Source organism: Hermetia illucens, chromosome 2 (genome assembly GCF_905115235.1).
Source record: "Hermetia illucens chromosome 2, iHerIll2.2.curated.20191125, whole genome shotgun sequence".
Taxonomy (NCBI): domain Eukaryota; kingdom Metazoa; phylum Arthropoda; class Insecta; order Diptera; family Stratiomyidae; genus Hermetia; species Hermetia illucens.
Genome location: NC_051850.1, coordinates 163,959,135 through 164,103,313, shown reverse-complemented (window position 1 = coordinate 164,103,313; position 144,179 = coordinate 163,959,135). Strand labels below are relative to the sequence as shown.

The following is a 144,179-nucleotide window of genomic DNA, read 5'->3' as shown; positions in this document are numbered from 1 at the left end:
ATAAAGGATGAATTATTGAACGACTAACACCATATTGTAGCATTCCCATTATAAGAAAGCTATTTAAAGTTTACTCTGGATTATCTCCAGTCTGCATTGTTTCTATTTCTAATCAAACTATGTAACATTGGACCAAATGAGGAATCGGAAAATAACGCATCCAAAAATTATTAAAGAGTAATATTACATCAATAACATATTTAAATTCCCATAGAAGTTTTGAGTGAGAAATTTTCGCAAAAGATAGTACTACCAAAAACGAGTCTCATGGATCTCAAATCCCCCGCCAATATCCCAACTAATCATAAGGATTATAAAGGTTCAATTTCTTGTCATTGATAGGGTTACGATATAGCGCTGCTGCTTCGCATTTGAGTTGTTAATATAATGTCATATAATCCTTTATTATAATTTTGAAGGAAGTTTGTTAACATGTTGCCTTCCGGTTTAAGGTTAATCTAATCGAAGATCTGCTTGTGATTCGAAGGTATTTTAGGATCTGCCAATGTATGTTGTTGAATTTAGAATCAAACTGTGCCCATCTTACCCTAAATCTAAATATGATATCTCGTATCTAATAAAGCAATTTATTAGGATTAAAAATGTTAGCCTTCTAGTCCTTTTTGGAAAAAGGAAGAATTTTGCAATCAAGCAAGTATTTCTAATTTAATTAACACTAATGAACAAAATTGGATCAAGACCTTGAATCGTGTTAGATCACTTCATTCGAAACTGCAAAGATACACTACCGTATACTGTAGAAAGCAATAGGGTCAGCGTTCGCCCGGGATTATTAGCCTGATATAACTCAGCTACCCAGTGGCAGCTGGGTGACTGGTATCCAACATACAGTCACGGTAAGAAATCCTTCTGCGTCCAGCCAGATTTCAACGTGACCTTCTACTACGGGAGCCCAGCGATCTAACTACCCTTTCATCTGAACATCGTTTGTTTATTATGACATAAGGTTCGAAAATATATCATTCAGGAAGTAATTCTACCTTGTTTCCATGTCCAGTCATACAGGAATTACTAATCCTGGAACCCACCTCGCAGCGGACCATTGTCTAATGGTCGATTGCGTTCCGGAATTAGGTCTGTTTGCTGAAAACTCACGCCTTCCCGTTTGAATAGGTGCCGTTACTGCAGTCCGGTCCCTCCTTCCAGAACAGGATGTCCTGCTCGTTCTAAATGGACACCGAGAAAATGATATACAAAAAAATCGTAAAACACATCCACGACATTTCGATATCCTGAACGACAGCCAGAAGATTGGTTTTCGCCCAGGATCCTTCTGTAAACCTTGAAGATCTTCAAGATTTGGAACGGAGATTAGACCTGGCTCACCTGCAAGAAGAGAAAGAAAGAAGATGTTCACCTAGATGAAGAAATATAACAGCTAGGAAGGAAAGCCTAATTGCCAGCGCCAGCGAAAACAACAGATCCTCCGAGCCGCTCAAAATGTAGTATGTTGTAATTAACTCAGGTTCCGGCAAGGAATATGACTTGAAATGCCAGAGCAGCATCAACAGGGAGTGTATATTTGCATTCCAGAGAAACCAAAAGCCATTATCAGGTTTTTAATTGACCATGTCATCTTTCCCAAATCCCGACAAGGCTGATATCATCTGCTTGCACTCTCATCCAATCATCGGCTTCAGCGGAACTAGTGTGGATTTAAAATAGGAGGCAAACAGAGTCAAACAGACACCCACAATACCGAGATTCTCATTGTGACAACTAATCGCGTTTCCAACATATAATATTAATAAGCGAAATATCGAGGGCGTCGGGGCAGCAAACCCGATAACGCTTAACGCAACAACAGAGTTTGATTCCCCTCCACAATTTGTAGTTATCTCAATACCACATTAGGGTTCTTCGGCGTCTATGTTGTCTTTGCGATTACTCGATTGTAGAGGTGCGCACCATAATAAGGAATATGGTTTCATACCACTTATTGATGAAACGGATATTAGGAAGTACGTTACGATATTACAATAATACGTAATATCACGAAGTAATATCACAAACATTATATTTCATTACCCTAACGATACATATGGTGTTATATTGTATTATCAACATCAATAGGCTTGGAACCGATATTCGGCGTTGGCGATAGACAGTCGCCTCAGCTGTCTGTTTCTACCAGGAAATTATATTATGTACATAAATCAACACCATATACGTATCAATTAACAGGGGATATCCATTTCAAGCCATCACAAATAAATCAATTACTTAAAGCCAAGAATCTGCATCCTCATATACACATTCACCTGAGGAGCTGTGATATTAGGTGATGTTTTCAAATATTATATTGCATTACAAAGCAAGCACCTATATTATCATTACTTTTGTAGTAGGTAGGTAATGCGGTGATATTGGGCGTGGTTTTTGGTTTGTTTTAAAATGAGGGTTTGGTGCATCCTTTATGGTAACCTAAGTATAAATACAAAATGAAACAGATTTAGCTACAATAGTCCAGCAGTTATTGTAGTAAAACCGAATTTCCCACAAGAATCCATGGTGAGCAAAATTCTGGGTAGGGTGTAACCCTTAAATGACCCTTAACCCTTAGTAGAGTGCTTTAAAATTGTCGAGTGCTTTAAATACGTTCCAGGCTTAAAACGTGTGCATGCCAACATTATTTTCATTTATTATACATTGCAGTTTTCCCATCCTCTATCAATTACCAATTCAAAGATACAACCTTTCCAACCCTTTAATAAGCCAGTCAAAATATGAAATTAAATTTCTGAAAATAAAATTGGAATACTGGAATTGATGGCTTCCCTTCTCAACATCTACCTTTGAATAACATTTTTATTTACGTTCTGGATTTTTTCCGTCCAGATGCAACTGCAACTTTTTACAAGTGACAAGTGGAATACTGCGACAACTAACCGTTCATGTGGTACCAACTTTCGTACTTGCAGCCAATTTCAAGGGTGGGTGAAGGACAATCGGATAATTCAAAGGGACTTCGCAGGATATGTGGTATAGTGTATACGGGAAATGGGGACTTTGTTGGGAACGAGAACGAAATAAGTACTGAAATAAGCCTTTCAGTAATAATGAAGGCTTTTCTGAAGCATACCAAGGACGATTTATTCTTTTTTAGGACAATAAGTGACTCTTTGATAGTTTATCCTATTCTTAATAGTGTAAGGAACCTAGTTAGTATTATTGGCACAGTCTCGGAAATGTGTTAGTAAAAGTATGTATAAGATGCACTTTAATAGATAATGTCAGAAACGGAGGAGCTATGCATCAGGCAATTATAGAGTTTAAAAGTAGTACACATTTTAATGTAGATTTTCCGTAGACAAATAAGACAGCCCATACAAGGGAAATTCGGACAAAAGAGTTTACCTTGTTAAAAGCCTTACGCGCCCCCCACCCTACACAAACCCCCTCTCCACAAGTTTACATTTAGATGGATTTGTTGAAGTTTGTCAAACATGTCCGGCATCAGGCAATCAAAGTTTGCGATCAACCACTTCCGGAAATATTTGTCAAAGATGCATGTTTCATCCGCCCTTCTCGCAGTATAAGAGAGCTTGGATCTTCTAGTTCAACATCGATCGCTCGTATGACCCACCTGTCGCTTGATGGTAGAAGAGCTGTCTTGCTGATCGGACCGTAGATATACTGAGTAACCCCTTTGAGAATATCGATGAGCATTAAGCCACCACTTAAAATGCTCTTTTCTCGGATACTACACAGATCGTCCGCCACGTTCCAAAGGGGCATTTTGTGACGTCCCTGGAAGAGATTGCAGGCCGTTGAGTGTTGTGTCTGACGGCGGGTACGACGCACTGGAACTCCGATGACGTGCGAAATCGCGGAAAGTTCAACGTAGTGTGCGTCATGACAAAAGAGAATTTGTTAGTTCACTGGTCGGGGAAGGGAAAGATTCCACTGAATGCAACAATTTCAATAGTATATACCGCATTACGTTAACGGTCAACTCACCATCTATGATGAAAAGCATCCAAATAGGTGGAAAGAATACTTTACTATGGTTCTTTATAGTATTACATGCAGTTAAGTTCTGCATCTGGCGAAATGGCGGATGACGGAGATACGAACTATTCCTCCAGGCAGAAAAGAAAAAATCAATGTATTCAAACAGAGTAAAGCCGCTGGCCCCGATGGTCTGTACCCGCAGTTGCAGCAGATCGGCTCACTTGCAAGAAGAGAAAGAAGATGTTCACATAAATGAAGGAAGATAACAGCTAGGAAGGAAAACCTAATTGCCTGCGCCAGCGAAAACAACAGATCCTTCGAGCCGCCCAGAATGTAGTATGTTGTCATTTATTCAGGTTCCGGCAAAGAATATGACTTGAAACTCCAGAGCATATAGACTTAAATTCGGCCGTTTAATTTTAAGGCTGATCTCCTTTATCTTCAGCCCCGTTCGCAAGCAGGGACGGCTCGTCGTGATCGGCCTCGGTATTTTCCTCTATTAAATGTCTGATCTGGATGCAGTCACGAGGCTTTAAAATCCCCATTCAGTGTACCAAGCAACCGTTGTTTTGGCCGGGTTTTGGCCACTTACCATCGACTTCGATGTGCACACCAATCTTGGCAAGTGAATTCTCGTTAGCGCAAATTACGTGACCATACCATCGAACAAATCTCCCTTGCAATTTTTCAACGATCGGTGCAATCCCATAACGATCGCGGATATCCTCATTTCGGATATGATCAAAATATGTGACACCACTAGCCCAATGCAACATCTTCGTCTCCATTACCCCAAGACGCTGTTCATTGTCTTTTATAGTCGGCCAACACTTAGAACCATAGAGAACAACAGGAAGGACGACATTGCGGTAAATTTTAGATTTTAGGCGTTCGTTGATAAGTCAATCACAAAGAATACTAGTTCTGCAACGCAACTTCATCCAGATTGCATTAATGCGTGAAGCAATTGGAAATGCAGTTCGATCGCTTTCTTTGCGTCCCCGGTTGGCATTCTTATAAATTTGCCAATTGGTGAGCGTTCTATCGTCAAAAAACTTGTATCAGAGGCAACTCTTTTCACGGAACTTCATTTCAACATCGTCATTCTAAAGGTAAGTATGTCGGTTGATGTGTCACTTACCTGTCTTGGTGACCCCGTGGGTTGCAGAGGCCGCTTTGTGCATCTTGTCTTTAATTTGGTTTCACGATTCTTCGACAATTGTAATTTTTGGTAATCGCGTAAGAGGGATCATTTCTTCTTTCTCCTCACGAAATGGCGGTTCCTCACGCTGTTTTATCGGTGGCCTAGGTTACGGCACGATGGCCTCATAGGGAACGGAATATAATTGATTAAGGTTTTACTGTTCCCACTATAAAATGTAGGAGGATGAAACAATCGTTTGATGAACCATGTATTCATAAGTACAAGGTCATGGGTGTCCGCAAAATCGATTACACACTCGCCACCCTCATTGCGCGCTCCAAACCCCTTTCCCCTATGGCACCTATTATCGTCTGCCTTTTCACCCACGTGACCACCTTTGTCGCAGCCTGTGGCACCAGATCATCAGGCTTCTTGTAGAGCGCAGATATCAATGCGTCTTTTCCGAAGGGCTCGTGCAAGTTCCTCAGTCTTTCCAGTTAGGATGATAATATTAAGCTTCAGGCACGTATTTGCTTTGCCCAGGCTAACTTACTTACGTCTCACCTCTGTCCATGCGTCAAGAACCCTTGCTAATTTCACGACAGGACCGAGGCCCGTCCTGCCGCATCTACCAAGGGGAACGTCCTAGCATTTCTCCGGGTCTTGTAACTTAATCTCACGGGTGGGAAGAGGATTTGTATCGTGATTTGACGTCGGATACCAGTCGACTCAGCTGTGAATGAGTACTTGAGTCAAATCAGGTTAATAATCCCGGGCGAGCGCAATGTTGACCACATTGCCTCCTACTGTGTGGTCTTGAATGAAATGCGCTAATACAGTTCAAGGTCCTGATTCAATATGGATTCTTGTGCCAACGATTATTATTATATACTTTATTTATCTCTTTCCCTGGTCTCAGTATTTTATATTTATTTTACTGAGGATAGCACAAACAATTTTGTCTTAAACCTTCCTGCTTTGCATGGACTTAGGACTAGCATAAATAACATAGCATAGTTCTTCGTTCCCTTTCATGGCGTTTGATAATGGGTGATGTCGCAAACCTTGCAAGTATTGTATATTCCATTTGGGGAGATATTATACTTTGTCAGCTTAACATACCAGGGTGAAGGAGGAAGTGAGAAAAGCAAATTTTCAATATGGTGAAAAATTTCATAGCATATACCAACCTTGAAACAAAGAGTTGCTTAGATGATGGAGAGGCCCGTTCAATAGAGGATCACTCAAAGGAATAGAAGACGGGCTGAAAACAGACGAAGACTGCATTACTGCAAGAGAATGAACTGTAGTTCGCACTCACTGTGTGTTCATTACCTCCCCCAAGTAGAAGACAAATCAGAAAACCGAAAGCTGGACGCTTCAAGTATGAAAGGGTTTGTGTATTTCTTATATAAAATTATTTGAGTGGACATTTGTCCCATTAAAATTTAGCACGTAATATATGCATATATGATGTGAGAATACCCACTTTCGCGTGATACTGACATTCAAAGTTTTGGATTTGGACAGAAGCAGCAACTTCGACCTATTATAAATTTGTTAGCAATAGTGCGATTTCCACCAAAATTGGTGGGATCATGCTGTATATTAAAGCCTACAAAGTTGCGTGGTGCCAGGATGAACTTGAGGTAGGTCCAGCAACCAATTACTAAAAATTATAATAATATACCATTATTAACTTTATTTGAACAGAATCGATGTGGGAGCCTAGGCACCATGTAGTGGTAGCCTACTAATTTTTGTAAGATTTTTGGGTTCAGTAGTTTCTGAGAATGGGTCCGAGAAAGAAATGATCAATTTCAACACCCCGCGATGCCCACTTTTCAACGGATGTCAAAACCAAGGCATAGGAAAGCACTAATCGAGACCTTTCATTTGATACTCCGCATGACTATATTTTTAAAAAAAAGATTGCACACCCCTTATACACGGAGACCCCCCTTAAGTTCGACCTAGAATGATGTAATTCACTGTATGTGCGAGCCTTTCCACCAAATTTGGTGTCAATCGCTACAACAGTTTCCGAGAAAAATACGTGTGGCAGACAGACAGACCGACAATAAATCGATTTTAATAAGGTTTCGTTTATCACAAAACTTTAGAAAAAGCTTGCTTTTTGCAGCCGACAAATGGTAGCTATTTTTAAGTTTGGATCGGTGCAGTGATGATCGGGCTCCTCGAAGCGTTGAGCGGACACATTACCATTCACATTACACTAATATTGCTTCTAGGCATTTGGAAAATTGTTGTCTCTTTGACGGAAGATCCGTTGCTATTCGATAAAGAAGTTGGTAAGACGTGTACTACTGATTCCATGCAAATAGATATATGGCATAGATTCTATCTGGCCCAAAAAATGTACGTATGCGAGTAAATTTGTGTGGAACAAAATAGATATAGTGCCGAGGGCGGCACTAATTTAATGAATTATGTAGATGTAATATTTTTTGTTGAGATGTTGGGAGTCCTGAGTCCGCACCCACTTAGTGACGGACCGAACCATTTGGGAGCATCTTACTCCCTCTTTTGTAGTTCCCGGACTCCTCTTTTTTGAGTTAAACCCAAGTTTACAAAAAAGCAAAAAATTAACTGACAGAGGTGAAGCAGCGTCTGATCAGTTGCCTCTGCCCTGGACGAAACCGTCAGTCAACTTTTTGCTTTTATGTAGATGTGTTTGTCACAACTTTGCGTAGAAACGTTGATTTACGTTCCTGAAATAGTCCGACTTTATGAGCCCATGTGCCAAATATTGAGCTGGGGATTAACATATATACAATGTATTCTGTGATCGTTATAAAAGTGAAGTGGGTTAAGGGCACACACATTTATGGGAATATTTATGGGAAATATCTATAATACTTTGGATGGAGTAGCGTCTTCACTTCGGCCTATTGCCATTAAAGACAGTTTTCCATTTGTTTCGTGAATGTTTGCACGCTCCTCAACAAAGGTATCAAGGGAATGAGATTGCTCACATTCTTCAATTTCAGGGAAAATCCCTGAATGTCGGTTGAATTTCAAGGAGTACCCAAAATCAAGTCAGATGATGCAAATCTGGAAGGCACATCTCTTTCTTTTGCGGCACTGCGGCTGATGGCTATCGCAGGGCGTGCTCTCATACCTAGGAACTGATTTTTGGCAGCATTATAGTTGTGCAACCATACGTATCCAAAAAATGTCTAATACAGATGAGCAGGAAGTTTTCTATGAGCAACTGCAAAACTATTCAATTGAAGATCCCTAAAGCTCGGGTATGGGATGGAAAGTTTATACTTGGTGACCGTAACAACAATCGTTAAAGGTTAGTCGATTTCGGCTACTTCCATCGATCATCATCGACGGCTCACTGTTTGAACACAGGATCTGTCATAGGATCAGCTGGGTTTCGATTGATCGATAACAAACATTTAATCAAATCGGCCCTATCGCGAGCAGTAGTAGATTTAGGAGTTGTTTTCTGAATGTTAAATAACGAAGGGGTGCTGATGTCGGGCTAAATACCGACCGCAACTTGATCTTCGCTAACCTTCGTCTGCCTGTTGCGTTTAATACGTACCGTTTCTGCAATCCGCATATCTCAAGGACATCGCCTCGCTGACTAAAAAATAATGCAGGGAAATCGATGAACATAAAGAACTGGCGTCCCCGTAGATCGTTGCGAGCGGAAATCACCCCGATGTGTGGGAGCTCCATGTCCCTGGCAAAATACAAGAACGACTACTTAGGAAATACCATAAATACTTCGCCCTGATTCGTAGTCGTATAAAATCTGGCAAAGTTCAACCTCTAGTGGATAACGTTGCAACCCATACTATGGATACCACCTGGCTTACAAATAGAATAGTCGCCTTCGCCATCAATGCACTTACTCCGATTTTGGCGTTTCTGCAAAACAGTAAACCTTTGAATCCTGCTGTTCGTAATCTTATTCTTCTTTTATTCCAGCTAAAAAAGATATTGCATTAATTAACATGTAAACTAATTAAATTAAGATACATATTATACTTTATCATTTACTGTGCGACTTTAAAAAATACGAGGTTCCAAACAACCATAACTCTCCTACTTTATTTTGCTTATACTGAAAATGAGGTAGGACATCATCCTCAATGTAACCCAACTTTAAGAATTGAAAGAAAGCAAGGGAAATAGCAGAGCAGCAATACTTCTGTTCACGACATTTGTTTTTACTCGTGGAAATTATGGCTTTTCCAAATACGTATGTAGAAGGAACCAACATGGTGCAGGCACAACACTGTTGTGCACACTATGCGAGATCACGTTTCACGAACTGCACTCTCAAGAGGTGATTTACGATTTTATTACTAGCCGAGAATTGTGCACTACTTTGCCATTTGTGGTTGCACTGCTGCAGGAATCCTGGGAAGGAAGCGTTGAGCCAAGGGCCCAAGTAATTTTTTTTTTTTCGTATTTTAAACTCCATCAGGTCTCGAATACATATGTAGATACGTATGGAATATTTATTTATGTGCATTTGCTCACATACTCATTTCTGAAGAATGTTCTAAAGAGCAGTCCGATGTTTTGTAGGCATTTGCAGAGCAGTGTATAGGGACATTTGTTAGCCGTAATCCCAAGGGCTTCTTCATTATCAATTATAATAAGTAATCCTCTTTTATTTGCAAACTTGACAAAATAGCAGTGGAAGCAAAAAGAGTGAAGTTCTGTGCTTATTAGCAAACGGACTATTTCCAGGTAGACTATAGCAACCAGCAAATTTTTAACTTAACATCTTATCTAAACCTCTGTCCGCTTTATTAGAAAAGCAAAACGTGGATTGGTACACATGATGAAACATAAAACCTTGGAAACGCCTAATGAACCAACACCAACAGCTCTACTCCGAATCTGTATCTCCACCTCCATCTGGTGATAGGACAAATTGTACTAAATTGTTCCGCCCCTACATGGAAAAAAGTTGCGGAGCCACGCAAATAGCCTGGGACTTGGTTGACAACACAACCTGGCAACGAAAATGTGAAAGTGCGCTCTCTTTACAGAAAAGGAGCTGCCCACCATCTAGACGATACTCCGTGCCAATATAGGGCCGATATAACAACGCTGCAAGAGGGGGGGACCACTTACAACCAAATTTGGCACGTGTTGATTGAACACCATCCCATTTCAGCCTTGATGAGTGTCAAAATATATAGGGGGCCAGGGGGATGGGATGGTGCTCCGAGCTCGAATAACAATACCATTTCGAATCCCCTTTCACATTCAGTGAGTTAACGTTGAAGCGAGGGCAATGCTGCATTTCCAAAGAACGCGGGCAGTATCACAAACTTCGTCAAGGGAAAAAATTACTTCATAGAGAAAAATGAGGCCTGGAAGAACCAGCAAGTCCGTGAATTCGAAAAGTACAGGAACCACCTGGACCAGGTGCGAAAGATTTGAGCGCACATTTGTCCCATTAGTATCTAACACGCAGTATATGCATATATTATGTGGTAATATCCATATTCAAAGCTTTGAATTTGCACAGAAGCGGTAACTTTGACCTATCATAACATTGTTAGTAATGGTGTGATTTCCACCAAACTTGGTGCAATCAGGCTCTATGCAATTGCCTTTATTGTTGCATGATTCTAGGATGAACTCAAGGACGGTTTTGAAGTCAATTACTATTATAAATATTATACTATTATTCAATTTATTCGACTAAATATCGGTTTGGAAAGTATTTCGGGGCTTAGGCACCATATTAACGCAGCTTCTTGACTTTTTTCAGATTTTTCGGTTGGGTAGTCTCTGAGAAAGGGTGCGTGAAAGAAATGATCACTTTCGACCTCCCACATTCTGCACCTTTACAACAAATGTCAAAACCAAGACCGGCTTCAGGAAGTGCTAACCGAGACCTTTCGTAACTACATTTGTTGGAAAAAAAAATCCAGCCCCCTTTTGCATGTACCACCCTTAAATACGATGTGGCATTATGTAACCCATTTTATGTGTGAGCGTTCATAGTTTCCACCTTTGCACCAAATTTAGTGTCAATCGATATAACCGTTTTCGAGAAAAATGCGTCTGACAGACAGACAGATAGTAAACCGATTTTAATACAAAAAATTGACTGGCGGGTCCAGGGCAGAAGCACCTCATCAAGCGCATCGCAAACACGAGTGCGAATTATGTTAAAGTGAAATCCGTCCTAAGTTCAGACCTAAACCAGGCCGGAGTGAATTTTATATTGAAGATGCTGGGAGTGCTAACTCCGTCAGTCACCTTTTCTGACAAGCTTGGGTATTTAATCCAAAAAAGAACAATCAGTGGATCACAAGAGGGGCAGTAAGTTGCTTCCCAAGTGGTCTGGTCCGTCATCAAGTGGTTGCGAACTCAGGACTCATCGTCGACGATTTTAATAAGCGTTCGCTTTACACAGAAAAAAAGGGAGATATCACGCAGTGCAGCAATTGCTAGGCCGAATATCCCCATTCGCTGAGAACATCATTGGCCCATACCAAAGAGGTTTCACTCCAGGCAAATCAACAACAGATCAGATTTTCTCACTACGATAAGCGATAGAAAAACTATTTGAATATGGCCATCAGTTGCACCAGCTTCCCATCGCTTTCAAGGCCGTCTATGATAACATAGCCAGGGTAGAATTGTACACAACCATTAGAGAAATCGGTGTACCAACGAAGCTGATACGACTGATTAAGAATGTTCGAGACCAGATAGAAACAGCAAGATCACTCTCAAAACTACGAGATCTTGGGCTCCACACCAATGAAGGCAAGACGAAGTATATGATTACAACATCAGCGCCAAAAACCAAAGAATCAACAGCATCGAATCGCACTGGTAGGGTCAAAGCTCTTACTGTACAAGACAATGATCTTGCGAGCCCTTATGTATTCCTCGGAGACCTAGGTTCTTAGTAAGAAAAATTGCGAATTCTTTACCACATTCGTGGGAACAATTCTCCGAAGAATTTTTGGTCCCTACATGAGGATGGACGATTCCGCAGCCTACATAACGTCGAAATCTATCAGTGATACCATGACCATCAGGTTGTGGATAAAATCCGGCTCAATGCGCGGGTCACTTAATCCGTATGATGAGCATGATCCAGCCTGAAAAGTGTATAAGGGCAATATCTATGGTAGAAAAAGAAAACGAGGCAGACCCTGCCTGAAATAGAGCGATGGCATAGGCCAGGAAGCCAGGCAGCTTTTAGAGATATCGAATTGGTGAACTTCGGCACAAAACCAAAGTGTCCGGAGTTCCTTATTAAGGCAGGCCTAGACCGGATGCCGGTAGCTGCATGGTTGATGACGATGATTGATACCATCTACTGAATAATTCCTTCCTTCCAAATCAACAATCAAATCAATCATTTCCTTTCAATATTATTCAACCACTGCTTGCTGAATGCCTACTTCAACACGTACTGGAAGGATGTTCAGATCACATCAACTCCAAAGAAGAATGACAATTCTCTCCTTCCTGATAGCTATACGCTTATTTCCATCCTCTCAACAACCGCCAAAATTTTCGAGCCGATCATCAAATGCACTTTTAATTTGCTAACTGATCAGGCGCTCAGTTGAACATGCCTCCTGGCCCTAAAAACCGACGTCCCGCTTGAGATTAATTACAATAACCCGCCTCCTTGTCACGAGGAAAACTTTTGTCCGCATATGGCAATACGAACTGGTTTATAAACCAACTAACTAACAAATGAATGCATGAAATGATGTCCGAATCCGAGTCTCTTCCTACCATTGGAGAACAAGGCCTTGCAAGGCCAATTTCCAAGTCTCTTCATTCCATTACCCCCTAACATGACTATCTCTTTGGTAGAGATTGTCATGTATGTACTTTTAAAGAACCCGTGGCTGTCTAGCGACGATTCTTCTTTTCCGATGATAAGGACAAATAAGGATGCAAGTTAGTCCAAGATCGTAAAGTTGGTCTCGTTGACAACCACTAATATTATCTTGTCTGTTAACGCCATTGGCTGCTGTCCATTGCACCCACAATCGCGGGTAGATTTGAAGTATCTTTCAGTGTGGTGAGTGGTGATTGATTGGTTGGTTCAGTAATACTTAGCCTTTGAATTTGGACTTTTAGCTCCGTACTATTAATAAAGTTTGACCTCGGCTATGGATTGATTAATGCGGATTTTATTATGGATATACAAATCCAGTTAACCTCTCGTAACAAAAATTGCCAGATTTAATCTACCGCAGTCCTCCAGCACCAAAAGAATTTGCGTTAAATATTATATAATCCGCACCCATGCCGCGTTTGCGAATTAACAGGATTGAGAAAACAACATTCACGGTCTAGGACCCACTCAATTCCAAAAATATATAACCAGCTTTTAGGGATATCAAATTGGTGGACCTCCGCACAAAACTGGTATGTCTGGAGTTTCTTTCTAAGGCAAACCAAAACCAGATACTAGTTTTAGTGTTCCTGGATGTGATGCTTTTACGTTATTTGGGAATCCAGATATACTTCTAAATATCAATGGCCAACAAAAAACTAATTCTGGGTCACTGAATTAGGATTTGACCACGGTTTTTTCCATCACCCTAAATTTTTCTGTCTCACCCCTATTTTGGCCGAAATTGAGGTTAAATTGGTAAATTTTGTCTAATCTGGTCATTTCACAGCGAGGAATGAGAACTCGTAGCCTAAACATCTTTTCAGATCCGAGGAGTATTTTTATCAAATATCCATAAAAAAATCATTAAAAATCAGCATTTTATGATTACAAGAAGAGAAAGGGGGAGGGGGAGTATCGAAATTAATCATAAGGCTGAGAAGTTAAAAAGTATGAAAAATACATACGTGTATTTACTTTGAAGTGTTCCTCCTTTTGTAAGCATTCTCTGGTGTTTCTCGAATTTGAGTCCAACAGCAGTCCGCCAACATAGGAGGGTTCGATTTTCTCGCGTATCTGTTTTCCATTTGGGCAATCTGTTGATGAAATTTTTCACCATCCTCGGAGATTCTTTTTCTAAAAAAACCTAATATTGACACCTTTCAGCAGGAGATTTTTCTGCTTCAGTCGTGAACCAAGAAGCTCAGCTTTTACTTTAGGCAGGTCTAAATTCCGGACTAAGTCGTTCAATTATTCTTGGGTGAAAAGTTTCGGTTCGTTTGAATCCACGGGTCTAATTGCCGAAGGGATATTCGGATAAGTTATAACATGTTTCAATTTTGATGAAAATCCAGATATTTCCGTCATACAAAAATAACAGTCCTCGGCATGAGAGGTGGGCTCACGCCAGACCATTGGTACCGCGAATGACATCGCCCGTGATTCCCCACGCAACCACGAACTTAAATTATTGTAACAACTTTTGCAACATAATTTTGAGGCCCAACCCTTGTCCTGATCCCCGACTTCGCAACCGAAATAATGCTCGTAAGCTTTCTCAACCAATGTGTTCAAGGGTATCCTCTGATGCTTAAACGTTACTTCTCCGCAAATGTAACAGAAAGGAGGGTGAAAAAGGGGATACGAGGATGGAGGAGGGGGTTGGTGGTAGGTCCAAAAAAGATAGCAAAGGGCCCTGTAATGTTGGCTTTTGTCGAAAGAAACGAAGAAGAATGCTGATTTTTTATGGCCTTTTTTGATAAAAATACTCCCTGACCCCCTCGAATTCCTAAAGATATTTATCGTCTTTATCATTATTTTGTTGTAATTTCAGACTATAGGTTGGCATTCTTCGCTGTGAAATGAGCAAATTAGATGAAATTTACCAATTTCACCTCAATTTGGTGAGTCAGTCCATTTTGATGGTACCTGCAGCGGATAACATTCTTTATAGCTGATTTCAACATATTTTCTCAGCATATATTTAAGTACGGTGTTATCAAAATTTATCATTTATAGCATTCAGAACTTCTGTAGCGACTCCAGCCCCATAGAAGAGTTTTATTTTCTTCTTCATCGAAAGTCTGGGAGATGATCCTCCACCTCCACTGGAGTTATCTTGTAGTCAGAATCCTTTCAGCAGGTAGCTCGTAAATCAAGGAACGCACCTTCCCTATGTTATTATTATGATGATGATCGTGATGTTTATGTAGCTAACAGTAACTAGTGTTAAGTGGACTTAAGGTTTTCTGCCCCATATGTTCTCAAAAATATCTAAATTTTACTTGGTTTATTTGAAGATAGAGTCCTTGTCTTGCCTAGAAGCTGACGTATTTTTTTTCTTCAGGGAAGACTAATCGATTTCTAACAGTATAGTCCCATAAACTAGGAGCAGATATCTCGTATTATTTAAAAAAATATCTGTAGACCCAACAAAGATATGTAAATAATATGGTTGGGCAAGTACATAAACACTGCACCACTTCTGGCATTTACCTGAGATAAAAGATAAGAATTGTTTATACATGCTGCATGCAATTATGGGTTCATGTCTAAATTTCACACAACTATTCCATTATAACTAATATCGGACATAACCCCGACATTTGGAACAGATATTCCTGAATAGAGCTTGCAGGTTAGATGATTCGAATATTTCGTGTTATCTGGCTAGCCAACCATAACCACTACTACAAGGTCTACGATAATTTGCTATAATAAACCAATCATTATTGCCGTTGGTTCTGAATATCTGCTGGAATAGATACAGATATATGGAAACAGTAATGTGGCGAAATTTCAGAAACTCAACATTCCAAGACCAGCATCATAACACGCCATCAATTTCGTGCTTGGAATATGAATTTCCAAAACGTCCCCGCAATAGGTTAAATGTTTATCTCCAGTGGCAAACACATACATATCGTCTTTGCGGTTCCGCAAATCCTGCAACATTCTACTATTCCTTGAGGAACCCTATCATCTTACTGAGAATCCAGTTGCAGGCTTTGGTTCCAGTATTTACTTCTGTGCCTGTACATCAAAAATACGATCACGTATTGATTTTCCAGTCGTTGTGTTGTTGTCATTGTTCTTATCATTTTCCTTCCGGGAACATTACCAACCACATCAGAGACTCGTTTCTGTCGCCGACACTTTCCCACAAACGCCAAAACATACACAGAAAGTTGAAAGACAACAATAAGAAAAGTCTTCCTTCCTGTTAAATTCATTTTTGTCGTGCCATTAAACGAGGAGGTTCCCATGTCCTCAGAAGTGCTTTAGGTATTTCTTGTAATTTGAATTATCCAGTTGTAATCTGTTACATGACAGGGAAATGTGACTTGAAAAAACAAGGAAGACTCAAAAAGCAACAAAGGGACACAAAGTTTATGTTCTCGTGCAAACGATTTCGGTTTCATGCAAACTTAAAACTAACAAATGAATGTTTTCAATATATCCTTAGAGCAAAGAAATAATGTTCAGGTTTTGTACAGACACAGATAATCCTAGCAAGCAACTGATACTGGCGCTTCAGATACGAAAGATTTCATAGTTTTCTTGTGCAGCTACAAACTGGGGCTTTTGAACAAATAGGACATTTTGCAGCAGAAGAGGATACTATTTCATATTATTTGGTATCGCAGGGTGAGAGTTTTCTAAGAAATTAGGATTCAAGCTTTCTTCTTGTTGTTTCATTCCGAATCATACTAGAACCTAACCTTTTTGTTTCAATTCGTCCTTGTTTGTTTTCTATAATTTTTCGGCAGTTTCCTGCTTTCAAAGGTTTTTTTTGGTAACATCATTTTACATCCTTATGTCATAGCTTCATCGTTAACATGATACAATTTTGAACTCCATGGGGCCCTTCAATACGACAGCAGATTCTACACTAGAAAGTTTTTATGGCCCTCTCAAAACATAAGCTTCCTGGGTTTGTATACCAACACTGCTTGTTCATAATCATTCATTTTAAGGGAAAAAGCAAAATAAGGGTAATTTAATTCCAAAACAACTTTTGTCACGCCTGAGACTGTTGCACTACTTGAAGACCACTTATCATTCACTAGAGAAGAAGCCGCTGTGAATACTTCGGTTCAGCCCCTTCCGTGTGTTGAATGGGATTTTGGTTGAGAGTAGTATTACCAGAGATCTAAATATAATATTATTATATGGTTGCCAGTTTACCCCTGAATGGAGCATAGCGCGGCATTTGCTGAAATATTCCAGCGGCTTTCAGGACTTCCTAAGACGGTTGCAATCTCCCGCTTTTCCACGCTACATACATAAGTTTCCAGAGCGATCCCAAAGAATTGAAACCTATAAGTCGCTAGCCCACAGATTATGTTATTGAATACGTTTCCTTACATTTATAAAGACTAATGTTGATTGGCAAGGATCTCCAGATCAGACTATATGGCCGGAGTCGAGCGAGATTGGAGAGCTATTCCAAAAACGTAAAAATCTGGAAATATTGACCGTGAGGGTCCACCCGCAAATATTGAAGCTCCGCTGAAGTAGTCTATCAACACGCGCTTATATATAATGGTTTACACTCTTATATAATACTTTACACTCTAGTGGAGCAATCGAGAGGGAAGATCCACGCGGACTGCGAGATGTCCATGAGGCGCGCGTTTGGGGTCCCAATCTCGCCTTGGTATCTTCAAATCATAATATAAGTTGACGGCCTCCAGTTAACGTGGGTTCGCGGAAGTAAGGGAGGGAGGAGAAGGAGGGCTCAAATCAGCGGCTTATTTCTGAATTTACTGCAACACATATATTGCTTGGCCGACTTCTTCGTTCCAACTGGGTTGGTTGTCTGTAAATATTGTGGCAAAAATCACTTTGAAAAATTATGTGTGACGTCAATAGTCAGGACATCCAAATTGTATAACAATAGGGAGAATACTAAGTTACGATAATTGTTAACAGATAACTCTAATGCCGGTAAGGAGATCTTGTCAAAGGCGCAAAGTAGATTTCTAGTAAAATGTTTGCATGTCTTTCTGGAATGTTCCGCGGGGTATAAAAAGGTCGGAGGTCCGTCCACGGAGTGAGTTCGCTCCGAGACATCGAAGCGGACAGACGTGGCACGGAGCACGGAGCACGGTGAAATGAAACAAGTAACGTAAATAAAAAAAAAAAAGTGGAGAAGTGTTAAGTGTAGTACTCTCAAAAGGAAGTACAGTTGATTAAAGTATGCAGTGCATCTCAATATTATTGAGACACTGTATACCAAAGTGCAATTATTGTTAATTGTTTTTCTTTAATTTCAGTGAATACTGGTGAAGATTCGGAGGAGAGCTGAGGACGGGCTTGGAGACAATAATGTCCGCCAAGAGGTCTAAAATGGCACTCCCTGGTGAGCTATCGTCTGAGGAGGAGGGGAGCACGGGCCCCTCAGAAAATTATGACTACCCGCTGAGGAAGGAGCTTGAAGAGCTCAGAGGCGAGAAAGCAGCCCTCGCACAGCAACTGGAGTGCCAACAACAGCTGATAATTCAGCTAAAACAGGAGGTAGCAGCGCTACAAGAGGCGATGCGAACCAGTGTAGCAAAAAATAGTGTAGCAAGAATTAGTAGTGAACCGATCGTCATCGACAGCGGGGGAGCACCAGCAGCAATAGAGGACTCAACAAGAGCCAACGAAGAGTGCGAGATGGACAGCGTGGGACCATCACCAAACCCCGAAGTCAACGACGAAGGTGACCCGTTCAACTTCGTGCGGAGGAGGAAAAGTAACAAGATAAAGGTTAGTGTAAAAACTGTAACCGCTCCTAAACAGGCTACCCCCCCACAAGCTCCCCAACCTACCAAGTCCAAGAAAATGAGAATCCCCGCTATAACTGGGTACGGTTTAAACGTACCATCTTTTTTAAGACTCCTGAAAAATAAGGGGCTAAAAGCGTCCCTTAAAAATACGAGGGCTGACAGGACCCTCATATTTACGGAAACGGCAGAAGATCACGGGAAGGTCTTCGCGCTTTTAAAAGAACAGGGGCTTAATGCTACCACTAGGACGCCTCCCTCCCTTCGCACCCAGTCTGTAGTTATCCGCGGACTCCACAGGGAAACGGACCCCGTGGACATCCTGGAGGAACTTAAAACAGAGCACCCAGATTTCCAACTGAAGACAGTTGCGAACCTGGTTACGCGCAGAGACAAGTTTCTGCATAGCGAAAATCGGGCCCTCCCGATGAAATCGCAATCGGGATTGTTCATCGCGACTTTCGAGCCCTCTCAAGAGCTCAGCGAGGTGATGAAGGTAAAATATATCCTTCATCAAAAAGTAACCTTGGAAAAGGTCAAAAGTTTCGAGGAAGTGCAGTGTTTCAACTGCCAGAATTTTGGGCACATCGCCCAAAATTGTTCAATTGTGCACAGATGTGTCAGGTGCACAAAATCCCATCCTCGCGGGGAATGCGGAAGACAGGCGACCGAAGGGCCTCTTTGCTGCAACTGTGGCCAAGCTGGCCACCCAGCGAGCTATCGCGGGTGCCCAGCCTATAAAGAAATGGTAGCCAGAAAGGAAGCTGCCAAACAAAAGCGAGCCAATGAAAGCTCCCAAGTCAAGCGCACAGTGACACAACTGTCACAAAGCTTGGTCAATCCCAGCGTATCGTACGCTCAAGCTGCCAGAAACACTCAACCAAGAGTGGCAGCACAACCTGCTCCCATCCCCACACCAAATGCCTTCCGCGAATTGGTGCAATCTCTCGCGTCGGCCTCAACTAATGAGCAGCGGCAATTCGCCGCTATAAAACTCATTATGAATTTATGGAGTTAAAAATCGTCACCTTTAACTCCGCGTCCCTGATCTCACACGCCCAACGTGCCACAGCCCAAGTGTTGATTAACAGTCTGAAAGCAGACTTCTATTGCGTTTCAGAAACGAAACTAAACAGCAGGCATAACGTGCAATTCACCGGGTATAATATTATCCGGAATGACAACAACACTGGCGCTGCCCTTTTAGTCAGGAAAGACTATGAATTTGAGGAAGTCGTCATTGAAAACCTGCTGACCTCTTCCGCCGCGGCGGCAATAGTAAAAACCACTGATGGTAGACGGATTTTGGTAGTTTCTGTCTACATCAAATGCAACTCTCGGAATGAGCAACTGGGACAAGATCTTAAGATCTTGGGCAATCTCCAGTTAAAGTACAAGTACCTCATTTTCGGTGGCGACTTCAACTCTAGGCACAGCTCCTGGGGCGATACGGCAGTAAATAAAAATGGGGAAACCCTGCTTAAATGGATCCAAGACCCTTGCTCGCCAGCCTATGTCGATTTGGTCTTACCAGATACCCCGACAAGACCCAGTAGTCAATCAACCATTGACTACTTCCTCCTTTCGGAGGAAACTTCACTGAACTTTCAAGTGATATCGTGCACTACTTTACCAGGCATGTCTGACCATCTCGCAGTACTACTTAAACTTTCCTCGTCCTCCCAACTGCGAAAGCGAGTGATGACTACCGTAAGGTCCTTCGCCCACACTGACTGGGACAAATTCAAGTCAGACCTTGCACCAAGGCTGAACTTGAAAAAACTCGCAACTGACCGTAATCTATCGGACATAGAGATCGACGAAGCCGTCACCTTGGCCACTGATGCCATTAATACTGCTACACGCAGAAACACAAGGCTTATCAAAGTCAACGAGTTACAATATAACTCAGTCCCTCACGATATCATGCTCCACATTAAAGTCAGGCAAATATGGCGTAGGAAACTCAAACGGATTTTCCACAAAGTCGGAAATAAAGTTAATGCTGAGTATAAAGCATTGCTTTCCCGGATTAATTGTCTGAGTACAATAATTCGGCAAAGAGTGGCGAATTTCCGCAACAAAGAACTGACAAGGAAACTAGCAGATATTAAGCCCGGCCCAGATATGTTTCAGCATATCAACAGACTAACCGGCAAACATAAGTCCCGCAATATCGCTCTCTCCAAGAACGGGGAGCACATCTGCAGTGACGCTAGGAAAGCGCAAGTTCTCGCGGAATCTTTTGAGACTCAGCTCAATTCCCCTCCGCCTCAAAATAACCCGGCTATATCGTCGATTGTTGATTCAACAATCAAGGCCTTCGTCTCTGAGAGCTCCAAGAAGCTAACAAAATTCACCACAACCAACACCTCAGTCAAGCCATCGGAATCGCAACATTTTCTGAGTTTACCTCAACTCACCGACTTAACCAGAAACCTCAACGGTAAAAGGTCAGCCGGGCCTGATGAAATCCCGAACTTCGTCATAAAGAACCTCCCCAGAGCCTCACTGAAGTTTTTATTAGCAGTTTTCAACAACTGTATTAATAACGGCTACTTTCCATCCACATGGAAAGTTGCAAAAATTATTGCGATCCGAAAGAAAGGAACCTCCAACGAGCCAAACAGTTTCAGGCCCATTTCCCTATTATCGAACCTTGGCAAACTGTTTGAGAAAGCATGGACAATTGGGCTAGTCCAGCATTGTAATCTCAACAAAGTTATCCCTGACCACCAGTTCGGATTCCGCTCTAAACACGGAACCCAGCACGCGCTGAGCTACCTACACGACACTGTCGTCTCAAGACTTAACGTCAATAACAAACCTACAGTAGCATGTGCGTTAGATTTAGAAAAGGCCTTCGACTCCGTGTGGGTAAACGGACTTATATATAAATTAATAGATAATGACTTTCCTGTCCCGATAATTAGACTTGCGTTAAATTTCTTCGAAGATAGGCACTTTTATGTCAGCGTGGGGAATGAATTCTCCGATCTCTTGCCGGTAACGTCGGGTGTATCGCAAGGATCCATTTCTGGGCCAACTTTCTACAACATCTTCACGGCTGACGTGCCGATCCCCGATGACGGCGTTGAACTGATCCAATTCGCCGATGACACGCTTATCTTCGCTTCGAACCTCCACCCCAACAGGGCAGCCAAAGCGGTTGAGAAATACATTGTAAATCTTTGCAGGTACTACCGTAGTTGGGGAATCAAGATTAATGAGGGAAAAACGCAAATCTGCACCTTTAGGAGAAAATCTAGATACTTAGGTTCTAGAGGCATCCATAGGAAAGCTTGAAAATGAGAATCGGGAACACCACAGTGAGCAGATCTACTTCGATCAAATACTTGGGAGTAACCCTGCATGAATTCCTCAAGTTTAAACCCCACCTTCAGCTCGCTATCAGCAAGACACGCGGTGCAGTCAGTAGCATCTACTATCTTCTTCGCAAGACAGTAGGTCTCAGCACCAAAACCAAACTGACCCTGTATAAGGCCCTTATAAGACCCGTTATCTGTTACGGAGCACCAACTTGGATCTCTTGCTCCAACCAAGCAATGGCAAAATGCGAGTCATTCGAACGCCGAATCCTTAGACATTGCACAGGCCTGTCTTACAACTGGAAAACAAAAAAGATCGGTAAAAACGCCACTTTGAGAACACGTTCTCACAATAATGGAAAGGTTCTTCGAAAGAACGGAGGACCACCCCAACCCATTAATTCGGCATCTCTACCAACAGGGTAAAACCTCCCCATTGGCCACATTCTTAAGGCCCTGCCAAATCGTGAGTTCATCTCTAAGACCCAAAATCCTAACCATTTTTGAAACTCCTTGCCTGGTAGGGGTGGATAGAGGATAAGCACAGGAAATTGTAATGTGCTTATTGTAAATATTAGTTAAGGATTAATTATGTTAGATTAAGTTAGGTTAAGTTAAAATAAGTTAGGCTAAGTTATATGTAACTAGGTTAAGTAAGTAAAATTTCACCTTCTTGCGCCTTTAGTGCGGGCGCAGTTTGAAAATACCAAGTTCTATTATAAATTGTCAAGATCGATGTATATAAATAAAGATATACACAGTAAAGTAGATTACAGAGAAGGTCGGGTTGACCAAACTATGTAATAGTCACCCGTTTGATAGCGTTAAGATCTATTAGCCGTTATTAAGCTAGCATTAAGTATTCATTGTCTAGTTGTAAGTCACTATTGAGTAAATAAATGAAATGAAATGAAATGAAATGAAATGTCCACGGAGTCAGTCAAGTTTCAGAAGTAGACTTCCTTGAATTGTACTAGTTGAAGGAAGTGTTCTATAATTAATTGTGCAATACGTTTGTATAATTTAGTGTTTAATAAACGTTTGTATTTAAGTTATAGAACGGGTTTTGGTTTAGTGCTACGCAATCCAGTGATACGAGCCTACCCAAGGCAAGTAACATAACTAGTGACAAGAAAGCAAACCTTGGTCTTTCCCTTAGTGTTTGCTTGCGTGAGAATCAAAACCACGACAAGGCAAGTCATTGAGAGGCAGGATGACTATTGAAGCAGAGGGTAAATTTCTACATCCCAATTTTAACTTTCAACTTCAACATGTAACTTTTAAATCGCGTAATTTTATTTATTTTTTAAAAAGAAACTAACTACTGGTCGCTTTCCCCTAACCACAAGAATTTATTTTCATTTGGACATTTCCAAATTTTATTTCAATTTTCCAAATAGTGCAAGCGAATAATGTGGCAATGTACATTTATCTCATTTGATTCTACCTACATAATGATAGGATGATGTTGTTCTTTTCGTACTGCAAAGTTCGGATATAGCGAAGTGATGACCATGTTGTTGGATGCATACTCTAGCCGTTCTTTTGTTTCTGACCGAGGCGTGGAGTGTTGCTGTTGTTGCAGAGGCGACATGAGCTTCTAAGTTCAAAGCCTTGTTTAGTGGAATCAGAATGAACGGGACCGGCTGATCAGAAAGACAACTGATGCGCGGGAGATGGAATAGGAGATTGTTTTTGCTTCAGACGGAGATTGATCGCGAAGGTGTTCTGCATTGGTGATATGAAAGAGCTAACTATTTTCCGATTATTTTCCAATTGTTGGCATGAAGGATTTAAAATTGTGACGATTATCGGGAAATTTTTAGTACTTGAAGTTAAAATAATTCCAATTTTATAATTATTCGCCAGGAAAGAATTATTGCCCACACATTGTGAGGACTTTTCTTTGGATTTTATTTTGGCGGCGCAAAACATTGGGGAACTTTTCTGGCGACCCAGCATTGGCGGCGGCTTCAATTTAACCTGAGTGACAAGTGGAAGACAAGAGTAACTCTGAAGGATTCATTGACGTGTTATAAGAATTGAAGTCTAAAAATTTGCCATTTACATACAAAAAAAAAATCAACCACAAATCTGTTAAAAATTTGTAACTGACAGGGTGATATTAATTATTTCCGTGAATGTAGAATTGTTATGTATCTCCGTTTTTAGTAACGCAAGTAAAATAGAAAGAAAAGTGGGACTATGCTAAGACGACCTTTTCTCGTCGTTATGTAGGCTGCGGAATCGTCCATCCTCATGTAGGGGCCAAAAATTCTTCGGAGGATTCTTCTCTCGAACGCGGCCAAGATTTCGCAGTTTTTTTGCTAAGAACCCAGGTTTCCGAGGAATACATGAGGACTGGCAAGATCATAGTCATTCACAGTAAGACCTTTGAACCTATGGTGAGACGTTTCTAGCGGAACAGTTTTTGTAAGCTGAAATAGGGTCTGTTGGCAGCCGACAACTGTGCGCGGAGTTTATCGTCTTAGCTGTTGTCGGTTGTGATTTTCGACCCTAGATAGGAGAACTTATCAACGGTCTCAAAGTTGTATTCTCCCATCTTTAATGGTTTCGTTTGACTAATGCGATTCGATGTTGTTCGTTTTTTTGCTTTCTGGCGCTGACGTCATTGATGTGTAGCCTAAGATCTCATGCCGTCTGCTCGATTTGGATGAAAGTAGACTCTAAATCTCGGCTCGTTCTTCCCATTATGTCGATATCATCAGCGTAGGTCAGTGATAGTGTGAAATTGAAGACGATGGTGCCTCTCGCCTTTACGTCTGCATCGCGGGTCACTTTCTCCAGGGCCAGGTTGAAGAGGACATATGATATGGCATTCCGTTGTTGTAGACCGTTGTTGATGTTGAATAATGCTGCTGCTTTTATGTGAACTCGCACTCCTGTCGGTGTCAGCCTAGTCCATCTTATCAATTTCGTTGGGATAAGGAATTCTCTCATGGCCGTGTGCAGTTTTACCCTGGCTTTGCTATCATAGGCGGGTTTTTCCATCGCTTGCCGCAGAGAGAAAATCTGATTTGTTGCTGATTTGCCTGGAGTGAAGTCTCTTTGGTATGGGCCATTGATGTTCTGGTTGTATGGGGCTATCTGACCTACCAAGATAGCGGAGAATATCTTATAGATGGTAGCCAGCAAGGCGGTACCTCAATAATTGCTGTATTGCACTTTTATGCACTTTTTATGTTTGAGACAGATAATGCTCCGTTGCCAATCGTCAGGCATTGATTCGCTGTTCCATACTTTGAGCATCAGTTGATGAACCACTTGGTGTAACTGGTCGCTTTCATATTTAACCAATTCAGCTGTAATTCCATCGGCTCTAGGTGACTTATGGCTTTTAAGCCGATGAATTGCACGGACTGTTTCTTCTATGCTTCGTGGTGGCCGCATTTGTCCGCCGTCTTTAATTGGCTGGACTTTCAACTCGGCGATAGTTGAGTTAAGGTTAATGGCCAGTTCATCAAAATACTCAACCCGTCGCTCCAATATGGCCACTCTGTGCGAAATCAGATTTCCGCATCGAGGTGCATTGGGATTCATCCTGCTGACTTGTTGGTAAAACTTCCTCGTCTGGTGCGGTTGCTGCCATTACTTTTCAACCTCATAAACCTGTTCGTTCTCCCAGGCTTCTTTCTTCCGTCTGCGCAGTCGCTTCTCCGCTCAACTGAGTTCCTGATAAGCCTCTGCAATGCAACATTACTCGGTATGCGGCATTCCTCTGTTTCATTGCTAGCTTACATTCATCGTCAAACCAGCCGTTCCGACTCTTTTTGCGGCTGGAGCCAAGTGTCTTTCAGGCCGTATCAATGATAACGTTCTTCAGGTGGTTGTGAAGATCATTTGTTGATGCTTCATCTCCAAGACATCTGTTAGCTGCGGTTATTGCGGCATCCATTTCCCCTTATACGAGTAGGTGTTGCGTAGGGCTGTGTTGTGAATGGCTTCGGTATTCACTCTCACCTGATTGTCAGAGGGGATTGTAGGTAGTGTCGTAATTCGAGCTCGGAGCACTATGCCAACGAGTTAGTGGTCCGAGTCTATATTGGCCCCCTTAACGTTTATGACGCTATTTCTAAATTTGCCTCGCAAACGCAGAGTGCGTAGCCGTTCGCTTATATAATATTTTCAAAGCAGATAACAGCAGGTTTCATTTTTTGGCTGACTAAAAAATCTATTCCGAGCGCATAGATTACTGGATGGACACTATAATATATGGTGTATCGGCTCTTCTCTAGGAAACCGGTCCCTGTCGAGCGCATCTCTTGCAATGCTCTTATATCAGCCCTATATTGGGACAGGGTATCGGATAGCTGCTCAGCAGCATTCGGTCTGCACAAGGGAACGCACGTTCCATGAAAAAATGCGTAAACCGTTATTTCAATGTCGGTGCCGGGTTCGTCGTTGTGAAATCCATCCTGTAAGAGGCTCCTTCCGTGGCTTCATAACTTTGGTTTTCCATGTAGAATTGTCAGCTCTACCCAACCCCCAACCCCCAACCTCGAAGACCAATTGGTACATTTTATCCCGCTTTTAGGCGTAGAAGATTCGCCTTCATCCATCTCCGTCGGCAGTTCTTCTTGAAGAAAGAACACCCAGCTATCAGCACATGGAGGTGGAGATAGGTTTTGGTAGTAGAGCTGCTTGCGTTGGTTCAGTAGGGGTTTCCCAGGTTTTATGCTTCATCGTGGAATCACCTTAGATCCAGCATTATGCCTCCTCTTGTATTGCACCGGTGCCCCTGCAGTGCAGCCGGAAATGAGATTATCCAGCGGCTCTAACCCCGAACCACACATTTTGCGCCGGTCATTCTCCGCCCGCTCTTTCATGGAAGGCGACCACACCGTCCTGAATGACACACATGAACACCTCCGTCTCAGCAAAGAGCTCCCCAGCATACGTCCATCTGATCGACAAATGCAAACCGACAAATGGCTGCCAAAGACAATTCACGTGTTTACTGTGCATTGCCTTCGACTTCCATTCATCGATCCGCTCTTGGTCTGCCTTCACCCCACCCAGAGGATTGAAAAATCGATCCCTCGAGGTAAATGGAGTCATCCGATAGTCTGCCTTACAAACAGCCGCATGCAAGGGACTTGCCTCCTCTTTGCTGTTAAAATAAGCGCGCAGCGAGACGACCTGGCGATGATGTTACACCACCATGGCAACCACGCCCCTATCTCTGATATGACAAGACAGATTCATCCGCCCCACGGCAGAGTGTAAATGGTGTAAATGATGCATTCAGAATTTGGAGATAGTATAGTTCGTATCCATTACTGCACGTTCTTCAGATCGGTTTTCGTCCACAGCAATATTCCGAATGCATAAGCCAGTGAAGTGATAGCGAATATGTTCGATGAGCTAATTTTATTCTTCCATAAGAGATTTGATTTCAATACCAGCTTTACACATGGCGGGAATTCAGATAGCAAAGCATTCTTCAGATCAACAACTCGAGCATGGATCCTTTGTGGGATTCCTAGATACTTGTAGAAGTCTATTTCAGTCATAGCTTGGATATGGAGTTAGCATTGGTGCTATGTCCGGCATGTGGCTAAGTATGCCAAGTGTGCCAGCTCACATTTAGCACATAGGTCAAATTTTATTGGAAAACCATGCCCTGTAGCATCATTCCCTAGCCATCAAAGAGGGTCAGCGCCATGGAAAACAAAAGGGCACCCAACCAATCCCCCTGGAAGATGTCTATTCGTATATGAATAGGTCTGAGGTATTAGCACCCTCAGATGATGGAAGCGATAAGGTGGTGTGGCACCTTTCCATGACTGCCGCCAAAAAAACCATATTAGTTTCGGATCAATGCGATACAGACGTTGGACATTGATTAGCCGCGAAATTCATGCCAGGCGTAGTGGCATGGCGGGTGCCTTTGGTGGTGATCCACTTAGCATGCTGGGCGGGTAACCCCTAATATTCTTTCGCTTCCGTTATCGAAAACTGTACCATCTGGACGCTATGTTGAGAGTTGTTGAGATATCTGAAGAAACTCCGGTGGCTCCTGAACACCTCTGGAGTGACTTTCGCCATACTATCGTAACTGAATGCATACGACAGAAATATTCTGTCTAGAATTTCAACTACGGGTGTTTCACTGGTGATGACATAATTCCTGTAAACCCTCTGCATTTTTTTTTTGTATGGATGGAGGTGGAAATCTTAGAAAGACGCTGCTGCGCCAGGTTGCAGCAGTGTGTGGGATTCACACCCACTAAAACCACCCCCACTCTTCCGCCCCTCCCCGCGGGACCACCGTGAAGTATTACTTCGCGGGGGAGGCTCTGGTTCGCTATACCAGCTCGTCCATGTCACGTCTCCGTCGCGCCGCCTTCCGAGCTCGATCCAACTCCAGGAGTTTTGTCTGCACCACGGCTACTGCCTCATTTACCGCCATCCAGTTTTCCTCCGACTTCAATGTCTCTTCCACCAGGTTGGAGGGTTCGATGTCCGCCCCTAAGATGCTGTTCAACCTCCTTTTCTGCTGCAGAAATCTGGGACAATGGAACATAACGTGCTCCGGGTCCTCGAGTGTAGCACCGCATTCAGGACAGTTGGGAGACTCGTCCAACTCGAAGCGATGCAAGTACTTCCTATAGCCACTCCCACAAGGAACTGTGTCAGGTGGTAATTCAATTCTCCGTGCTTTCGGTTGACCCATTTCTCGATGCACGGGATCAATGTATGGGTCCACCTGCCCTTCTCGGAGTTATCCCATCGTTGTTGCCACTTGCCACACAACTCTCTCCTGATGGCTTTTCGGAAATCCGCATTCACCTCGGCTGGATTTGCCTTCCATTTTTCGTAGAGCCAGTGTGCTTCGCTTGCTAGAAGATCTATAGGGATCATTCCTGCGATAACACACACTGCCTCCGTCGACGCCGTCCTAAATGCGCTGCACACCCTTAGTGCAATTGGCCGGTATGCCGAACATATCTTCCTCCGGTTGACAGCGTGGTTCAACGCTCCCGCCCAGACAGGGGCCGCGTATAGCAGGATCGACCTCACCACTCCCGCGATGAGTAGCCTGCGACTATACTTCGGTCCTCCCACGTTAGGCATCATCCTTGCAAGGGATGAGCTGGCATTTGCTGCCTTCTCTCGCGCATAATCCAAGTGTCCCTTGAAACTCAGCTTGGCATCGATCATCACCCCCAGGTATTTGACAACCGATTTTGAGACGACCTCACGATTACCAACCTGGATTGTAACCGTGTTGTTCTTCCTACGGTTGGTAATTGGTAAGTCTTTTCGTCCGCCAGGTCCAGGTTGGCCATTCGTAACCATAACTTGATGGTATGAATGGCTTCATTTGCATAAAGCTCCACGTCCTCGGGATGCTTTGCAATTGCAACTACCGCCAAGTCGTCCGCAAAACCAATCAGCGTAGTCTCCTCCGGCACGCGAAGGCCAAGCACTCCGTCGTACATTATGTTCCACAGCAGCGGTCCCAATACAGAACCTTGAGGCACACCAGCTGTCACAATGTACTCCTTCGGCCCGTCGTCCGTCTCGTACCAGAGAAGTGTGTCCGAAAAGTAACTCTCGATGAGCCGAGCCAAGTAGCTAGGAACACCCAGTTTGGCCAAAGCGCCCTTAATCCAGCCCCAGTTGGCTGAGTTAAAAGCATTTTTGACGTCCAGCGTCACCAGAGCACAGCATTTGCCCCCGGCCATTGCATCTCGAGCCAATTCCACGACCTTTGCTACTGCATCGACCGTAGAACGGGCTCGCCGAAACCCATACTGCCGCTCTGAAAGACCACCCGCAAGCTCGATGAACGGGAGCCCCTCTGCATTTTATTCCTCACCCGTCTGCTAGCATTGCCAGTGCCGATTTGACAGTCGTAACCACACTATAATTTACAAGTGATTGTAGTTACAGCAGCGGCATGTCAGCACATAGTCGAGATGCAATCTCATCATTGATTTGAGATAAAAGTCTAGGAGTTGCTGGAGATGAAAAGAGCCTGGGAATATATAGTATTTGCAAAGGATCCATTTCCGAGAATTCTATAAGCATTCTTTGAAATTCAACCGGTCGGTGAAGGAGATTATTTCGTTTCTGTTATATCATACACCCCTTGTTTGATTTATGAAAATCTAACGTTATATGGTTTTACTACCAAACTATTGCGTTTGTATTGGGAAATGATAAACTCCCCTTTTGACTATGTATCCAGGTTCTTTTATTGCAAATAATTTGTTTCTCAAAATTCTGAATTTATGAACTCATTTGTTAGAAACTGTTAGGCTGATACTCCCCTTACATCATTATCAAAAGCCAGGTGCCGTTACCAGAGGCATCATGCTCCCCTCCTTTTCCGTTTTTCCATTAAGATAGAAGAGCAAAAAGGTGCTAGCGGCTTTTCCATCAAAAGAAATCCTGAAATCAATCAGCTTCAACTTCAAATCACCAAATTGGAATTGCCCTCAAAAGCACGATGAAAGATAAGGTGGAGAAATTGGATTCGGGGATGTATCTTCCAAAGGTTATGAAGACAAATGCCTTCTTACATATACCAATATCCCAGTATAGTGTGCTCTTCCTCATCCATAAACATAAAAAATTTCTTCTTTTCGCGTGGCAAGATACAATCCCAATCATATATCTCAGATACTCGTATATAGAAATGAATGAGTGTATCTAACGCGGGAAAAAGCGGCAGATGAATTATACACGTGGGTGAAATTCGACATGTGCTTTAAGTGATTTCAAAAGGTACTGTGGATAATGTATCTTCGTTACATGTTTCTGCTAAGCACCAGAAGCCTATATCAGATACTGTAGAATAAAAGACAAACGGATGTATACAGATACATGAGTACTGTATATCCAAATGAAAATGTACAGAAGAATACGTAGGAGGCCATAATTTAAAGAGTTGGCTTCACCACAAACTTACTCCTCTAGTTGTTTTATACTTCCTCGGGGCTGCACAAAGATGGAAAAAGGCTTCATGATTGAAATACTGCTGATTTGTTCATCGCCCTCTTGGGGTAGATACATATGTACACGCCATTATTTTATCAATTTGAACAGGCACCACCTTAAGCAATATTGTAATTTAAGTGTATTATTATTTTATGTCAACTAATTTGTGTATATTTCTTATTTATTTCTTAATAGTATCTCTGCTGGGCGACTGAGAGATATCATAGTCTTTCTTCGAAATTGTTGGAAGTCAGAGTAGGCAAGGCACAAGCACGTTATGAAAAATTTGAAAAGCTCCGAAGTGGTTCACTACGAGAGGTGAGACATGGCTCACGATGGTATTTCAAAGAAATATCACGATTAACTTAAACTCTATCGATATTGCGTCAGGAATAAGAACACGGACTGAAACAGTGCCTGCTATGGTCTCAAAAGAGACAGCTCCTAGTATCAAGGAAATGAAAACGAACTAGGTCTATTAACCATAATTGTAGGTTTGAAGGCCGAAGCTTGCTTGGTAAAGACCAGAAGGTTTAAATCAGTAGATCTATGTTTCCCGAAACCATGGTGCTCTTTGTCGATGAGGTGACAGAAGTGCCCAGCCAGTCGTTTACGTATCTTTCGAGGATTCTGGAGCAAGACGAGAAAAGAGAGATGGGTAGTTCACAGCAAGAGAAGGGTCTCCACCCTTAACGATAGGGATGATAAGACCTCTTTCCAGAGATGGGGAAAGTAGCATTCTTCTAGACTTTTGTTGTAGATTATACATACAGGGAGGGAATAACTTTTTTAAAGTTAAGAAGAAAGAGGTTAGGAAGCCCATCTGGACCAAGTACGATATTGGAGTCAAGATTACCAATGAGGAACTCAACCAACGAAGGCGATTCGACGCAATCTGCAGCTAGAAGAGGCGTAGAGAGCGGAGTGGTCGAGAAAGAAAACGTAGAAGAGAAGTAAGAGCAGAGAAGGTCGCAGAATTGCTATGGGGAGTTCGCAGTGGAGTTAGCAAAACTGATGAAAGAAGGAAGAAATTAGGGGTGGCGAGTGTGGAACCAAAACGGTTTCAAGTTACCGCGGGCAAGGGCAGCTTCGACACTCATGCGTTTTTTAAATCATAGTCTTCACAGTGGAGTGCATACCCTTCAAGTAAGCAAGGTCAGCGTTATTCTTAAAAGCCCGAAACTTCTCTCGCAATCCTTGTTTCAGGCTGATGTTATTTAGGATCTCCGTTGTAAGCAATGTTAGATAAGAACGCAGGGAAGCAGGGGAAGAAGGGACAAGACAGAAGAGGAGATCGGACAGGATGTTATAAAAGGTGCTGAGAGCTCGATCGCACATGGAGTTGCATAATATGTAGTTCCAATTGATAGACCCTAAAGCTGAGTTGAGAGCGTCTATCTTGGCTTTGCGGAAGTCGAACTTACTAGACGGTAGGTGGTGAGAGTCGTCGACACCTGTCACAGCGGAAAGTGGCGTACCCTATGACTTCACACAGCCAATTTTCAGAGACACAGGTGACATGGTGCTGCTGAGCCAACGTGGGTAAATTGAAGGATAGAACAAACAGACAGTAAATGCGGATCCACTTACATTGATCGACAGGGCAGACGGGTTGTCCTGAAATTTACTCGCGAATTGGTGCTCTTCTATGGTTTGATGGTCTTCATCAGCCTCAGGCTAGAAAGAAGAATTACCAATGACGTCAAATTCGAAAGGATAAGTAACCTTGTAAGACGCTATCACTCGATCGAGTTCTCGTCTTTTATGAGTTTGACACAGGACAGATGAGAAAGTAAGCCAACTTTTTTCCTGTTTATGTACTTCAATACATCGTCCTTAGAAACAGCGAACGCTAATCTGGAGATAAACAGCTATGCTAAGACACGTGGGAACAGACCACCGGAATCAAGTTGAATGGTCGGGCTCCATTGACCCGTTTTCGACATTAAGCGGGTGATTATTACTATAGCCAGGTATCATCATCATCAACGGCGCAACAACCGGAATCCGGTCTAGGCCTGCCTTAATAAGAGACTCCAGACATCCCGGTTTTGCGCCGAGGTTTACCAATTCGATATCCCTAAAAGATCTCTCGCGTCCTAACCTACGTCCGCCTCGTCTTCTTTTTCTACCATAGATATTGCCCTTATAGACTTTCCGGGCTGAATCATCCTCATCCATACGGATTAAGTGACCCACCCACCGTAACCTATTGAGCCGGATTTTATCCACAACCGGACGCTCATGGTATCGCTCATCAATTTCGTCGTTATGAAGGCTACGGAATCGTCCATCCTCAACTAGGGTTCCAACAATTCTTCGGAGGATTCTTCTCTCAAACGCGGCCAAGAGTTGGCCATTCTTCTTGCTAAGAACTCAAGCCTCCGAGGAATACATGAGGACTGGCAAGATCATTGCCTTGAACAGTAAAAGTTTTGACCCTATGGTGAGACGTTTCGTGCGGAATAGTTTTTGTGAACTGAAATAGGCTCTATTGGTTCCCAACAACCGTGTGCAGATTTCGTCATCGTAGCTGTTATCGGTTGCGATTTTCGACCCTAGATAGGAGAAATTATCAACGGTCTGAAAGTTCCAGTCTCCTATCTTTGTCTACCGTTTGACCAGTGCGGTTTGATGTTGTTGATTGGTTGGTTTTTGGTACTGACGTTGCCACCATACACTTTGTCTTGCCTTCATTGATGTGCAGCCCAAGATCTCGCGCCAGCCACCGCCTGCTCGATCTGGATGAAGGCAGTTTGTACGTCTCGGGTGGTTCTTCCCATGATGTCGATTTCGTCAGCATAGGCCAGTAGTTGGGTGGACTTAAAGAGGATCGTACCTCTTGTATTTACATCAGCATCATGGCAGCATCTCGAGGGCCAGGTTAAAGAGAACGCATGATAGAGCATCCTCTTGTCCTAGACCATTGTTGATGTCGAATGGTCTTGAGAGTGATCCTACTGCTTTTATCTGGCCTCACACATTGGTCAGGGTCAACCTAATCAGTCTTCTAAGTTTCGTCGGGATACTGAATTCTCTCATGGCGGTGTACAGTTTTACCCTGGCTATGCTATCATAGGGGGCTTTAAAGGCGATGAATAATGCAACTGTTGTCCATATTCCAACAGTTTTTCTATTGCTTGCCGCACAAAGAAAGTCTGATCTGTTGCTGATTTGCCTGGAGTGAAGCCTCTTTGGTATGGGTCAATGATGTTCTGGGCGTATAAGGCTATCCGGCCTAGCAAGATAGCGGAGAATATCTTATAGATGGTACTCAGCAATGTGATACCTCTATAATTGCTGCACTGTGTGATATCTCTCTTTTTATGTACGAGACAGATAATGGCTCGTTGCCAATCGTCAGGCATTGATTCGCTGTCCCATACCTTGAGCACAAGTTGATGAACCACTTGGTGTAATTGGTCGCTTCCATATTTAACCAATTGGGCTGTAATTCCATCGGCTCCTGGCGACTTAAGATTTTTCAGCCGATGAATTGCATGGACTGTTTCTCCTAAACTTGGTGGTGGCAGTATTTGTCCGTCGTCTTCAGTTGGCGGGACCTCCAACTCGCCGAGGTTCTGGTTGTTCAGTAGCTCATCAAAGTCCTTAACCCATTGCTCCAATATGCCCATTCTGTCGGAAATCAGATTTCCCTCTTTGTCTCGGCAGGATGAGCATCGAGATGTATAAGGCTTCATCCTGCTGACTTGTTGGTAAAACCACCGCGCCTGGTGCGGTTGCTTCCTGTACTTTTCGAGTTCACAGACCTGTTGGTTCCCCCAGGCTTCCTTTTTCCGTCTGTGAAGTCGCTTCTCCGCTCGACGGAGATAAGTCTCTGCGCGTGCCCGCGTTCTTTGAGAATGCAACATTACACGGTATGCGGCATTCTTCCGTTCCGTTGCTAGCTTACATTCATCATTAAACCAGCCGTTCCGACTTCTTTTGCGGCTGCAGTCAAGTATGTTTGTGGCCGTATCAATAATAACGTTCTTCAGGTGGTTGTGAAGATAATTTGTTGATGCTTCATCTCCAGGTCCTCTGTTGACTGCGGTTATTGTGGCATTCATTTCCATCTTATAGGTGTCGCGGAGGTATCAGAGGTGGAAAACTAGGGCATAGGATTATTAATCGTTTCGGAGGCGAGAAGTTGAGCGATCAAGAGGTGATCAGATGTCAGCGGACGGAACTGTTTAGAAGCAAATGGAGAGAATTCTACAAAGCCAGCCGGTGGGAAAATACCATGTGAGGTTAAATCATGCACTAATCCGCCTTGACCAGAAGCATCCCATCATCTTAGGCAAGTCTCATCTGTCTGCTCTTTTGATTAGTGAAACGTATAAGCAAAATTATCATTGTCTTATGAGTTTAACCATGCCACTTGAAGCCTTGAAGTGTGTTAGAGTACATCATTCAAAACCCTAACGGTACACTACAGGATTACAGTACCCTGTAGGAGGCAATGTGGTCAGCATTGCGCTCGCCCGAGATTATTACCCTGATTTGACTCAGGTACTCATTCACAGCTGATTTGACTGGTATCCAATGTCAGATCATGATACAAACCCCACTGCCACCAATGGGATTTGAACAGCGACCTTCCGTACGACAGCCTTGTGGTTTAATCACTCAGCTATCTAGGCACTGTTCTTCAACAATGGGTAAAGAAATAGGTTAGGGAAGGCACAGGATAGATCCTTATTAAAGAGCAATCAGATGCAACCAGAATGGCGGGCCTACTGCACAACGTGTGTGACCATGTCCAGTGTTAGAGAACAAAGAAACTGATCTATCTCCAGTGAGTGAGTTTTAGGAAATCGAAGCTCCTTTCTCAGTACCCCTTGATAGCTTTACAGAACGCACCTTTACCTGTTATTTTCGGGTATACTTCGACGAGGACTCCGCCACCCTTCGTTTTCCAAATGGAAGACACTTCAACTCTGCTATTTGTAGGTTTCATCATAAAACGGTTTTCGCTAAGGACTTCCGCAATGTCTTTCGTCAGTTTAACATGCAGAGCTCCGGTCTAGTCTCACTTTTCCTTTTGGTGTTCCACCATTCCTAACCGGGTTAATTTTAGACAGTTGCTTTTCTGGCCACGCGATTCATTTTGTTCTTCTTCGCTTCTTCTTTTCAGTCGTGAAGGGTTCGTGGCGAAGTCTTTTACTGATGCCGTTTCCTCCTTTCGTTTTTCTTCCCGTTTTGCTGAGAAATGGACTATTTTCAATCCGTTTGAAACATTCCGTGTTTTGAACGCTTCTACTTTTCGCGAATCCTCCTTTGCTCCCCATGTCCGCCTCTAGTAAGAAACTATCCAAAGTTCCTCGAACCCATTAGCCCGTTTTTCACGGTTTTGGACGGGGCAAGAGTGTATAGGGCCGGGCTGGGAGTAGGTTCATCTACCTGGCGAAGATCTGGTTGCTCGCTGGTAATGTGTTAGAGGCTGGTGGGAGAATGAGGAATCGTCCTCCCTACACTGGATAATATGCTAACAGGACCCCACGTCAAAATGGAGCATCATGCCCCGAGGGCTGCGTGGCCAATGGGGACGTTGGTCTTTTGTAGTGTGAACTCTGAATACGTTGGGCACCTTCATTTTCAAATAAGATCCTTACTCCAGCACTCGTGATTGTCGGGATGAACATTTTCCCGATAGTACCTGTGGAACTGACTAAGATACGGACTCAATTAAAAAAACAATAAAAAACCGACGAAAGATGAAGAGATTGTGACGCCAAGCACATTATAGGACGACAGGCTGCTGACACCCAACCAGAAGGCAGTCAACGGTTGTGCTACAAACAACCGCAGCGACCTCCCGGAGTGAGGTGGTAGACGAATTAGTGATTTCGAGCTTGGAATCCACTGCGTCGAGCTGGGTGTAGCGAGTACCAGCCATAGTACTCCTCACCCGAAACCGTCAACGTCGGGGCTTCCTAAAAAGTAAGGACTGACAAAAATGTCCGTCACTGAAAACCGGCCAAGAACTGGAGTTATTCTGAGCAAGATTGCGAAGAATAAAGAGGTCGGTACTGTCCACGAGCGAGATGAAAAGGACCTCGTCGAATACCAGGCGATTTTTGAAGAATGTAACAAACGCCTGGCAGAGCCCACCGCCCTTAAATACAATCGGTCTCAAGACGAGGTTGAACAAAAACACAAGCGGAGCAGTCTGCATGGGCTTGAACTCTCGGCTTACGAAACCCTTCAGCAACGTGCCAAGATTCACTTACGTGGGCATTAGCGGAGGACAATTCCGTTAGCGACAAACTAATACCGTGGATGTTGATGCCCGGCTGGATTTTCTGGATACCAAAAGCGAACCATCCATCCCCTGCTTAGATCCCCAGGATTTCCATGGACGACTGAAAAGTTACGAAAGAGGAAAAACTTCAGGAGAACTGCCAAACTTTCATGCTCCGTATAATAGCAGAGTGCCTAGAGGCACAGGAACGCAAAAGGGAGAATATTCCGCTCTGCAAAACCGGACAACGACCTGAATCCAGTCGCCACCTCGCCACCAACGAGCTGCTGGAGGAGATTAGAATCGACTGACGGACTGACGAAACTGATTCTTCCCTCCAATGTGAAGTATCTGGATATAATCCTGGATCAGAAGCTAAATTGGAGATTTAACATAGAACTCCGGGTTTAGAAGGCTTGTTTAGCCTTCCATGCCTGCAAGAGAACTTTTGGGAAGAAATAGGGTCTCCGGACGAGTATGATTCTCAGTCGCATCCTAACGTACGGCTCTATTGTATAGTGGCAATAGATCGAAGCTTCATAGGATTCAAAGAATCGCGGCTCTACCCGGGCTTTGTAATCCTGCAGAACTAAGATACTCTCAATGCACTCTTGCAATTCGTACCTCTAGACCTCCACATTAAATAGTGCTTTCAGGCGGCGTGAGCTGGGCAGCAAGGCCCTACGGCTATAGTAACATCCTAGCCTGGGAGGTCTGGGCATTTCCCACGGACTACTTCACACGCAAGCGGCAATTCACGAGAAACTGTACTGTGCACTTTCCAAGCAGACCAAAGCGGAACTTTCCAAGCAAACCAAAGCGAGGTGCCATAGTATTCCTCGCCGACAGGGCAGAGATTTCCCATGGAGTCGATGCAGGAATTTCCTCGGATAAACACAGTGTGTGCGAGTCGTGCGGTTTCACAAGATTCACCAATGTACTCCAAGCGGAAGTACTGGCGAATTCTGAGAACTTGTCGATGGCTGGTGCATGATCCAAGCGTAACATAGCCATTTTGAGCGGCGGTTCAGTGACCATCTATTTGCACAACTTAACAACCGCGGACCTCAAATGCCGAAAACTCACTACCTGTGCCAATTCAAGGAAGATTTATCCGCCTACAACAAAACCCGAACGCAAGAGCTTTCCTGCCAGACGCATGCAAATGCATACAAGATTATAGCGTCCTGCATGGAGCACTGCCCGATAGGAGACTATGCCACTAATTCACTTCGCCGAAGCTGCTAAGAAGAGGGATAAACCCTCAGGTACTTCCTTTGCAAATGGTGGTAAACCATTCTTTGAGGACCTCAGGGAGATCTATACCTGCAGGGTGGGAGAGCTGCGTTCTTTCGTGAATACTATCGGCTGGCTGGGAAGATCTGTGTGGGCTGGACTCTGCCTCCTTGCCTTTATCACAACCCCCTCCCAAATTACGAATTTTTGCCTTACGAATAATTCGATTTTTTATATGGAAATAGCCCCATTTTTGGTTCCCGACCCTTCTTTCTGCATACCTATCCTATCTTATCATTGAAGGTCTTGCTGAAAAATTAAACTTTACCATATCTATATCTAAAAATAAACAAGTCGGGAAACTGGAAGCCGGGCGCTTCAGGTACGAAAGGTTTTGTGTATTTGTGTGTATTACGTAGCGCGTAATATATCCATATATTATGTGAGAGTATCCACTTTCGGATGGTATTGACATTCATAGTCATCAATTTTCAAAGAAGCAACAACTTTGAGGTGTTATAACTTTGTTAGTAATAGTGCGATTTCCACCAAACTCGGTAAGATCATGCTCTACATTATAACCTACATCACTGTATTTCATGATGCTAGGATGAACTTAAGGAGGGTTTCCAGGCAATTACAAAAAATTATAGTAATATACTATTATTAACTTTATTTAAACATATATCGGTATGGAAGGTATTTCGGAGCCTAGGCACCATATAGTGGCAGCCTCCTGATTTTTTTCAGATTTGTCGGTTTGGTAATTTCTGAGAATGGCCTCCTTAAAGAAGTGATCACTTTCAACCCCCGCACTCCCCACCTTTCCAACAAATGTCAAAACTAAGATCGGTTTTGAAAAGTACTAATCACGACCTTTAATTTGATACCCCACATGACTATATTTGATGAAAAAAAAATTTACACCCCCCTTTTGCATGTATGGGGACCCCCCTTAAATTCAACGTAAAAGAATGTAATGTTGTGCAGTGATTACACTTGATGTGAAGAATGCCTTCAATTCCGCTAGATGGAGCAAGATACTTGAGTCCCTAATTAACTTAGGCGTGGCGAAGTACCTGGTGCGTATTGTTGCCGACTTCCTAATCGGTAGGATTCTGTGCTGCGAATCAGATGAAGGAATGAAATCCTACCAATCGACATGCGGAGTTCCACAAGGGTCTGTCCTAGGGCCACTCTTGTGGATTATTATGTATAACGGGGTACCTTCCTACTGGTGTGGCCTCCATTGATTTCGCGGATGATATTGGTGTGACGGTTGTTGCACGCCTTCTCGAGGAAGCCGAGCTCTATGCAAATGAAGCAATCTATGAGATTAAATCCTGATTAGAGAATGCTGTTCTACAGCTCGCAGAGCATAAGGCGGAAGTAGTACTTATTACCAAGCGGAGAAAGTGCACTTCCATGAAGATCAAAGTTGGAACGCAAACAATTTATTCCAAGCCTGCACTTAAGTACTTAGGTGTAATGATTGACCAGAGGTTGAATTTCAGATTGCAAGTGGAGGGTGCAGCAACCAAGGCATATAACATCGGAGCACTGGTTGCGAGAGTGCTACCAAATATAGGTGGCCCAAGGCCGAGCCGTCGACTCCTTATTTCAAGCGTGGTCAGTTCGATCCTACTGTATGCAGCCCCAGTATGGGCAGATGTACTGGAAAATATAATAAATAAGAAAAAGATTGGAGCTGCGTATCGCATAAGTGTACTCCGAACATGTTGCGCTTACAGAACAATTTCTAATGAAGCAGCTTGCGTGATATCAGGAATGATCCCGACTGAGATTCTGGCGAAAGAAATGCAACGACTTTACGATCGAACGTACCTCACCGGAGAATCTCCTGCCCATCGGCGACAGTTCGCACGAGCTGAAACTGTAGCGGAATGGCAAGAGAAGTGGGCCGAGTCAGAAAAAGGCCGTTGGACTCACAAAATCATATGGGATATCCGGAAATGGATCGAGCGACCTCACGGCGAAGTAGGTTTCGACCTAACTCAATTCTTGAGCGGACACGGAGGCTATCGAGCATATCTGTATCGATTTGGGCGTGATGATTCGCCATATTGCCCACAGTGTGCAAACATTCCAGAGGACGCAGAACACGTCTTTTTTCACTACCCCAGATTCGAAACCCAAAGGGCTACATTAGAAGCTACAACCGGGGAGCACTTTACACCCGAAAATATCATGGAGCTTATGGTAAAAGCCAAGGGGATATGGACCGAAGTTGAAAAAGTGATTACAGCCATCGGAAAGAAGCTTAGCCAGGAGGAAGTCATCCGAAAGAATGAACGCGAGAGGAACACGAATGTTGATATGAGCGCAGAATAAATTCTGATCCAGCCCCGCGACGTAATACCAAATGGGAGTCCCGCGGGGAGAGTGGAAGGAGAAGGAGGTGGTTTTAGTGGGTAAGAGTCCCACATAACCATGTGGCAGGAGCCTGCGGTAGCTTTTGAAACTTTCCACCTTCCATCGGGAAAAAAGTAAATTGATTTTAATAAGGTTTTGTGTTTACACAAAGGTTTTATGTTTACACAAAACCTTAAAAAGGACCATTACTTTTTAAGGGAGATGAACGCCACGAGTTTTTATCAGGATTGAAGGAGAAGATTCCCCCACAGTTGACATTATTGAAGTATTTAGCGTAGCTGACTGTAATGGTTTCCGCCTCCTCCTGTTTCTAACATCCTTCGGATCATCTTTCATTTCAAAACCACTTTGTATTTGGTGTTTTTATTGAGCTTTTATTTACTTAAAATTTTTATCCTTGTAGTCTCACTTCATTGTGTAGAATTTTCGCATAAAATTAAGCCTTCTCTTCGCTTATAGCGTTTAATTTACAGTTGCTTGCTCGAGAAATTTCAAATACTAGAATAATATTTCCTGAAGCCCTAATTCCACCTCCTCATAGTCTATTCACTCCAATTTAATGTTAACATAAAATTGATTCTCAACTCCCGATACTTTCTCACGCGGGCGTTGCTTCCTCGGAACTTGGTATTTTCTTAAAGTTCAAGGTGTGATGCCAGTTCGAAAAGCACCATCCATTCAGAGGTCTAACGAGAAAATTATATGAGAATTAAAGTGTTGTACTAATTTACACTTTTAAACTGGAAGAAAAGTTGGCATTCAATAAAAGCACCTGAAGCGGTAAATCAAGAGACAACTTTCGCAAAACTTCTGGAAAATGAAAAGCAATAAAACGCACGTCGTCATTCACACATCTGTGGAGCTCCCGGAGCAGCTCGCAAGCCCACTCTAGCGTAAGCCAGTCGTTTCAGACATTGAATTAAAATTTCATACGAAATGCACATAAGCGACAACGTCTTTACACGCGTTGCATGCAAGGAGAGTGCTCCTGTTGCAGCCAGTCCCATTTCGACGTCTATTTTTCAGCTCAAACCATTTCAGCTCTTTCACTTTTCATGCCTCTTGTGCAGCAGGCACTCGCCACCATGTCCTGGTGCATGGCTCCATGTTCTAGTTTCCAATTTGCAAAGACTTCCAACTTTCCATATACAATTAACTAGGGATGCCCTTGTAACCCATGAGCTTTAGTTACAGTTACAATTTCCCTGAAAAAAAAAATGTCAGAAATTAATGAATCTCCTACATAAAAAGGCTGGAGAATGCCAAGGCAAAGAAAAGTGGATCTAATTAGGGAAACGCATTGTAATTTATTTAGAATTCAACGAGCCCTCGTTGCAAGTAAGTAGATTTAAATGCCACATGCAGGCATTGAAGATGTCCTTTTCATTTGGGAGAAAAGCGGACGTACTCGGGTTCCTGCAGTAAAAGTGAGAGAAAATTCTATAAAGATATATCCCGCCAGGGATGCTTTTGTTTAGAGCACTCCAAGAAGTAACCAGATGGGGTGGCCTTTTGTTGACTTGCATCGAAAAGTGCAATATCTCCCTCTACAGATATTAGCCCAAGGATTCGCAAAAGCAATGAAACATTTTGCACACACCACAAGCAATTTTTTCGTAATAATGAAAAAGTTGAAAGCAATTTTCATCAGCTTAACACGCAGCCATTCCTGCAACCTTCCTTAGGAGTCTCAATAGACGGGAGTGGATTTTATAACTCTATTCGGTAATTGAGTTATACTTTGGAAATTTTAATGCATATTTTTTCCGAACGAGCGTTGCTTTCTCTCGTCGAAGTGCCGAAACGATATAAAAAATGAAAAATTTCATGAGTCAGCCAGGAAGAGGGTGGATGAGGTCTCCGTGGCTCCTGCAGGTATCGGAAAATAGCTTGAGTGCTCGATGATCAAATTTTATCGGGAACATTTCACCGAAAGTTAGTTTGCTGTGAAGTAGCGCCGGGAAGTCGACTAGCGCAAGTACTTAGTCCATGGAGCCGAGAAATGGTGTCATTTCAAGGTTTTTCGCGTCGATATTTGCTAATAGGTAGCGTTTTCGCTTATCTATTTAAGGCAAAAGAACGAATCTCGTTGCAGGAGAGAATAGACGTTTTAATGGATCCTATAAAGACTGGAAGTGGCATTCGATGTGTTGCGACGTAGTTTAGGTGACTGGCGATATGGAAATTAATTGGCGGAGGATTCGTTAGGTTTTAACGGTCTCTATAAAGCATAAAGAGCGTTCACGTTTCTATTATAAAATCACGAGAGGATTTAGATAAGATTTGTGATCAGAGACGGTGGGTATCATCAGAAAGGATTGAAGAATGGGAATCCCAATGAAGTTACCACAGTATTTGGTATTTGAACATTTTCATTGCTATGCTATAAGGCGGACACGAATGATGAAGCACCAAAAGAAAGGGTGAGGAGACCAAGGAGAACTAGGCCACCAGCTCTGCTTATTAAGCTGACGGAAGGCAAGACCTTTGCGGAAGTCCCCAGCGAAATTCGTTATAGGATCAAGCCAGAAGATAGTCGAGCAGAAGTGTTTTTCATTCGGAAAACAAAGGGTAGTGGTGTTCTGGCCGAACTAGTCAGTCAAGGGGCTAGTAGGCTAGATAGCTTTGGTTTCTAGCCTGGAACCCGCGTACTTTCTGGAAATACGAGACTTTGACTGCCTCACAGAAAAGAACGATGTAGAAGATGCCTTCAAGCGCGAATGTCTGGAGATAACCAGTCCGGATTGGTATGACCTTTGTAAACTCCCGAGGTCAAAAACTCACTGTGGTGGAAGTTGGGGAGCAATATACGAGAAAGCTTCTAAACAGCGGGAAAATCAGTAATGACTGGGTAATATGTAGAATACGAATCCGAGCCGCCCCAATCAAATGTTCTAGATATTTGGATTATGGTGTGCCGGTGCAAATTGCTTCGAGACACTTGCGTGGAATTAGAACTTTTAATTACCTTTCTCGTTTACCGTAATGGTTTACTCCCTGAAGGTTACCTAATTGGAAGAAGATTAAAGAGAGCAGTCACTCAGTCAGCTCTACTTACAGCTCTCACAAAACACAACAATGAGAAGCAGGTCAGATGTTGCATTTAAATAAACAAATAAAATATATAGACGAGTTTCATTGCATTCCTGCTATCAGCCATCAACCTCTCCTGGTAATTCCGGAAAGTGGTGACCAAGAGTTCCAAAATACAACCAGTGACAACTAGAGTGCAATATGCCTGCAGACACCAGTACGACTTCGTCCACGCAAACTGCGCTCCAATATCTCCGGATTTCAATCCCCAGGAGCTCGTAACTTGGTTCGAAATAGTGGAGGCAACCTTTGTGAGATGTAACCTATCATACTCGCATCATCAATATTTCCAAGTCATAGCAGTGATACCACCGCGGTATGTCACCGAAGTTCGCGACATAATTTTCAAGTCGGCGACAGATAAATCAAATAGCCGCTTAAGCGAACAGTTGAGTGGCAGCCAGGAGGAGAAAACAAGGCAGCTCATGAGGAGCACTTTCAGAGATGACAAGAGACCTGCGAACGGAGATACGCGCACTCCATGAATTCATTCAGACGGAAATCTCAACATTCTCGGTCCAGGTTGCGTACACAGCGCAGCTCCAAAAATCTTCACCCCAATTCCGAAGCCGTCAAATGCACGAAATCATGTAATTGGACTGCGAATGACCTTCTTTCATCCCCTTCACGACACCTGTCTATGTCCAACCGAAATAGGAAAACGCGGTTGCCTATAACTACAAGGAGTATATTGCAAGCACATAAAAATAGAGTCACTATTTATTTCTTTATTTATTTATTGAAGATCTATAAACAGAAATACTCCAATTAGATACTGTCCTCGCAAGAATTTTAGAAGAAGAGGAAGGGGGAAAATAGGACGGTAATCTTTGGCGAGGGTGTGATGACCACAAACTCAACCAAAAATTAGAGAAGGATGCGGATGCGTTCGTTGCTGATATGGGTCCAAAAGGGCTTGAAGTTTCCACAAGCTAACGCGGCCTCCATAATACCCATATACTCGTTTCTAGGCTTAGATATCAGTCCCTATACTGAAGTTCACAAAGCCTTAACGTGAGTGAGATCAGCATGGCTTCCGAAAGTCTAGTATTTTTCTCTTCCAGCGTGTTTCAAAAGGATCTTCTCATAAATTTCAGCAGTGAGCCAAAAGGGGTAATAACGCCGGCCCTAGAAGAGTAAGGGATGTAACAAAGAAGCAGCTCAGTGAGAATGATATAAACAGATTCGAAGGCTTCGTCACAAGTTAATGGAGTAAGAGTGAGATCCCAGATTTGCGTTCAACATATGATAGAATAGAGCGATTTTCGCATCGAATTCAAGAGCGTCAAGAGGCAATTTGGAGAGAACTAGATCACGAAGCGTGGTAGGACTTACCTGGAAGCTGCCGCTTTATTAGGCTAGAGAAGCATAGAAAGATTAAAATTAACATATTTGGTCATTTGTCGAAGAAATCCTCGTACAGATGGGAGGGGCTAAAGCAAGGAAAATATACACAAGAAATAACAAATGAACTAGCATCGGGCGAAGAAATGCTGAGAGTAATATATTCGTAAGGAGAAGCGCAGAAAGAACGGATGGGTTCGGCACTTAAGGAAGACCTTATAGCGCCTTAGAACGCCTCCATCTGTGGCCTACCTGCGAGAGGCGAAGGGATCTCTTTGATGGTGAGGAACTAAGCAGCCTTCGAAGAACTCAAAATCTCATCATTCAGCCAGGTTTTAGAAATAAAGGACACCAAGCAACCTCTGCAGGTAGCAAAACAGCAGCATTGAGGTGACGGAGTACGAATTGCAAAAGCCTGCAGGAATATCATCAAGAATCATTTATGACTGGTCCTTCCAGAAGGTAACCGCGCCTGAGGTAAATTAGTATCAGAGGTATGGGCATGAGACGAGGCAGTCGAAGCTGGTACAGCAACGGAACGAAAGAATGCTACAGACCGAGTAATGCTGCATTTTCAAAGGACGCGGACACGCGCAGAGACTTATCACGAACTCCGGCGAACGGAGAAGCGACTTGACAGACGGAATAAGCAAACCTGGGAAAACCAACAGGCCTATGAACTAGAAAAGTACAGGGAGGAACCGCACCAGACGCGGAAGTTTTACCAATAATGAAACCTTACACACCTGGATGTTCATCCTGCCGAGACAAAGAGGGAAATCTGTTTTCCGACAGAATGGGCATATTGGAGGGATGGGTTGAGTACTTTGATGAAGTACTGAACAACCAGAACATCGGCGAGTTGGAGGACCCGCCAACTGAAGACGACGGACGAATACTGTCACCACAAAGTATAGAAGAAACAGTCCATGCAATTCATCGGCTTAAAAATCATAAGTCGCCAGGAGCCGATGGAATTACAGATGCATTGGTTAAATATGGAGGCGCCCAATTACACCAGGTTCATCAACTTGTGCTCAAGGTGTGGGACCACGAATCAGTGTCTGAAGACTGGCAAAGAGGTATTCTCTGTCTCATACAAAAAAAAGGGAGATATCACGAAGTGCAGCAATTATAGAAGTATCACGTTGTTGAGTACCATTTATAAGATATTCTCCTCTATTTTCTTAGGTCGGATAGCCCCATATCCCAAAACATCATTGACCCATACCAAAGAGGCTTCACTCCAGGTAAATCAACAATAGAACAGATTTTCTTTGTGCGGCGAGCGATGGAAAAACTGTTAGAATATAGACTTCTGTTGAACCATATTTTCATCGACTTTAAAGCCGCCTATGATAGCATAGCCAGGGTAAAACTGTACACGGCCATGAAAGAATTCGGTATCCTGGCGAAATTGATACGACTGACTAGGCTGACCCTGACCAATGTGCGAGGACCATTCGACATCAACAATGGTCTACAACAAGAGGATGCTCTATCATGCGTCCTCTTTAACCTGGCCCTCGAGAAAGTGATCCATGATGCTGATGTAAATGCAAGAGGTACGATCCTTTTTAAATCTACCCAATTATTGGCCTATACTGACGATATCGACATAATGGGAAGAACCACCCGAGACGTACAAATTGCCTTCATCCAGATCGGGCACGCAGCGCGAGATCTTAGGCCGCACTTCAATGAAGACAAAATATATGGTAGCAACAGCAGCACCAAAAGCCAAACAAAAACATCAAACCGCACTGGTAAAACAGGAAGAATAAAGGTAGGAAACTACAACTTTGAGACCGTTGATAATTTCTCCTATCTATGGTCGAAAATGACAACCGATAGCAGCTACGATGATGAAATCCGCGCGCGGTTGTTGTCAGCTAACAGAGCCTATTTCAGGTTACAAAGGCTGTGTCGCACGAAACACCTCACCATAGGGTCAAAGCTCTCACCCTACAAGACAATGATCTTGCCAGTCCTCATGTATTCTTCGGAGACTTGGGTTCTTAGCAAGAAAAATTGCGAACTCCTGGCCGCGTTCGAGAGAAGAATCCTCCGAAGAATTTTTGGCACCCTACATGAGGATGGACGATTCCGTAGCCTACATAACGACGAAATCTATGAGCGATACCATGACCGTGAGGTTGTGGATACAATCCGGCTCAATAAGTTACGGTGGTATGAGGTATGAAGATGATCCAGCCCGGAAAGTCTGTAGGGGCAATATCTATGGTAGAAAAAGAAGACGAGGCAGACCCTGCCTGAGATGGAGCGATGGCGTATTTCAAGACTCCAGGCAGCTTTTAGGGATATCAAATTGGCCTAGGCCTAGGCCTAGATCGTGTATCCTCTTCAGAAATAGCGTGAACGCTTTTCGGTGTCCTAACTCAGTGACCCACCCGGAACAAAACTGGTACAGTAGGGATCGAAGAACACGCCTTATAGAGCCCATTACCAACCACCTCCTTGAAGAGAATTGCAACATCTGGCTAACATCATCAGAGTGAGAAGGGCCAACCTATTGATACGGGTGTAATTTTAATGCATTTTCGTGCAGCTCGAAAATCAATGAAAGAAAAGAGTATCTCTCTTTGTTATTAACAAACCTCTCTGAGTGCAACAACCTTCAACTGGGAGGATGTCCTCGATATCACCCTATAAACTAATAATGGAATTTTTAAGGTAGAGAAGTGGAGTGTGCCTGATCAGAATTTCTTCTCAAATCTAAAAGGGATACTTCTCATTGTGAATCTCGCTGGTTTCTCCCTCTACCCGTTCAAAAAGAAACGTTTGGCCAAGTTATCAAAATCAAATTCTCCGCTGTGCCCATAGAAACATTAGCATGGCAGACTCGCTGGTTTTAAAGTTCAGGATTTTGAAGAAGGCATTCAAAATCGCCATTCATATCTCGTGGCATGCAAAATACAGTAAAATGGCATTGCCACCGTGATGAAACCAAGACTTGTCCAGTCTCACCAAGCTGAGCAGGTGTTCAACATTTGCGACTGGCACAAATTCTGGCAGCCATACAAGGGCGGTCTGAAGATGCTGGAGGTTGTTCTGGCTGCGTTGTTGTCGGAGCATTGTAAGCATCAGCGATTCTGCGAGACTCAGTAAGATTCCAGCAAAAGAGAATATGATTCCATCCGTTCTTAGAATTCGAGAGGCTCCTGGACGAAATCTTCTGTAAAGACCTAGGTAGTCGCAGAGAACTGTGGGAAGCAATTTTGCCCCCGGGTAGGTAGTCAACAAGCAAAGATGGTTCTTTGAATATATATAGTCGAGCTTCGCCGGAGATGAGAAACAAGTACATTTTAAATAATCTTAATAGAAACCACATGATGCCATGTGCAAGTCCTACTAGGGCTCTGCATTCTTGCCGGGTGGCTGTTCTCAAACGTACACCTCCCCTCCTAAGTCTCCAAATAAAATATACTGTACCATGCTATGCTACCAGACTCCTTGAGTGCGGATGTTGGACAAGGAAGTTTCCGGCCATAGTAACATCCTCATCGAAGTTTCCCGGGAACTCTGACTATTTCTAACGTACTGTGTAGAAAGCAAACCGAGCTTCAATTGGAATTTTACTGTGGGCGTTCCAACAAAGAAGGCCAAACACAAGAGTTCAGCAATGTGTTGTGAGGCTATTGCAGAGTATTCTTTACCGATGTTAAAGTTGTGGGAGTATTCTAAAATACGCACCATGTAGCAGAGTCGCCCGGATTCGAACATTTATTTGAAGCGAAAGACAATGCGGGGGCCTGTCGATGATTAGCGAATGATCCAAGCTTGTGAAGAAGTGTAGAGACGCGCTGAATAATCTTGGCGCCCAAAAATGTCACTCTCCCCTGATTTCTCGGTTACCGCAACACAGAGGTGATTGAGCAGGTCAACGGATTGGCCAGGCGGAACTTCATTCGTGACAGTTCCCCGGTGAAATGGGTGGAATCTGTTCACACTACATAACAGCTGCTGAATTCAAATAGTAAAGGCTTACCACATGCATCAATTCAAAAAGTATCAAGTCCTCCCACAACAAAACCCCCTCGTAACAGCTTTTAGGTCAGACAGGCACCAAGGCATGCGGAATTACCGCTGTTTGCGGGGCTTTTAGCTATAGACTCGGCATACCCTACAATTCACATTGTCGAAATTGCGGAAAGGAACGAGAAAACCCGACTGTCAGGACTTAGCTAGAGCCTGGCAGTGAATGATAGATAAACAAGGGCCTCATAGAGATCTTTGGTTGTAGGTCGGAGGAGCTGGTATCCTTGATAAACGTTACGAGCGCGCTCTGGAAATCTGAGTCGGATTCTGCTTCAGCGCAGGTGGCATCGAAATAAGGCTTCAGAACGATTACTGATACCTATCTACCCTTTAAGACAGATTGTAAACATCTGTGTGCTATATTATCTTTACCGAAGGATCCATAATAATGGGCATAACCTAAATAAAGAGTTAACTTTTAACTTTCTTCCAAAATATCTGCGGACTTTCTGAAGGGCATTCTAGTTAAATGACCACCACGGTTGATCAGCCACACGATGTATGTGTACATAGATTAGCAAACTTAATGTTGGCCAAAACATCCGAGCACTGAAATATATCTACATATTTATTGTTTGTACTCCACACTAAAAAAATTGTGCAAAAAGGAAATTCGACCTTCATCGGCCCGTTTCCTCCTCCTCTTTGCGATGCTTAAAATATAATTGACTAAGGAGCATCATACGCAGGTACTTACCTCCACCATTTCTGAATATCCTTCGTCCAATTTACTCGGATTTAATAAATCATAAATATTACGAACTTGAAAATGGAAGCGGGAATTCTTTAAATTCCTGGGAGAATCTCAAAATACTCAAGGGATTCCATATCGTAAAAACATACTTAATGTTGAATTCCCTTTCAGCTTGTAAACTCGAGTACATTTGACAGATGAAAAGGAAATGTAGAAGAAACATTCGTCATTTATTCTTCCGACCCTTACCTCCTCAGAAGGGGCTGAAAGGCGTGGGGGCCGTGCTTCATAAAACGTAACAGTTATAAGCTTGTCATTAAACGGAGGAGTTTATTTGGCAGAAATGTGAATGCCACCGCGGAAGATATGATGGTTGCTTATCACCTTTACCATTAAATATTTAGGCGTAGTATTCGCATAAAGAATTCGGTGTCCTATTTTTTAGGAGAATATGTCATCGTATAAAAGAGATTAGTATGTTATAAAGTGAATCGACTGAAGGCTTTACGATTTTTATCGAAGGAAATTTTAAGGGACGATTTTATGGTGGATTTCATGGCAATCTTGGAGACGAAATAAACTCGGGTCACGAGTGACAGGATCTAACTCTCGAAATCAAATCTCAGCCATTATGAGATATTTGACCTGAAACATGAAATCAGACCTGGGATGTATTGAGATTATGGTGCTTAGCCTGATGAATAGGTTGCATATTCTCAGAGCTTATTGAAAGGTGATTGAGTGCATAAGCACGTTAACTATTGGTAAGATACCGGATCTAATCAATTTGCAATGAATGATAACAGCTGGATTTTGATTGGTATTATGTCATTTCCTATGGCACTACTATAGGACTACAGTATAGGGAGACTATTGATCAGAATTGATGGTTGAACTATTTATTTAAAGTTACAAAATGTAACGATTAGATTTTTCTGCAACAATTGATTTATTCAGAAATAAATAATATTCAATTGACGGTTATATACTTTGGTCCGCTACTACTGCTGGTTCCATTAGGTTGTTAAAAAAGTTGGATAATTTAATATTAAATGCTTTAAACCAGGGCCTGAATCAAAGAAAATTCGCGGACCTTACTTATGAAATTACCATAACCCATAGCTGATTGCATTCTGGTGAAGCTCCACTGCACTTTTCCAAGACGGAGTTCACCAAAAAAATCAAGGTGACTTTTTGCTAATCTGCCATGAAACGCATCGACAATTGCAGCGCATGTATCGGAATAACCCAATGAAAATAGGATTAAGGTCCTGGGGTTCAACTTGTATGAATAATCAGGCAATCCCTCTCGGACGGGGTTTGACTTGGCGAATGCAATCGGCAGCACCGCAACCAAACCTTTCTACCAGCCGCATACCGCCTTTCGTTCAAAACAACACATGAAAATTCACGGGAAAATACCAATACGGAACACACCGAACTAATGGCTGTCCACCGTGGATACGATAGTTTTAGGCCCATCACACTCCAGACGAATCAACATCGAGAATCTCCGAAGCGCCCAATAACATCGTAGATACCGTTCAATACAATAATGTAAATGCTGTATAGGTTGCGGAGGGCTCAGTATGCCAGAGAGTAGGTGAAAATAGAATCAGTACTCGGAATCGGCCACACACAAAACTTAATCACGACTGGAGGCAAGGTTCCGTGAAAAGGAAAACTCATTCAAGTTACCATGTCCCGCTAGGAGGAAACCCGCAGTTTCACTTATCTATGTGGATCATTCAACTCTACTACTTAGACCATTTTCACACCTCATCATGCGTCTCAACATATTAACCAATTTAGTTACAAAGTTACGTTCCGCCAGGATCATTCTCAGGTATTTGACTTGCTTCCGCATTTTAAGCACGCTCCGTTCAACTTAAGGGATGTTACCACGCGTTTCTCTATTAAAACTGCAAGACCGATTTCAACCGGGTGGCTGGTATTCCCCACGATAAGAATGAGAAGATCATCCACATACACCATGCGTTCAACCAACGAGCTAATTCCACCCCATAATTCAACCACCATCAGGTTCCTTATAAATGGATCTGTAGTAGATCCAGTGGGCTGTTGCCTTCTGCTCTTACCCACACATGGACGGAACATTTTAGATCATAGAAATAGCTTTTCCACACAGGTAATTCCAGGTAGCCACAATAATAAAGTTTAGACAACACAAATTACCAACTTACGATGCGCTTTTGGAACCTGCAAAGATTTCAAGTACGTTCTGGTAGCACATTGAACGTTAAAGTTATTCACATGCGGAGGTCACATCGCGTTCCGTTGACCTGCCAGGTGGGAACTGTACCGTCTGCCCAACATAAGATGGGATATTTCCACCTATTGTCGCTGAATCATGATCCCTTGCCAAACATCTCCGCTCCTGTACAATCGAGGTTAACTGGAAGCCTTCTCCGAAGACTTGTGAAACACAACAGCCATGACAGGCTATAATAGGCGAGCCATCTTATCCGTGTGGTTAAGGATAATCCAACCCGGAAAGTTTTCGGAGACAATATTTATGGTAGAGAAAGAAGACATGCCATATCGTAACTCAGATGAAGCAAAGACGTAGGCTAGGATGCCGGAGAACTATTGACGATATAAAATTGGCGGACTTCTGCGTAGATCTGGGACATCTGCAGATCCTCACTAAGGCATAGAGAAGTCAAAGAGCGCTAAGTCCGGAAATGAGACAATAACTTAACTTTTAATTCGGCCGCGGTGCCTTCAATATTTAATATTGAATAAGTGTTCCTGGCTAAGGTTTATGTGAAAAACCACAAGGCCTTAAAGCTTTGCGATTGCATCCAGATCAGACCATTGACAGAACGAAGTGACACAATCGATCAAGACACGCCTCTCTTGGTGGCAGGCCCCGCGACAGGCCGACCAAGAAAATGCATCCAATATCGTTAGAAACAACATGATCAGATCGAGTAACAAGCCTCGGAAATATGCTAGTGCGTCCACCATAGTCGACCCAGCAGAACGATCCCCAGTTCTGTCGAGGAATGGGCAACGGTTATTGATGTATGTTCGGTGTCCGGGCGCCAGTAAGTTAGTCTGAGCAAAACAAACACCGGTCTGCACGCTAAATATTGGCACCCTAAGTGCAAAGACCGACCTGGTGGTCTGGTACCAAAAGCTACGACTTAGAATACGAATGCGGTAAAATGGCTATAGATTTCTTTATTACGGTAGAAAACACACTCAATACGGTGTCGCCATTTCCATCTCAAAGGGTTTCCGTGATGCTACTAAAGAAGTTGAACGATCTGATGACCGGCTGATCAAGCTCACCATTATATCAGCTGATCGCACTATTCACTTCTTCACCGAGTACGCATCGCAAACAGGGCGACCTGACGCTGAGAAAGTTGCCTTTTGGCACCTTCTCGATGCAAAGACCTGCAACATCGCTGCTGATGACTATATCACCATTGCCGGCGACCTTAATGGTTATGTGGGTGAAAAGGTAGACGGTAACAGGTGCCATTAGGGAAAGGAGTGTAGAGCACGCAATGAGGGTAACGAGCGTATAGTCGATTTTGCGGCCACTCATGACCTCATACTTGTGAATACATAGTTCATCAAACGATTGTTTCTTCTTCCTACATTTTATAGTGGGAATAATAAAACGCAAATCAACTATATTTTCATAAGACGCCAACATTTTACCACCATCACTGACTGCAAAACCGTTCCCTATGAGACCATCGCGCCTCAACATCGACGTTGATTGCCGTGTTGCGAATCAAGCCACCGATAAAACAGCGTGAGAAACACACAGGCCCGCTGCGCATTAAAAAAGAAATGATCTGACGTACGCGATTACCAACTATTACGAATGTGGAAGAACGGTAAAACCAAATCAAAGACCTACCTACCTACAAAGCTACTGTGGGGTCATGAAGTCAGGTAAGCTGTGCATCAGCCGAGATAGTTGGCTTTGGAATGACGATGTTTACATTAAGGACCGTGAAAAGAAACGTCTTCACCACAAGTTTCACGACGATAAAAGGCTCACCAATTGTCATATTTATAAAAATGCCAACCGGGAAGCAAAGAAAGCGATCGTTGTCATCCGAGTGAACCATTACATATGTGAATCTGGACTTAGGATCGCCCATATCCCAAACAGTGAGCTAGCTTTAGCCTGGCTTAAGCTTAAACTATTTTCGATTTAACGTGAATATAACTCGCAACCTTGTTGTATTTTTGCGATTATATAAAGGACCCTTTTTCCACCTGTTACCACGTTCGGTCACGTTACTCCCAGAGAGAGGGTGAGGCAGCGAGTTACCTCTGCCCTGGAAGAAACCGTTAGTAATTGTTTTTTGAATGATATGTCCCAGAAGACCCCAAACAGCGTGGGAGTAAGTTGTTCTCCATTTGGTCCGGTACACCCTCATGTGGATGTGAACCCCCATATTCCAAACAATATTCTGCTCTATGACAACATTTAGTGCCAGAAGAACTCGTAAGCTGGGTTCAATGGCTCTACCATGATCCGAAAAGAAAAGTTCGAAGTGTGGCGGATGCATCAAAACCGCTTCGTATCTCTGCTGGTGTTTATCAAGGAAGCACTCTCTCACCGCATCTCTTTGTTCTTGTTATGGACACCGTCACACGGGACATCCGAAGTCCAACGCCCTATACACTACTTTATGCCGATGATGTTTTCCTAGCATCTAATGGCAAAAGTGATCTCAAACAACTTCCCCAAAAATGGAATGATCGCCTCATGCTGCACAACCTCAGATTGACTCTAAACAAAATTGAATTTTTGACAACCGATCCCCATGAAACAGGCACAATCATTGTCAGCAGCAGGGATTTGCCCAGAACGGGCCGATTTAAATATCTCCGATCAATGCCATGAGCCAATGAAAACTACGTTATGAAATTGATTCACGCATTAATGCAAACTAGATGAAGTGGCCTTCCACAACTGGTGTTCTTTGTGAACGAAGTATCAACGGGCGTCTCAAATCTAAAATTTGCCGCAATGTCATCCATCCAGTTACCGTCTATGGTCCTGAGTGTTGGCCGACTATAAAATACAATGAACTGCGTCTTGGAGTAATGGAGACGAAGATGTTGCGTTAAACAAGTGACGTAACATGCTTTGATCACATCCGAAATGAGGATATCCGCGATCGATACGGGGTTGCGCAGATCGTGGAAAAATTACAAGAGAGGCGCCTTCAATGGTATGATGACGTAATTCGCGCTAAGGGGAATTCACTCATCAAGATTGGTCTGAACATCGAAGTCGATGGTAAACGACAAAAGGCCGACCGAAACAACGGTGGCTTGATACGCTGGATGGGGTTTGCATCCAGATCAGGCATTTAATAAAATCAAATGGCAAAACCGATCACGGCAAGCCAATCCCGCTTGTGAACCGAACAAAGGCTTAGGAAAGGAAGAATAGTGCTGTACAAACTGCATGAGCAACGATAAAGTTCACTTGAGCGTATTGGTGCCCTAGATAATTTCACTTCTACTTGGAGGAAAAGCCCGTATTTGCAAGTTACAAGTTAATCCACGGGAGATGAACTTTACTAGATATCGAACAGTTTAAACCAGTTTTCGAACTCTTTATCTTCACCGATATCGGAGGCAAGTGTTAAAGACACAGCATTATTTCAAGCACATTCCATCCAATTAGCAAAATAAGTCAACCACTATCGAGCGACAGCTGGGTCATGCAATTCATTGGTGTTAAAAATGGTAGGCGGTCGAAGCGTTCCAACACTGCGAGAAACAGCGGATGAAAAACACAAGTAAACTGAAGTGACCATCAGATGATGATCCTTTTTTAGACAAAAATCACCGCCTTTTTTGTTAAGCACGTCCAGAACACATAACGCAGCTCCTACATTCACTGCAGATGACAGTATGATCATTCTTAGTGCCTGTATACTGCCGGTCAGTTGAAAACCAACTGACTTTCTGGTAACCTTTGCAAAGATCCGCTTACCGCTGGCCATTATGATAGTAATTAGAGGAATACGTAATACTGCATCACTGAAAAGTTTCTTGTTCTGGATTGGAATCTCGCAGCCATTATTCAGTCCGTAACCGCTCCTAGGTAATCATGACACGCCTTGAGGTGGCTGTAAATTTTAATCCGACACCCTGTTTGCACTTATTTCAATCAGGCTTTCTGGAGTGGAATAGGACAGTGCCGCAAAGGAAAGAGTCCCACGTTGCACCTTCCGCTCAAGAAGGAGGAAATACCATTATTAAGAGTTTTCGAACATTTCAAAAACCAATTCGCGTCCAAATATGATAGCTGATTACTGCAATTGATAAGTCTGCCTTTATTTAAAGCTTTACTACCACTATTGTAACCTTGGACCAACCAGGGAATACTTCCAGTGAACTCTGAGTCCTCAACTGAAAGTGGGGTCACTGAGTTCAGCGGAGTTCATGATGCATTCAATTATCAGTGGATATTATGGATAGGACCACACCTTCTCACTGGAACACCAGGGTCTTAGGCGCCATCGAATATCATTATTAAAACCAATATTAAGCAGTTGACTTTGAGAATACATGCTAGCCCTAGGTATTTTAAAGAAGCAAGTCACTGGAGTACCTCTGAAAAGTAGTGAGTTTTCATAACGATACAAATATTGCAGAGCTGCTTTCTTTTTTCGTTTCTTAATACGAATATTTTGTGATTCAACCCACTTCCAAACATGCCCATCCCATACACTTCAGTGCTTATCGTTCTGTGTGTCTGATATTCGTTAAATCTCCCAGTGATGTTGATAGTCTGTCCTCGAATGGACAACATTGAACCCAGGGATAGATAGTTCGAGGACAAAACCTCAATTCCATCCACTACATTATGTACTCCAAAATTGCATGAAACTAACTCTCATTTAAGATTCAAGCACTCTAATTCTAGGAATCTGTTCCTTACCCAAGGACCATGCATGAATCCGTTAGCAGCCAAACTATCACATAATCAAGCGTAATAACAAAATTTTCGACGATTTGCTTTCTCATGTGCGATTTTATTACAATATTATTACCATAGCCATAAAACTTTATGTTTTATATTTCGCTTTAATACAGTCCTATTACGCCATTATCATCCCTATCACATCGCATCGAAACGAACAGCTTCTTTGAAATTTCAACGCTTCTTCGCTCGCTTCTTTCATGTCCAACATATTTGCCACCATATATACTCCACTCGTGCTGACAAGGACTCAATGCTCTCTGCACAAGTAAACTCAAATCGAATCGTCCTTGTAACAGAACTCGCTCGCTGGGAATGGGGAGCTGAGTAGGATCCATCCACTCAAACGCTCTTCGGATAAAGAGATTCGATGCGCATTCCCACTTTGTATTTAGTACCAACTTGAAGAGAGATGCGAGTCCTCTGACACATGAGGATTATTTCCCCAATATATTCCCGACACTAGTGGGCGCGAAGACGACATGAGGAAAAAAATGAAAATCCCAACACGAACCCTTAAATGTTTAGAAGTTTTGCAGCTTTAGAAAAACGATTTCTCGTCTTTCATATTAAGAAAAGTTATTACGCTTTTATTGTCCTCGTTGTCCTTTTGTGTAAAAGTGGGATTCACTGAAGTTGTGCGTACGAAAAAAGGAACGCGCTCGTATTCAAGAATCCACTTGCTCCGCATGGCGTCGAGGCAAGGCAACTTAAGTGAGGTGCCAGTGGAAAGGCTGTGCTGATTTTCCTCTTGAAATCTTCAACGTAATCCCCCCGAATTGGGAGTGAGGATTCACTTTTATCTCACTTTTATCGCGCTCGTAACTCGATAAGGCGTACATAATTCAAAGCAATGGATCATCATCGCCGCTGACGTCGCAATTGATTTGATTTGATCTGGCACTACTATCACTTTTAGAAGGCCTATATCCTTCCTTCAAAACAATTTAGCAAACGAAACTTAAAACCTCGGTTTCATATCGGATTCATTGCTTTTAGAGGCTCTCTTCTGGATGTGCTTAGGATTTTGTATATCAGGATTTTCTTTTCTTGCTAATTTTCTCAAGTGGAAGGGATGCCTGGAGAATAGCGTTTGAAAATTAATAGAAAAGCTGTGAATGTAAGGTTTATAGGGCGAGTCGATTAATTCAAAGGATGTGTGCGGTGATGTACGGATCCCATCTCCACTTCACAGGAAGCAAACGTGAGCGGCAATCACAGGCTCGTTTATTGTTTCATGGAATGCAGCAACCATAGCAACGAGATTCGACGTCAAATGTCAATTGAAATTGGTCTGAATACCTAATCTCAAATACCATTGAAGTCCAATATTCAAAACCTTTGAACTTTGGTATAAGCTTGATTGTAATTACATCCAAGGAGTTTTAAATATATTCGTAGGAAAGGACACCTGGCTGATCCACAGTTGAACCAAGATATCTGTCGTACACTGTTAAATATTTTTAGCTTTGAAGTTTGCCAATAGAGGCTGCGTTCCTAAAAGAAAATTAGTAGATTTAAAGGTACTAACTCTTTTGTAATCCTTTAGTATCTAAACAGCTGGGTTTAGAGCTAGTTCCGATGAATACGTATATACTGATAAATACCATCAGGCTTGTCGATCATCTGAGCCCCCGGATCTTGGGCGATCCAGCAAACATTTGCTTTTCTTCTGGCTTTATCGCAGGTCTAAGCCCACAATTCCCTTGGCAGCGCATGCCTTAGCCCGCTTCGAACAGTTGTAACCTGCTTCCTGTTTCAGAGTGAATCGTGGTAATGTATTCGAAAGAAAAACTGCATTGGACTGGCAGTTGATTATCCGCAGTTTCTGCAGTCATTTGTACATCAATAAGCTGCTCCAAATCCTGCAATACAGCCTAAGAGCGAGCAACGGGCTCAGCCAACCGTTGTGTTAAATTGTAACTCCAGCGCAAGCCATACAGACATTTGGCTGGCACAAAAAATCTGGTGGATTCCTAAAGACAGCTAGAATAATCCACGAAACCAGCCAACGTAATCGTTTTAATTTCATTTCTTTAAAGGGGCGCAGGTGGTAACCGCCGGTGGTAGGTCAATGGCAGAATCCATCGAGAACTCCCCGCAATAGCGAGCACGTATGCAGAATGATATCCCATCCCATCCCATCCCATTCCCAGGACATCAAGGAAAGCCACAAGGGAGTTAGGTATAATACCTGTAGCGGACAATATTATGGGAACTACAACCACCCGCTCGAGACGCCAAATTTGTTTGATTTCCCGAGCCAGTGGCTCATAGTTCACATTCCTCTCCACGTATTTACGTTCAATGTTGCTATTATGGGGGATAGCAAGATCAATAATTATTTTATTGTAATATGTTTTAAATTGAATTGGAATTCCATTGCACGTGTCAGCAAGAAGTTCTTGTTGGGGTAGTTTTGGTAATTTGTCCACTCCGGTCTTCCGTTTCTTTTCCGCTCTCCTTTTACAAAATTGAATACGTCGTGCGAAGATAAGACCACGGGAGACGAGATTCGCCCGTTGGCGGCGCAATCCGCCACCGTGATTCCAATAATTACCGCGGATACCGCTTGTTTCAACTACACCCTCCTCGGTCTGCTTCGGACGTGCTTGAAGAATGCTCGTACCTCCGTCTAAAGGAGTAGCTTATTCGGCGTCTTTGAGTAAGCTTAATTCTTGCTAAATGAGCTAGCGTTAGGCGACCATACCCCCGGCCAGTTGCTTCGAGAAATGAGACAGCTGGGTGGAGATAAGGTTGATTCAGACTTAGTAAAGTCTCTCTGGCTACAGCGGTTCCCGGAGAGCACCCGCACCATCTTGGTCTGCGCCGACTCGGGGTAGCTGGAGGTGTTGTCCACGGCCCACAAAGTACTCGTGGTGTATGCATACCTCATTGTCGCGGAGGTTTCCCGAGACGCGACTCGGCAGGTCGACGAGCTAAAGGGGATGGTGACGACACTAGCGGACGCAATCACAAAGCTCGCAGCGACGGACGGTATTTTACGTTCGAGGGGTAGATCTCGATGACAGCCACGATCGAGGTGTACTTACCGAAAAGGGCCTTCGGGCAGTCGCACGCCGGGACACTCATCGGTCTCGATGGTTTGCGGGCATCATTGTAAATACGAAACTCATGTGACTAAATGTACCACCGAATGCACTTTTAACGCAGAAAATTAGTATCGCTGGGTGCCTCGGGGACGGCTACTCGAAGCGCAGTACCACGTCACCTTCCAATCCTCAACCCCCTGAGCAGGCGTTGCATTCTAGGCGAAACGAGTGCTGAGGTGTCGGTTCTCCCTGTGCCCCGTCCGAACACTTAAATTCCGCAAAACCAACGATTGGCTGCCAAGAACTCCTCTCCTCTCCCCGCTATAGACAGGTGGACGGTAGTCTCGGACCGCAACGAAAGTTTTCATGGTGATTCGTTCTGGCTGACATTAGCATCCCCATTTTATGCGCAGACTTCCTATGTTACTACGGGCTTTTAGTGGACCTACAGAGCAAGGCCTTGATAAACCCGGCGACTTCTTTACAAACGTTAGGGGAAATTTACACCTGCAAAAACAACACTCTCTCCATTATTTTCGAAGATGTGGCCGAACACCGCATCGCGCACTCCTAAAAAGGTACCGCAACATTACTACTGAAAGTAGTTTTTCCCAGCCAGTTAAGCATGATGTACAGCATTACATCAACACTACCGGCTCCCCAATTTTTTCAAAGGTGCGTCGAAAGAGTTTAACGATTCGATGAAACAGGTTATTTGCAGACCTTCCTATAGCTGGTGGTCCTCTCCACTTCATTTGGCTCCTAAGCAAAACGGCTAACGACGGCCATGTAGATATTATAATGTCTGACGTTCCCGACCGACTCCATTCCACTCATCCATGACTATGCGCACTCGTTTACGAACTGCCGTATTTTTACGACCTTGGACCAGCCAAGGCGGAACACCAAATCCCTGGTGCTCCCGAAGACATTCCAAAGACGGCTATCTGCACATCTTTCGGTCTCCTCAAATTCATCAGGATGACTTTCGGCTGGTGCAATGCTGTGAAGACCTTTCAAAGGTTCATCCACTTCGTCCAACGAAACTTACACTTTTGTTTCATATACACAGATGATGCAGATTGCTCTAGAAGCAGGTTCAATTTCTCAGTAACTTAATAACCTCTGACGGTATCCAACCAGACCTAGGCAAGGCTTAGACGATTAAAAGCTTCGCCTACCAACCACGGTGAAGGATCTGCAAAGGTTTTTGAGTATGCTAAACTTCTATCATCGTTTCTTGCCCAAGACCGCTCATCACCAAGCGTTTACTTGTCTAGGCCCAAAACCAAAGACTCCCGCGAGTTCGCGTGGTCTGCTGACGCTGTCCATACGTTTGAGACAGTCAAGCAGCAGCTTCTTGATGCAACGCTCCTGGCATTTCCTCAGTCAGATGCATCTCTAACTGTGTTCGCCGATGCCTCAGATACAGCGGTAGGCATCGTTATTCACCACTCCGAGGATGAATCAAATCTGGCAACTGTTGAGCTTCTTTTCGAGGCAACTCAACCTAGCTCAACGTGACTAGAACGTCTACGATCTTGAACGACTCGCCACGTACCTCGCTCCCTGGTGGTCATTCACCGGGTTCACGGATGCTTTGTCCGGCTTTTGTTTAAGCGCGAAAGTAAGGGCTTAAACAAAAGCCAGACAAAGTGTTCCCTCGCCAACTTCGGCAACTAAGCGACATCCAACACGTGTCTGGAAAAGACAATGTTGTTGCAGAGGCTTTGTCTCGAATGTCCAAGGTCACAGTCCCTGCCGCAAGAGACTATATGGCAATCGCCGAGCGCAAAAAGACGATGCAGAGCTTCAGAACTTGAAGGCAAACTCCAAATACAAGTTCAAGGAGTTTCCTATTTATTCTGCGAGACCTCAGATAAGGGGCTCAGGCCGTTCATTCCGGCCGATTTTCGTAGGAAGTTATTTTACGCAATCCATGATCCTTCGCACCTAGGCATCAAGACGACGAACCATCCTGGTAAATACTTGTGGCCGTCCATGCCCAAGAAGGACATAGACTCTTGGACCAGACAGTGCATTGTCTCCCAGAATTGCAAGGTCAACAAGCACGTACGAAAGAAAGTAGGTTGACTAAGCGCTTCACACCACCCATCTCGACATCATCGGCCCTTTACGAGACTCGGTCCTTGCTTTTCGTTCTCCTCGGCCTTCTCATAACCCCCCAAGAGGAGTCCACGACTACCCCGCGGAGATGGTGTACGGGGAGAATCTGCGCCTCCTCACCGACCCTGTGCTGGACATCAGAACAGGGTTAAGCGACTCTGGAATGCTGGACTGCCCAGAGACGCAGCTTCGAAGCTATTACCGCGACAAAAGAGGTCTACACCTCCAGGCACCTCGAGACGTGTTCACAGGTCCTCATTCGGGTGGTCGCTCCTCGGAGGCCGCTGCAAGGTGGGTCCAAGTGGATCTTCTTGTCGAGGCTGAAGCATTCGACGAGCCGGGGGTCGCTTCAAAAAAGTGAACGCGAAGCGTTATTCTCATGGGACATGAGCTCGTTGTACAGATCGAATACTGCCCAGCAGCTGACCGATACCCTGACTCAATATGAGGCTGGAGCAGCACTACACCACATATGATAGCTGTCATCCAGTAAATCATGTGCTGGGAGTAGATTTCTTCTCAGCCAAAAAATGAAACCTGCTATTATGAGCAGAGAAAACATAAACGAAAGACTATGCACTCTGCGTTTGTGAGCCAAATTTAGAAATATAAGCCTCATTAACGTTCACACCCCTACAGAGAAGATTGCAGAGTCGGAGAAGGGTACTTTATACGAAGCAGTTGAACGAACCCTCGAAGCCTGTCCCGGGAATGATATCAAAATCATACTTGGGGATTTTAACAGCTAAGTAGGGACAGAGCCCGTATTCAGGCGATACGTTGGCTCTCATAGCTTACATAACGATACCAATGATAACGGACTGCGGATTACTCAGTTAGCAGTGTCACATGAAATGGTTGTCAGAAGCCCCTGGTTTGTGCGGAAAGTGGTCCACAAACAGACGTGGGCTTCCCCAGACGGGACCGTTTTCAACAAAATTGACCACATGCTAATCGAACGCCGCCCATTTTCAAACTAGATGGATGTCAGAAAATATAGGGGGGCCAATATAGACTCGGATCACTGTCTCGTTGGAATGGTGCTCCGGGCTCGAATCAGCACCACCACATCACCACCTTGAATCCCCTCTGACGATCAAGTGAATGTTAACACTGAAGCCATCCACAGCACAGCTATTGGAAACAGAGCATAAGTGGGTAATGGATGCTACAATAATCACAGCCAACAGGGGTCCTGAAGATGAAAAACCAACCACCCAACAACATCAAATGGCACTGGTCAAACCAGAAGGATTAAGATAGGAGACTACAACTATGAGACCATTGATAATTTCTCCTATCTAGGGTTGAAAATGACTACTGATAACGCCTATGGCGATGAAATCCGCGCTCCGTCATTGAGAACCAACAGAGCCTATTTCAGCTTACAAAAACTGTTTGCACTCGAAACGTCTCACCATAAGGTCAAAGCTCTTTCTGTACAAGATAAAGATCTTGCCAGTCCTCACGTATTCCCTCTTAACAAGAAAAATTGCAAACTTTTGGTCGCATTCGAGAGAAGAATTTTCCGAAGAATTTTTGGCTCTCTACATGAGGATCGGTAATTCCGTAGCCTACATAAGGACGAGATCAATGATAATACCATGACTATCCGATTGTGGATAAAATCCGGCTCAATAGGTTACGATGGGCGCGTCGCTTATTCTGTGTGGATGAGGATGATCCTGTCCAAAAAATCTATAAGCGCAATATCTATAGTAGGAAAAGAAAATGTGGCAGACCCTGTCGCGGAGGTCAGGATGCCACACAGCTTTTAGAGATATCGAATCGATAGGTCTCGGCGCAAAACCGGGTTGTCTGGAGCTCCTTACTAAGGTAGGCCTAAACCAAATACCGGTTGTTGCGCCGTTGATGTCGAAGCTGATGCATGAATAATGATGTTAGCTCCTGGGTCATTCAGCGTTTTTACACGATCTATTATACATACACATCAATGGCCCTTACGAGGTTCGCATGGATTCAAGTATTGCCTCACAATCATCGATAGCTTCACGCGCGGTATCCTAAGGCAATAACTCTGGATGATATTTGACCATTTTTGGGAAGGGATCTCACGCTTTGGAGTTCCAGCCAAAGTCATTACTTACCAGGCAATTCGAGTCTACCTTGTTTTCGGAGTTAGGCAAACTCTTAGGCTTCAAACGCTGTGGGACGACTACATACCACCGGTATATCCAACGGGATGCTGGAATACTGGCATGGGACACTGAAGACCGCTATAATGGCACACGATTACTCTTCGTTGTATGGTCACGTAATTCACGCTAACGAGAATTCACATATACACAAATTGGTCTGAACATCGAAGTCGATGGTAAACGAACAAAATGCCAGCCGAAACAACGGTGGCTTGACACGCTGGATGGGGATTTAAAAGCCTCGAGATTGTATCCAAATCAGGCATTTAATAAAGCCAAATGACGAAACCGATTACGACGAGCTGACCCCGCTTGTGGACGGGAGAAAGGCCCTTCGTTTTACTTGGCCTACAACAACCCATAGTGGAAAGTTTGCGGCCAGCTCCACCGAGTTAGTATACGGGTAGAAGTTGAGACTCCTTAGCGATCCTGTCTTCGATACTAGATCAGCCCTTTCCAGCGCTGGGCTTTTGCGCTTGCTCCGGGACGCCGTAGCCAAACTAAAATCGCTCCCGCCATTCCGTTATTCTTCAACGAAGGGTAACACCCCCAAGGACTTCGACGTGGGCACACACGTCTTGGTTCACGTGGATGCTTTCCGGAAGTCTCTGCAACCACTACATAACGGCCCATATGAAGTATTAAACGGAGTTGAGCACCACTTTAGGCTTTACGTAGACGGCGGGCCCAAGACTCCTCCGCGTCCAGGCTAAAGCCTTTTGTCCCTTAGGCTGAGATCTCGGAGAAGAAAGGTGCACTGTCCGTGAGATTCGATCTGCGCCCCTAAAGTTAACGCGGTAGGAGTCGGGTCTTATCACTGAAACCCAGTATCAGCCGGGGATAGGGTATTGTAGAGCTGCTGCAGTATGAAGCCGCTTAGCAGAGATTCACCGTAGCGCAGCACAACTCACCCGCCTGAGTAGCTCACCTATCTGCTAATGGCAGGATGACAACCATGGGACCGGCGCTTCGTAGGAACCAGACTGGTTAGTCTGCAATCAGTCGTCAAAAAGATAGAAAAACAAATAAGAATAATCAAATTTATTAATTACATAATAGTTACAAAGGTCAACGGAGACACCCCTCGTAACGTTTGGGGGCTGAAAATTTACAGTAATTTAAACTGCAACCGAAAGCATCCTTTTCCTCGTGGACGAGAGGCAAATGCCCATCTGGAAGTGCCTTTGTCTAATAAATTATTATGGCGAGACGGCACTGAATAATGAAAGATTTCATTCTCTTGCTTCACTCGTAGACGTAATGAAGGGCGATTGTCTTCCAAAAAGCATCAGGAATGATTATGATTATAGCCTAGAACGATCAGATGTGCATGCCAAGCCACATTTTTGTCTTTCCTATATGACGGCTGATACATTTTATACGTATGTATATCTATGAGTAGAGTATATAGTAGGGAAAACTCAGTATTATTGTATCTCTTTACCTAGTAATGGCCTCGAATCATTTAAATCCACTTTTTACAGCTCAACAGCGAAGCATGCCTCCTTTTTCATTTTGACAAAACAAACTGACAATTCTCACCCAGATATACCTGGAAATGTATTTATATATATATAATATTTCGCATCACATGGGACACCTGATTCATGACTTAACTAAATTTCAACTTCAGAATTTTCCATTTCACAAAGAAATAAGATAAATATTTCAATTTCCCCAAGGAATATCCCTTGACACCGAATTACATTATCAAGCAAATTGAGTTTTGAAACAAATGCATTCATCACAACTCGAGCCGGAAAATGTAATATTTTCAAAAGACATCCGTCCTCATCAATCATTCGCTTTCCTTTCCTATAATAATGCCTGCTTTCCTGATGTCCTCCTCCTTCACATCTTTTCATCAGTCACTGTTTAATTTGTCTTCCAGCGTAGCCGAAAAACAACACGGAAAAGGACATTAACGTTGCATTCATCTGAAATAATGGAAAATCGCGGAACGTTCTACTTCGTATCATTGCTGGGGAAAAAAGCATGCAAGACAATTTTTGCGAATGCTTTCGGTGACACAAATTTGTCTATTTAATTTTAGCCCAGCTATGCGACCACCATCACATATAGCTGGGAGAAACCGCGTGGGCATATTTTTTCTGTCGTTCAAGTTCACTTGGCATATCGTTGGCAAATTACTCGCAACGTCTGTTCAGCGAGTGGCGCTAAAATGTGGACCCAAGAAACCGGGTCGACCACACAGTCCGCAACAGAGACACTTGTTTCACGGATGTTTTCAGCCAAGTGCACCCAGACACTGCGCCAAGTACTTGGCGGTACTTGGCCCGATGAAGCTATGATTGGATAGCGAATTCTGGAATCTTTTTTGGGAAAACGCGGTCTTCCAGTTGAATTATTCTTCATTCGTCATCTTGTATCTCAGAAGGATGCATTTACGACTGCAGATCACTTATCGAGAACCATTTCAAACTTATGGGTAAATAGGAATTCGCTGAGGAACAGAGCAATCCGCAAAATGAATAAAGACGCTGATGATTCCTTTAAGTTTTGTTTTATTTATCGAGCTCCCGTAATAGATTCAACCACCCGAGACAGACCAAAACCAGATTCCCATCGAAATGCATTTTACTTCATAAGAAATAATTCGAGTTTTATTGCGAATCAATCCACGCGATGAAGATATCGTGACGTGCATATGCGAGTATGTATGTTGCTTCCAAGTCTAATTTTAAATACTAAAGCAAATAATCGGGGAAGCATATTGTTTACCGGAATTCCAAACAAAGCCTTCCCAAAAAGCATCAATTCCACCAAGTGCACTCCACCATACCAAACACGCCCAACCAGGAAATTCGGACTAAACTGTAATTTGTAAGCAATTTTCCTTTTTCCATTCGGTGTAGCCCGTCCTGTAAATCCACCTGCCGCTGGTCGCCATGTGGGAGCTTACAGCAAGGCAGGAAGGCATGTTGATAATTTGTTTATCGTAATTGGGCCAGAGCGGAGATCCCAGCATCCAAAAATAGGACACTTCGAGCAGCGGCGATGCGACTTGTATTCGCTATGAGTATTTGACAGGCATCTGCATCTCCGACTTGCTTCCACCATAGACTCCACGAGCGTAATCGTATGGAGGTGCAAACCACCGGAGAGCAGCTGGGAGCGATGTTTCCCAGCCCATCCGGCCGCCTGGGGATGAAGGAGCGAGGGTTGGTTAATGCACTTGAATATTCCCGACATGTTATTGTACAAGTCGTCCAAGTGCGGTCTCTGTTCCGTCGAACTTCACGTACGGAATTTTTCCTATTTCACCGTAAGTTTGATTGAGGTAAGCGGATTGCCACCGCGTTCTCGCCGCTCTTGGTGAAGCATCAAACGCGAACACATCTTTCGTTAATTTTAACCCAAAGGCTATTTATAAAAATGAATTTGGGTAGAAGTTTCGCTCGGCTCCGCTCTGTTTCTGCCAGATCCATGTCCGAGAACACTAACTTGTTGTTTATTTAATTCAGTTCGAGCTTTCCTCCGAGTTTTACGTGTGAATTTTACAAATTTCTCGCGTGATTGACTTTCTTTTTACATTTTTTTTTCTGTGACCAGTCACCCCCTTTGATAAGTTATATATTCGTCCTGTCGCCATAATCCTGTCGGAAACATAACTAGGAGAAAATACAAACGTAATCTCGTATATTTGTACCTGTGTAAAGTGGATACCTCACGAGGATAACGCTAAGGAGCGAGCCAGCCAGGCAGGGACAAGCAACCCATCGGACTGTATTGCTGCATCCGGTGAAAATTTAATCAAGAAAAGTGTTCAGCTTGAAAAATTACCGTGGAGTGTGGAAGTTGATTTGTTGTTTGAAATTCGTAGTCAAGGGAGGTAAAGTGCCGGGGACGCATCATAAGGCGGGAATATGACAACGCGTGGCATCCGCCGGAAGAAGTCCTCGCTCACTGAAGTGAAAATAGCAGTTCTCGGTGCACCTAGCGTAGGAAAAAGCGGTAAGTGTTTTTCTGCACATTTCACACCTAATCTTCCTTGGCTTTGATAAGGAAGAAACGTTTTGATGGATTGAATGGCGAAAGGTATATAGCGAGTCCTTACATCGACGGTACTACGCGATTTGGGAAGCCTTTTCTGCACAAAAATTAAAAGTATCTAAAAGGGTCACAAATGTGTACATAGTCAATAAAGAACAGATACAACCTAAAAAACGTACACACACCCTATGAATATTCAAAATTCAAGATACAACCTAAAATAACAACCCCATATTTCTGGAGCAAATAAAACACCTTCATTAGCCAAATTTATGATATAAAATTTGATTCAATTAATCGTAAATGTGTTTTGAAATTGCTCCCCATAGCCGAAAGCAAACAAAAATTAATTTTCATTTTGCATCCAAATCAATGGCCGCGTTATTACTGAATTTTTCATGATCCTAAGCAAATTATAATTATAAATTTCAATTGAAGCCAATGATTTTGCGTTATTTTACCGAAACCAATATTCAATTCATTCATTTAGTTGGCTAACACATGGTGGGATCATTCAATAGATAAAATTGGCTGCGAGTAACAAGAAAAAGAGAAAAAATTGGAACAGGAAAGGCTTTTGGAAAACATGGTCTTCTGGGTCAATAATTTGCACTTCAAGTTTCAAAGGGAAAAGGGATGCGTAATAGGGTTCAACTATTATATATACACCACAGTACGCTTTCTTCTGCGTTGGGAGTTTAGGAAAAAAATTGAAAGTATACCCTGCTTGTCACGAAAGGCTAGCAAGCTGGATATTACGAAACTCCTCTGCAACCGAAACGTCAAAAACTTCATGTATCATATATGACCTTTGGCTATCGGTTTATATTCAGTTTCTGGAAAGTGCACGCCCTCCTCGACAATGAATACTCGCTTTCTCGAACTTGAGTGAGAACTCTTCTGATAGAGCGGAATATTTCGAACCGAAGGGTGTTGTTGGGACTTTGAAGAGTACTCCGCTTCCCTGCTGCGCCTTAGTATTCTGGACAGGCAAGTGGTAGTAGACGCGACTTTCACAAAACGCACTTTTGTGGCATGAAAGTCGGCTTTTTGCAGAATTTTGACCGCTCGATTCCCATCCAGGTTCGGGAGCATTTCAATAATCCAGTGCTATGCACCAACAGAGAATTTTTTTTGGAAGTAGAGTAGGTGAATGCGCACAGAGTGTTGGACTCCCGCAACAGTACGATGCCGAACTACCAACTAAATGCCTCCCCTGTCATCAGAGAACTAGCCTGGAACCGTTTGACATAGTGCTTTGGGTGCTAGGCCTCACGCTCCCGACCTTGGGAGCCATCAAGCCATGGAATCCCATTCACCAACGGGAGGGAAGGGATTTGCTAATTTGTCGCGCAGCAGGGTTAACAACATACTAGGCGCAGACTTCTTGTGTCATTATGGGTTGCTGGTGGACTTACAAAACAAGTCTCTTACAGATCCCACGACCAACCTTAATTCGTCGGGCCAAATGGCATCTCACCCAAGTAAGAATCTTTCCTTACTTTTAGAAGACATTACCGTCTCTCGTGTTCGGCCGCTCCTCCAAAAGTTCAGCCAGATTACTACCGAGTGTGGTCTCTCAAAAGCAGTGAAGCACAATGTGCACAACCACATTAACACCATTAGTTCCCCGATCTTCTCGAAGGTGCGTTCTCTACCATCCCAGAAGCTGGCTATTGCGCGAAAAGTATTTGAGCAGCTTGTTCAACAGGGTATCTGTAGACCTTCAAACAGCTGTTGGTCTTCCCCTCTGCATATGGTCCCTAAGCCAAACGGCGCCCCTGTGGGGATTACAGAAGATTAAATGCACAAACTATTCCAGACCGATATCCAATTCCGCTTATCCACGACTTCGCGCATCATCTCCCAAATTGCCGCATCTTTTCGACCTTGGATTTAGCCAAGACATATCACCGAATCCCTGTAACTCCAGAAGATATTCCAAAGACGGCAATATGCACACCCTTTGGACTCTTCGAGTTCACACGGATGACTTTCGGGTTGTGCAATGCGGCGCAAACCTTTCAAAGGTTCATTCACTCGGTCCTGCGAAACCTCGATTTCTGTTTCGTGTACTTGGATGATGTTTTGGTCGCTTCTCCCTCATAGTTTGACCACTTAGCCCATCACGAGAGCATTTTTCAACGTCTCCTTGAGGCCGGGTTAGTCCTAATCGCTGAGAAATGCAATTTCCTTCAAATACAGGTGAAATTCCCCGGCCACTCCATTTCCCCCGGAAGGAATACAGCCCGACCCAAACAAGGTGCAAGCAATTACAAGCTTCCCGCGTCCGAAAACCGTGAAGGAGTTGAGGAGGTTCTTGGGCATGCTAAACTTCTATCGTCGTTTCCTGCCCAAGGCTGCCAATGCCAGCCCGTTTTGAACGCGTACTTATCTGGCCCCAAATCAAAAGGCACACGAGTGATTGTGTGGTTTGAAGAGGCTGTGCGCGCGTTTGATAAATCCCTTCAACAACTGGCCGACGCTCCACTCTTGGCATTTCCTCTACAGGATGCACCCCTAGCCGGTTTGTTGATGCCTCTGACATCGCTGTAGGTGCTGCCCTTCACCAAAAAGTGAATCAGGTCTGGCAGCCGTTGAGCTTTTTCTCTAGGCAGTTAAACCCCGCTTAACGGAACTACAGACCTTACAATCGAGAACTGCTGGCCGCGTACTTGAGCATTAAATACTTTCGCTTCTCCTTAGAAGGCAGGCCGATCATAATGTTCACGGACTGTAAGCCTCTCACGTATGCTTTGAAACAAAAACCCGACAAACAGTCCCCTCGTGAGCTTCGACACCTGAGCTTTGTAAGTCAGTTTACGTCAAATATCTAGTTCGTGTCCGGCAAGGATAACATAGTTGCTGACGCTCTGTCATGTGGTTTCGAGGTTAACACTCCTGCCTTACTCGATTTCTCGGCTATCGCCAAGGCACTGGAGGATGACGCAGTACTTCAAAGCCTCAAATCAAACCCCAAATACAAATTTCGGGAGTTGCCCATCTTCGGCCTGAACCTTTCTCTCTGCTGCGAATACTCGGAAAAGGGACCCCGGCCATACATTCTGGCCACCTTTCGCAAGGAACCGTTCCAGGCGGTTCACGACTTAGCGCATCTAGGTATCAGGACAACAAATCGGTTAGTCACCGAAAAATACTTCTAGCCCTCCATGAACAAGGATGTCAACTCCTGGGCCAGAGAGTGCATCGCATGCCAGAAGTGTAAAGGCACCAGGCAAGTAAGGAAAGAAGAGGGCTCATTCCCCCACACTACCAAACGGCTCCACACCATACAAGTCCACATAGTAGGCCCTTTGCGAGACTCGCGCGGTTTCAAGTATTGCCTTACAATCATCGACAGGTTTATGCGATGGCCTGAAGCAATACCTCTGAAGGATATTACGACGTAATCTTGTGCCGAAGCCTTCTGTCGAGAGTGAATTCCTTGCTTTGGTGACCCGGCAGTGGTGATCACTGACCAGGGAATGCAATTTGAGTCCACCCTTTTCTCGGAGTTAGGCAAACTCCCGGGTTTCAAACGCCAGCAGACTACGGCATACCACCTGCAATCCAATGAGATGCTAGAACGTTGGCACCGAGCGCTGAAAGCCACCATTATGGCACGCGACGATCCGTCCTGGACTCAAGTCTTGCCTCTCGTCCTACTCGACCTACGAACAGTCCGTCGAGAGGAATTTGCTGCCAGCCCCACGGAGCTGGTATACGGGCAAGAACCCAAGGCTCCCAAGTGATCCGGTCTTCGACAAGACATCGGGTCTCACAAAGTCAAATCAAAGCCACGTCTCTCACCCGACATTCGTCCGCACCGGTCTGTGAGCCCAAGGAACTGGACACGGCAGGTGTTGTCCGAAAGCCGCCGCTGCATCGATAGGAAGACCCGTACCGTGTTTTCTAGCGGGGAGAGCATTTCTTGCAGATCGAGGTCGGAGGACACAAAAAGGCGGTCTTCTTATCTAGGCTGAGGACCGTGTGCGCCCCAAAACAACGTCGCGTTCGCTTTGCGGAATGATGGAGAACGCAGTTCCGGGTTTGGTCGTTGAAACCCCTCGGTTACATCTGGGGACGAGTGATGTGGCGCAGGAGGGTTAACAACATTCGAAATTTATTCGAATGTTGTTAATGCGAGTGGATAGATGGCGCCGCCGGCACTCTCCATGGTTTATCCGAACTAGCCACGAGAAAGGAAAGTTTTTTTTCGTACTTGCCTAGCAGTGCAGTTTGTTCGTAGATAGTATCGATATGTATAAATCATTCTGATCACGCATTTACCCTTATATGCGAGTGCGATAGTGTCGTCCCAGTAAGATTTACAAATCGTTCAAAGCAAAGCCTCATTAGAGTTGATTTCGACAATTTGTACTTCCGCGTTACTCATCGTTGAACCCTTCAAACTCTTAGAAGGGAGACGACCAAATTATTATTTAGGATTGCAAAAAAGGGACTCAGTGAATTCGAAGAAATACGGGGTTGACTTGAAACATTTCACGCACGGCAACAACACAGACAAAAGTGCAACTGGAGTGAATTATTTGGTTTGCATCGAAATCACAGCCGCGGGTGTTCCATGCAGATAAGCCGTGCAATGGTTGTGTAATGTTTTAATAAGCAATTCCTGGTCTAAATGCGGCAATCATAATTCCACTGTCAATTAAAGAAATCACAGTTTGATTAAAAGTTCATGGAACCCCTTCTCGTCCGGTCCATTCGCCGGTCGAGTTCAATCTTCTTCGCAATAAGAAGAGCCCGAACATAATGCGCAACGCGACACCAGCTACTAATGCTCCCCATCATTTCTCTGAAAATGTTGTCTGGAGAGACTGTGCCTGCATAAAGCCGCTGACGAAAGCCGTCCCACCCTTTACAAGAGAAAAAGGTGTGTTCAGCGTCGTCCGCCACTCCAATGCAAAACACATAATCAAGCGATCGTGCCTTCTAAATCCCCTGAAGGTAAGACTGAAAACCTCCGTGCCCCCTTAGAAGTTGGATAGGGAAGTAATCAATTTCACTGTCCGTTCGATTTAGCCACGAATTTCAATTGTCAATGAGCCGCACAGTCCATATGATTCTTAGTTCATTTTGTCACGAGTAAAGGTGCATTAACTTTCTTCACGGGCAATCACCTCTCTTAAGTTTTCGCCGTTACGGCTATAGATAGTGTCATGGTCCTCGGCAAGAAGGGCAACGGGGATCACTCCCGCGATTGCAATCACGGCCAGTTCTGAGACAATGCGAAAAGCAGACGCCACTCGCAAAGCTCCCCATCTCTGCACTTGAGCAAGGCACTTACGATGCACCTGCCTGTCAAGGGCATCAGCCCATACTTCCGCGCCATAAAGCAAAGCAGACTGCGTTGCTCCCATAAGAAGATGTCTCCTAGTAGATATAGGACCCTAACATTCGCCATTAATCGACTCAAGACCGAGATTCCAGCTACAACCCTGCCTGCTGCTTTTTTGATTTGCTCGAAGAAGTTCATCTTCTAATCAAGCATTAAACCAAGGTATTTAACGGTTGATTTTGACTCTCTAGTTCAAGATGACTGCTTGTGTTTTTTCCAGCGCAAGGCTAGAATCGTCCATTTGCTTACCTGCCGCATCAATACGCCAAGTCTGCTTTGCGCCTGTTCAACACTGTCTCCGGCAACAAGTGCCGCAGAGTCGTCTCCATAATTGACCAGGCGCGTGTCCTCAGGCATATCGAATCTCAATAGACTATCGTGAGAAGCGTTCCAGAGGTCCGCCCTTGGATGAATCCTTGTGCTATTTCCGATGTGATTTCCATCCTCCTCTGGCCCTCTAGCGTCTCATAGAGCAGGAAGCGGTGTTTCAGATAAGCCCTCAATACCCGCAAAAGATAGCTTGGCACGTGAAATGGAGTTGAAGACATTTCTGGCTTCAAGCATTATGAGGAGTACTATCCATCAAGATCAGCGGCTGTGTGCCTTGGCTCGATGAACCGCATCCACGTCCTCCATAACAGCATTCACCGTGGATCTCCCTGTTTTGAACCCGCTCGAACTGCCTTGGGGATAAGTCCCGGCGGCGCGGATCGCCTCAGCGAGTACCCTCCTGATGAACTTTTCGAGCACGGCCGAGTCAAGCATACACAGCGGTCGGTATACAAACGGCAGCTCCGGGTCTTCTTTCCCTTGCTGATCTGCACAAGTCTTGCTTCCTTCCAGCGATAAGAAAAAATGCTCTCCTTCAAGCAAGCGTTGAACGCCCCGAGCAGCAAGTTTTGCCGTTTGCGGAACACCAGTTTGAAAACTTTCGCCGGGATACCATCACAAGCTTCTTGTTTTTCATGGTGAAAAACGCTTCTTCGAGCTCCCTCATTGAAAAAAGTGGCAAATCCTCGACGCTTTCCACGCTAGTGGAATCAACCCCGTACAATGCGATACTCAGTATGGAAGGCTTCCACAGAGCCCCGATTTTCTGGGTGGGAAGCTATTAGCAATTTGCAAGGGACCGGCCGCATTTCGGAGATGCGGCCAGATAGGTCACTAAGCGAAGACATGCAATGAAAGCGAAAGTTCCGTTTTCTGCAGGGACCGTGGCTCGTTTGGCCAGAGCGTTAAACACACTGCGGGCTCGAGACAGTGTCCACTCTTTAGGGCGGAACTAGAAATTTCTACAAATTAACATGCACCGGAGTGCACCGCTTAACAGCTGCTAGCGCAGTTCACTGCGGAGGTAAATACTGATCTAGTGCTAATCAGCGAGCAATACCGAAACAGGGACCCGGCTTCATGACATCTCGACTTACCCTCACGAGTCGTAATTTACCTCGTTGACCAGGTTATGCGGCCGCGAGCTTTGCTTGTACTTATCGCGCTACGGAGTCTCCTTTTTGCTGATATATACTGTGCCTTTATGGCGCATAGTTCCTCTTTGGCGTGTATACTTTTTGCCAATGGCGGAGCTTCTGACACTCCTTCCGCAGGTTAGCAATTTTTGCCGTTCACCAGTACATACAAGGCTTGGCGCGGCTGGGCCTCTCCAGGGTATGGAAGCTTCACACCCTGTAGTTATCAAGCTCATCGCTGAGTTCACAACAGTGCCACCACAACGCCAGACCAAGCAATACCCTCAGTCTTGGGCAAGAACACGAAGTCGAACGTAGTCCCGAACCCAGATGGCAGCGGTATCCGAAAAGTCAAGATGCCAGCATTCCCTGTTTCGGTATTACTCGCTGATTAGCACTAGATCAGCCTATACCTCCACGATCCGTACAGAGAACGCAACTTTGGCTTTCATTGTAGGTCTTTGCTTCATGACCTACCTGACCGCACCTCCGGAATGCTGTCCTGATGAGCCTTTCCTGTTCGGCTCTAGCTTGGACGGTCGACTGCACTCCTACTTGGTTTGTGTCCGCATACATTTGCTCAGGATTAGCGGTTTTGACTGGACTTTTTTTCGGAACAGTGGCACTACAGAATATTGAAGTTGCCATCCCCGCACCGTCAGTCACGATACTTGGAAAGGCCTCGTGTTTATTTGGTCGTCCCGGAGTCACATCGGGTATTTCAGCCCTCGCTGCCTCTTTCGCTGATCACTGCGGTGAACGACGGATTTTCTTTTTTGCGCCCAAACGCACTCAGCTCTTCCTCCTTCTCTGCTATTTCGACGTTTTATTTCTGTTTAGATTTATTCTTCATGGAAAATTCCCCACATTGTTGAGACATAACTCCGCTGGTTCCTCGCGTACGTTGTATTCTCTAAACGTCTGGAGTGATCTTCGCCATACCGTTGTAACCGACTCCATACGACAGAAAGTTACCTTTGCACTTTATTTTTCACCCGTGTGCTACATTGTCAGAGCTGACTTGAGTCAACCTGGCAATTTCCTGCCTTAGTGAGTCCCGCCGACATTCTAGACGAATTTTCCATGGTGGATCTCTTCAGTCACTGATCGTGCAATCTGACAGCCCTAGCTGCACCACAAGTGTTTGCAGTTGCAGCAGCGACATATCAGCACACAATCGAAATGTAATTTCATCATTGTTGTGAGATAGAATTCTCGTTCGCGAATTGCGGAAAACAATCGACGAATCTCTGGTGCAATAAGGGGCGGTAAGATGTTGCACCCGTGGTTCGGTTAATTCAATTACACTGGACGAACGCCGGGGCGCGGTTTCTTTCGTCTTTGTTGGCCAAGTGGACTTTTGTACTTTGGTCTTAAATTTTGAGAGGTGGCATTGAATGACTAATACCAGATATCCTTCATAGCACGTCAAAGACCATATTGTCTCCTTGTTTTTTCACCAGGAACGCTCTTGCGGCGTGCTGACCAGAAATAATAGGCACAAACTCTGCATTACAAATCCATTAAGGAAAAATTGATTTAATTTGGAAATGCGGAATTATGTTATGGGTAGCGTTGTCATCGTACTATTGCCAAAAGGATAAGGTTAATTGTTGAATTGCTGCTAAGATGTATTAGCCGGTGTCTGGGTCTGTAGCTTAGTTTCGGCTAGATCCTTTCATGCCAGTAGGGAATATAGGCACTCCGCCAGAAAGGTGGAGCCCTACGATATAGAAAATACAGGGTACTCTGGGCTACTCGATAGCTTTCTGGGGATAGTAGTCGGCGCCCAGGCGGGGTGTTCTGTTATGTTTATTAACGAGGTTATTATGTACTAATCACGTTACAAATTAAGGCAAGCCTCGTTTCTAGTAGAAATGTTGGGCAGCTACATTTTTCATAAACTCAGAACACATAACTGGTTCTTTCTCTTTGTGATGTGTCCCTAAAAAGTTTATTATACTCTTAAATCTTAATACCGGTTGGTAGAGGTAAGACCTGCTCCCACTACGCTTGCTATCTATATAGAGAATCTGGAAGTGTTTCTCTCTATATTTAGAGATGGCGAGAGAACACTGAAGAGATTTCATGGAAGAATCCTTTGATAGTCCGTCACAGACGAAATAGCCGAAAGAACATCTCCGCAAACGCTTTCCCACTTGGCATGCTGGTCAGGCCTAGTAGGTAGAAACTCTGATTCAAAAGCTCACCATTGAAAGATTTATTTTATTGTTTAGTTGATGCATTAATTTAAGGATAATATTCACAAAAGTACGGATTATTCCATCCATTACAGGAGCGGTAACATTCGTTGCTTAATTATCTGGATATCTTTAGAACCAAGGTTTCGGTTCAATTCCAATCATATCAATGCGGAGTGTTGGTTTCCAATTCCTTAATCAGTGAGCAACGGGGCTACACTACTCTGCGACCCTATCATGTGAACGGAAAATATAAGGTACAAGGTAATATTTCTATATTCTACAATAAGCCTGGTCAGGTTAGACTCCTGGCGAATATTGTGTGTCACTGCGCTTTCAAGAGGTGTTGGCGAATCCTCAACGTGTTAAAAGTTCCAGCTGTAATATTGAAAAACCTACATCCTTCCTTAATGGCAACCTGAATAAGTCGCTTCTCATTGGGGGCGTGCTTATCTTAGTCCCTATCTGATCATAAAATAAATAAAATAAAATAATAAAATGGAAAAGAAACCGTACCGTTTATTGCTCTGTGGAGACAAACTATTCGCTGAGGGGCCTCTACAAAACTGGTCGATCTTATGATTTTAGAAAGCCTGCAACACTACGTTACTATAAATGTATTTGATAATTGTTCGGGATATAAAACGAGGAACTTTCAAAGTGTGAATTTGTGGTTGCTGAACTTTTGGTAACCCTATATGGCTAAAAATCATCTTAGTTCGATCAATTTATGTTTAGAACTACCAAAGAAGTTCAATATAGCTCAAAGTATCACCGGAAAATTTGACAGGAATTAAGGCATACTAGAGAATTCGCGATATGCCAAAAATGCTTTCTCCATGTATCGGTGCTATTATTTAGCGACTCGCGATTTGATTTAAGGGTCCTGTAATGCGAATACTGCGCAGTATTTTACCTTATCCTCCATACCCTTTCTTTGCTTTTTATCAATGGTCCCATACCAGAAACAGGCCGATATTTTCTCGTGGTTTCCAACTGAAAGCACATGTTTTACGAAATGACATGACTGATTACTAAGTGAAAACCACTAATTAGACTTCCTATGGCAGTAAGATGGAAATTTCCGCAACGATTGCCAAAATCCCGCCCCCTACATACGCATTTCGGGAATATATTTTCAAATGTATCGACCAGGTGTGGAAGTTCTTTATCTGTAACAATTTCTGAATAAACAAACAGCACAAACCCAATATATTATTTGGAGGATTTCTCCCAACTTTCATCTCAATGCCTCCAAGATTATTCTTGAGAAAAACCCAGCAAAACCAATTTGTCACTTTCCCTGAAGTATTTCAGCCCAAGAATATTTTCAGCGCAGTCTGTCAGTTTCTGCGTGTACGAGGAATTTAGCAATTAGCTCAAGGTATATGGTGTAAACAAGCGCTATTGCAGGCCAAAGTTCCCCTTCTGTCTTGACATTTTCCGCTTTGCTGATTTTTCAGATGCGTACGCATTCTGTACTATGTATAGTATGTGTGGTATCTGCTCCTCCCCTTGAGTGATGCTTGGTTCCCAGACGTTCTCCTCACATTCCTGTTGCCATCAGCTTCCTATTTAGAGGTCAGAAGCGGTTTATTTTAAGATGAGGCACTTTAATGTCCAGGTGCGTAGGTGTCAGCGCGCGTTTTGGCAAGTGCTACTACGAGGAGAGGATCAACCAATGGTTCCACTTTTATTTGGATTAAATATTCAATAAATTTGCTTAGGCGCATAAAATGTTTTTATTATTAGTCAATTTGTGTCTGTCTTTCGCGATGACGCCAACTATAGTAGAATATTTGGCACCATTGCATGAGGAGATTGTTTGGTAAATACATCGAATTATCCGACCTAATTGTCAACGCTCTAATTAGAGCAAAAGCCAAATTAATAAATTGGGCAATAATAATTCAATTGAACAGTTGAAATGTTATTCTACAATGTAGAAATTAGTAATTAATCGAAAGTGGCTGGGGGACGACAATTCTAATAATATGGAAAATAGAAGGGTTGAGAAGAGAACTTGCTTGTTTCCTTTCTCAAAAATCTGTTTCTCTTATAAGTAAGTCCAAAGTTCCTGGAAACAACACCTTTTATTTAATTGTTAAAACTACAACGAACCTGTTTGTTGGAAATATATGCAGAAGAGATTCAAGGACTAGGAACTAGGGACGGGTAGGCTCTGTAAATTGGGATTGGGACTATTACAGGCGTCAATCTACTGATGGAAAGTACGATACCAACCATAGTGCTGGACATCAATAGCATTTGTTGCGATTTTTGGAAAATTCAAAATATCGGGATTTTGTACGTTAATACGATTTGCTCCGGGGACTAGACGAATACTGCTTCCACGAATAATATGGACAGGTTGGACGCTCATATACTTCAACTTACCTCCTTGCTTTCAGTCGCTGGCGGTTGTGTCGCTAAGGACTGCTGAGTTGTTGACATCAAACTCCGACGCTCGCAACTCGTTTCGGTACACTCGAGGTCCAAAGTTCCTCAGTAGCTTTTATCCGTCCAGATTTGCAGATTGTGCTTATTGGCATCTTTGTTGAAAAGTAATTTCTCATCAGTCCAATTGAAAAGCTGAGGCCCAACAAGAATATCCAAAATATATATGATTTACATAGTCTATTGTACAACATCTTCGTCAATTGTTCCCAGCAGCCTTCGTGCTGAGAAAGCCCTCTACGTTGTCACATCCGTCATCGATTTTTCAGCTTCTCGTTGAATGCAATGTTGTTTGTGTGTTCCCATCACACTTTTCACGGTGTGATGGTCGTAGTCCAGAACTACATTGCAGAACCCACAATCAGCAAATCGCGCCTTTCCAGGTTGTGCAGGTTAATTAGTTTACTTTAGTGGAGGGAGCCGAAGCTCCAAGCACTCAGACCTTTGGCAAGCCCACTAAACTACCCCTGAGATCGCCTATTCATCGGCCTTACCAAAGAATCTTCGTCTGAGATCAGAGGAAGCCGGGCAGCTGCATACGAAGTGCAGGGCCGTCTCTTCCTCCTCATCACATTAGCTACATATGACGAGACCACCACTCCGATTTTTTCCATGTGGTTATTTAAGGAGTGGTGTTCATTTCCTTGTCCTTCTTAAGGGACAACTAAAATGCCACTCTAGTCGCCCCAGGCGAGATCTTCGCCTACCGGCAGAAGTATAAATTTCTCCATTCAGCTGCTTGAATCCTTGCAATTTCCCCCTTCAGAATAGATTTGACAGTGGATTCCCGGATGCTAAAAGCAGGTTCTAACCCCACCATTATAAATCCCGAACCTTGGCAAGGCAGTCTGTCAGCTTTCCCATTACCAGCGATGTTTGAGCCGGAGCGTTTTGTTCAGTCGACCAGGTTCCAGCAGCACCTGATTAGAACTCGACACCAGCTGACTTGATATGTCGTTGCTGTTTAGTGCCAATAATGCTGCCCAATTTTCGGAATAGATTCGAGTGGTGCGCCCCCCCCCCCTCCCATTTTTACCACAAACATTCTTGTGCTGCCAACAAAATGCCACTTATCTCCGCCTGGAAGATGGTCGTCATTTTTCCGAGAAGTTGAGCCAGCTCCATAAACGGTTTTCCTGAGAATACCCATTCGCCCCATCCGTTTTCAATGATTGACCCGTCAATAAAGATTGTTAAGTCAGGAATCCCAAAAGGCTCATGCCCATCAATCGACTATTCTTCTTTTTTGTGATTACGACAGAGTATGTCTCTTCAAAGATAAATCTGGAAACCATATTATCGGCAGGCATCTGAGCCACCTGATGTTTGGCAAGAAATTTCCAGATGGACGCATGACCGAATGATTGGCTTTGCAGGCACCAATAGTATCAAGACTATATGCGCGATTAGATGCTTTCCGTTTCACCTACAAACGAATTTCCCCAGTAATACTTAGGCTTCCTGCTGTTAGCAAAGTTCAGTCTCGCCACCAGACGATCCATGCATACATAAAAATGGGTTTTATTATGGATGTATACATCCAATTAATGCACTTGGGTGCGTCGTCCCAGGTCTTACCTATTGCAGTCCTGCGGCACTAACGTAATTTGCAAGATTTCTGGTATTGTTCCTGGCATTTTCCGTTAACTTGGAATCCAGATGTACTCCTCACTATTTGACTATTTGTATCAATTGGATTTTCGCCCCTGTTAAGGTGAGTAGCGTGTTGCTGCCCACCTGACGATTTTAGTGAACAGTCCAGTCTTCCTAGCGTTGGCCGTACGTTTATTATAGAGTGTGAAATAAATGCTGTGATGCATTCAGGCGGTCACATACTGTGTCTGCAAAGTCGCTGATAATTATTATGGCTAGATCGTTCGCAAATGATTGTACGAATACCTTTATGTCCTCCAGGAGCCATAGCAAGGTATTCATATTGTGATTTGGTGATAAATATTAACTTCACAACACACCAGTTGGTAAGAATATCAGCATATGCTAATCAAGCGCAGTACATATTTCGAATATGTAGATCCAGGGGATCCATTCCCTCTATTACGAGAGCAGGAATAATGCCATTCGAACCCGCAGACTTATATCTTTGGGATGAGTTAAATGCCCATTTCACTCGTTCCAGAGTAAATACTTTGCATGCCATGGTTCAATCTTGCGATTGAGGGCTGTATATGCTTGTCGGCCCCGAGATGAGATTTTGGATGCTGCCTGGGAAGTGCACTTCTAACAAATGGTTTGCCGTTTCCTCATCGCTTTCTGTATACCTCCTTCTCTGTAAACGAAGATAACCCAGCTGCTGGCTACGTTTAATGACAAGGATCCGCTTGCTTTCCTTTAAAGCTTTTTGAACCTTTTTCAACCGAATTCAGCCAGCGGCTGAATCAGACTTTAGAGTTCGGTTGAGGAGCAGCCTTTTCCTTCTTCCCTGTTTCGCCAAATCCGAGTTCCTCCGTGGTGTTTCACCGTGCTTTGGCATCATGGGTAGACAACTCTTTTCGAAAGCTTCTCTCAGTTATCATCTGAATTGTTTTCTCAATTCCAGCAATAGATTTATTGCATATCCCAAGGATCGAAGTGATTTCAATGATCTAAAGGTTCCTACTGCTCATCTCACGCTAGCTTAAAAAAATTAACCTCGTTTAATACTCTTCAATTTTCCTTCTCCTTGCTGTTGTCTGTTATTGGAATGTGAGGTAGAATCGCTGTTTTGAACCTTAGGGTAGGATCCCGTTAAATGATTTTGGAAAGCAGATGCACCTTATCCTCCTCATTCTCCGTAAATATTCGCGGAATCGAATTTTTGCCACCATAGCCCAAAATCTATCAAAAGAAATTCTTTGAAATCTTTACGACTTATTCAGAACATATTTCTACGGTCCGCAAACTAGGATATTTTTTTTTATTCATTGAAGAAGCCGTAGAAAAACACCGAAATTCACAAAAAAAAAAGTTTAACACGGCACCAAAAATTTAGCTTTTCATATTTTTGAATAATCTTAGTTTGGGGACTGTAGTAAAGTCTGTTCGTTAAAATGCCGTTTACTTTTGTTCTTTAAGATGATCGTCGCGCCCTCTAGCGTGGCAGCAGAAAAACACCTTTTTTTGGAGATGGGTAACGAAATTGCTCTGCATTTCAACAACGAACTATGCGATCGGGCTAGAAAAATTACCATGCACGCTCAAAATATTAGAAAATATATGGTGAAAAATTCGTATTTGTATCTCCTTCCAGTTCTTCACAAAAAAATCTGAAGAAAGCCAAAAAACGACCTTCACACGGGATGACCCCCTTGAGGTCTTCCACCATTTTCTCTAGTTTCAGTTCGTTTCAGATATCACTAAATTCAGTTTACTGTCGGCAATACCATTAGTTGTAGAAGGTATGATCCTAGTCAATCCGTTGCGGCTTGGTACCAAAAAGTGGAGGTGGAACCGAGTTCAAAATAAAGATTTAAGCAGATGGGATAATTTCTTGAAAATTCAATGAACGTACAAAGTCGTCCCTAAAGATATCCAATTACTTTATACCCCGATATCATGAGTGTCCTGCATTTAGGTCATAGCTTTTTGAACCTTTTTCTTAGAGTTCAGTTGAGGAGCAGCCTTTGGTTTTGAAAGAATGCACCCACTTCCCACGTAGTAGAAGCCACTTTACAACCTGCTTTCTCAGAAACTTATACTCCACTTTCATGATATTGCACGACGCAAATTTCTACCCAATGGAGCCCTTCTTATAGAAATATTTCAAAACCACAATTTACACCAATATTCTAAAGAATTTTACTGGGGAAAGGAGAAAATATACGTCAGGAAATTTGCGAAATTTAATCTTCAGTGCTCCGAGGTGTTATGCAAAATGCGATCAACAGATACCATAACTAGGTGCGACAAAATGGAGAACATCTGGATAAAGCAATCTTTAAAAAATAAATTCTGCACTACGGGTGATTGATTTGCAATAAGAATATGTTTGCTTAAATGTGTGGGTTTTGTTTTAATTTAGTTTGAAATTCCAAACTATACAGTGAGGTAAACTGTCCTTACTTACACCATCCGAATCAACTTGTGCAGCCTAAGATGAAAGGGTATTTTACCAAATTAATTGTTTCTTTGACTAATAAAATTAAATTGGAGTGCCAAGACACAACTTCCCCAAAAGATTCACGCTACCCTTCTTTCTTCTCTAGCAAGTCTGTAACCAGTTTTTTCTACGCCATAACGTTTCATTGATTCCATCCTACTTTCTTCATTTTATACTTCAAGTTCTCCCCCTTTCTCAGCAAAAACGAAAAAATAATTTCACTTGCTATTATTATGCTACTGCTATAGGCAATTATATGGATATTATAGAAAACGAGTTAACAAAGTGGAGTTGAGTGCAACTAGACAATACCTATATGCGATGGGCGAAACATGACCGGATGGAATAATCAGATTTTAGCAGTTGGGAAGGTGACCGACTAACTGAGCTGAGGTTAAGCTGAATTTGACGATGGGTATGAAGTTCCAAGCCATTGCAACATGGCTAGCTTTAAAGAGTAGTGGGATGTTAAAAGTAAATTTCCCTAACGCGAACATTTCCCGAGGATGAGCAAGTTGTAAGTTTTGTTCTCCTCTTCGTGGTGATACTTTTGTTGACAAATATGATCCATCTGTTGAATGCATCCATTTCATCATTGTCCTTTGTAATTATTCCACCTAAGTTATGCTGGGAAATGGAATTGATCATTTCTTTCATGGACCCACCGTAATGACATCAATATGATTGCGATGGCCTAACACCATCCTAAGTGGCCGGAAACGACCAAAATGGGACATCCATCCTAAAAACCTAAAAAAATGGAAAATTAACCATGAAGGACCATCCGTAAATACTAAATTGCTCCGAATTGCTCCATCAACACGTGCTTGCACATCTCTGTGCTAGTCAGGCTCGGGAATATGAAAAGGTCCTTTGATTTATTCGATCCCTCTGAAAATGAAAATAATATAAAAAAAACACACGATTCGAAGGCGCCCATCGTGCTGTAAAATCCGAGTGCAGCGAAAGAAAAGAACAATCCACAACTGATCGTATCCTCCATTGATGTTTCCAATGGTTCAGATGTATGAAAGGGCGCGGTCTCCGAGGTTCCCTTCCTGCCTTGACGTCCTCAGGCCGTTATATTGGTTAATGTCCCTTGCTAAAGTTAGTTGTACGGAGTCAAAGAGGAAGAGAGAAAAAGAGAGAGAGAGAAAGCCAAAACCCCCCAAAATAGAATAATAATTCCGACACAAAAAAATACTGAAATATTAAATTATAAATAGATAAATATAAATAGAATAAAGGATGAAACTTGTAAAAATATGATAATGTTTTTAGCCAATTAAAGAAGAGAGCTCTCGAAAGGTTTGGTTTGCAAGGAAATATTAAATTCATAAAATAATCAGAATATTATAAGATAACCTTAAAAATATAGCCCCACTTTCATATCAATATATTGCTAAGAATGATTACATTTTAGTGTACATATCACTTTTTAGACGGATGCCCAACAATGTTTTCCAATTTTCCCCAAATTATTTGAAAAGGTGACAAAATTAGTTGCCCATTTTCCAAGACCCATTTTCTTACTTTCTCCGTTTTGTATTCTTAAGGTTTTTACGCGAAAAGGCTAAAATATGCCATGGTGGCAAATTGAAACCACCAATAATCCTTCGCAAATTATTGCACACTAACCAAATGATAAATCTTCTTTTCTACTCCACGCCAATAAAAAATCCTATTTATGATAATTTAGAATTGAGTTTTCCAGTTTTCGCGGCAACAGGAATTCAAGCGAAAACCAAATTGCGGGTTAAAATTTCTTAACTTCAGCCACCACAAACTCACTCTGTCTTCAATGCCTTCCTTCTTTGACTCACCTGATGGCTTTGCCTTCCTGCTCGGCATCATTTTCGCTGCTTCCTTAATCCAAGAAATTCTTCCAAACTCAAAATGACATAAAGCAACAGTTCGAATAGCCTCCTCTGTAACGGCAGTTTTCCGCGTATTTCTCTTTTGAAGAGTAAACTCGAACTCCCTGCCCAGTCCAGCTCATTCGCTGTCCATCCTATCAGCCGTTCTCAACGACTCAACGACAACTTCGTTCAGTGCCAAAAGAAGGGCTAGAGCATGCACCCAACAACATGGTCATCCCTTCGCTAATTTGGAACATTGCGTGGCAAAAACAACAATAACGTTCCAAAATGAGGTACAAATAAATGAAGTGTTCAATATTGGTTTGCAGTATTTGGAAACTAATGAATGAATGGATTACAAATAAATTCTTAGGGCTAGCGGAAAGCAACCATTTGTTAGATTTTTTGTAAAATATTAAAAGCTACTCATTTAAAAAGTTAAATTATGTTATGTTGAAATTGAAAATTAAAACTAGAATTAATAAATTGGAAAAGATACGGGTTGTTAGGACGGGAGAAAAAGAAGAGCTATTGTATATTAGTGTCCGGATAGCTGAGTGGTTAGAGCACAAGGCTGTCGTACGGAAGGTCGCGGTTCAAATCTCTCTGGTGGCAGTGGGATTTGTATCGTAATTTGACGTCGGATACCAGTCGACTCAGCTGTGAATGAGTATCTGAGTCAAATCAGGGTAATAATCTCGGGCGAGCGTAATGCTGACCACATTGCCTCCTACAGTGTTCTGTAGTGTACCGTTACGGTCTTCAATGAAGTGCTCTAACACACTTCAAGGCCCTGATCTAATATGGATTGTTGTGCCAACGATTGTTATTATTATTGTATATTATTAAATGCATTCTCTCGCCTTATTCTTCCTGGACAGAAAGGGAAATTTTGTCTATGTCTCAAAGCCGTGGACACTACACCATTCCCTGAATCTATCCAACTACAAAATCTGGAAAAACCACCAAGCTGCCACTGTACCGTGCCTAGATTTTGAAATACCCTCCATACCGACGTATCTTCAAATAAAGTAATAGTAAATCACTATAATTTTTAGTAATTGACTCTAAAACCCCCTTAAGTCTATCCTAAAATTATATGATGCAATAATATTGGTTATGACATGATGCATAATCCTGCTAAGTTTGGTCGAAATCACACCAGTACTAACAAAGTTATAATAGGTCAAATTTGTCGATTCAGGGAAAATTCCAAGACCTCCTGGGTGTGAATATGCATTACGTGCTAGGCACTAATGGGTCAAATGTCCGCTCATATGTTTTTATATGAGAAATATTCAAAATCTTTCATATTTGAAGCGTCCAGCTTCCAGTTTCCCAACTTATTCTACTTTGGGGAGCAGTATGCAATTGAAAGTCAAATGTCATACCGCCTAATAATTTTGCCTCCTAAATTAAGACTTTTTTCACTTTTCAATCGTTTCGAAGGGAGCTTCTCCTAAATATGAATCATTCTTTCCAGGATTCAAATTTGTATTCCATCTTCCAAAATCATGGTCCGCGCCGTTCCAGGACGCCAACCTGTTATACAGTTCCCAACGTAGAGGAACAGCCGCTGTAACTATTTTTTATGGGACAGAGTAGCCACCGTCCCCCCTCTCCCGTATAGTATTACCAAGGGTTACCAATGTGGAAACGGGAGCAAGATTTCTTAGTAGAGCTGCTGTTCAATCGGCGTGTACTACTTAAGATTTTACTGCGAAGTACCGCTCCGAATTCGACAAACCACACTGAAACAAATAAACGACCCCACCAATGTTAAACGTTATACTTTATATATATGTATGTAAGTATTCCATCCTTCTCGGTACATCAGCACAAACTTTTCGATTTAAAATTTCAATTATTTCAAAACAGGAAGGTGTGAAAAATTGAAAGAATTCTACCAAAGAAACTCACACCTCATCTTGAAGAAAAACCTGTAAAATGCAAATAAATTTTAAAGTAACAACAGAAATCATTAGAAGTTGAACGGAGGAGTTTGTCTTGAGGGGCTTCCCTTCCTAAAGTTCTAAGAAAAGAGAATGGGTTCCTCTCATTCACATCTTCGTTGTTAAATCATACCTTTAGACAAGTCAACAATACCTGGGGTGGTCCGGAGATGGGTAGATATCTGAAATACTCTGATTGTTGGTTTGGACGAGAGTATTTGCTTAAACTTTGTCGGCCGTGAATGCTGAATACCTTGGCAAGTTGGCATCGATTGCTCCCTTTTTCGTGCTATCTCGAGGTGAGAATATAACTTATTTTCACTCTGAATTTGACTTCATCTTCTAGATTTCAAGTAAGTTCCTTTATTTTGTTTCAGTCGCGCTTTGTTTCTAGCGTTGAATTCTTGGAATTTTAGGAGAATTAAGTTTTCCACTAATTGAAATTAAATTTTCTTTTTGATTGGTAGTCTTATGTTGATTAATCTGATATCGTCTTTGGGGTCCCTGGGGTCAACCAAGTCAACTTGTTAGTTTCAGTATTAATATTTCCTCAATTTGTTATAATAAAGATATAAAAGCTCTAAATAGTCCAAAGAATGAAAAGCTAGAAGATGTGTCAAAGAGTAAATAAACTTTAGAATCAATAGATCCTTGGGAATCTGCATTACCATCACAATCAGATATACGCCAGATGATCTAAAATCGTTAAGACTCGGAAATGGATTTTGACAAAAGTATTAAGTATTAAGGATGCACTTCTGCATTGGTCCATTAGAATACTCATCGTAATCCTGATAATCAGTATGATATCCTACAAAAAAAATAACGCTTGAGAGTAACAACAACCCTCTTTACTTCAAACACAATCCCGATTCAGTATATCAAATGTATGGGTCCGGGAGGCATCCGAAGCGCAAAGCCCCAAAAGCCTGGTTACTTCTATTAGTTGTATTTCTGTACTTTCACACAACGCAATACTCAACACACGGAATTAATATACGTCTGATATGAGCCATCTCTTGCCGCCCTCTCTCGCCAGTACCCCGCAGAAGTACAGAGTATTTCCTTATACGAAAGTGGAAAGATTGCCTCATGCAACATAATCTATGACTGAATCTTAATAAAGCAGAATTGTTGACAATCGACTCATATGAAACAGGCACTATCCCATTGAATATCTCGGATCAATGCTATCAGGCAATGGTGAACTGCCTATTAAAATTGTTTCACGCTTCAGCACAGCTCGGATGAACAACCGGGTTTTTTTGTGGTCGACGTTTCAGCGGGCGCCTTAAATCCAAAATTTACCTCAGTGTTATCCGCCCTGTCTTTCTCTAGGGTACTGGGTGTTGGCCATCTATCAAAAACAATGAACTCCACCTCGCAGTAATGGAAACAAAGATGTTTTCGTAGGACCACTACCGTAACACGCAATGATCATATGAGTGAAATGTTTGTGTCTGCGATCCACATCCGCGCGATCCGTGCACATGGAAAAATGGCCTGACAGGCACCTTCGATGTTAGGGACATATAATTCTTGCTGACGAGAACTTGCTTTCCAACATTAGTATGAAAGTATAAGTCAATGAGAAACAACCAATAGGTTGGCCGAAACAACAACGGTATGACACATTAGATGGGGACCCGAGAATCTCTGAGCACCAAGCAAAATGGCGCAATCTGAATGGGACAGGCGAAGAAAAAGAAAAGGATTCACAAGTACAAAGTACTTCCAGACAACCTAATTATCATAAATTCGGATATTCATAATATTGTCTTACAATCTTAAAACGGTGTTTCCGTCGCTATGCGTATATCAATCTTTCTGGAATAGCTTGTTCAGTACAGATGTTTTTTTCCTTCGGTTGGTGGTGGATACTAACTCGGATTTTAAGATTTTCTTTTCAAAACAAAATCTTCTTGAAATCAGTCTGAGTGTCCGTCCGTCCGCCCACCTGTTTTTGTCGTTGGAATGTGGAAAGGTTCGAAACCTACCGTTGACTAATACTATAAGGTTACGAGTGACTTTTACTCCCTGAAATCACCTTCTTCTCCCTCGCATACCCTGCAGAACTGGCATTTCGGTATTACATCGCGGAGCAGGATTAGTTACGAACTGCAGCAGGTATTAGTATTTATCTCATTCCACCGTAGCTCTTCTTTCCTTGGCATATTGTGGAACGTCTACATTAGTTTTTCTACGCCCTCCGAAATATTTCAGGAGCAAGAATGTGGTCCACGATATTGTCGGGTAACTACGGTGCCCTTGCGGCGAATCTCAAACAGTTAAAAATAGCAACATGACGATCTGCCGCACTCGGAGTGGTAAAAGAATGCGCGATTCCCTCCATGTCCACATAAGAAATTGGTTCGCCGTAGCTAACCTCTCCATGGCATCGTTTAATCCACTATGAGACATCTGAGATAATTCTGTAAGTGCATCATCCTTAAAGTGAATCATCCCTCCACTCCAGTATTTCTTCAGTTTATGCCACTTGTCATCGATAGGTATAGGATTTACCATTTACATGTGTTGGGTCATAGGGGCGTCAACCTTCATTCGTCTAGATGTCAATAGAAGCCGTTCCAGCTATCACACATGCTGCTTTGTCAGATGCTGTACTGTAAGGGCACAATGTCTGCAATGCGCACGATATGAGCATACATTTGCTTTACTTTCCAATACCGAAACCCGGATAAAAACATATAGCCGCCTATATTCAGTAACATTTTCACCAACAATGTAATAACTCCGGACGCTTGTTTGTTTAAACTCTCAAGATTTGGCTTGAAATATAATTTTCTTCAATCATTCCAGATATTTGAGCGCTGGTTGTGATTTGTGTTTGCCAATCCTAACCTTTATCGATGTTTGCTTCTTTCGTCCTTCATGTTATTCTCCGCACTGTATTCAAGACGAATCAAAGCAGTGTTTTCTAGTCAAGATCTGGTTTCCCAAATTGCGTCGATATTATCTGCGGCTACCACTTTAGGGAGCCGAAACTTCAAAATTCCGTTGTACATTATTATTCACAGAAGAAGGCCGAGCATCGATCCTTGTGAAAACTCGCAGGTTGTCCGATGTGTCTTACGTCCATCATCCGAGTTGTGACACAATAGCCTCTCTCAGGGGAACTGAGTTCTACGATGATGCGCACTTGGTATTTGCAAGTACATAATTTGGCAGAAGCTCCAATTATTTTACACCAGTTTGCAGAATTGAAGGTATTATTCATGTTGAGAGTAACTACCGCACAAGATCTATTGGCTTCCATTGCTGAATCCGGAATTCAGCGGCGGCAGATCTCGCCTTCCGGAATCCAAGCGCCATGTCCGAAATGCCGCCCTCCCCTTCTGTGGTCGATAAAAGCCTGTTATAGAGAGTTTTCAATGCTGTTTAGTAAGGATATACATAAGTCCAAACGCTTCTTTGTTTTCGGAATTAGCACTAGCTTCTGTTGCTTCAACTTTTCCTGTTGAACTGTTTTGACTATCACTAGCAGCGCTTTATGTTGTATGCAGGCTGAGAAGGAGTTGAACTTTATTTTCGACGACCTTCTTCGCTACATCAACAACCGGTATCCGGTCTAGGCCCGCCTTAATAAGGATTTCCAGACGCTCCGGTTTTGCGTCGAGGTCCACTAATTCGATATCCCTAAAAGCTGTCTGGCGTCCCGACCTACGCCATGGCTCCATCTCAGGCAGAGACTGCTTCGTCTTCTTTTTCTACCATAGATATTACCCTTATAGACTTTTCGGGCTGGATCATCCTCATCCATACGGATTAAGTGACCCGCCCACCGTAACCGGTCATGGTATCGTTTATAGATTTCCTCGTTATGTAGGTTACGGAATCGTCCATCCTTATGTAAGAGGCCAAAAATTCTTCGGAGGATTCTTCTCTCGAACGCGGCCAAAAGTTCGCAATTTTTCTTGGTAAGGACCCAAGTTTCCGAGAAATACATGAAGACTGGCAAGACCATTGTCTTGTAGAGTAAGAACTTTGACCCTATGGTGAGACGTTTCGAGCGGAAGAGTCTTTGTAAGCTGAAATAGGCATTGTTGGCTGACAACAACCGTGCGCGGATTTCATCATCGTAGCTGTTATCGGTTGTGATTTTGGACCCTAGATAGGAGAAATTGTCAACGGTCTCAAAGTTGTAGTCTCCTATCTTTATTCTTCCCATTTGACCAGTCCAGTTTGATGTTGTTGGTTGGTTGGTTTTTGGTGTTGACATTGCCACCATATACTTTGTCTTGCCTTCATTAATGTGCAGCGCAAGATCTCGCGCCAAACGCCGTCTGCTCGACCTGGATGAAGGCAATTTATACGTCTCGAGTCGTTCTTCCCATGATGTCGTCACCATAGGTCAGTAGTTGGATGGACTTGAAGAGGATCGTACCTCTTGCATTCACCTTAGCATCACGGATCACTTTCTCGACGGCGAAGTTAAAAAAGACACGTGATAGCGCATCCCCTTGTTGTTGATGTCGAATGGTCTTGAGAGTGATCCTGCTGCTTTTATCTGATCTCGCACATTGGTCAAGGCCAGCCTAGTCAATCTTATCAATTTCGCCGGGATACCGAATTCTCCCATGGCCGTGTGCAGTTTTACCTTGGCTATGCTATCATAGGCGGCTTTAAAGTCGATGAGTAGATAGTGTAACTGATGTCAATATTCCAACAGTTTTTTCATCGCTTATTGCAGAGAGGAAATCTGATCTGTTGCTGATTTGCCTGGAGTGAAGCCTCTTTGGTATGGGTCAATGATGTTCTGGGCGTATGGGGCTGTCCGACCTAGCAAGATAGTGGAGAATATCTTATAGATGTTACTCAGCAACGCGATACCTCTATAATTGCTGCACTGTGTGATATCTCCCTTTTTATGTCTGAGACAGATAATGCCTCGTTGCCAATCGTCAGGCATTGATTCGCTGTCCTACACCTTGAGCACAAGTTGATGAACCACTTGGTGTAATTGGCCCACTCCATACTTAACCAATTCGGCTGTAATTCCATCGGTTCCTGGCGACTTATGGTTCTATGGTCTTCTATGCTTGGTGGTGGCAGCATTTGTCCGTCGTCTTAAGTTGGCGAGACCTCCAACTCGCCGATGTTCTGCTTGTTGAGTAGTTCATCGAAGTACTCAACCAATCGCTCCAATGTACCCATTTTGTCGGAAATCAGATTTCCCTCTTTGTCTCGGCTGGATGAGCATCGAGGTGTATAAGGCTTCATCCTGTTGACTTGTTGGTAAAACTTCCGCGCCTGGTACGTTGCTCCTTGTACTTTTCTAGTTCACAGATTTGTCAATTCTCTCAGCCTTCCTTTTTCCGTTTGTGAAGTCGCTTCTCCGCTCGACGGAGCTCATGATAAATCTCTGCGCGTGCCCGCGTTCTTTGAGAATGCAACATTACTCAGTATGCAGCATTCTTCCATTTTGTAGCTAGCTTACATTCATGGTCAAACCAGCCGTTCCGACTTTTTTTGCTACTGGGGCCAAGTATCTTTGTGGCCGTATCAATGATAACGTTCTTCAGGTGATTGTAAAGATCATTTGTGATGATTCATCTCGAGGATCTCTGTTGACTGCCGTTATTGCGGCATCCATTTTCCTCTTATAGGTGTTGCGGAGCGCTGTGTTGTGGACGGCTTCAGTATTCACTCTCACCTGATTGTCAGAGGGGATTGTAGGTGGTGTCGTAATTCGAGCTCGGAGCACCATGCCAACGAGATAGTGGTCTAAGTCTATATTGATCCCCTTATATGTTCTGATATTCATCAAAGCTGAGGGGTGGTGGCGTTCAATCAGCACGTGATCATTTTGGTTGAAAGTGATCCCATCTGGAGAGGCCCACGTATGTTTGTGGACCGCTTTTCTGCGCAAACCAGGTACTTCCAACAACCATTTTGTGCGATACTGCTAACTGAATAATCCGCAGTCCGTTATCATTGATGTCCGTATGTAAGCTATGGGAGCCGAGGTATCGCCTGAATACGGGCTCAATCCCCACTTGACTGCTGAAATCTACAAGTACGATTTTGATATAATTCTTGGGACAGGCTTCGAGGGTCCGCTCAACTACCTAATAGAAAGTATCCTTCTCCGACTCTGCAGTCTCCTCTGTAGGGGCGTGAAGGTTTATGAGGCCTAATTTCTAAACTTGCCTCGCAAACGCGAAGTGCAAAGCCTTTTGCTTATATTTTCAAAGCCGATAACAGCAGGTTTCATTTTTTGGCTGACTAACAAACCTACTCCGAGCACATGGTTTACTGGATGACCGCTATAATATATGGTGCAGCGGTTCTTCTCCAGGAAACCGGTCCTTGTCCATCGCATCTCTTGTAACGTTGTTATATTAGCCCTATATTGGGACAGGGTATCGGCTAGCTGCTCATCAGCTTTATCTCTGTACAGAGAGCGCACGTTCCATGAGAAAATGCGCAAATCGTTAATCCGTTGTCGTTGCCGGGTTCGTCGTTGTAAAGTCCATCCTGTCCGAAGTTCCTTTCGAGGCTCCGTAACATCAGTTTTCCGTGTAGGGTTGTCAGCCCTACCCAACCCCCAACCTGAAGGACCAGTTGGTGAAATTTGTCCCGTTTTTAGGCGCTGGAGACTCACCTTCATCCTTCTCCGTCTGCAGTTTTTCATAAAGAAAGAACTCCCAGCGATCACGACTTAAATAAATATAACATTAAATTATGTTTAACGGTGAAGCACTGTACCAAAGTATTCACTTTATCTAGTCTGTTGTCTATGCCTTTCTTGATCATCTAGATTGTTCTCTCCCTTTCCCCTAGTCCAACTACTTTCAGCAAAATTATGTCGTTTGTTGAACTCCATATGCGAAGTGAAAAACTATGATGATTCGCGTATCTTTGAAATATTATTTTATTCTATTGAAGTACGACAGTTAAATAACAATCGTTAAAAACACAAATGAAAAGGAGTCAATAACAATACAATTTCAATATGTCCAATTATCCTTTATGTAAATTTATCTGTATACATCACAAATTCATTCATTAGATTTATCTACGTTAATTTTGTTTGATTATCATTTCAGCACTAATTGTTAGATTTCTGACAAAACGATATATTGGCGAATATGACCACCAAACAGGTTTGTATAAGTGCAAAGCAAACAGCCTTTGTATACCTTTCGATGATTAATTGCATGGGAAACGGTTTTCGTTCATTTGTTTGTTTGTATTGATTTCTGTTGTGAAAAATTAATGTATACACATACATAAATTACGTAGCTACTTCGCAACCATGACCCACCAATAAACAGAAAGCACTTCCAAAAACAACCCCAATTTCATCAAATAACTATTATTCATACACACACTTCCCATTGTGCTAGTAATTATCTTAATTGAAATATACACACATATGCACGTAAGTACGTACATCTCGTTCCAGAACGATGAATGGCAATATTTATCAGTTTGTAAATATCGGCTTTTGGAAATAGATCGACCATCACCGGCCATTATTTACATACTCAATTAAATGCGATTAAATAGCCTATTAATTTTAACACACCTAACATATCGCTCCAGGTTCGAAGTTAGGAAATGGTCCAATGGTATTCTCGCACGCAAAGGGCATATTTTCACTGCCATTCTTCACTACTTCAACCATTTCCAATTGTAATAAAAATTAAATTCATAAATGGTTAATGATGGGAAGTAAACACAAGGGAGGAATTCCGGAATGAGTTGATCGTAATAGCTTTTGAAATAAAATCAGATTGTCTAGCACCAAATATTAGCCTGTAGCGGTCGTTTTGACCCAGAACCCAGGATCGATTTTCAAATTTTTGGAAAGGATATCTAAGCTGCATATGCGAGACGTATAAATTATAAATACTACATTTTTGAAGTGTATAATAGGTGAAGACATTCACGCGCAGGGTGCTAGGCTCCTTCCAACAATACGCCATCGTTCTAACAACTTGACACCTCTTCCTCGTCAACGAGCTAGTCTGGGATCTTTTGACACATTACTTCCGGCTAGTCCCCGAGCTATTCCGCCTTGCAGAGCCTTCAAATCAGGTAATTTCTTTCACCAACAGGAGTGGAGAGGAAGAAAGGAAATGTTAGTTCAAGAAACCCGCTGCCATCCCACCCCTCCACCGGTCAAGCTTTATCGTTTTTGCCACGAGGAGAACCCGAACGTAATGCACAACATGAATCCATTTGTCAGCTTTCCTCAGCATCTCCCCGACAATGGTGTCTGGAAAGAAATCCGCTGTGTTTAAATAGAGCTACTGACAAATCCCATCCCATCTTCCGGAAGAAAAAACTGTGCGATGAACGTCGTCCGCAAATTCATTACAAAACACATCGGGCAATCGTGCATTTTCAATCTTGTGCAGGTCAACTTTAAAACTTCCATTCCCACTTAAGAACTGGTTTAGGAAACAGTCAGCGCCACCGGGCTTCCAATTCATTCACGCACCTAAATAGCCAATGAGTTGCGCAGTCCATCTGCCGCTAGTTTCATTTTACCAAGAGAGTTTGAACTCATCTAGTGTACATTGCTGTTGTTCATGAGCAACCACCTTCCTTGGCTTTTCGTCCCTTGCATTTGTGTATGGGTTTATGCTCCTTTTCGCTGATCGACCGTTACTATCGTTGTAACGCCTGCTGCGGTATCACGCTATCTGATGCAGTTCAGTTGCTGTATCAACACAAGCGTCAATTGATGCAGTTTCAAAATCATCATCAATTCTGCTCCTTTAAGGTGCTGCCTCATCGAGCACCAGCGTAGCCGCAGCTCCTGAGACGCCGCTGACTGTCTCTGCTTATACCCTGCCGGCGACTGCAGCTAAAAATACTGGCGCATACTTAAGCCGGTCCGGTCGACTAATTCTCCGCCTCTATCGTACCAGCCTGACGACCTCCGTTAGCCAATTTAAAATCGGCCTCCATCCTAGGAACATATTCCCTACTAAGCATCGGTTGGGCTATGCAGTTTTGGCAACTGTCCTATTGTTCCTACATTAGCGCAACCACACTTTCCCTCCTGTGCATCATCAACCACAGGCCTTTCCAATCACATGTCACCCGAGTGAGCCCCAAACTGAACAAACTGAAGGATGACTCTCCTGACCGAGTGATAATTTCCTTCAAAGTGACGTATCCGCACGACTTCGATGCTATCGTGCAATCTTCCATTTGGCTACAGAGTGTCTGCGTCAAATCTTATCAGAGGACTAAGCTTCATGAAAATTTCCGGCTCGCCCGCTTGCCTCGCCGAACTTAAATGATTCTCACAACTTTACATTGTTTTATCAAAATGTAAAGGGTCTCAGGATCAAGCTGTCGGATTTCAAACTGTCTGCCTTAATATTCCAGCATCACATCATCTGCAGCTCTGAAACCTGGTTGGGTGGCAGGATTTTAGATTTCGAGCTTCTCGGCGGAATTGCCCTAATAGTTGTTAAGTCCCCTCTCCGTACCGAAATCATCTTTTCCTCCTCCTCCTCCTCCACCTACGATTCTGTCACCGTACGAATCATTCCGCCAAACGTATGCCCTTTCATCTTATCGTGTGTATATTTTCCCTACCTTCGCCTTCCTTCTCTGTACGAGAATTTCTTCGACAAACTATCAGAAGTCCTAATAGTTTTGTTCCTCTCACTTCCTTTTATCCTCTGTAGTGGCTTTAATCTTGCTGTGGTCTCCTGGCCCATTACTCCTTCCCTTTCCTCCCTCCCTAATAACTTCACCCACTCTTCCCTACCTTTATCCACTTTCATGTACACCTGGGCCCCCCGCAAATTTAATATTTCTAGAAATCACTTAAATCACACTCTCAACCTTGCCCTCTCTAACCTTCCTGTTGCCCCTGACGCCCATCACCCTGCTCTCGAGTTCGATGCTCAGATAGTCCGACTCCACCCTCCTGTCGGGCGCAAGCCTATCAATTTGAACTTTCATAACACGAACTTGGAAGGTCTGAACTCAGCCCTGGCGGCAATCAACTGAGTTCCTCTCCTCCCTTCATTAACGTGTGGCCAAGCACTCAACACCTTCTATACCATTTTATATGATCTTCTTTCCTGGTACGCCCCCTCCTCTCCTAAGTTCTTACGCTCCTACCCTGTCTGGTCCACCACTGAAATCCACAAGAAAACTTCGTCAACAACATACTGCGAGGAAGAAGTTCCTGTCTTCTAGAAAATATGCTGACTCAGTTTTTTTCAAAACTCTGCGTTCCTCGGTCAAATACTTAATACATCAGCCCAAAAACGAAATTTTGACCTGTGTTGAAGATTCACTAAAACGCGGAACCCGCGGTTCCACATTCGCAGATCCCGCTGTCTTCCTCAGCTATCCCCCCGACCTATGCTTAACTAATCCCGGTATTCACGAACGGATCAGTGCTCGCTCGGGACAACGCAGTCTACTTATATTGGGCCAATGCACAGTACCCCACCAGAGTCCCGAAGAGACTGGCTCCTGATACACGCCACAACTACCACCTTGGCACAGGTAGGCTCACATCACCCTATCGACGTGTGTCCCGGCGTGTATCCGTCATTTGCAGTTCTTCGCAGCTCTTCACCGAAAAACTTTCTCTGGGCGACTACTTAGGGCAGGATATCTGGCCAGCTAAGGGGTAAGAACTATTTGCTCGGGCAACTTGGGGGGTCGGTTGTCAGCGAGACCGACGAGCTGGTTTATAAAAACCATGTCCAGTTGAAACAAGTTAAGAAATCGGAAATCCCGAAAATGGAGGACTAATATTTGTCAACTGGAAAGGAAAGGTTGAATTGCGAGCAGTTTGTCGAAGACTAAAATTCCAATGCCTCCGACAGGATATGTGGTTATTTCATTAGAATTTTATCTGTCTGTTCGGAAAAGGTTACAACTTGAGACTATGGGCGTGTAACGCTGGTGTAACTCGATTTTACACTGGAGAAATATTTGAGGAATGTGTTCATCGAGAAACAATTTGAATTCATATCTGTGAACCCGGCCGACTATGGAGTTAATGTTCGACTCAGCTTCTAATATCCGGGGCTGAATGCTAGTGGACTGATTATCGTGTTAAACATCTACATGACTTGATGGAGCGCTGCCAAAATATTATAGCATGCTTGTGGATTTGGAATACCAAGTATCGGTGTACGTCTATGTTCTTCAATGTTCACGAACACACCCGTCGCATACTCGCCTTTTGGAGTTGTGTCCTTTATTTTTAAAACCAAAGAGTGAACAACATATCTATAGGACTTTCCACGCTGGTAAGCGTGCCGGTTTTCATTTAAGAGGTGCGCCTTCTCGTGAATGAGACGCTCAGCTCAGACATTCCAGACAATATGATGTTAAGCTGATTTGCCTGAAATTCTTTGGATTTGAATAGTAATTTTTCCCTGGCTTCGATATGAAGACCTCTTGTCAGGAGGAAGGCACGTTCAGAGCAAGACATCCTCGAAAAATATTTCTTAGAAATTATTGCTTAGAAAGTGCTCTATACCCTCCTTTAGCATCGCTAGGTAGATACCGTCCATGCCAGGTGCTTTGATGTGTTCAAATGATAGTATAGCAGCTCTCGCCTTTTCATTGGTAACAACTGCTCTCACAGTGTCCCAATTCCCCTTGCAACACCTTTGCCTTGAGAATTTTGCAAAAACCGCCTGTACTTCCAAGAGAGCCCGTATAGACTCAACTCTGGAATTCGTGAAAGCACCATCCGATTTTCTAAGAGAGCCCAACTTACCCGGCTCATCCTTATTAAAGACTTTGCGTAGCCTGAAAGTCTCTCTTTCACCTTTCAGCTCCTCACAGCATGCTCTAAATGAGTCTCGTTTCGAAAGTTTTGCGGGCCCCACTCACGCCGTGATTTCCACAGGTTTAACCAGTCTTTATTTTTATTGCTTTTGCGAGCACAATTAAGGCTTTGTCCAATCCGTTTGCACAGAATTCCATCTTTGTATTACAGACTGGTCGCCTACGATAGTCAGACTGAATTCTAAGAAACGTGATCTGAGAACGAGACTTCTTCTGGCACTCGCGAACAGCTCTAAAGACTTTGAAGTACAGGTATTGAGTCAATTATTTCACGAACCTGGAAGCGCACCCTATGTTCGCGGTCATCAGACGAGCTGAAGTTATAAAATCAAACAGCTTCTCTTCTCTAAAATTGCATTTGCTACTGTCCCAGTAAATATGCTGAACGTTCACATCACAACCTATTAAGAGTTCAAAGCCTCTTGATTCTGCATACACTGCCAGAACCCTTAGTTGGTGTAAGTTGGCCGCAACAAGGTTGCCTCCAGCAATTTTAACATCGGAACGTATGCCCTCGATCTAGAGAATCTCTCATCGGAGAAGATGCTGATCTCCTTGAGTGATCCAATCTCATAGATTTTGTTAAATCAAGCTCATGGCTCCTGTACCTGAAATATAATCCTGCAACTTTACCAACCTTGATGCCAGTAGATAGGAAGAGACTTTGGAATGCTGCAGGTTTGCAGAAATAAGTGTAGTCTAATATGAAAACCGCCGTTAACTGAAAAGTCTGCTGCATTCAGTGTGGTTCTCACCGAGATTACCAGCTTGTCATCAACTCCCGCCGAAAGTTCCGCTTTCCTGCGTCCGATTTCTCTGGATGTCGTCGGCTGGTAGCTCTCCCGATTTCACGGTGTCCGGGCTGCTTGGACCTGTTTTCACATACCGTAATTAGACCAGTTGCGCCCACATTACCAGCTTCCCTACGTTCCGCTTTTCCTGATAAAGACGGAGGAGAAGGTTCTGCCAGAGAAGCCTATAGTCTCTTCTCTTTTGCGGCTGAAGTTTCCTTCTGCCGAGCCTCTCTCTCTTGTTTTTTGGAAGAGCTGGACAACAGTGTCACCGCGAGGCTGGCTGTAGTCAGGTATCCAGTTCCTCTCATTAAAGGAGTTACTGTACTATCATTTCTGGCTGACTGCGCCATAGACACCCGGTGCAGGTTTTCCACTGAAGTTGAGAGCATGTCTTCCGCAGGTTCCTCCGTGAGGAAACATGAATCTGGTGTTTTTGGACACCCTTAGTGTAGTAGTAAATTACCACAGGCTCACCCACCACGACAAGGTGTTGTCCGACTTCGGATTAGTTGAGATGTCGGTGCAGAATACTGCTCCTTCCATGGCTATTATTGTTGAATTTGTCGTTGTTGCGGAGTTGGCACATTTGGTTTCCGGCCAGTTTTCCAGAACATAGTTAATTTTACTTTAAACCCGCCACCAAGGTCATTTCATTGACGCTAAAAGACTCATAATTTTCATGCTCTGCATCGAAACCAATTTCCACCATCATTACCTGAAAGACTTGAAGCGGTTTTTTTGGAATATAAAGTGTTATTAAGCGAGTGTCCTTTAGTCACAGTAAAGGCTAAAATGGTTTTTCATGGAGTTAAAACGAATGTTGACAGAAATGTGCTTATTCGGTCTATAGACGACTACTTTATTCACAGAATAAACAAACTATGGATGTGTACCTGATGGGGATTCGTTTATGGAATCGTTAAGTTAAGCTGAATTTATCCCTTTTGCATTTGCTAGTAAACTTCCCCTTCAGCGTGCTCCATGAATTTCAAAATGAGCAACATTCATCCGCTTTCTATAAATTCTTCAATTTAGTTACCAACAAATGCTAAATCCTCTTACAGGAACTTGAATTATATCTTCTCCCGAGACTTTAGTACTTCCTTAACGGTATAGTGGCTGGTAGTAGCCTTAATCAATTATTAACAAATTAGCAACCAAACAGCTCCGGGCTGGAGTTACCTATTTGTTCGGTAATGAAGCATAGCGAACCAAAATGCAACACTAAGCTCCTGGACCGAATCAAAAGCGTACCTACATCCATTCATACACAATCCCTGGTTGAATGTTCCTAACAGTGGTTGTGCTTCCGTAAATTCTCTAAAATCTCCCTAAATAAAATTTCTCAGACTTAATTAAACAATTAATGAACAATAAAAATTCATGCGTCTGCAAATTGTTTAATTATATTAAAAGTTGTTCCTTCACCTTTACAGAAAATCGATACAAACACGAAGCCATGGTGGATAGTGAACCAATTCTATTTGAAATCCTGGACACATGCCCTAAGGTAAATAGTCAGCCCCATCGTTATGGTATCCTAAAGCGCTCATTACCAATTGTGGCGAATAAATTTTAATAAATTGTACTTTTTTGCAGGCAGGCGAAGACGAGCTACCAAACACAGCAGAGATAGTACAATGGGCGGATGGGTTACTCCTAGTCTACTCCATAACCGACAGATACTCCTTCAATTACATCCGCAAAGCTAAAGCCGATTTACATTCAGATACACCCGTTGCGCTCGTTGCCAACAAGGTGGATATGGTCCACTTACGACAGGTGAGCACGGAGGAAGGCGACATCTTGGCCAAGGATTTTGATTGTAAATTTTGCGAGGTGTCAGCAGCAGAACATGTGGGTCAGGTGGCGGATGCTTTCCAGGATCTATGCCGGGAAGTGCTCGCGTCTCGACGAAAATCAAAACAAAGTCTTCTGGATCGGATGCTGGGCGGAACGCGAGCTTATAGTAGAGGGAAGAGCGATAGTGCGCTACCAAAAGACTGAAGACGTTCAACTTTTTTAATTAAAATTTAATATGTATGCGAATTATCCAATAATTATTATCTATCCACACTAGCACGCGGTGTATAGGTTTAGAGAATTTAATTAAAGCAAACATGTGGTGTAAGATGAGGACGAACTAGAATGCTAAGACGCTGAAATGAGACACTTTTAACACGAAATAAACAAGAAACTTGTATAAAATTGACACAGTGTTTTAGTTATCAGCTACGGTTCTATGAACAATCTTTTTTTCAGTCATATTAGAAACGCAATACACACCTAATAATCGGATTTATGACCAACTTTCAGTTAAGATAGCTGAAATCACGGAATGAAGTCTTTTATAATGCAATTCCAGTTTTTTTGCCAAAACTCAGGGGATGCCCTTTGATGTCATAAAGCTATAGCACACCCTTGGCGAGGAGGAAGGAAGTTAGAGGTTGGATTGGGGTAGGGGTCAAGCGTGAAGGAAGTGGCGATGGACTCCTTGCCTAAACATCTGTAGGTTGTAGTCAGACGGGAAGACAGAAGGTGGTAGTCTGTTCCACATTCGTATAGTCCGAGATAAGAAGGATTCGTGGTATTTCGCGGTCCGATTAGCACTGACCCTTAGAGTATGAGGATTATGAGGGTGTTACGATTGGGAGAGGCTTTACAAGAGATAAGACCTGATATTTCCTGGGAACAGTGACCGTTATAATAACGATGGAGAAGAGAAAGACATCCAACATTTCCCCTGTGCTCAAGGGACTCAGTTTGTGATTTAATGCTCACATCACCGATGAGTTTAAAAGTCCTTTATCAAGAGCTGACAGTGCCGTTGGTTGAGCAGGCGTTTGCCAGGTTTTATGCTCCATCGTGGGTACCAATCCCCGTTTCGCCCTGGGACCTATACTATCTTTTGACCACCTACCAGATATCACACAGTGCAGCAATTATAGAGGTATCACTTTGCTGAATACCATCTATAAGATATTCCCCGCTATCTTGCTAGGTCGGATAGCCCCATACGCCCAGCGCATCATTGAACCATACCAAAGAGGCTTCACTCTAGGCAAATCAGCAACAGATCAGATTTTCTCTCTGCGGCAAGCGATGGAAAAACTGTTGGAATATGGACAACAGTTGCACCATTTCTTCATCGACTTTAAAGCCGCCTATGATAGCATAGCCAGGGTAAAACTGTACACGGCCATGAGAGAATTCGGTATCATGACGAAATTAATAAGACTGACTAGGCTGACCCTGACCAATGTGCGAGGCCATATAAAAGCAGCAGGATCACTCTCAACACCATTCGACATCAACAACGGTCTACGACAAGGGGAGGCCCTTTCATGCGTCCTTTTTAACCTGGCCCTCGAGAAAGTCATCCGTGATGCTGAGATAAATGCAAGAGGTACGATCCTCTTTAAGTCCATCCAACTACTGGCCTATGTTGACGATATCGACATCATGGGAAGAACCATCCGAGACGTACAAACTGCCTTCATCTAGATCGAAAAAGGCGGCGATTGGCGCGAGATCTTGGGCTGCACATCATTGAAGGCAAGACAAAATATATGGTGGCATCGGCAGCACCGAAGACGAATCAACCAACAACATCAAACCGCACTGGTCAAACAGGAAGAATAAGGATAGGAGAATACAACTTTGAGACCGTTGACAATTTCTCCTATCTAGGGTCGAAAATCACAACCAATAACAGCTACGATGATGAAATCCGCGCACGGTTGTTGTCAACTAACAGAACCTATTTCAGCTTACAAAAACTGTTCCGCTCGAAACATCTCACCGTAGGGTCAAAGCTCTTACTATACAAGACTATGGTCTTACCAGTCCTTATGTATTCTTCGGAAACTTGGGTTCTTAGCAAGAAAAATTGCGAATTCTTGGCCGCGTTTGAGAGAAGAATCCTCCAAAGAATTTTTGGCCCCCTACATGAAGATGGACGATTCCGTATCCTACACAATGTCGAAATCTATGAGCGATACCATGACCGTCCGGTTCTGGATAAAATCCGGCTCAATAGGTTACGATGGGCGGGTCACTTAATCCTTATGGATGAGGATGATCCCACCCGGAAAGTCTACAAGGGCAATCTCTATGGTAAGACAGGACGCCAGACAGCTTTTTGGGATATCGAATTGGTGGACCTCGGCACAAAACCGGGATGTTCCGCTGCATGGCGAGGCATGCTCCTTTTGCCCTTGATCGATCCTACCTATTATCCTCTGAGCCATTCGTCTGGTTCGCTATTCCACCAATAATTGGGTCTTCTAGTGAATGAGCATCTCCTGGGCATCGACGCGTCATATGCTTTAGAGATGCTTTGTGTAACATGGAGAGCTCTATCCGTGGAGGCGCCTGCTTTGCTAGGCAGGTCTAGTCATACCTCCATGAATGTTTGCTCATCCATCACTTCCGCAGACCATCTGGAATTCTTTTGGATTTCAGCTTCTGGGTGCGGGTCTCCTGCCTTGTAGCTCCGTCCTTAATTCAAAGGTGATTGCCTGATGGTCGCTGTACGTGAAGTCCTCGCTAACTTGACAGGACATGTCACGTGCCAGCGCAGGGCTGACAAAAGTCAGATCTACAATTGAACCAGATCCCCCTTCCCGATAAGTGTTTACATCACCTTCGTTGGCCAGAACTACATCCAACTGGGCGAATGCTTCTAATGAGCACCGCCCCTTTGTCGAACCTGTTATCCATACACCACGGTTAAGATTTATGTACGGTTCACTAACGATAGCAATCCAAACCTTTCCCACGGCCAACAACGTTGGCGCTGACTCCACTGGCAGTCGTATTGCGGCCGCTTTTCTTAGGCTCACGATGCATTCTTCGCTGAATTCCTCGAACTTGAATTGTTGCTTCAAGGCAGTGCAGATCTCTACTCTGGATGTTACCCCATCGAGATCCTTGCACTGTGTAGACATTCTCCCCAAGTGAGTTTATAAGTTGATTACGAAAGGCGTCAATTATTCCCACGCTGAGCCCATTCAGCTCAAGAGATCCCCTTTCTGGGTTCTCCGGATTTTGCTGACATTTCCGCCTAGGTCTTTTCGGTCAGGATGATTTCACCTTTTTCAGAATTTCCGCATACGTTAGATTTCCTTTGCTGGCGATTACAATTGCCTCCGGGCGAAGTCGTACCTTTGGTTTCTTGGTCCTTTTTTTTCTTTTTCTTCTTATCTCGAACTATACTGCTTCATTTCCTTAGAAAGGACGAAAATTCAGTTTCAAAGATGATGCGACTTTTTTCAAAGCTGCATACTTAAGCACTGTGTGATTCAAAGAAGGAGAAAATCCCAGTTCAATCTACTTTAACGTTGTTTAGGATATCGACTGTCATCCACGCTTCTCAAAGAATATTTACAAAATGTTCCCTACCCGGAACAAACCTGCCATGCATTCCGCTCTTCTTATGCAATTTGAATGCTTTTTCGTAGATTTTTTTTCAGATGTTTGTCTATTCTTAAGCTCCGAGTGCGCCAATCAATTCTTTTTCCCACGCGAAACCTCATAGTGGTACTTTCGGCGCGATTTGTAACCAGAGGAAGAATGTCATATTCAAAGTATAAGCATTGTATATCCCACAACACAAGCAAATCCCTCATGATAAAACCTCGCCCCACCCCTGTTCCCACCCTAGCTTACGAGAAGAAAAATAGTGCATAAAATAGATACTGTAGAGAAATGTCTTCAGCACAATTGAAGAAAATATTTGTAAGAGGATTGCTCTGAAAGGATTTGCTCGGCAATGAACAGCACCAAATGCAACAGCAACATAAGATGAGACAGAACAAGGAACATACACAGCATTGTGTACAACTGCTGGTTTGATGCTGCATCTAAACTGTGTAGCTTTTGTTGAAGATATATTCTCCTCAACAAAGAAGTTGCGGATAGCTGAATACAATCTTTCTACAAGCTGGAAACCGTAGTTGGCAAAAGGTGTCTAGGGGAATGCTCGTGGGATTCATAAGGCAGCCCTCATGGGGGAATACAAGCGAAGTGAATGGTGCTGCACAGTTTATATCTTTTCGAGGTTATTATTTCAGAAATAATTTTAAAGGTAAATGTTCCAGAAAATTGAATTCACACTTGCCTTTAGCTAAAGTGTGCATACATTATTTGATTGCTTTGAATCCTCTACGCGGTCATACCTATTTGTCAATTTAAGCTCTCGGTAAATTTCATAACTTGGAGAAACAAATGGAAGGAATTTTTCAAATGAAAAGAATGAATGTCGATATAATTGGTATAATACAGATTGTGGGTGTGGCATTTTGAGAAAGAAATCAGGAGGGGTATGCAAAGTGTTCGAAGTCGAACCAAAATCAGCCAGTGGTGCCCACCTGATAGCGCTAACGACATAGTCGCGACTGCGAGGCGCTATATTCTTGAATACCAACGAGACGACGTCAACTCCTCCTGTTATTACCCTATTGCCACAATACCGGAGGATATGCGTCAGAAGGGACTAGACCAAGAGAACTGATTTTGGAAAATGCGATCCTTGTACGGTCCTCAATCACTAAGCATCTTTCTCGAACAGGTCGGGCAGTACAAGTTGAATATCGAATGAGTCCAAGAAACGAAATTACCAGGCAGCAGGATTTAGGAGTGGGGAAAAAGTGGTTAACATACCCTTGGTGGGATATAGCGCATCAACCACACCTACGCGACAGCATTTGCAGTTACCTGAAATGCGCTTCAGCTCCCACCACAATTTGCTGATACACCCGTTCTCTACTGTTCTACACCAAGTACCCTTGGAGCGACCCAATCGTCGGCCATTTTGTGAGAGTGACTCCATTGCAAGACGTCCGCAACGCAATTATCGCCCCTCATTAATGTGAAACCTATCGACTGCCGCTTCCGCTTTCCGATCACAGTCCGTACGAGAGTCATCCTGTACGCCGACCAAGTACTTCGTTTGTAATAGTATCAGACCAGCGTACTCTGACGATACAACACAGACAGGTGTTCACTAAAGCATGGAGCTTTTGAGTAACAGTTGAAGTCGCTTGCCATGTGATACTCGCATATATCAACACGGAAAGAAAACTAGCACAGCTTGATCTTAATACTAAGATAACGGTATTTCCAGCTTTTAGTCAAGGAAGAGAAATCTAATCTAGCTCTTTTACTGCGTCGAGCACCGCCCAGTTTGGTGCTACCATCGGTCGAAACCACGCATCCTCGATATACGATCACAAACGCTTCCGATCCTTTGCCAATTAACGTAGATAGTGAGAGTACGAGGATCTGTCACACTGCCAGTCAGACTGGAAACTTTGGTTTCTTTGGTATTTATCTTCAGTCCAATTCTCCTTCTCTCTCTTTCCAAATCCAGAACTATTTGACCAAGGTCAATGACCGGGTGAGGGAGCAAACAGGTGTCATCGGCGTAATCAAGGTATTTGAGGAAAGGTGTAATCGTCCATTGAATTTCTCCTCGTCCTCCAGCATAAAAATCGTCACCGATAACAAAGAGAAATAACATCGTTGACAGGATGGAACACTTGCAGACTCCGCTCCGAGTTTTTTCTTCGGTGCAGCACGTGACATTTTACGCCATGATATGTCGCGCTGATAATACGCTTTCGAAAGCTTTTTCGAAATCGATGAAAACCAGGTTCAGCATCTAAACTGTACGCATTATTTTACCAAATAGTTTTGCAACGGCAAGGTGCACACAGATATCCTCCCAATTGTCACACTCGCAACAGGTCCCCTTTTTGAAATCTTTACGGTCATTCGCCTCCTCCACTCTCTGGGAAAAGTCTAGGATTCCCAAGATGTCCATATGAATGGAAGCAGCAGATCAGCAGTAACTGCAAGAACAACGATAAATACCTCTGCGGAGAAACCATCAAGCTCAGCGGCTTTAATCCATTTGAGTGCATAAATGACTGAAATTATTTCTCATCTGCTTGGAGGAACAGTCCGCATCCGCATGTTACGGTAACTAATCATGCCATCCACAAGAGGAGAAACCTCACCAGGTGTAATGCGAGAAAAGAGAGAAAATAGAGAAAAGAGAGAAAGAATTTTTGCTGGCGACCCAATGCTCATCGAAATTCTTAGTCGTATTACAATAAGTAAAATATCTCCTCCACTGTCGAGCTGGGTTGTACAAGTGATCGATGTTGAACTTAGGGGATCGCAGTTCCTCAGCCCTTCGAGAAGTGGCACGCGCAACACGGAAGTAACTATCAGTGGGTGATCCCTTTAGAGGCTGATGTCAGCAGCTCTTTTATTACTCACATCCAAAAGACAATTCCTAGAGGGAAAGAGTACTCTTCAGAGACCCTTCATCTTACTTGGCTTAGGACCAGAATGCCCAGCTTATAACATTGAAATTCCTGCTCATGTTGGAGAAAGCGAGTAATTTGAGGACTCACGATACCGTTGTCGAGGAGCATGCACATATTCCAGAAACCAATCATCAATCGATATCCAAAAGTCGTTGCCGGGAGGTCAGGGGCGTTGTTGACGTTTCGGTAGGAAACGGACGGAGAAGGATGAAAACGTGTCTCATTCACCTAAAATCTGCACTAAAAGTGGGGTTTGGATAGGAAAGGCAACCCTATATGGAAAACTATTGTTAAGATGCCACAAAGGGGATCTCAGATTGAATTGCAATAGCGGGCCAAGTAATAAAAAAAGACAAAGACGTATACGGAGCAAGCTTTCTAGTCATCCAAAAAAGTAAAACTGCTGCTATTCACTTTGACAAAAAGAACGACTATGGACTCTGCCTTCCATTCCTTATGGAGGTGACTACAGAGTTGAAAAAAGTTATCTTCGGTGGGACCACAATAACCGGAGCTATCAGATGCTTGAAACAGCTATAAATGAACTCCACAGCAACCTGAAGAACATTATCATTGGCACGGCAACATATTCCACCCCAATCATCAAAAAAGTCGGAACGACTGGTTTGATGCTGAGTACAAACTGGTAATTCCTCACATGTGGACATATTGTAACGATTGTTTCAGGGCCGAAGAAAGAAAATCCGAGTCCAGTGTGAAAATTGTGGAGAAATGCACTCCCCCTTATTAATCCACCTCCTTGCCAATGGCATCAGCACATACCTTCTCGCCGCAGAGAAGAACGGGGTGCGTCGCTCCCATAATAAAATATCTTCTGGTAGATGTAGGACCTCCAGCATTCGCCATTACCCGACTCAAGGCCGAGACCCCAGCTGCAGACTTTTATACTGCTGCTTTTATTTGCTCGAAGAAGCTCATCTTCGAGTCGGACCTTAAATCAAAGTATTTAACCGCTGGTTTTGATTCTATAATCAACTTGCCGATCAATATGGACCCAGGGTAGGGATTCCCTTCCTGGTTAAGATAACTACTTCGGTTTTTCCAGTGCAAGGCTGAAACCGTACGCAACAGGTGCTGGGACGTCGTTTTTATAACAGAGCAGACTTGACTCACAGAACATGTCGAGTCTTAGCAGACTATCGTAGAAAACGTTCCAGAGGTCCGGCCCTAGAATGGACCCCTGTGCTATTCCTGAAGTAATCTCTTCCTTCTCTGAACCTCTACCGTTACAAAGAGCAGGGAATGATCTTTCAGATAATCATTTAATATTCGAAAGAAATAGCTCAGTGAGTGGAATGAGTTTTCCAATATAAATAACATATCTGTCCATCATATGCAGTTGAAAGCATTTTTGATGCCAAGCTTTATGATGTGCGGTATCCGCCGAGATCGGCGACTGTGTGGCTTGGGTCTACGAACCGCATCCACGATCTCCATTACAACACCACCCTACTCTGGACCCGAACGCCCTTGGTGGTAAGTCTCCGGCAGCACGAATCGCTTCAGTTAGCCTACTTCTGATGACTTTTGATCAATTCATGTCATGTCATGTCGAGCTGACACGGTATGTACACTGCAACGCAGTGCCTCCTTCTCCTTTCCTGATCAACGTAAGCCTCACTACCTTCCAGCGACAAGGAAAATTTCCTTCAGGCAATCGTTGAGCACCCCAAGTGACAAGTCTGGCCGTGGGCGAAACATCAACTTATTGACTTCCGCCCGGAAACCATATGGACCTGGCGTCTTCTTATTTTTCATGGTGAGAATTGCGTGTAAGCTCCTTCGTGGTAAAAATGCGGTAAAACTCAGTGCCTTCTACGCTTTTAACATTGACCCATACGGAATGTCTCAGGAATAATGCTCATACAATGTGATCCATCTGGTCGATATTAAGTATGCGGTGTTACTACAGAGCCAAGCCCATTTTTCGGGTAACAAGTTTATAACTAAGCCGTACGGATCCCCATTTGCCTGCTTATGAAACCTCCGTAGGCCAGCGATTTTCGCCATCCACCAGTACATCGAGAGACTGACACGACTGAGACTCCTCCGGGGTATGAAAGCTTCACAGGCTATCGCTATCGGACTCATAACTAAACTTACCACAGTATCAGCTACAATGCTAACACCACCCAAGATTGAACACTGCCCTGAACCGGCACCGTACGCAACGCCTTTCCAGGATACGCTACTGTAAATCTTCGTTTCGCTTTCTGACCGCATGAGGGTTATCCGCATGAGGATTATCCGCATTCGCTCCCTGTATGCTACCCATACAATTTTGAATTTCCGGCTTTTATGGCAACTTCCACCACGTCGAGTTCTTGACCTTGAGCATTCAAAGAAGTACTACCTATCCGGGCATTGGTTACCTTCGAACATTCGCGCTTTATGGCTTCCTTGACTTCAACCTTTTCTTTGAGGCAGTGAAGATCTCAGATTTCTACAGAACTTTCCGCCAGTAGCCCCTTGAGCGCTTCGTAAAACGTAATCTTGTTAGTTGTTTTTGGGCCTACTTCCACGAGGACTCCTCCACCCTTCGCGTTCCGTATGAAAGACATTTCTGCTTCACTGTTTTCAGGTTCCATCTTGAAGCGGATTTTACTGACAACTAACCGAAACGTTTTTCCTTCCGTCGGTTTAATGAGCAGAGCGGCCGGTCTAGACTTTTTCGTTTCCTCGTTTTTCCTGTTGGTGATTTACTATTAGTAGTCTCCTTGTCTTTAGACAGCTGGGCTTCTGATGACGTAGCGTGTTGTTGCATTTTGTCCTACTTTGCCTTCTTTTTTAGGGGCCTTGAGACAACTTCAATAAAGTCTCCTTCAGACGATTCTTCCTCCTTCCGGCTTTTCCTCAGGTCGCTTTACAGTGGACTGTCTCCTATCTGTTTGCTGCTGACAGTGTTCTCAGTGGAAAGTGCAGCTGATTCTGCTTTTCACACGTCTTTCGCTGATGCCTACATTCACCTGTAGAGTGAAATACGGTCCAGAAGTTCCTCCAGATTCATTAGCCCGCTTTTTACACCTTCTTCTGAAGAAACGTTGAGGTCGCACACGTTTCGGCAGTGCCACGCATTTCCTGATAAGCCTTATTTCTGCGGTGCTAACCAGAACAGATGGGTTCGAATTCGCCTGCGCAGGTCTAGAGATTTTGCCTGTGCTTTTTTTCCGGAACAGTAACAATGTAGGGTATTGAAATTGCGATCCCCGCACCAGCAGCCTACATTTTCAAACAAAACCTTAAAAAAGACATCAATGTCATCGTCTATTTAATATTTGTCGACTTCAAAAGAAAGTATTGATGGCAACGTAGTATACGAATTTATACTCCAGTTTGACATCCCAGCAAAAAGCGAATTTTAAACTGTTGCAACTTTTCAAAAAGGAACGATCTCAAGCAGGAGGATAGGCTGACCCGAACAGTTTTCAACTAGACCCTTAAGTACACAATCAAAAGTCTCTGCTGATTCAAAAGGTAGCCTGCTCCTTAAATCAACCCAACTGGCAACGACATGACATGCCATTATGACGTGAAGCTCAGCGAAGCAGCGAAGGAGGTAGGATTGCGGACCAATGAAACCCAAGATCAAGGCCCAAATTAGACAAAGATACCAGCTTGCCAAAAAATCACAAGTGCGTCAATTATTTAGTCAAAACGGAAAGGATTTATGGAGAATCACCTGTCTATTGCCCTACCATCATACTATCATTATCCGGAAAAAAATTATTAGCGGGTTCTAGGAACCGATCACCAGTTATGAAACCCTTCCCTTTTCCCATGTGAGGCCTTCGGTGGTCAACATAATTCAATGTTTTTCGAAAAGAAACTGACCTTGTGTTAGGTTCTATACTCGAATAGTGTGCAGCTAATAATGAAGGAAGGAAACTCTCCTGAAATGCGTCCGTTGTTGCGGAACACTGCCCAATTGAGATGCTCCTAACTTAGACCGTCATTTCACATTCAAGATCCTGTCAGAAGCTTCCTAGGTTATGATAGCGTGTCTTGCAGTAGCCCTCAGCAATGGTCCAACACAGGTTTCGCGTCTACTACCACTAGAATTTTCGGAAACCCACAGTGCCGCAAAAGGGAGAGAAACATTCTCGTTAAATTTCTGGCTCGACCCAGAGAAGCGAGCGTTCTTAGTGCCATCTACAAATACCGTTTTCGAAGCAAGTCCACGGGAAAATAATCATTCGCCGTCTTCGGTGGCTCTATCCGAGAAGTTGTCGACGCTTCAGTAACAACAAAATTTTCGAAATATGCAGGTTTTCAGTGCACAGATCCCTTTTAATCGCCTTTTACAAGAGACAGGCCTACTTTAAATGTATTCTAAAATCGCAACTTAATGGGCTTAAAAAAGGTCCAAACGTGTAATGCAACTTTCCTGGGAAAAAAGCGCAAAAATTCACTAAGAAAGTTACAAAATAATTCAACAAATATAAATGAATTACTCCAGATTTAGAATATCTGCTTGTCATACGGAAATTTGACAAATGGCTTCCATAATATGAGATATCATAACGCAGCATTTAAAGCAAGTCATAGTTCTAGCTGTCAATGACTGTCACCCCAATTCAGTAAGCTACACATCAAAATTAATCCAAATTTTAACAAAAAAAAAAAATTAAAAAAAAAATTCTTGCTACAACCGGTCTGTTCGATTCATAAGTAAATGTTTTTTTAAAACTTCCGTTCCAGATAGACTTAATTGAAATTCGAGCCAAATATTCCTTTGCCGTTAAATACTCTAGTAAAAAATTGCATCCAAAATGCAAAGTGGCGTCACATGTACTTGTTCAAAGCCTGGATATCCTTGCCGACTACATAAGTTTGTGGATTACCGCAATCCTGATGGAACATTTTCTAAAATATTTTCTTTGAGGAACATCCACAGAGATGAGGATAACGAGAATTCAGATTTGGTAAGAGGATCCAATTCATTTGAAAGTCCAGTTAAATCAATTTTTTATAGGGTTCGGAAATAAGCTCAAATTCATTGGGTCAAGGGTACCTATCCGAAAATGAGGCGATAAGGAAAAAGGCTGGATATAGTCTTCCACAGACACACCGGGTTCCGCGAGTAGCTCAATCGTCCAACAACCCAGTTCCCTTTCAGTCAACAATAAATAATACAAGCGCAAGGAAAACAGCTTCACGAACAAGTGCGAATCCCTCGCTGGCCTCCTCTCTACCACCCCAAAGAATTTATGCAGGATCAGAAACACGAAACCCTAACATGCCTCTACCAAGCAGCAGAGACTCAGATTCCTCACCCGTAAAGGCAAGTGCGACGGTCTACCGAAACCAAACAGCTTCTTGCGATGCATCTTGCCAACAGTGCCACAACAGACTTCAGGGAGCGTTTAACCGGTCTTCTGCAGGTGCTCAAGATCCGCTTTATAATCAGCTTCGCGTTCCAGCGAATAAAGGTGGTGCCGATGAAACAGACGCCAAAGAAAGAGATAAACAAGTATACCTCGTAGACTCGGCTGCATCTGTGCGCAGTTATCGTGTAAATGTCTTCAAAGACGGGAGCAAAGTTACGGAGTCGCGAACATTTGAAACTACCGTTTATAAACAAAGAAGTCTTCAAGGTTCAAACGAGCAAATTTGCTCCAAAACACAGGCAAAACAGGGCTACTCGGCACCAGAAGCTTCTACCCCTCGCTGGCAACCAATGCAACGAAATCCAGCCACGCCATCAGCCACGCGTACTTCGATACCCAAATGTTGTCATTTGGGTAAATCTAATATCAAGCCGAAGCAAGGATGCACTTCTCAAAGACCATCTTCTCTATCACATGCCACTTGCAGATGTCAAATGAATCCCTCATTTGTCCAACAAACTGGACCAGCAACTAGACCATCTAGTTTTCAGCCATCTAGTCTTACATGCAAATGCGAAAGTCAAAGGTTTCCAAAAAATGAAAAGGATCAATACAACCCACCTCCTCTGAATAACGTATATCTTTGTTATGCATGTCAATTAAAACTGTTTCAATCTTTCAGTCGATTAGCGTCTGATTGTTGCAGAAAGGAGACTACCCCCGCATGTTGTAAACTTGGAAATGAATTCAACCAACCTCCTGCCGATCCAAATATTCCACCATGTGGCAAAGCAGAAACAAAGTCACCAACCGAGAAGGGCAGTAATTTGTGTTGCAAATGCAAGCAGGAGATTGAAGATGCAGCGGCTCAAAAAGCCACTGAGAAGTCAGACGAAGCGAAAGATCATTGTCCAACGAGAGGTGAATTGAGTAATGTTCTGGACGCGACCCTCAAAGGTTTGGATCAAGCAGTTCAATCATTACAGAAATCGAAAGGTGAAAACTATACATTTGAAAACTTCTTCTCAGTTTGATTTCATATCTCATTTCTAACAGCGGAAGAAAAAGAAGATATTCCTAGCGATCCCCAAGAATTGAACAAGTAAGGCACATTTATATATTCATTTTATTATAAATTTCGTCGTGCAACATCTACCTCGGCGTCGCCGTCGACAAAAAGCACGCTTCCTAGATATACCAATTGATTGACACTTTCGATGCTCTGCCCATTAATGCAGATAGGGAGAGAGCAATAATCTGTCAGACTGAGAACCTTAGTTTTGTTCGTGTTTATCTTCAGTCCAACTCTACTTACCTTTCTCTCTAAATCCAGAGCCTGGTTGCCTAGGTCCATGACCCAATGGGGAAGCAAAAAGATGTCATCAGCGTAGTCGCGGTGTTTGAGGAAAGATGTCATCGTCCATTAAATTCTTCCATGTCATCCGGAGAAGGCAGCATGAAGAATGTCAAGGATAACAAGGAGAAGTAATATCGGTGACAGGATGCATTCCTGTCGGCAACCGCTTTCTACCTCAACATCCTCCCGGATTTTACTACGGTGAAGCACGTAACATTTTGCGCCATCATATGTCGCTCTGATAATAGCTATTAGTTTCGCCGGAATGCCCCTTCTGCGTAGAGCACTCCAAATACACTCCTTGTTCATACTATCGAAAGCTTTCTCGAAATCGATGAAGAGCAGGCGGAGCGAAAATCTAAGCTGCATGCAAATGATCCATAGGGCGTTGATGTGATCAATGCAGGAGGACTTAGATACACGCTACCTCTGCCAACTGTTAGAAATATACTTCAACTCACTGACGATTTTCCAAGAAGCTTCCACTGTTCTTCGGCCAGGAACCCACTCGACGAGGGGTGGTTTTGTTTGTTTCTGGGGGTTCCGGGGTAGCGGAATTGACATTCTTTCTCAATGTGTCATCTTCATTTTGTTATTGTTTCAAGTCGGCATATCCTTTCGTTACTATTTCGTATAGCAGGTTAAGGCATGTAATCCATGGAGAGTATTTGTCTTTGATTTTCGAGACTAATGCTTTGTAGGTGTCATTCCAGAATCCGAGTCAGTCCTACAGTTTCTTAAAGCGTTCTTTTGGTTTTTATGACAGTCAGGTGGAATCTTTTCCAAGCCTCTTTGTATTGCTCATACAGCTAGTTGTCTCAAAATCCGTTTCTGTTTTGCCGGCTGCCTCTTCTGGCTTCATCATAGGCCTTATCGCTTTCCTCGGTTTCAGTTCCCCCATAAGTTCGGTACACGATTCTGGAAATGAATACAGTTTGTTATGAATGTGGGATTCCACATGCTCATCATCACTGTTAGCCGATCTACCGATATATAGTCTTATCATTTGCGTTGCTTTCCAGCGTTGTATTTTATAGCAGGACCCACCCCCACCCACAATTAGTTTTTTTGTATGCCACTTCTTCTTCTTCTTTTTCTTCAGCCTTTGTCCCGTTCACAAGCGGGGTCGGCTCGTCGTGATCGGCTTCGCCATTTGGTTCTATCGAGTGCCTGATCTGGGTGCAATCTCGAGGCTTTCAAATCCCCATCCAGCGTATCAAGCCACCGTTGCTTACGTCTGCCTTTTGGTCGTTTACCATCGACTTCGATGTTCAGACCAATCTTGGCAAGTGAATTCTCGTTTGCATGAATTGCGTGACCATACCATCGAAGACGCCACTCTCGCAACCTTTCAACGATCGGTGCAACCCCATAACGATCGCGGATATCCTCATTTCCGATGCAATTTAAACGTGTGACGCCACTAGTCCAACGTAGCATCTTCGTCTCCATTACCGCAAGACGCCCTTCATTGTCTTTTATGGTCGGCCAACACTCAGAACCATAGAGTGCGACTGGACGGACGATATTGCGGTAAATTTTAGATTTGAGACGTTCGTTGATACGTCGATCACAAAGGACACCAGTTGTGGAACGCCACTTCATTCAAGCTGCGTTAATGCGTGAAGCAATTTCATAACGCAGTTCTCCATTGGCTGATAGCATTGACCCGAGGTATTTAAATCGCTCAGTTCTGGGCAGCTCACTGTCGCTGACAGTGATTGTGCCTATTCCATGGGGATCGGTCGTCAAAAATTCAGTGTTGTTTAAATTCAATCTGAGACCGTGTTGCATGAGGCGATCATTCCATTTTTGAACAAGTTGCTCGAGATCATTGTTGCTATCAGATGCTAGGAAAACATCGTTTGCATAAAGCAGTGTGTAGGGCGCTGGACGTTGGATATCCCGTGTGACGGTGTCCATAACAAGGACAAAGACGAGTGGTGAGAGGGCGCTTCCTTGATGAACACCAACAGAGGCACGAAGCGGTTTTGATACGCCCGCCATACATCGAACTTTACTTTTCGGATCGTGGTAGAGCAATTGAACCCAGCGCACGAGTTCTTCTGGCACGAAGTGTTGTCGTAAAGCATACCAGATGAGTTCGTGTGGTACACGGTCAAACGCTTTCTCTAGATCCAGAAAGGCAATGTAAAGAGGGCGATGCTTCTCACGGTGTTTCTCCATGAGTAACCACGCAGCGTATATTACCTCAGTAGTTCCGCAGTTCTTGACAAATCCGGCTTGATTCACGGTTATTTCAACGATTTCGCGAATACGGTTGTCAAGAATGCGTTCAAAAATCTTCATGGTATGGGAAAGTAACCGGATCGAACGGTAATTTGAACATTCTGCTGGGCTACCTTTCTTTTTCCATATTGGAACAGTGGTACTTTCTTGTCAGTCAGACGGTGTTCTTCCTTCTTGAATAACCTGATTAAAGAATTTACTGAGCCACAGTTTTGGGTTCCAGTTATTCACTTTCCACAACTCAGTTGCGATGTCGTCAGGTCCTGTGACTTTTCCCGATTTCATTCGTTTTATTGCCTCCTCGACTTTAGTTGCGCTGACTGGTGGAACTGCTCCAAATGTCGAAGTGGAGGATGAGCAAATTCTTCAGTTGAAATCTGCTCGAAGTTTTCTCGCCATCTATCCGTTGCGGCTCGACGGTCAGTAAGCAAAGTACCGTTCTTGTCATTAACACAAAAGAAGTGTTCGATATCTTGTGTGCGTTCATCACGGCTTTCAGCAAGTCGATACAGATCTCTTTCGCCATCCCGAGTGTCCAGTTTATCGTAAAGATTTTTGAAATGGTTCGCTCGGGTGACAGCGACCGCTTTCTTTGCTTCCCGGTTGGCATTTTCATAAATTTGCCAATTAGCAGGCGTTTTATCGTCGAGAAATTTGTGGTAGAGGCGTTTCTTTTCACGGACCTTCATTTCAACATCATCATTCCAAAGCCAAGTATCTCGGTTGATGTACCGCTTACCCGGCTTGGTGACCCCGAGGGTTGCAGATGCCGCTTTGTGGATCGTGTCTTTCATTTGGTTCCATGATTCTTCCACATTCGTAATGGTTGGCAATCGTATGAGTGAGACCGTTTCTTCTTTCTTCTCACCAAATCGCCATCATTTAATGCGCGGCAGGCCAGTGCGTTCCTCACGCTGTTTTATCCGATGTGGAGGTGCGATGGTCTCATAGGGAACGACTTTGCAATCAATGACAGTGGTAAAATGTTGGCGTCTTATGAGAATATAGTCGATTTGCGTTTTATTGTTCCCACTATAAAATGTGGGAAGATGAGACAATCGTTTGATGAACCATGTATTCATAATTACAAGGTCATGGGTGTCCGCAAAATCGATTATACGCTCGCCACCTTCATTGCGCGCTCCGAACCCCTTTCCCCCATGGCACCTGTTACCGTCTGCCTTTTCACCCACATGACCATTAAGGTCGCCGGCAATGATTATGTAATCGTCAGCAGGCACGTGACAAGTCTTTTCATCGAGAAGTTGCCAGAAGGCATCTTTCTCGGCATCAGGCCGACCTGTCTGTGGTGCATACGCAGTGAAGAAATGAATAGTGCGATCAGCTGATATAATGGTGAGCTTCATCAGCCGATCATCAAATCGTTCGACTTCTTTAATGGCATCACGGAAATCCTCTGAGATGGCAATGCCAACACCATATTGAGTGTGTGGGTTACCAAAATAGAGAAGCACCAGACCATCGGGTTTCTTGCAGAGCGCAGATGTCAATGCACCTTTTCCGAAGGGCTCTTGCGAGTTCCTCGGTCTTTCCAGTTAGGGTACCAACATTTAGCGTGCAGACACGTATTTGTTTTGTTCGTTGTGTGCGGACTAACTTGCTTATTAACTGACGCCGTCCATGCGTCAAGAACCCTTGCCCATTTCTCGACAGGACCGGGGTCCGTCCTGCCGCGTCGACTGAGGTGGACACCCTAGCATTTCTCCGAGGCTTGTGACTCAATCCGATCATCATGTTTGTAACGATATTCTATGCATTTGCTTGGTCGACCTGTCGCGGGGCCTGTCACCAAGAGAGATCAGGTAGGATTTAGCATAGTAGAATAACTCCAACTATACTCTATTTATCTCTTTCCCTGATCTTAGCATTTTATTTTTGTTTTACTGAGGATAGTACAGAGTACGTTGCCTCAAACCGTCCTCCTTTACCTGGGCTTGGACCAGCATACTATGCTAATAGCATGGCGGAGTTAGTTTTTTTTTTGTATGCCACTTGATTTTAAAAAATATGGTGATCACTGTATAAGTTGTCTGTATTGACTGGTCACTAGAGCCAAAATGTCGATGTGATATCTAACACAGGCCTTATTTCCCTCCCTTCGAAGTGTCTTCCAGTGTTTCAGACGAGAAAGAATTTCAAGCAATAGATTGCCTTTTGCATTTGTGGGGACCAGCTTGGTCATTTCTCGTGAAAGTGTTTTGTCAATTCTTCATTTTTGGCAGCGTTTATGAAATTCGGCTTGCCCTTAGCTTTCTATTTGCCCTGCCATATTTGTGAAAATACAGGAACCTTCGCTAAATGAGAGCGCTGTTGGCGTTGAATTCATTGTGGCAACTTTTGTCCATCTGCGTCCGGAGAGGTGAGTGGTTAGAGCACAAGGCTGTTATACGGAGGGTCGCGGTTCAAGTCAACAGTCTAAGAAAAAGAGGTGCCCTATCGTGTACCCTTTTTGGAAAAGTGATCCGCGACGCTGAGATAAAAGCGAGTTGCACCATTCTCTTTAAGTCCACCTAATTACTGGCCTACGCTGACCATATTAACATCATGGGAAGAACGACCCGAGACGTACAAACTGACTTCATTTAGATAAAGCTGGCGGCGCGAGTTCTTGGGCTAGCAACATCAGCACAAAAAAGCCAAGCAGCCAACAACATCATATGACGCTGGTCAAACGAGTACAATAAAGATAGGGTTTAGTAGTAAAGATCGTAGGAACCAACCCACATGTTCGCACAAGGGCCTATACTACCCTGTGGCCACCGAAACTGCTGACTATTTTATTAGAGAAATAATATAAATTAATATACCATGGCTTGCATGCTCCATCTTCGTAATCAAGTTTCTTTAACTCTTTGTCTAGTCGAATTTAGATGATCGGCCGGCAGGCACCCTGAAAGAAAGCCGAGAGACGACTCTCAGAAGCTATCATTGTAGGGGAAGGATTGTTACAAGGCGGTGGATCATCGTGCCATTTTATGCTGATAACTATGGAACGAAGTGACTGGGATTGTCCGCTGGGTGCTGGTGGGTTTCCTGTGAATAGAAAAAGAGAGTTGCCTGTTTTGACGTTTGATTAATATATCAAAGAAAGGTATTTGATTATTGCCTTTATCCTCATGAGTGAAGGTTATTTTTGTGTGTAGCGTGTTGATGTTGGCATCATGGATGATCCAACGCCTTCTAACAATCCCACGCACAGAGGAAGACTATGAGAGCGAAAAACACTATATTATGGAAACCGCAAGAACGGGTTTATGAGCACCACCATAGATACGGTGATCAGGAGACACGCACGAAGGATAGAACGAAGTAAGCTCACCACATTGTACAGCCAACAACCAAATTCTACCACAACAAAAAAATCAAGCGTCACCTTCTCAAATCTGTTCATGCAGATAAAACGCACATTAAAAAGGTTCGATATACAACTGGTAGGACCAAGTCGTATCTACAAGCAAAAATCTCAGCTGGCTAAAGGGAAGGACCGAAAAACGAACGAAATTAGCGGTGTATATAAAATTACTTGCTCAGATTGCCCAAAGGTGTATATCACACAAACAAAAGGGCTGGTAACCATTAGATTTACGCAGGAGGTAGAGTTGGCAATCAAGTACTATCGAAAACCTATAAAATCTATGGTGGCTAAGCATATTGTGGAATGCGGCCATAAAATAAGCGCCAACGATCTGAAAGTGTTAAAATAGCTAAAAAAAATTATCCAGCTGGACGTCTACGAAAGCTTATTCATTATTAAACAGCCGGTAGACACTACTATAAAAATTTAATTAGAAAAACTCTCCTTCTTTCAGGATATACAAAGACGTCTTTAAAGTAAAATCAAATCTCTCTTATTTTAAGATAATTAATTAGAAAAAGCAAGTTTTCCTTATTTTAAATAATTTAATGGCTAGAAATACTGCCTAATTACACTGAGACTATATCCTTTGTTATAACTTTCGTATCTCTTTCTGTGATCACCTTGGATTAGTCGCTTTTAATTTTGATTCCATTTTGCATGATACAATATTTTAACAGAAATGCAAATGCGGTATCTTATCATGATAATATCATTAAAGAATATTTGTACTATTCTAGAACATTAATGGAAAAACTAGACACCAATCAACAGCAACTAGAACTGCTGCGAGGGGCGGTTCAGAGTATGATCCAGGAATTGCGCGCTCTCATAGAGACCGATACGGAAAAATCTTTACATTTGAAAACACTTCTGGAAAATCTTCAAGAAGGGGATTTCAGTGAAGTTTCAATGAAACGTTTACTGAGTGCATCGTCGAAAGCACGCACAAGTGCCGACAACCAAACGGATACAAAGAACTTAGCGTCATCAGGCGAAGAAGCTGGCGCAAAAGATGCACCAGTACCACCCAACGACACACCATCAACCCCCAATGATGCACCATCAACACCAAATGATGCACCACCACCCCCTACTGATGTGAATCAAACAATCCCTGTTGTTAGAGATTCAGGCAGCCCCAAGGATTCTTTATCGGAAAATGGATCAAATCGAAGCAAAGCCGAGCAGACATCCGCGAAGTTCCCGGGGTCAGTAAAGGATAAGTCATCCTTAGATGGGAAACTTCCTCAACAAGGAGAGGAAAATGAAAACCATGCAAGAGATGCTGCTCCTGATACTGATCCAGCAGATGAACGAGAGAAAAACAACCGAGAAGAACCAAAAGGATCAGAGGACCCAGGACAGTTAAAAGGAACAGAACCAACAACCCCAGAAGATGGGTTAAAACAAACGGAAGAAGCAAACGAATAACACATTCATATTGGCTTGGACAAAAATAAGATAAGATACTCCACGCGGAAAGCTTTAAGTCCCACAATTTAAGCTCTCCTTTATCCGCGCCACAAGTCAGCTTCGAATTTGAAAGTGTTTCGTTAAAATGAAGCTTTGGACTAAACTTTTCGACTTTAATATTTAGATAATAAGTAGTTACTGATTTAGTGATTTATGCAGTAAATTCGGTATGAAGTATCTATAGCACAAGAAGATATAAAAAGTGAACGATTTCTGTATAATGTGGTGTTTCATTTTGGAAGTACAATTAGAAAGCTTTGCTTAACTAAGTATCTAAGATAAGTTTTAGCTAGACCACACTCGTCAAGTTTTTAGGTCGGTTTAACGTTTTCTAGGACAAAATCCTTTGAAATCTTGCAAATCGTATCAATACCTAAAATAATGCCCACTGGAAAAGCGAAAAACATAGCAAGAAAACTCTGTACATACCAAAATATGTTTGTATAACAAATCAAAACTAAGGAGTTATTCTAGCGTTAATTTTTTTTTCTTTTTACGTCTAAAGAATAACTGTCTAAAATATTACGTTGATATCTACTTTCGTTACAATTTTATAATTATATTCCAAAGCGTGTGTTGAACGGTTCGCATACAGTCGAAATCAGTTTTAATAGGTTTTTCTGAAAACACGTTCTTTTGGTGCAAGGGATAACTCGAAAAAATCTAATGAATCGATAAAATGCATTTCTTTTATAAACTCCTGGCATAATTAACGACTGCACGCACCTATCATTTTCCAGCCTCCAAAGTTGCGTCTGAAATCAAACTGAAAACCCAAAGAAAAGCCAAGGACAGAGCTCATTAGAGTAGTGAGGCCATAAAAAATGAGTTATTTCTTTATAGCTTCCCTTCAGCATAAATAACACTAGATAGATTTGAGGCGCCATTGTTGACAAAGCACAATTGCCTACAAAGCTGTTTCAGAGAAACCGAGAAACCCGGGAGTATCTTTTGAGAGGCTATTCACTAATATCGAGGCATAGATCTGATTCGTTCTACTCCTTTCTGAGAAGGAGTATAAGCCAATGCTATACCACAGAGGTAAATGACAAAAGACAACATCAAATGATGCAATGCACTTCATTGCGCAAATGATTTCTGCGTTCCTTGCACAAAATAAAAAAATATGTCAGAATGGTCTCCCATCATAGTACCAACCTCTCCCAACAACGCTGAACTTTAGTATTTCAGCCTAGATCATCTTTTTCTTATTCCAGTAATAAATCCACACATAAATAAGACATACACAATACAGATTCACCCGTTTCGCATATATGGTCCCCCCTCACAACATTTGAACCCAGAACAAAACCGTAAGTCTCGCTACATGTATTATCACTACATGTATTATTATTATTCTGTTAAGGAAAATGGCACTGCGTCATTAACCAACTATTGTCCCTTTTCACTGTTTATAGTGTACCTATTAACTATGGTATGTCAAGCAAGCCTATAACCGTTAGGAGCATTTCCAAGTATTTCGGCTTTGCGTCTGGTATTAAGTATTCTCCCAGATGCCTCGACATACTTTGCGCACGTGACGGACACTGTCCCAGAACGTACTTGGAGGTTTCGACACACTCCGCACAGAACCTGCAGGCAGTATCCGTGCTGTCCTAGGTGATAGTTTAGTCGGTAGTGATCAGTAAGAATATTCACTATAATCCTGAGGTTCCTCTTGGTGAGGTTTAAGCAGTCCTATGTGCACTTGGGTTCGTATCCCCAATAAGTACTGGTAGGCTGGCCCAATAAAATTGCCTCAGCCATTCCTCTATCATGTTATAATGTCATAGTCATGAACCCGTTTCCGATTTCACAGAAGAGTTTTGGCTGGTGTAGAGGCGTCTCTGTTCCTTTCTTGGCCAGTTCGTCCGCTGCCTCATTGCCTTCCAAACCCAAAGTATCCAGACCTTATTATACGAGCCAAGCATATTTAGTCTCTCAAGGCATTCCCATACCAGTTTAGAAAACCTCGTTGTCATGTTATCCCTTGTTATCAATAATTCGGGATGCCGGCTGGAAAGAATATCAATTTTCCTTCGATTTAGGAAACTCCCCGGCTCACTGGTACTCCCGGACATTCTGAAGATCGCCCGCCTTGCTTACATCTGTATGTGCAGATAGAGAAATGTTAATTTGAGAAGGACCTCCAGGGATGCCGTTGGACATGCCCTAATTGCCCCACTCGTACACACGCAAGCCAGTCTTTGAAGTTTTTGTAACTGCCTAATTGAACTCAGCACCCAAGAGTTCAGTTCTTTCTGCCCAGATTACCGTCCCATAAGTAATCAATTGTTGAAGTTCCCGAGCAATATGCGAAGAAACTCCTTAGCAGCAGGAAAATCAAAATTGGATGGGTGGCAAGCAAGGTATGAATGCGGATGATCCCCATCAAGTGCTACAGGTGTCTGGACTATGGACACAAGTCAGCACCTTGCAAGAAACCCGACAGGTGGATAGCATACAGCAGATGTGGTCAGGTAAGTCATCAAACGAAGACCTGCAACGAAAGCAAAAATTGCTTCCCCTGCGAGGATCGTGGCGCGTCTGGTGAGAGCGTCGCATAAAGCGCGGGTTCGGGACGGTGTCCAATCTTTAGGGTGGAAATAGAAAGGGCTAGGGCGCCAGTAGGATGAACCATATTCTATAAATTAACATGCGTCGGAGTGCTCCTGCTCACGAGCTGCTTGCGCAGTTCACTGTAGAGGCAAAGGCTGATCTAGTGCTAATCAGCGAGCAACACCGGAGCAGGTACCCGGCTTCATAGCATCTCAACTTCCCGATACCGCTGTCATCTGGGTTCAGAACGACGTCCGACTTCATGTTTTTGCCCAAGGCCGAGAGAATGAGTTTGTCTAGATTCAGTTTTTAGGGATAACGTTTTGCAGCGTTTACCTGACGCGAATGAGACGATGCAGGACATTTGGCGCCGGCTCAATGCTCTAGAGGACTCCGTTTCGGGCACAGAGGAACGAATCCTGATAGGCGGTGATTTCAATGCTAGGGCCCTTGAATTGTACATACCTCAGCCAGACCTTAGAGGGAAACAGATCCTGGAAATGGCGGCGAGAACCGGGTTCGTAATTTTAAACTCCAAATTCACGCCAACGTTTCGGAGCTTAGGTGCGAAGGAAGTATCCCTTAGGTCACTTTTGAATCAGAATCTTTGGCACCATCGCTGAACGGGTGGCGAGTCCTAGAAGACTTCTCGGCAAGTAATCACCAGTACATCGCATTCAAAGTCGTTGACGTTACTTGCGTCGTACCTTAACCCGGTACTCCCCTTGCCTGTGGAATCGAGAAGTTCGTCAAAGCTCTTGGACGAGGCAGAGTCGCGCTGGAGGGCGTTATGGGGGGTGGCAAGCTGACACTGTCGTAAACTCAGTGATGAACCTGATAACAACAATATGTGAAGCTTCCATTTCCCGGAGGGGCCTCAGCCGTGACAAACCTTTTATGTACTAGTGGACGGCAAAAATTTCCGACATGTGGAGGTAGTGTTATAAGCTTCGACGTTAGGCACAACGTTTACATGCCAAGGAGGAGGCATGCGTCATAGTAGTAATAAAGTAGAGTATAGACCGGCAAAATAGAAGACTCCGCTGCGCGATCAATAAAAGTAAAGCTGGCGGCTGGCAGAAACTGGATAAGGAGGTGAATGACCGACCAGATGGACCGCATTGTACTGGGCATCATTCCTCAAACATCAAGTATGGGTTGATGTCACTAGCGCGGAAAGCATCGACGAGTGGTCCCTTTTCACAACGAAAGAGCCTTAAGCAACGGTTCTCGCCATGAAAGTCAAGAAGGCGCCAGGTCCTGATGATGTTCCGACGGAAGTTTACAAACGGTTCTTCCACCAACGACCAGGCTTGCTGCTTGGGACGTTAAACGTTTGCCTGAAGGAGGGTTTTTGTGGCTGGAAGGTAGCGTGAATCGCGCTGATCTGCGAGGCAAAAGGACATCCGAAACTGCTGTCTGCATACCGACCACTGTGTATGCTTGACACAGCCAGGAAAGTTCTTGAACAGCTCGTCAGGAGGTACCTCGTTGAAGCGATCTGGGGACTTATCCCCAGGGCAGTTCGACTTTAGAACAGGACGAGCCATGCTGGATGCTGCTATATCGGTCGTGGATGCGGTTTATCGAGCCGAGGCGCACAGCCCCGATCTCGACGGATAGTGCTCTTCATAACACTTGATATCAGAAATGTCTTCAATTCCGTAAGATGGACAGATATGCTAAGGACATTAGAAAGTTCATTCTACATGTCAAAGTATCTCGTGCGGATATTGAGGCATTATCTGAAAGACCTTTTCCTGCTCTATGAGACGCTAGAGGGCCAGAAGAAGATCAGAGTAGTACCGGGGTCCATCCTAGGTAGCATCCCTACGATAGTCTGCTGAGACTCAATGTGTTAGAAGAGCCTGGTGGGTTATACAGACGACGTTCCGACACTAGTTGTCGCACACACTGTTGAACAGGCGAAAAGCAGACTTGGCATATTGATGCGACTAGTAAGCGGATGGATGACTGCTCATGGTTTCAGCCTTGCGCTAAAAAAAACGTGTCATCTTGACTAGAAGGAGAATATCAACCCTGCGTCTCATATAGATTGACAAGTTAACTATACAGTCAAAATCAGCGGTAAGTGCTCGAAGATGAGCTTCTTCAAAGTAGGAGCGGACAGGCTTGCAGCTGGAGTCTCGGCCTAATGGCGAATGTTCAGGTCTCCATCTACTAGGAGACGTTTTCTTCTGGAAGCAACGCAATTCGTTCTGCTCTATGGCGCGGAGGTATGAGCTGATGCCCTTGACGCGGAGGTGCATTGTTAGCGCCTTGTTCAAGTGCAGAGATGGGGAACTTCGCGAGTGGCGTCTGCTTATCGCACTGTCTCAGAACCGGCCGTGGTAGGGATCGTGGCGGTGATCCCTGTTGCCCTCTTTGCCAAAGAACGTAAAGCTATCTACAGCCTCAAGCCGCCCGTTAACAACGTCCACACACACTTATCAACTGACAACTATCTTGGCAAAATAAGCCAAGAGGCAAATGGACTGCGCGGTTCACCGACAAGTTAGATCCGTGATTGAACCGAACGCACGGTGAGATTGATTACTTCCTTACCCTTCTTAGTGGGCATTGAGGTTTTCATTCTTAACTGCACAGGATTGTGTGTTGATCTCCTGATCATGTGTTGTGCAATGGAGTTGCGGGGGATGCTGAATACACCTTTTTCTCTTGTGAAAGGTAGAATGACTTTCGGTAGCAGCTTTGTGAAGACACTGGCGAGTTCTCTCCAGACAACACTGTCACAGAGATGTCGAGGAGCGCTGCCAGATGGGGTCATGTTGGGCATTATGTTCCGGCTCTTCTTATTGTAACGTATCTGGGTGTAATCCTGGATCGGAAACTAAATTGGAGATTGAACACGGAAGTGAAGGTTAAGAAGGCCTGTATAGCAGTCTATGCCAGCAAGGGAACCTTTGCAACGAAATGCGGTCTCCCGCCGAGAATGGTTCTCTGGATGTACATCGCTGTGGTACGTCCAATCCTAACGTACGGTTCTATTGTATGGTGGAAGGGCTTTAAGCAAAAAGTATAATAGAACGAAGCTTAATAGGATTTAAAGAATTGCGTGTGCAGCTGCTACTGGAACTCTGCAGTCCTGCCCGGAAGATGCTCTGAATGTACTCCTGTATCTCCTCATCCTAAACCTCCACACTAAATACGTTGTCGCATGCAGAACCGTCAGACTACATGATGCCAGACAGCGAAGCCCTGCGGCCACAGTAACATCCCATATGAAATACTTGGAAATCCGGGCATTCCTCACTGACTATGCCACAAGCAAGCTGAACTTCACGAGAAACTTTGCTGTGGGCTTTCCAACCAGACTGAGTGGAAGATTGGCGGCGTTACAACACGCAGTATTCTTCATCGACGAATCAAAGATGATCTGTGGAGTCGGTGCGGAGTTTTTCCGAATACACACAATGTATCCGTGTGTACTCCATGCGAAAATACTGGCGATATTGAAAGTCTGTCGACGGCTATAACATGATCCGAGCCTCAAGCGTAACATGGCCATTCTGAACGGCAGCCAAACGGCCATTTAGGCCTTCTACTCAGCGACGAAACCCTCCAGGTTGATGGGGCGGTGCAGAATCGTGCTAGACAGTCTTATGAGTGAGCTGACGGATTGTCCAGGCGGGGGTCTGCTGCTCTGTTCCCGCCCTTCGGTGTCTCGCTGCCGACGATCGAGGCGGAATCTACTCGCACTACCTAGCAGCCACGGGCCATAGCTGGCGAAGGCTTACCATCTGCACCAAGTTAACGAGGATTTGGCCCGCTTCTAGCCAAACCTGATCATCAGAGGTCCTGTGCCAAAAGCGTGCAAATGCGTACAAGATTACGGCGGTCTGCATGGGGCATTGGTCCATAAGGGCCATGCCGCCAGGTTCGGCATACCCTACAATTAGCATTGCGAAGCTGCGGAAAACCCTCAGACACTTTCTCTGCAATTGTTCACCTCCAGTTAGAGTCAGGCTACGGACACTGGGTAAACCATCCTTTGGGGTCCTCAGAGAGATTTCTAGCTGCAGAGCAGGCGAGCCGTTTTCCTTCGTGAATGCTACGGGCTAGCTCCGAAGATCCGATCCGGCTGGATTCTGCCTCCTTGCTCTGATAACAGCAGTCACGGTCTTAGCAGTTTGTGGCATCAAAACGGCGGACCACAACGCTAATTGGGCTCCTCGGAGTAGTCACTGATACCTACCTACGAAGTTGAAGGGAGAAATTTGAAATGAAAATTCGTGGAGGCGGTGGGATTTTTATGAAAACTTTCATGGGGCTTTTACCGGGGTACCATCCCTTAAATTATTACCTGGAAAAATCAGGGTCGAGGGCTTGGCCGGATGCAGCCAATGTAAACAATGGCGGTCCCAGATTTCAAATACTTGGCTGCTTAGATTCCGAAGGCTTAGTTGTTTTGCAATATCATGGAACATCTCAAGTGAAAAAATCTGAAAATCAAGATAAGCTTGAATCCATAATTGAAATCATTCCCAAGGTTTCTTACTCATCTTGAAAGAAGATTGGACTAGGAACCAGTGATATTCCAGCTATGAAAAATGTGATTGACCTACGAAAATCTTTTGTAAAATTATTATCAACAGAAAAATAATAAAATCGATATCTTGACAATAAAGTTTTTTTAATGAAAATAAATTTAAAAATTAAAACTGTCAGAAGAGAGTGGTGAATAACTCTAGGTATATTTTTTTCACAAACCTATCTTCATATATAGAATTAGCATTTTATAATGTGAAGGCACAAATTATGAGTGAAAACAGGATTTGTGAAACTGCGCCAGTGAATGTTCGAACCAAATCCACACTGATCTGAATTGCTCCATTTTGTCCATCAGATTATTTAATTATACGCCATTAATCACCAATTATCAACCAACAACAAAATCCCTAAAAGAAAAACCCAGAACTTTCTCAAGTCATTAAAATGTGCATTTAATTCAAATTTGCAAGAATTTATTAAGATCTGACTCACCTAGGAAGTTGAATGAGCCTTAATGGAGAGAGGTTCGCAAAAAAAATTGATCTACAGATGACCTAACCGCAAAGTTTGCATATTCAACGTTATTCAATCAAATCACATCCAGTTTGGGCACTTTCAAAAAGTGTCTTCATTCTCTCCGCTTTAATTAAGTGCGAAATTTAAATGTTTTTGTTTTGCTAGAACCTCAGATCAGAAGAGTTACAATCGTCCCGCATTCGCCAGCCATGTCTACTACCACAGGAAGAGTGCTCATTTCAGATAAAAGATACAGTATCAGTATCAATATTAATTTGAAATGATTAATAGGTGAGGTAACCTCATAAGTAGGCGTTTTTTTTTATTCTAATGAGCACTAAAGAGGTCAATAAAAGACTATCAATTATGATTATTAGATTGTATCATAGAATAGTGCTAAATGTATCAAATTAAGATACAAACAACCTGAGAAAAAAGTTTTCTATGCTAAAACATAGTTTTAGCAATTCATTCATTCACTCATTATGAATTCCTAGGTGAATGTTTATTTCATGTTTCCCATCTGCTTATGGTCGCGCTTCTCCTAATTGAAAGAAAATAGATTCATATTCGGGAGGACTCTAGAGAAAAGATATACGAGGCTTTAGGGTTTTTTTCAGATTGGGACTGCATCTTATTCAAATTTAAAGTGATTGATGCCAAACTGCTGGGAACAGGTCGACAACTTGGAGGCCGATTTTCATTATAGGTAATTATAGCCATTCTAGCTTTCGTGGAGATCCATTAGCACCTCATTTAGAGAAAAGTTGGTTTCATTGATGATATGATGATTTTCCAATAAAATTTGGTTTTCTCAATGCAGGTTCAAGGAAAATGGTTCAATTTGCGTTGATTATAGTAGAAAAAAATGCAACTGGTTGCAAATGAAACAACAATCGTTAATTTGGATGCAATCCTGTAAATTTATTTAGTTTTTGGCATTTATTGTGAATCCTGCTTTTAATATAAATGCAGTATTCCTTCAGTTGAACTGTTAATTAAATATGCAAAAACCAATTAAAACTTTTAATTCAATTTTTTTAGTGCATTTTCAAAATTAAACCACTTTTCTTCTGGCTGCGTCTCAGTCGGCTTAGCAGTGAAAGCATAATACGTTTTCGATTAAAATTCGAACAAATCTTTGGAGGACAAACGAAAAATAAATTTCAAAGTCAATGTCTGAATTGCTTGTAATAATTATGCTATGTGCAATTAAGCTTTGATGAATTAATCACGATGAGAAAGAAACCTTCAGTACGGGTTTTATGCCGGGGGAAAAAAGCGCATGTGTCTTATGATTGTTTCTGGAGTTTCTCTTTGGCCTCGAGCAGATATTTGAATGCGAATTCGGGTATTTAATTTTACTACCAAGTTCAATGACTCGTTTAAAGTTGATGAAGTTTAATTGAAGAAAAAACATGCAATTACCGGTAGTTGGGAAATTGTCAGATTCTAAGCTTTTTAATTGACATTGTTATATAAACTATTACCTGTGAATAGTACCATCGCACTTTTTTTTTTAAAGAAAGTAATTTTGTTGCGTCCAATATACTTAGCGCCTACTCAAATAATTTGACTCCTGGCGAAACCTCTATTTTTTTTTGTTTTAGATTGGATAACCGGTTGATGAACTAATTTCAGTTTAATCCATTAAAAAACTATTAGTTATGTTGTGCTAGCATAATTTTCTTGTACTTATATGATTCTGCCCACTTACCCACAGCCTCAAAATGCGTAAACTGAAAGACAGTCCATTTATTTTTAATTTACTTTTAACTATTTCCCCTTTTAAATATTTATGTAATTTTTTCCTTTTGGAATCACCCGATTTAGTCTACTTTCATCTACGGCTACTGAAAAATTATTTATAAAATTACGTGTCCGAATCAGAAGAAATAAATCTGTTTGAATAATAAATAAATAATAAATGTCTTCTTTCAAATAATCAATATTTAATCTATTAAATAATCAAAACTATTAATGATTAAATGTAGTAGCAGTGCTATTACTACCGAGTTACTTTGCCTTCTTCGCTATCAAATCGTGCAATTAAAAGTAGTTTTAGACAATTCGTGCGGGAAGATATTCACGTGAAAACGTAAAATATAAACATATAAATGTCAAATAAAATATTTGCATTCATTGGGAATATGAAGTGAAATTGCGAAGATTAACTGAATTCGAAATTGCTTGTACAGACTTTTAACAATAAATTGTATTTACTTTTCGACATTGTGATAATATAAATGAAATAAATTAAAAATACCAGTCTCGTATTTTCAACAAATGCCCTTGTGCCCTTGTACATATAATAATAATAATAATAACCGCCGAAGCTGGTCCCAAGTTGGGTTGTAAAAGCAGGAGGGATGGATAGCTTCAGTCTGAATGGCTGTACGTCACCGCAGCGTCTCAGGGGGTACGTAAGGAAAGGGTAGGAACTTTGCAGTTCTACAGATCACTCACTGAGGAAGCCATCCGCATACCTGGCAGTTAGGTATAAAATGCAAATCATCTAATGAGAAGAAGGAGAAATTTGAGGTCCGGTACGGATAACCGGCGGAATGATTTCATTTGGTGACTGGGTCAGGCTCTCGTAATGGACAGCACGGTGTCAAAACTGCTAGTCGTGGGGCGGTTCGACGTCTAGGCGCCACGACGACCAGGAGTATAGTTCCGCCGCTGTTTCGCCACAATATGTAGCAACCACTTTAGCAGGTTCGCGTAGGAAGCGGATGAAATGGACTGAAGAAATGAACCTCTTCATCATCCGCTCCTACTTTGAAATAACGGTGGGGACGGGTACAAAATTTTACCGCCCCTTCTTGCATCAGAGATTCATCAAGCGTTTCCCTCAGTTTGCGCACGTGACTATGCAGCGAGTTCCAGACCAATACCGCTTTATTACTCATAGCGACAATATCCCGGGCACCATCAGGGAGCGTGCTCGACTTGAGGTCTTCGGGAAACTGGTGACCGAGGGCCGATGGCGGCAGAGGCGGCGGCGTCAACAACACTACACCATACTGCAGGCAACAGTTTCAGTAGTCGCCCAAGCACTCTTCTCTACCGTCCACCTGAGGCTCGGGACAAATTCCAAAGAGCGCGTATAGAATTCTCGGATATAGATCCTTTACCTAGGCCAGGTATTCCCAGGCTCCATGCATCTCCAGCAACTCCAGGAATTCTATTTCAAATCAATGATGAGATTGCATCTCGGCTGTGTGCTGATGTATCGCTGCTGCAACTACAATCACTTGTGTATTGTGTTATTGTGTGTTATTGGTTTGAGTGACCAAAGTGATCCACCATGGAAAATTCGTCTGGAACGTCAGCGGGACTCACTAAAGCAGGACATTGCTAGACTGATTCAGATCAGCACTGGCAATGCTAGCAGACGTGTGAGAAATAAAGTGCAGAGGCGTTACCAGAACTATGCCATCCCCAGTAAGACATCCGTAGTTGAAATTTTGGACACACTAAAACAGAAATTTCCAATTGTCATGTACAGTCGGTTACGACGGTATGGCGAAAGTCATTCCAGACGTGTCCAGAATTCAACATACGCGAGGAACCAGCGGAGCTTTTTCAAATCTCTCTACGAATCCCAACAGAGCGTCCAGACCGTACAGTTTTCCGTAACGGAAGCGAAAGAGTATTGGGGTGGACTTTGGGGCTTACCTGCCTAGCATGTTGAACATACTGAGTGGATCAGCGCTGAAGGCACCTGCCATGAGAATACACCTGGCATGAATTTTGCAGATGCTACCGAAGAGGAAGTTCGGCGAGCCATAAACAGCTCGAAAAACTGGAGGGGCTCAGGTCTGAATCGGGGGCAGAATTTCTTGTATAAGAAATTTACCAGCGTACACAGCCGGTTGGCATACAGTATAAATAAGGTCATGAGTCGGCTGGAGGAATTTCCACCCTTCCTCACTGCGGGGATTACCTACCTTATCGCTAAGAAGGACACGGTGCAGGACCCCGCAAACACAAGACCAATTACATGCTTACCAACCCTCTACAAATTAATAACGTCCATTATTAGTGGAAGGGTCAATGCGCACCTCGAGGCCAACAACATTCTGTTCGAGGAGCAGAAGGAGCTCGACTCGGTAATTGCAACTAGAGACCAAAGAAAGTCGCTATATCGATTATGCATTTGACAGCATTCCGCATACCTGGCTAATCGATACCCTACATCTGTATCGCATTGATCCGAAACTAATAAAGTTTTTAGCGACAGTCATGGAAGGGTGGCATACCACCTTATCAGTGCGTACATCTGAGGGTGCTAATACCTCAGAGCCCATCTGTATATGAAGGGGCATCTGCAAGGGGATTCGATGAGTCCCCTTTGGTTTTGTATGGCACTGAACCCCTTTTCATGGCTACTGAATGATGCTAGAGGGCATGGTTTTGCAATAAAATATGGCCTACGTGCTAAGTACGTGCTAAGACATTTGATGTACTTAGATGACATCATGATGTATTCTGGTACTGACGACTATCTTAGAAGTCTGTTGCGAATAATAGAAATGTTCAGCCGTGATATTCGGATGGAGTTTGAATCAGACAAGTGTCGAATCCAAGCCATCCGCAAAGGTCATCACGAGCCGCATGCCGGACATAGCATTGGTGACCTCCACATCGAAGCTATGACGGAGACAGACTTCTACAAGTACCTAGGAACTCTGCAAGGAACCCATGCTCGGGTTGGTGATCTGAAGGAGGCTCTGCTGTCCGAATTCGTGCGACGTGTAAAGCTGGTGCTGAAATCGCATCTCTCGGGGAAGAATAAAATAAGCGCGTTGAATGTATTCACTATCCTTTCACTGGCTTATGCATTCGGAATATTGCCGTGGACGAAGACCGATCTGGAAAACATCCAGCGGTGGATACGGACAACTATGTCCAAATTCCGAATGCATCATCCAAAGTCAGCGGATGAACCTGCCTCGTGACATCGGAGGTAGGGGCGGTGTTGACGTGGCGGCACAACATCATCAAGTCGACTCGCTGCGCGCTTATTTTTACAGCAAAGAGCAGGTGAGTCCCTTGCATGCGGCTGTCTGAAAGGCAGCATGTGGATCGATCTTTCAATCCTCTACGTCAGATAGCAGGCTCAAATCACCGTACATTCAAGCGAAACATCCTTTAATTTGGGGATTAAGAATTTATTCAAAGTATTCAAGCCATTCACTCCATAATTGTTTACAGTGCGTCGACTGCACCTATACGCCATCGTTCTGGTTTTACCAGAAACGCGCTTCAGCTCCCCCGCGACTTCCCGGGACGCCTACACTTCTTCTCTGCGCCAAGTGCCCTTGGGGCGAACCACACGTCGGAAATCTTGGAAGAGTGGATTCCACTACATGGCGAGGCCAGCAATGCAGCTGTCGCTCCCCTTAGTGTGTGACCTATCTATTGCGACTTGCATCTTCCAATCATATTGCGAATGGGTATCAGGCCTGTGCGTCGACCAAATTCTTCCTGTGCAATACGCCAACATATTTCGATGATGCGATGCAGACGGGTGTTGGCGAATGCTTAGAGGTTTTGAGTAACAGTAAGGGTCACTTTCCATGTGCTATTCCCACATAGCAACGCAGAAAGGACACGAGCACAAAACAGTCTGAACTTGATCTTACTGTTGAGTTAACTGCATTTCCAGATTTTAGAGAAGATAACGAAAGCGATGCCACCATTGGCAGAAACCACGATTCCTAGATAAATAAATTGATCAGCGCCATTGATGCTCTGCCGTTTAACGCAGATAGGGAAAGTACGATGATCCGTCAGACTAAGAACCCTGGCTTTGCTGGTGGTGGTGAGGCCAGCGGTGGCAATGCATATCGTCGAAGAAAGATATTCGCTAACAACAGACAAGGTAGAACCAATACGAAATGCGAACAAGGCTTCCACATGGCACAATGGAAAAGCCTGGAATCAATGCGGAAGAAGCCAAAAAAATTGATAAATACAGACTCGGAAAAACGTTTACAACATTTATAGCATATGCTACTGCAAAGTTTTAGGATGAACTATGATAAACGAATGAAATCGGGGAAAGCAATAGGACCCGAAGACACCACATCTGGGCTGTGGAAAGCGAAGAGCTGGGACCCAACTCTGTGGCTCAGTGAATTCTTTAAGGAAGGTAGAACACCATCTGGCTGGGAAGAAAATACCACAGTTCCAATATGGAAGAAGAAAGTCCAGCAGAATGTTCAAATTACAGTCCGATCCGGTTACTTTCCCATATCAGGAAGATTTTCGAACGCATTCTTGACAACCGTATTCGCGGAATCGTTGAAATAACCGTGTATCAAGCCGGATTTGTCAGAAACTGCTGAACTACTGGCGCAATACACACTGCGCGGTTACTCATGAAGAAACACCGTAACAAGCATTCCCCTCTTTACATTGTATTTCTAGCTCTGGAGAAAGCGTTTGACCATGTGCCTTACGAACTCATCTGGTGTGCTCTATGACAACACTTAGTGCCAGAAGAACTCATGCGCTGGGTTCAATTGCTCTACCATGATCCGAAAAGTAAAGTTCGAAGTTTGGCGGATGTATCAAAACCGCTTCGTGTCTCTGTTGGTGTTCATTAAGGAAGCGCCCTCTCACCACTCTTCTTTGTTCTTGTTATGGACACTGTCACACGGGATATCCAACGTCCAGCGCCCTACACACTACTTTATGCAGATGATGTTTTCCTAGCATCTGATAGCAAAAATGATCTCGAGCAACTTGTTCAAAAATGGAATGATCGCCTCATGCAACACGGTCTCAGATTGAATGTGAATAAAACTGAATTTTTGACAACCGATCCTCATGAAACAGGAACAATCTCTGTCAGCGGCAGTGACCTGCCCAGAACTGAGCGGTTTAAATGTTTCGGGTCAACGCTATCAGCCAACGGAGAACTGCGTTATGAAATTGCTTCAGACATTATCCCAATCTGAATGAAGTGGCATTCCTCAACGATTGACGTATCAAACAACATCTCAAATCGAAAATTCACTGCAATGTCGTCCGTCCTTTGGTCCTTTATGGTTCTGGGTGTTGGTCTACTATAAAAGACAATTAACGGCGTAATGCGGTAATGGAGATGAAGATGTTGCATTGGACTAGTTGCGTGACACGTTTTGATCACATTCGAAATGAAGATATCTGCGATTGGTATGGGGTTGCCCCGATCGTGGAAAAACTACGAGAGAGGCATCTTCAAATTGACTTGCCCAGATTGGTCTGAACATCGAAGTCGATGGTAAACGACCAAACGGCCGGCCGAAACACCGGTGGCTTGATACACTGGATGGGGATTTAAAAGCCTCGAGATTGTATCCAGATCAGGCCTTTGATAAAGAAAATGGCGAAACCGATCACGACGAGCCGACCCCGCTTGTGTACGGGACAAATCCTGAAGGAAAAGAAGGTTTAATACTGATGAAAATATCGACGACGACTAGGCGAAATCTCGACTTGCGGGTTATTCAGTAAAGAGAATATTAAAAAAAAGGATAATTTTGGTGCGAATGTGATCCATTGTGGATGCTCCAACTCTCGTTCACTGCTTCGACTAAATTTTTCAACTCCGCGTTTCATCGAACTCACATCAATATTGCAGTTATGACTCAGACACCGGATTTTTTGTTCTTCCATAAAAGGGGCCAATAGATCACCTCATATTTTCGAGCCATAGCACATAGGCATAAACATGTCTAAAAAGACTGGTTTAACGTCACGAGAAGGCGCTAGGGACACATCCATTAAATGAAAACCAACATTTTTGCTAATGTGGAAAATCATCATGGGGGTTTGTGGATATTGAAGGGGCATTTTACGGTTCGCTTTTAGAAAAATCTCCTGATACCGCCAGAGAGAATGGTGCCGATGAAACTTTAATTAAGAGGTTCTACGCTGTGCTCACGCAGAGACCGCTGTGTGCTGAAATGGGTGTTGATTGCTACCTAACGCCGTTGATTTGTCTCAGAGAAGGGCTTTCAGTAAATCTGATTTATTTATTCAGAGTGCTGTAACGAAAGCAACTCATACACTTATAGAAACATCGGACGTAAGGGACACAAAGTATTAGAAGAGTTGCAGGGAGAACTGAATCCAGTCGCAATGCCTTCTAATGGTTGGATTCCTATGCATCTGTTTAGTAGAAGATAGGAAGTTATCCTCAAATGTAATGAAAAATGGCGCGCGTCAGAAGAATTCATGACAGAATATAATGACATTTTCTATACTGATGGCTCACAAACTGGACAGGGTTCCGTAACAGGAGTCTATCTCTCGAGTAAACCGAGAAGTGGGATTTCCATTGGTGAAATATGCAACAGACTTTCAGGCTGAAATATATGCATTGTTAAGGGCGTGGAGACTCGGTTACAAACTGATCACCAGAAAGATCGAGCCTCTGCCAAAACCCTGTTCACTTACATATGCCGAAAATATGTACCCGTTCCGGCTGATAACAGCAGCGTGGAAGACGACGAGGACTGCGCACTTTTCACTAAGAAAGACTTAGAAGAGTATCCCAGCAAAGGAGAACTGCTGCAATGTCATCAGCGAAATCTACTCCTCGGCGCTCCGAAGAAGCAGACAGCAACCCTGTGGTTCTTGGTGGCACCGGGATACGCTGTTCTCATTATAGTTTGCTGGCCGTAATGAAGTAGGCAAATGCCTAATCAGCGAAGACCTAATCAGTGAAGTGGCAATTGGTCACGAAACCTTACTGGGGGTATACCAGTACCGTGGGAACCGGAATAGCCCCTGAATTCTCATGTCTCCCGGAAATTCCTGTCGCATGTGTGTTCAGCTCGTTTATAGCGGTTAGCCCCTAGTGGGAGTGTCGAGGAGGTTGTGGTTACATTCAAGCGCACAGAGACTTTCGGGCCTCGAACGTTGCATTTTAACATGGGTGCCGTACTCCTTAGCTCGGTAGAGATTTAGGTAAGCCCAACTAAGATACTTTCAAAAAACTTCCAAACATCCTTCAAGATTAATAGATAACTATGCGCTCACGATAATCCGAGACCACTTGCCAAAAAAATCCTATTTTTACTAATTCGCCTGATTCCTGACATCTAAAACGCCAGAAAGTCGTATCTATTATGTTGTTCCGGTTGCGTAATTCACAGTAAACAACATGCTTGCGTCCTAATTAACGAGGAGATTATGGGAAGCACTCAAGTGGTACACTGCTGAGCACGTTCCTAACAAGCATATTCCTTTCACATGCAATGGAAAAAAACTGTTGCTTCACTACCAAAATAGATACAATTATGTACATACACATAACACTATTCAAAGTTTCAATGTCATGCTATGTCCTTCGAAAAATTTCCATGAGACCAAAAAACTTTTGATGGAAAATTCACACCGGAAAGTATTAGACACAAAAAATAGTGTTATAATAGTAGCAATCTATCTCAAAAACTGTTGCTTCAACTCCATTCTATTTCCTTTTTATTAGAGATTCTTTAATCAAAGAATCCAATTTATTCGAAAATCTAGTTTGAATAAGTTATTTGTTTCGAATTATTAATTTTTTGCGATGCAGAAAACAATGGTTCTGTCACACACAAGAACTGTGCCATGCAAATGAGAACTTCCCAAAATCTATGCGGGTATAATAGATGCATATGACAACGGGCTACCAAAATCAATATTGTGCAGGTTATGGTTTTCGCAGTTTTTGTGTAAAGTATCTCACGCTGATGCGTCCAAAATATAAAATTCGGTGTTTACTTTGTTAACTGGACTTGGAGATAAACCTGAATCATGATATTGGACGAGGTGCTAAATAATATTATATATTATAGGAATTTATTTTTGTGGTTATTTCATGTTTCTTAAATGTTTAACTGACAACAAATAACGTATGACATTCGCACAATTTTAACTTGGCGTTGCCTCACATACATAAAACATATTGAAAAAGATACTTATATTTTTCCGAAACCAAAAGAGCCAATTACGGAACAGGTGATCATGCAACACCTCCTGGAAAGAAAAAGTGAAAAACAGTGCAAATCTGATAAATTCCTTTCGTCCCTTATCAACTTCATTAATTCGAAAGGCGAACGAGAGATCTCCCACAGCTCCAGCTGGTGCGTTGGCAAATCAAATCCACCATAAGTCCCCTGAAAGTCGTCTCCCAACCCCATGTGTAACCAGTGCCGATAATCAGTTCCGGCTCAAAGTTTTTTTCAAAGATGGAACGGAAAAGGTGAATGAATAGTACGTTCTGTTACCGACGATCAATAAAAGAAATTATGGCTGACAAAGCTCCCATTTATCTCTGGACATTAGCCCACTCGAAAAAGATGTCAAAGTTCTGGCCAACGTTATTTTTACTTCCGCAATTATACCACTTGCCCTTGCATTTGAGCTCCCAAGCTGCGAGTCAATGACACAAAGTCCCAAAACTCACATGTTCCTATTAAAATGCACATATGCATTCATATTTTATATAAACTTACTTATCTGCTAAGAATATCCCGGATTAAATCTTCAATAATGTTAAAAATGACCGTCTCGTTTACGAAATCTACTCATTTCGCCGTTTCGCTTTTTCCTCTTTCTCACGCAGAATGAAAATGAACGTTACTTTTTTATGGTTGCGTATCTTTTTTGGTGGGTCCAGTACGAGGAAATGAAATAAATTATTGAACATATCGCGACCAGTAGATAATTTATATTGCATAATATTAAGACATTCTGTTCAGATATTATTTTCTTATGCAGCCTAACCAGAAGTAGAATTGAGATACTTAATCACTTCTGACGAATTGCCAGAAAGTTAGTTGTACGTTTTTTTTGCAATAACGGACTTTTCATTTGCGTCAGTAATTCAAAAAGAAAGAAAATGTTGTCTCCTTTGAACTAAATTTCAAGGAAGCGATAATTCATCTTGAAGATGGAATGGACAGAGAAGTTGCTCCAGGATTAATTTGTACCATGAAACATTATTTACGGCTAATTTTTGTAATTCATTTGTACAGTTAATTCTACTTTGATTATGAGTTTCTTATTGACTTTTACTCTGGATGAAAAGTGGTAGTAGGACTTGAAGCAGCTGATCAGAGACAGATTTATGGAACCACTTATTTAAAATCTTAAGTAATTTACGCATGATTGAGGGTATAAGGCAATACTGTAAATTTCGAAAGGAGTAGGTACCTCAGGGATTTGCTATGAAGTGAGCACAATAAAAGAGCCATAAAATTGATATTCGGAAAGATTCTATTAAACAGGGCCCCGAATTCTATAAACAAGTCGGGAAACCGGAAGTTAAACGCTACAGATATGAGAGGTTTTATTTATTGCTGATATCAGCATTGGGCATTGTTTCTTTTGTATCTAGCTCGTAATGTTTAAGCGTTTAGTTTGTCTAACCATTCACTTTAGTATGATACTGACATTAGAATGCAAAAAATTTGCACAAAAGTGAGAACCTTGACCTATTAAATTCTGTTACTAATAGTGCGACTTTCACCAAACTTGGTAGTATAGTGCTATATAGTATAATTATTATTACTGATTGGAGGAGGAGGGTTTCCAGTGAGTTTAAATCCGGACCTATCAATAATAAGAAACAACAATAAACTACCATAACGTACCATATCGAGGATCTCAAAACACACATATGGACAGAAAATGGCGGCTTACCACAGTATGGTACATAGATTGCCAGTGACACCATTGACGGAAGAGCGCTTCAAAAAGGAAATAAATTACATAAAAGACGCACCGGTGAAAAATGGATATAGTAGGGAGAAAATAGACAGAATAGGGACCAACTCACAACACTCTACAAACAGCAAAAAAGGGATAAGCCACCTATCAGAGCAAAATAAAAAAAAAGTTTTCAAAACACAAGCGCTAACAGACAACTGAGGACTAAGCTAGGTTCAACCAAACACAAATTGGCAAAAAAAGAGATGAGTGGAATTTATAGGGTCAGCTGCCCAAAATGTGAAAAAGTGTATATTGATCAGACTAAAAGGCTAGAGACCACAAGATAAGAGAGTACACCAAACGAAAAAGCGACGACCCTGGAAATATTAAGTCAATGGTAGTATGACATATGGTGGAAGAGGGACATACCGTAACGATGAACAACGTGGATATTATAAAACGGGTGGGGAAAACACACCTTTTGGATGCAACAGAAAACATATGTATTATCAAAGAAGGGATCCAGGAAACCTTAAATCACGAGGAAGGAAACTGTGCAATGACCTTGATAAAAAAAATATGCAAGTAATAAAAAACAGGGGGGAAAATGGGAAGGATGGGAAAAATCAAAAAAATAATTACAGAGTAATTAGTACAGTTAAAAGTTACCGTATAAATAGAGGTAGTTTAAGGTAGATTAATTAATTAGGTACTAGGACTGATGAAGGAGGTCTCCGAAACAATTGTATGCGGAAGGGAAACTTTTCTTAATTTATTTACCAACAAGTCAGCAGGATGAAGCCTTACACACCTCGATGTTCATCCCGCCGATTCAAAGAGGGGATTTCTGACAGAATGGGCATATTGGAGCGATGGGTTGAGTACTTTGATCAACTTCCAGAACAACCAGAACATCGGCGAATTGGAGGTCTCGCCAACTGAATACGACGGACAAGTACTGCCACCATCAAGTATAGAACAAATAGTCCATGCAATTCATCGAGTTAAAAATCATAAGTCGCCAAGAGCCGATGGAATTACAGACGAATTGGTTAAATATGGAGGCGACCAATTACACCAAGTGGTTCATCAACTTGTGCTCAAAGTGTGGGACAGCGAATCAATGCTCGACGACTGGCAACGATGCATTACCTGTCTCATACATAAAAATGAAAATGCTTCACAGTGCAGCAATTATAGAGGTATGGCATTGGTGAGTACCATCTATAAAATATTCTCCGCTATCTTGCTAGGCCGGATAGCCCCATACCAAAGATGCTTCACTCCAGGCAAATCAACAACAAATCACATTTTCCCTCTGCGGCAAGCGATTGAAAAACTGTTGGACCATCTTTTCATCGACTTTAAAACCGCCTATAATAGCACAGCCAGGGTAAAACTGTACACGGCCATGAGAAAATTCGGTATACCGACGAAATAGATAAGACTGATTAGACTGACCCTGACCAATGTGCGCGGCCAGATAAATGCAGCAGGATCACTCTCAACACCATTCGACATCAACGGCCTACGACCAGTGGATGCCCTATCATGCATCCTCTTTAACCTGGCCCTGGAGAATGTGATCGGTGATCCAACTACTGGCCTATGCTGACGATATCGACATCATGGGAAGAACCACCCGAGATGTTCAACCTGCCTTCATCCAGATCGAGCAGGCGCAATTGACGCGAGATCTTGGGCTGCACATCTATGAAGGCAACACAAAATATATGGTGACAATGTCAAAAGCAAAAACCAACCAACCAACAACATCATACCGCACTGGTCAAAGGGGAAGAATAAAGATTAGGTGACTACAACTTTGAGATCGTTGATAATTACTCCTATCTAAGGGCGAAAATCACAACCGATAAAAGCTACGATGATGAAATCCGCGCACGATTGTTGTCAGCCAGCAGAGCCTATTTCAGCTTACAAAAACTGTTCCGCTCGAAATGTCTCACCATAGGGTCAAAGCTCTTACTGTACCAGCCAATGATCTTGCCAGTCCTCATGTATTCCTCGGATACTTGGATTCTTAGCAAGAAAAATTGCGAACTCTTGGCCGCGTTCGAGAGAAGAATCCTCCGGAGAATTTTCGGCCTCCTACATCAGGATGGATGATTCCGTAGCCTACATAACAACGAAATCTATGAGCGATACTATGACCATCAGGACGGCTCCCGTCATCTAACATAGTCTTTTGGCCGCCTCCCAATCAATTTGGTCATCATAATCTTCTTGAAGAGAAGGAAATAACTGAATTTACGCT

At 43.2% G+C, this 144,179-nt stretch overlaps 2 protein-coding genes across 2 annotated transcripts; both read left to right on the top strand.

Moving 5' to 3' along the window:
* Positions 1-67,693: 67,693 nt before the first annotated feature.
* On the top strand, positions 67,694-102,689 carry LOC119648160 (ras-related and estrogen-regulated growth inhibitor). The gene is made up of 4 exons (XM_038049735.1): positions 67,694-68,443; positions 94,943-94,999; positions 101,914-101,987; positions 102,077-102,689. The coding sequence occupies exons 1-4, from the start codon at positions 68,356-68,358 to the stop codon at positions 102,482-102,484; spliced, it is 627 nt and encodes a 208-aa protein (XP_037905663.1). The 5' UTR covers positions 67,694-68,355; the 3' UTR covers positions 102,485-102,689.
* Positions 102,690-113,423: 10,734 nt separating this feature from the next.
* Positions 113,424-122,772, top strand: LOC119649410. The gene is made up of 4 exons (XM_038051546.1): positions 113,424-113,756; positions 113,807-115,157; positions 115,218-115,263; positions 121,885-122,772. Exons 1-4 carry the CDS (start codon positions 113,604-113,606, stop codon positions 122,576-122,578), a joined length of 2,244 nt encoding a protein of 747 aa, XP_037907474.1. The 5' UTR covers positions 113,424-113,603; the 3' UTR covers positions 122,579-122,772.
* Positions 122,773-144,179: the final 21,407 nt, after the last annotated feature.

Excerpts from the sequence above, each read along its gene's own strand:
- LOC119648160 (XM_038049735.1), top strand. The coding sequence starts at position 68,356 with ATGACAACGCGTGGCATCCGCCGGAAGAAGTCCTCGCTCACTGAAGTG. Across the intron at positions 68,444-94,942 it reads ACCTAGCGTAGGAAAAAGCG|CACTAATTGTTAGATTTCTG; the intron begins GTAAGTGTTTTT and ends TTATCATTTCAG. Across the intron at positions 101,988-102,076 it reads TCCTGGACACATGCCCTAAG|GCAGGCGAAGACGAGCTACC; the intron begins GTAAATAGTCAG and ends ACTTTTTTGCAG.
- LOC119649410 (XM_038051546.1), top strand. The coding sequence starts at position 113,604 with ATGCAAAGTGGCGTCACATGTACTTGTTCAAAGCCTGGATATCCTTGC. Across the intron at positions 113,757-113,806 it reads ATAACGAGAATTCAGATTTG|GGTTCGGAAATAAGCTCAAA; the intron begins GTAAGAGGATCC and ends AATTTTTTATAG. Across the intron at positions 115,264-121,884 it reads GATCCCCAAGAATTGAACAA|AACATTAATGGAAAAACTAG; the intron begins GTAAGGCACATT and ends GTACTATTCTAG.